The 143,218-nt window shown below is 48.3% G+C and overlaps 2 protein-coding genes across 4 annotated transcripts; one reads left to right on the forward strand and one right to left on the reverse strand.

Annotated features, from left to right (window-relative positions):
* Nucleotides 1–14,871: 14,871 nt before the first annotated feature.
* Nucleotides 14,872–57,576, reverse strand: STEAP3 (STEAP3 metalloreductase). 3 transcript variants are annotated; one of them, XR_007478424.1, is made up of 6 exons: nucleotides 57,005–57,572; nucleotides 34,182–34,681; nucleotides 31,722–32,249; nucleotides 26,265–26,429; nucleotides 17,051–17,504; nucleotides 15,780–15,903 (listed from the first exon to the last, which is right to left on the reverse strand). XR_007478424.1 is itself a non-coding variant. In XM_049712296.1 (5 exons), exons 2-5 carry the CDS (start codon nucleotides 34,659–34,661, stop codon nucleotides 15,799–15,801), a joined length of 1,278 nt encoding a protein of 425 aa, XP_049568253.1. In that variant the 5' UTR covers nucleotides 34,662–34,681; nucleotides 57,005–57,576; the 3' UTR covers nucleotides 14,872–15,798. The 3 variants fall into 3 exon arrangements, 2 of the variants coding, with proteins under 2 accessions (XP_049568253.1, XP_004276550.1); XM_049712296.1 differs by lacking the exon at nucleotides 17,051–17,504 and having other exon boundaries at nucleotides 14,872–15,903; nucleotides 57,005–57,576; XM_004276502.3 differs by having other exon boundaries at nucleotides 14,872–17,504.
* Nucleotides 57,577–131,148: 73,572 nt separating this feature from the next.
* On the forward strand, nucleotides 131,149–133,248 carry C1QL2 (complement C1q like 2). Its single transcript, XM_004276500.3, has 2 exons — nucleotides 131,149–131,918; nucleotides 132,543–133,248. Exons 1-2 carry the CDS (start codon nucleotides 131,235–131,237, stop codon nucleotides 132,720–132,722), a joined length of 864 nt encoding a protein of 287 aa, XP_004276548.1. The 5' UTR covers nucleotides 131,149–131,234; the 3' UTR covers nucleotides 132,723–133,248.
* The last annotated feature ends 9,970 nt before the right edge of the window (nucleotides 133,249–143,218 follow it).

The following is a 143,218-nucleotide window of genomic DNA, read 5'->3' on the forward strand; positions in this document are numbered from 1 at the left end:
AAGAATCTTTCTCTGCCCCTTTGTCATAAAGATGTTCTGTACTTTCTCCTTTGAAACTTGAGTCTTTATCTGGAATTGTTTTTAGTAAGTAGTGTGAGGTGGGATTCCATTTTTCCCTATATGTGTAACCAATTATCCCAGCACAATTTATTGATAATTACCTTCTTTTTTCCAGTAACCTGTGATGCTACTTCTGTCATACCATATTTCACTGACTCTAAGAAGCTATCCATGTAACATGTAACATTATTTTGGTGCAGCTAAAAAAGAAAAATTGCTGTCAATTAAAAGATGACATAATGCTTTCTTATTACTTAACATGGTCTATTTTATCCTTTTTTGAAAAGCATTTTTATCATCTATCACTCTTTTGAATCCACATAAGTAAAATATATGTGAATTAAATTGGTTAAAGTAGTCCTAAAATTTATTCACATTTACTTCTGAATCACTTTCTTTTAATTGGGATATAATTCACACACCAGGAAATTTACCCTTAGGGCTTCCCCTGGTGGCGCAGTGGTTGAGAGTCCGCCTGCCGATGCAGGGGACACGGGTTCGTGCCCCGGTCCGGGAAGATCCCACATGCCGCGGAGCGGCTGGGCCCATGAGCCATGGCCGCTGAGCCTGCGCGTCCGGAGCCTGCGCTCCGCAACGGGAGAGGCCACAGCAGTGAGAGGCCCGCGTAACGCAAAAAAAAAAAAAAAAAAAAAAAAAAATTTACCCCTTAAAGGGTACAATCCAGTGGTCTTTCAGCACATCACAAGGTTGTATGACCATCACTGACATCCAATTCTAGAACATTTTCATCACCCTGAAAAGAAATCTTGTACCTATTTGCAGTCATTCCCCATTCCCACTCCCTTCAGCCTAGATTTCCATTCCGGACACATAATATAAAAGGAATCATGTGATATGTGGCATTTCGTGTGTGGCTTCTTTCACTCAGTATAATGCTTTTTAAGGTTCATCCATGTTGTAGCATGTATCAGTACTTCATTCTTTCTTATGGTTGAATAATGTTCCATTGTACGGATAGACCACATTTTTGTTTGTTTAGTCCATTTGATGGACATTTTGGGTGATTTCCACTTTTTTGCTATTATAATGCTGCTATGAGCATTCATATACAAATTTTTGTATAAACATGTGTTTTCAGTTTTGGGGGGTGTATACCTAGGAGTGGAATTGCTGGGTCATATGGTAACTCTGCATTTAACTTTTTCAAGTACTGCCAAACCGTTTTCTAGATGTCTAGGTCTTTTGCCTATTTAGATCCAAAAAACTGGGTTATGTGTCTTTTTATTGGTGGGTTGTAAGAGCTCTTTATAGGGGACTTCCCTCGTGGTCCAGTGGGTAAGACACCACACTCCCAATGCAGGGGCCTGGGTTTGATCCCTGGTCGGGGAACTAGATCTCACATGCATGCCTCAACTAAGAGTTCACATGCTGCAACTAAGAGTCCATATGCTGCAACTAAGAAACCTGTATGCCACAACTAAAGATTCCGTGTGCCGCAACTAAGACCCAGGGCAGCCAAAATAAATATAAATAAGTATTAAAAAAATAGAGTTCTTTATGTATTCTGGATATAAGTTCCACATCAGATAAATTGTTTGCAAACATTATCGCCCATCCCGTGGATTGTTTTTCACTTCTTGGTGATGTCCTTTGAAGTACAGAAGTTTTTAATTTCAGTTCATCTATTGTCTTGTGTTGCTGTGCTTTACATGCCATATCAAAGAAACCATTGCCTAATCCATGGTCATGAAGATTCACATGTATGTTTTAAGAGTTTTATCATTTAGCTCTTTTCTTCAGGTCTTTGATCCGTCTGAGTTAATTTTTATCTGTGATGTGAGGTAAAGGTCTAATTTCTTTCTTTTGTGTGTGACTATCCAGTTGTCCAAGCACCATTTGTTGAAAAGACTATTCTTTCACCATTCAATAGGCACCCTTGTTTCAAATCAATTGACCATAGGTGTATGGGTTTATTTCTGGATTCTAAATTCTATTTCATTGATCTGTATGTCTATCTTTATGCCAGTCTTGTTTACTGTAGCTTTGTAGTAAGTTTTTGAAAGTCCTCCAACTTTGTTCTTTTCAAAATTGTTTTGGCTATTCTGTGCTCTTTGCATTTGCATATGAATTTTAGGATCTGCTTGTCAATTTCTGCAAAAAAAAAAGCTGGATGGAATTTTGATAGGGATTGCATTGAATCTGTAGATCAATTTGGGGAATATTGTCATCTTAAAAACGTTAAGTCTCTAATCCATGAAGATGGGGCGTCTTTCTGCTTATTTAGGTCTTCTTTAATTACTTTCAATGATGTTTTATAGTTTTCAGTGTACTTAAGTGTACTCACACCTTTTCGCTAAATTTATTCTTAAGTATTTTAGTCTTTTTGGTGGTATTATTAATGGAATTGTTTAATTTTTGTATTGTTCATTGCTAGGACATAGAAGTACAACTGATTTTCACATATTGATCTTATATCCTATAACTTTGCTGAATTCATTTATTAGCTCTAATTGTTTAGTGGATTCCTTAGGATTTCCTATATACAAGATCATGTCATCTGTAAACAGAGGTAGTTTTACTTCTTCCTTTCTCATCTGGATGCCTTCTATTTCTCTTCTTGCCTAATTGCCCTGGAAAGACTCCAATACAATGTTGGTAAGAGTGAACATCCTTGTTTTCTTCCTGATCTTAGGAGAAAATCAAGTAGTCTTTCACCACTATGTTAGCTATGGGTTTTTCATAGTTTCCCTCTATCAGGTTGAGGAAGTTCCCTTCTATTCCTAATCAATTGTGTGTTTTTTTTGTTTTTTGTTTTTGCGGTACACGGGCCTCTCATTGCTGTGGCCTCTCCCGTTGCAGAGCACAGGCTCCGGATGCGCAGGTTCAGTGGCCATGGCTCACGGGCCCAGCTGCTCTGCGGCATGTGGGATCTTCCCGGACCGGGGCACGAACCCGTGTCCCCTGCATCAGCAGGCAGACTCCCAACCACCGTGTCACCAGGGAAGCCCAGTTGTGTGTTTTTATCATGAAAGGATGTTGGGTTTTGTCATATGCTTTTTCTTCTCTTTATATCTAGTGAGATAGTTATGTGATCTTTGTCCTTTATTAATATGGTGTATTACACTGCTTTTCCACTTGGTCATGATCTATAACTCTTTTTTATACGTTACTGGATTCAATTTTCTAGTATTTTATTGAGAATGTTTTGTGTCTATATTTATAGAAAGGATACTGGTCTGTAGTTTTCTTGTGATATCTTTGTGTGGTTTTGGTATCATGGTCATACTGGCTTCACAGAATGTGTTGGGAAATATCGAAGTTTGCTAGAGCTGCTGTAACGAACTACTACCAACTGGGTGGCTTAAACAATAGACATTTATTGTCTTATAATTCTGGAGGTAGAAGTCCAAAATCGAGGTGGCAGCAGTGTTGGTTCCTTCTGAGGGCTCTGAGGGATGGGTCTATACTAGGCCTATTCCTTGGCTTGTAGATGACCATGTTCTCCCTATGCCTCTTCATATTATCTTCCTCCTATGTGTATAACTATGTCCACATTTCCCCTTTTTATAAGGACACAATGATATGTTACATACAACTATAATAAGTAATCCATACATATTGGATTACGACCCACCCTAATGACCTCACTTTAACTTATTACCTCTGTAAAGACTATATCCTAATAAGGTCATATTCTGAGGTCCTGGGGGCTTAGAAATTCAACATGTGAATTTGAGGGGGACAGAGTTCAACCCATAATAGGAAGTGTTCACATATTTTTTTATATCTGGGAAGAGTTTGTGAAGGATTATTGTTAATTTTCTTTAAACATTAGGTAGAATCCACTAATGAAGCCTCCTTGTCAGGGGCTTTTTTTTAAAAAAAACTTTTATTTATTTATTTGGCTGCATCAGGTCTTAGTTGCGGCATGTAGGATCTTTTGTTGTGGCGTGCGGGCTCTTCATAGCGGTGCGCGGGTTTCTCTCCAGCTGTGGTGTGCAGGCTCCAGAGTACATGGGCTCAGTAGTTTCAGTGCGTGGGCTCTCTAGTTGTGGCGCAGACTGTAGAGCATATGGGCTTAGTTGCCCCATGGCATATGGGATCTTAGTTCCCCGACCAAGGATCGAATCTGCGTCCCTTGCATTGGAAGGTGGATTCTTAACCACTGGACCCCCAGGGAAGTTCCAGGGGCTTTTTTTTTTTTTTTTTTTTTGTAGGAAGTTGTTTTGATTACTAATTCAATCTTTTTACTTGTTACAGGTCTGTTCAGATTTTGTTTCTTCTTGACTTGGTGTCAGTAGTTTGTGACTTTCTAGGAATTTGTCCTAGAAGGCTATCTAATTTGTTGGCATACAGTTGCTTATAGTATTCCCTTATAATTTGTTTTATTTCTGTAAGATCAGTAGTAATGTCCCTGCTTTCATTTGTGATTTTAATAATTTAAGGCTTCTGTGTTTTATTTTTGATCAGTCTGTGTTTGTCGATTTTGTTGATCTTTTCAAAGAGCCAATTTTTTGGGTTTGTTGTTCTATTGTTTTTCTATTTCATTTATTTCCACTCTAGTCTTTATTTTTCCTTCCTTCTGCTTTCTTGGAGTTTTGTTTGCTCTTGCTCTTCTAGTTTATTCAGATTATTGATTTGAGATCTTCTTTTTAAATATAAGTATTTACAGCTATAATTTTCCTCTAAGCACTGCTTTAGCTATATCCTATAAGCTTTGGTATGTTATGTTTCTATTTTCATTCATCTCAAAATATTTTCTGATTTCCTGTGTTATTTTATTTGACTCATTGATATGTTATTTAATTTCCAGATATTTGTGAATTCCCAAAATATATTTTTGTTATTGATTTTCTAATTTCTTTCCACTGTGGTTGGAGAATATACTTTGTATAATTTTAGTCTTTTAAAATTTATTGGAACTGGTTTTATAGTCTACTGTATAGTCTGTCCTGGAGAATATTCCCTGTGTACTAGAGAAGAAGGTGTACACTGCTGCTGTTGGAGTGTTCTATAGATATGTGTTAAGTCTAGTTGGTTTATAGTGTTCAAATCTTGGATTTTCTTATTGCTTTTTTGTCAAGTTTTCTATCCATCACTGAAAGTGGGCTATTGAAGTCTCCAACTATTATTTTTGAATTGTCTATTTTTCTCTTCAATTCTGACAGTTTTTACTTCATGTATTTGAGGGGTTCTTAGGTGCATATATGTTTATAACTGTTATATATATTTGATATATTGACTCTTTTATTGTTTTAAAATGTTGTCTCCATTAACTAATTTTGTCTTAAATCTAATTGTCTTTTTTCAGAGAGTCATGCTAGTTCACTTCTGGTTACTGTTTGCATAGTATATCTTTTTCTATCCTTTTACTTTCAATCTATTTGTGGTTTTGAATCTAAAGTATTTCTCTTTCAGCCAACAGATAGTTGGGTCATTTAAAGAAAATCCAGTCTGCCTTTTAAATGGAGTGTTCGGTCTTTTTACATATAATGTAATTATTGATAAATTAGGATTTATGTCTCCATCTGGCTGTTTTCTATATATCTTCTTTCAGCATTATTTCTTTGTTTTGTGTTAAATAGACATTTTCTAGTGTACCATTTTAATTCCCTTGTCATTTCTTTTGCTATATATTATTTTCTTACTGGTTGTTTTTAGAATTGTGATTAACATATTAACTTATAACAATTTAGTTTGGGTTAATACCAACTTAATTTCAGTATTATACAAAACTTTGCCCCTATATGCTCCTTTCCATCCCCCCTCCTTTGTGCTGTTATTGTATAAATTACATCATTATACACTGTGTGCCCATCAACTCAGATGATAATTATTGCTTTACACATTGTCTTTTAAATCAGATGGGAGAAAATTACAAATGAAAAATACATTTATATATTTACCTCTGTAGTTACCTTTATTGATGTTCTTTATTTTTTGTCTGGATTTGAGTTACTGTCTAGTGTCCTTTCAGTTCAGCCTGAAAAACTTCCTTTAGTATATCTTGCAGGGCTGGTCAGCTAGTGATGAATTATCTCAGTTTTTATTACCTGTGAATGTCTTCTTTTTTCCTTCATATTTGAACATATTTATAATGGGTATTTTGAGGTCTTTTCTGTAAAATCTGATATCCAGTTGTTTCCAGAGGCAGCTTTTGTTGCTTTTTTCCCATGGTGTATGGGTTACATTTTCCTGTTTCTTGCATGCCTCATCATTTTTTGTTGGAAACTGGACATTTTAGATAATATACTGTAGCAACTCTGGGTTCTGGTCTCCCCCTTTCCCCCACCAAGATTTGTTATTTTTGTTTGTTTTTTAGTGACTGGATTATTTTAGTGACATTTATTTTCTCCCTCCCATAAAGTGTGAAGCCTCTGATGTTGCTCCTCAGGCAGTGAAACCAAGCAGGACCCTACAGGGCTCCTGGGCTCAGAAGCCTTTCTGTGTCCCCCATTCCTTGTTTGTAGGGAACAGACTCCAGCCTCCATGACCTTCCCTGAGTCCCAAAGGGCAGATTCAAACAGTTGCTAATCAGGGAAGGGAGGGGATGCAGAAACAAGGGAGGAACAGACAAGAAACAATAGTGCAGCCTTGGGGCAGGGTCCTCAAGAGATACACATAACAATATCTTTATAGAACGGAAACCCCCAACAAATGGAAGATGTCAACATTCTTCATTCCAGAGAAGACCACCTGAGGCCAGATTAAAGGAACCAGAGAAGCTCATCAAGAGATTATCTGAGACCAGATTAAAGGAGGGCAGGCCCTGCACACACCCTTATCTTGTCAGGAACCCCACCCTTGAACTATTTCTATAACACTCCTCACCAAATCCTCCCAGGTTGGGACACACAGTTTTCAAGGGCAGGAGCCCGCTGTGTCCCCCTTTGCCTGGCAAAGCAATAAAGCTATTCTTTTCTACTTCACCCAAAACTCTGTCTCCAAGATTCAATTAGGCACTGGTGCACAGAGGCTGAGGAGGCCCAATTTGGATATTCCCACAGTCACCTTGGGATGATAGTGGTATTTGTAGGGTTCTTCTTCTCTCTTTCCCTGACCACACCCAGTTGTTAAACCCCACTCATTGCTAGCTTATTGATCTATTGTTTCCAATAATGCCCCAGGGCATAAATGTTCTACAAACTAATCCAATCAAAGTGTGGCTCCTTTGAAAGAATAGTTTCTGAGGTCTGTGTTTGATATTTGTTCTGACTCCAAGAGGGTTCCTCCCAGCAGTCTTATTCCATAGTTCTCTCATAAACTAGCCACCCTACAGTCTAGGTTGTGTTTTCTTGTAATTTTTTTAAAAATATTTATTTATTTATTTGGCTGTACCGGCTCTTAGTTGTGGCATGCAGGATCTTTTTTTTTTTTTTTAGCTGTGGTATGCAGGATCTTTTTTTTTTTAGTTGTGGAATGAAAGCTCTTTAGTTGCAGCATGTGGGATCTTTTTAGTTGCAGCATGTGGGATCTAGTTCCCTGACCAGGGATCGAACCCAGGCCCCCTGCATTGGGAGCACAGACTCTTAGCCACTGGACCACCAAGGAGGTCCCTAGGTTGTGTTTTCTTAAAAATCCATGAATCTCTCCCTCATTGCATTTCACCTAAACCTTCACTGTTCTTGACAGTGCTCTTAGGTTTGAAGTTTTCCATGCTCTGTTGAAAATCAGTTTCTTTGGGAAGAGATTAAGAGCTACCTATTTTACAGCCTGCTTCTCCACCCAGGCAAAATCTCTGAGCCAGGGCTCTAGAGCCGCAGGTGGGGATGATGACAAACTTCTCTTTGATCATACCCCTTCTCTAGGAGCTGAGCAATCACTGGAATGTGATGGCGGCAGCCTGAAGTCCCTTTGTCTTGTCTCTCCTGGCATGAAGCCACCCACCTCATCAGTTGGGGCAAGGGCAGTTGGGCCCCAGTGTTCTCAGCATGCCACAACCAAGGTACAACCTCTATTCTATAAGTGGGGGCTGAACAGAAGAAGGGAGCTCCCACCTCTCAACGACACTTGCTTGGAATCAGCCTCAGCAATAGGCAGCTGGGGATAGGATGAGAAACACTGAAGTTCCTTCAACTGAGCTTGAGGAGAGGGGGCCCTGTGTCCTTGGCTGCAGGAGTCTGGAGTCTTTACCTCACGGAGCTGGGAGAGGGAGGGAGGGAGTGGTCTTCGTTCAAGGACTGCACATTCTTGCCTTTCTTACCAATTTTGGGGGGAAGATTTTCTTAAACATATGCTTCTCCATTTGCTATTTGCCTTTAGGACCATTTTCAGAGGCTTTACATGCTTGTTTAAATAATTTTCACAGTTTCACTGGGGAGTGGGAGCTCTTCACACTGATGCTGGAAGTTGATCTCCTTCATTTTTCAAGGATAGTTTTATTGGATTTAGGATTCTTGGTTGACTGTCTTTATCTTCTAGCAATTTAAATATATCATCTTTCTGCCTTCTTGCCTCCATGGTTATCTCAGTAAGGTCAGGCTTCCATAACAAATACCATAGACTGGGTGGCATAAACAATAGAAACTAATTTTCTCATAGTTCTGGAGGCTGGAAAGTCCAAGATCAAAGTCCAGTATGGTCATTTTCTATCTCTTTATTGATACTATTTGGTGAGATACAATTCTCATGCTTTCTTTTAGTTATTTAGACATAGTTTCCCATTAAAAGAGAGTTAGCTATTAAAAAATAGCTAAATTCTCTTATTATAATTTGTAGATTCTTTTGGGTTTCTAGTATATGCAATTATATTATCGGTAAATAATGACAGTTTTGTGTCTTCCTTTCCTGTTCTATATACCATTTATTTCTTTTATTATTTTCTTTTTTTGCACTGGCTAGTACCTCTGGTACAATCTTAAATAGGAGTGGTGACAGCAGACATCCTTACTTCTGATTTTAAGTGAACTGCTACTAACATTTCACCATTAAGAATGATATTTGCTATAAGTTTTTAATAGATTACATTTATCAGGTTAAGAAAGTTCCCTTCTATTACTATTTTGCTAAGAAATTTAAAAATTAAATCATGAATAGGTATTGAATTTTATCTTTTTCTGTATCTATTGAGATGATAAAAATTTTAATGCAGTGAATGATATTTATAGAATTTATATTAAACTATACTTGTATTCCTGGAAAAAGTCAAACTTAGTCATGATGTATGACCTTTTTATATATCACAAGGTTAAGTTTGCTAATATTTTCATTTAGGAGTTTTGCATTTATGTTTAGGAGTGAGACTGACCTATAATTTTTCTTTCTTATATAATTCTTGTCTCTTTTTATTATTACTCATTCCCTCTTAGAATAAGTTGGGGAGTAGTTTATCTTTTTATAATATTTGGGAGGGTTTATATAAGATGGAATTATTTGTTCCTTGAAAGTTTAGTTGAATTTTGCTGATAAATCATCTGGGCCTTGGGTTTCTTGAGGGGGTGTTTTGGTGGGAAAATTTTAAACTACTGATATGAATTCTTTAATGACTTTAGGAATATTCAGACTTTCTTCTTTTGGTAAGTTATATTTTGTCCATTCTAAGTTGTCCAATTTAATCACATAAACTCTGTAGTATTCTTTTATCATCTCTTAAATTTCTGTTTCATCTATAGTTTTGTCTTTTTATACTTAAAATTATTCCTTTGAGGCTTTTCTGTTTTCTTTTTCCCATGACCGGCCTTATCAAAGATTTATCTGTTTGATTAGTTTTATCAAAAAAATCAACATTTGGCTTTGTCAGTCCTCTTGAATGATCTTTGTTTTCTATTTCACCAGTTTCAGCTCTTATATGTAGTATATTTCTCTTTTTACTTTTTCTGGGTTGGATTCTTAGTGCATTATTTCCTATTGAGATTATTGATTTCCTTCTAAGTAATATTTTTTGCTGCATCCTCAAATTTTTGGTATGGAGATATTTAATTACCATTTAGTTTTAAATTTTTGAAAAATTTCCATTATAATTTCCTCTTTGATTAATGATTTATTTAGAAATGTAATTTCAAAATGTGTGGGTATTTAAAATATAGCCTTTATTCTTGATTTCTAACTTTTTTGCACAATGTTTAGAGAATATATTCTATATGATATTTATTCTTTGAAATTTATTGAGATTTGCTCAGGTCTAATATGTTTTGAATTTGTTTTCTTGAGGGGAATATAAGTTCCCTATTTTTTATATGAAGCTTGTTGTGTTGTACACACACGTACACACATAATTTTTTGTATGATGATGGATTTGTCCACAGTGTTTTTCTTCTTTATGATTTTGAAGCTATATTATTAAATGCATACAATTATAAAATATTTAATTCTTCCTTTTATCATTCCATAGTGACTCTTTCTATCCCTAATAATGTCCCTTGTCATAAAGTATACTTTATGTGATTATAACCTAGCAACCTCAACTTTCATTTAGTTTGCTTTTGTCTAACATCTTTTATTATACCTTTATCTTTACCTAAAGATAAAAATAAATAGCATATAATTATATTGAAAATCCAATCTAGTCATCTCTATCTTTTAATTCAAGGGTTTAATTCATTTATATTTATTGTGATTATTGATATATATATGTGGATTTGTTTCTAACACCTACTTTTTGATTTCAACATGTCCTGCCTTTTCTATGCTATTTTTCTCTTTTCTTGATTTTCAAGAATTGTTTGTTTGCTTTCTTATTTCATTTTTCCCCTCTTAAGGTTTTGGATGTTTTATTTTTATCTTTTTAGTGATTTCCCCTGACATTTTTCCAGGCTTATTGAACAAAATCTAAATTAGTCCATAATTTTCCCCTGCTCCCAAATACAAGGGTCTCAGAACATTTTAACTCAATCCTTTACTCAATCAACTTACACGTCACTGTTATCTGTCTTTTAGTGTGCCCTTAAAAAAAAACTACATAAATAAACATTATTATAATTTAAATAGATAAGGCTTATTTATATTTACCTTCACAGTCACCATGTCTTTACTCACCATACCTTCTTGCTTTTCAGATTCCCCCTTTAGGATCATTTTCCTTCTACATGAAGTGTACTTTTTAGAAGTTCTTTAGGTAAGAACTATTGGTAAACTCTCTAAATTTTTGTATTTTTCCTTCTTTCTTGAAAATCAGTTTTTCTAGATTTACAATTTTAAGTTGACAATTATTTCCTCTCTGTACTTTCAAGATATTAGTTTGCTATTTTCTGATTTCCATTAATTTGTTAAGAAGTCTGTTATAATTTCACAATTTTAAATGACCTGTCATTCTTCTCTGGCTACTTTTAAGGGCTCCTTAGTGTGTCTAAGTGTGGTTTTATTTTTAAAGTTTGCTTTCCTGCTTGGTGGTATGCATTGTTTTTTCTGGTTTTTTGGATTTCAGTCTTTATTACCTTTGGAAAATCCTTAGCCTTTATTTTTTAAAATTTGCCTCTCCTCCATTCTTTCTTTCTGGAGCTCCAGTTATTTTCATGTTAATCTTTTTATTTTAACCTCTGTCTTTTAACCTTTTATATTTTTTAATCCATTTGTCTCTTTTTTGCAATCTGGGTAATTTCTTCAGCTCCATTTTAGAATTCATTAATTTTCTTTAGTCTGTTGTTAAATCTCTCAAATTAGGTTTGTTTCCAACAGTTTTTCATTTCTGAAGGTTCTATTTTTCATCATGCCTGGTCCTTTCATAGTGTCTCATTGCTTACTTATTTTCATGACTCTACTTTTTAATTCCTTAGATATTTAGTATATCATTATTCTATTTTGATAGTTCTTTTCCTTGGAGCTGTGTTTCTGCTGATTCTCCCCTGTGGTTTGTGGATCTTAGATACTGAGTTCCTATTTGGTTAATCTGAACTGAGTTTGCTTTTCTCCAGAAAGGACTTAAATTTGCTTCTGCCAGGAGCCACAGAGAGCATTGTTTTGTTCATTTATTTGCATGTGCATGTGTATTCCCATTTATTTTCTGCCTGGTGATTTCCCTTACCTCCTGAGAGTTCAGCAGTGTATTAAAAAGTATGTTTTGTTTTGTTTTTTTGTCCAGGAACTAGTTGCTTTATAACAGATAGACTCTTCAGGAAGTTAAGCCCTAATAAATTCTTTAGTTGGGGAAAAGTTTCAACTGTTGGGTAAAATTAGATTTTCAAGAGTAGGCTCTGCATATGACGGATATTATAGAAATAAGCTAGGTTTCTGATCCAATAAATAAAATCAACACTCAATAAGCAAGGGGTTGATTATTCACTTTATGGGAGAATTAGCAGTGGAAGCTTTTGGTTGCCAGGTACATCAAAGGTTCCATTTATGACTGTTCATTTCTGAACAGAGAAAGCAAAAATGAAGCCAAAGCATTTTGAGTAACTATTGGAGATCAAAGTGAACTAAGATAAACTGTCTGGAACTATTACAGAAATTGGTGGGGGAAAATAGAATTTAACTGAACAAAAATTCTACTTTGCACACTCTCCAGGAAACACAATTAGTATGTTTCATCTTAGACAAAAACTGTTCTAAACAAGGTGTTTTGTTTTAGGTTAATCTTACCATGTTTCTCTGGTCAGGTCCCTTTCACTTTCTCCAACAATTACTTTTAAACTTCTCCTCCCTCTTCAACCCTCAGGGCCAAAACAACTTCCTTCCCTGTCACTCTCAACAGATGGCATTGACTACTTTTCTACGAAGGGTATAGACATCATCAGAAGAGAACTTCCACACCTTACATCACCAGGAGTAAATCCTTCCCTCATTGGCCCCTATTCTTTTCTCCTAATTTTAAAAGACAAGCTGGCACTCCTTGCTAAAGCCACCTGTTCTCTGGACCTCATCTCTTCCCATACCTTCTAGGACTTTGATCTTTCTCTCTCTCTCTCTCTCTCTCTCTCTCTCTCTCTCTCTCTCTCATCTTCAACCACTCCAGGTCATCTTGTTCTTTTCCAGAAACATTTAAAACAGGTTCAGGTCAGAACCATGGGAAAAAAATAACCAGCTCTCCTTCTAACCCCCTATATCTACAATCCTCTCTTCCCCCACTTCACAGCCAAATCTCAAAAGAGTATCTAGAACTAGCCTCCATTTCCTTACTTCTCACTCATACCCAATCTTGATTTTATCCCCAACATTCCATTGAAATTCTTACCCTAAAGTTTCCATATTTCAAATTCTGTGGACATTTACTGGTCTTCACCCTACTTGACTTCTCCATAGGATTCAACACTGTTTCACACACTCACGTGAGCGCACACACACTCTCTTACACTTCTTTAGCCTTTATTTTAAAATGTCATTTAAAAAGAGGGTCAACAGTGTTTAGTTGAATATCGTTGTATTTCTCTCAATACCAACTTATTTATTGTAAGATTATTACTTATAATAATTACTACTCATTATTAGTATTATATGCATGTTAGTGTAAATTAGACTTTGGATTTATTTATACTTTATATTTGAATCAAGACCTTATATTGATTAAAAGAACTACACACATAAGTAGGTTATATTATTTCTGAATTTCGTCTTAGGTTAGTAGAAAGGAATTTTCAACATATTTGTTAGAAAAAGTTGGTGCTAGTCTGGTGGGATTGAGAGTTTCTGCTCTAGTGATGCCAACTTCCTCTTTCTAAAGAGATCCAGGGCAAGTGGGCTTCTGTACTTCCAAGGGTCCCCCTTCATCGCTTTTGAAACAGATTCAGCTTTTCAAGTAGCTGAATGATAATTCTTCTCTTTAACTAATATGAGTTATTTTGGTTGTTCTTTAGTTCTTATGTGAACTACCAAAATAATGGATACTTTTTCATTGATTTTATCATTTCTTTTTAAACTTAACTCTCCCAGCATTATGCGTGGGAGGATGCAGAGTAGAAAAACAAACCTTCAAGCGCAAGATTTTGTTTTCTTTTTGAAAATTATTTGTTGTGAAGTTTTTTTCTGCCCATGTTTCTTATTTTGGAAAACTCTTTCCATGGGCTCAACATGGCAAAACCATCTTTTGGTTATTGTTCCCAAGAAATGGTTTTTAGTCACTAGGCTGCTTTCTGCATGTAGGTTTCCTTCTTATTTCCCAGTACAGTACGACACTTCTGGTTGCTTCAGTAGAAAAGCAACTGACTGCATGACAGGTGGGTGTTCTGTGAAGAGTTCCTGTTTTCCTGATGGACCCAGGGCTGATGTGTGGGTCTACCTGGAGGCATCCTACATGGAGCACACGGAGTGCAAGGCTGTGGCTCTGGTGGAGTGTTTTCTCCCTCTGCCTTTAAGAGAACAAGGGGCTTGCAGCAGCATCAGCAGTGTACAGAGCCATATCTCACCAGGGCAGCCAGGGAACCAGAGTCCAGAGGAAGCTTCATGGGGCAGAGATGCACTGGTCTGTGGGCCATAGACTATAGCACAGCAGAGACAAAGGAAGCTGTCTAAGCCCTTGTTACTCTGTCTGAGGATCAATACCATGTGTGTAACCTGGGAACTTATTAGAGATGCACAGTCTCGGGCCTCATCCCTGAGCCATGAATCCAAACCTGTGTTTGAACAAGATCCTTATGCAACTCCTGTGCGCATGACAGTTTGAGAGGCACTGCTGCTGTAACCTACATTAAAGCCACAGCCTTCAGACCACAGCACAGACACTGCTCCCTCCAGGAAGCCTTCCTGGTACTCCTTTCACATATCTTGGCACTTCGTCACCTGGATCTCGTCCATATCCTTACTGGCCTTGTCTCTGCGGGTCTGCATGTCCCTTCCTCAGAGGTGAGCTCTAGCCCAGATCACTCTGTGCTCACTTTGCACGCTGCCTGACTCAGAGCAAACACCGATCAGGAGGCTCACCAGGCCAACGAACGAATGAATGGGCGGGTGATCAGTGCAACAGAAATAAAAGCCTGAAACTCACGGGAAGTTAGGTGTTTATTTTCGCTGCTTCTCCGACAAGCTCTACAAGGTAAAAACAAAATACACAAACAGTTCCAGTAGCATAGATTTTAAATGTTCAACCTCAGACCATGGCATTTAGGGTTTCCAGAACACTTTGGTTCAGGCACTTTTGTACCCAGAGGCACATAGAATGTCCCAGGCTGTAAGGGAGTGACTTGCTCTCATGGGGGTGCTGTTGCCAGCTGCCTGATGAGGTAGGGGACAGCAGCAGACACCAGGTCAAGGCCAAGCACACAGCCCACCCTGCCTCTCATGAGCTGACTGTCCAGTTTGGGGGTGGCCAGGTCCTCTGATGCACCTGTCCCCGCCTGAGGAGCACCTGCGGCAGGGGGGTGGGCGGGGAAGGGAAGGGAGCACATTAAACTTGGCTCTGTGTCAGCATCTTTGGTATAAGGAAACATCCTGGGCCTGGGGAGGGCCAGAGAAAAAGGGCAGCCAATACCGGCCGGGCTTGATAATCCTTGGTGGGTCCCAGCTGCCCATGTTCTCCCTGCTTCCTTTCCAGCAAGCCTCTCTGAGGCCAAGGCTGCCACTCCATCAGGGCCCATCTGGGAGGCAAGCTTGTGCCGCTCAGCCTTTGAGCTGCAGATGGAACACATCTGCAGGAAGCAGGCAGCTTTGCCTGCACTGCCTCGCCTCCATCAGTCACTGGCCCAATGAGATATGCTTGCACTTGGCTCTTTTTTTCCCTTTTCGCTAAAGGACCCTAATGTGCTTCACAGCCATGAGCTAGTGCAGTCTCTGTGGGGAGGCAGGAGCATCCTCTCCTGTGGTGCTCTTGGGTCAGCTTTTGCCAGCTGACTCTATTCCATCCTAAGATGCCCTCTGGCCCAGGAGACCTAAGAACATAAGCGTGACCAACACCCCCATCCTGGGTACATCTCACTGATGTCCTCCATCAGGGCCGCAGCCCTCTGTGTTCAAAGATGACACATCATCCTGATTCTGCCATGGGCTGGGGGCCCAGCCAAGAACAGCTGATTCTCTCTACAGGGGAAATAGAAAGAGTTTCAGTAGGAATCAGTGAGGGATGGCATGTGATTCAAGGATACGTCCTGCAGCCTCTTGTGCTTTGGAGCAGCAGGGTTTCAGATTTGTGGCTTTGGAGGAAAAGACCCTTCCAGCTGTTTTGAAACATAACCCTGCATTAGGAGGAACTTGGAGCCAGTGTAGTTTTCAGGGTGCTTGGAAGGCAGGCTCTCTGCCCGGTAGCAGCAGAAGGTATTTGAAGAGGTCCCCAGTGTCCTTCCACAGGACCAGTTCAGTGAGGACAAACCATCCTTCAGCCCTCTGGATGGGGTCCCAAGAAGGGCGGGGCTGTCACGCTCAGCGCTCTGGGTCTTGTTTTCCCCTCCCCCTGAACCAACTTTTAAAGGGTCTGCTCTAGGCCTTCCTGGGAGACATTCAAACTAATGATTTACAAGGTGAGAAGGCACAGCGGTTTAAAGAACGGGCATCATCAACTTAAAGGAAGGAAAGAAATTACACTTGTTCTCAAGACAGGGTTCATTAGTGGTTCTTGCAAGGAGGTGACTTCAACACTCCCACGGGAGGATCAATTTGCAGCTGCCGTGGTGACTTCTGACTTTCAGGAAAACATCTCCCAGCTCCGGGAGAATTAGGGGGAGCACGCTCAGCTCCAATCCCTCCCCCTTCCGATCCCCCAACCTGGCAAAGGATGGACCTACAGGTGGCACCCAGGACAGACACAGGCTCACCCCCAGTGCCCTCAATCCCACCTGGCCTCCTGCTGCAGCCAAAGAAGGAGCTGCACCCGCTGCTCACTGGTGACTCGTCAGCCCTGTGCACCCAAATTGGGCTCCGGGCAGAGCTCCTGTCTGTCCTGCCACCTTGGAGCCCCAGTTCTGCAAAAGCCTTGGGAAAGTAGCAAAAGGGGCAGGCGGGGAGGTGCAGAAATGGATGGAAGCCACCAAAGTGCAAGCCTCTCACTGCCTTTTCTGTGCAAAAAGTCTGTGCATCTCTCTGTCAATGTCACAGTAGTGTGAGCTGCTGTTCTCCTAACATCTGACACTTGCTTTTAAATCTACAGGTTGAAATCTCAGGGACTCAACTTTTTAGCTAAGTAAGTATAATTGCAAATCCTGTTATATATATGAAATACATACGGACATACATATCACACACAGGTGTGTCATTCTGAATATTACCACACACGTCCCAGGAATTCAGACCTCAGCCCACCAATCCGTGTGTAATTCTGCTGTCCTGCATGATCAAGGCGAGAAGTCCTGAGAGACTCTGGGCACTGTCCTGCCTGTGTCTGGCAGGTGCCTGTGTCAGGCACCTCACACATGGCTTGTCTTCTGGGCCAGGGCGCAGTCCACTGGCAGCGTGAACTTGACGGCGCCATCCTTCTCCCAGCCCCTCCGGATCCTGGAGAGTCTGCGGCTGAAGCAGGGCAGGAGAAACAGGCCTTTGGCCAGGATGACAACACAGGGCACCAGCAGGGTTAGTGTGAAGGTGGGGGGCAGGTAGAACTTGTAGCGACTCTCCTCGAAGGCGCGGGTCCAGCCGTACGTGAGCGTATGCAGGGTGCTCAGAACCAGGCCCACAAAGCCCAGAGTGGACTGCCGGAGAAAAGAAGGCTAGAATGAGGGCCAGGGTGAGGACGGACACAGCGATCCTACCAATGGCTCGTCTGCTTATCTGGCAGAGGGGAAGCAAGGAGGGCAGCTTTAGTGGGGCTCTGTGTTCAAATCCCAGCCCCGTCACTCACTCTCTGTGTGATCTTATTACTGTCTAAACTCTCTGAGCCTCAGTTTCCCCAAGAGAACAATGCTCATACGTCAAAGTATATAAGGACTCATTGATTCATAAGAATGCTACAAAATAACAATGCTTGGGGACTTCCCTGGTGGTGCAGAACCCGCCTGCCAATGCAGGGAACACGGGTTCGAGCCCTGGTCCGGGAGGATCCCACATGCCACGGAGCAACTGAGCCTGTGTGCCACAACTACTAAGCCCTCGTACCACAACTACTGAGCCCGCGCGTCTAGAGCCCGTGCTCCGCAATAAGAGAAGCCACCGCAATGAGAAGCGCGCGCACCGCAATGAAGCGTAGCCCCCGCTCGCCGCAACAAGAGAAAGCCCGCACGCAGCAACAAAGACCCAACGCAGCCAAAAATAAATAAATTTATTAAAAAACAGAAACAAAAAAACCCAATGCTTTTCTCCAAACTGTATTATTCATAACTCTGGTGGCTGCCAGAGGACTTAAGATGGAATTAAATTTAATGAAGTTTAAAAACATGTTACTCGTTTTGTGTATCTTTTCATGTGTGCAGAGTCATGTGTCTGCTAGCATATCAAAATCATAATTTCACAGATAATATTTGGCACAAGATATAGCCAGGTAAAAAGTGAGTGGATCTTAAGTTGGTTTAAAGATAAACACAAAGGGGCTTCCCTGGTGGCGCAGTGGTTGAGAGTCCGCCTGCCGATGCAGGGGACGCGGGTTCGTGCCCCGGTCCGGGAAGATCCCACATGCCGTGGAATGGCTGGGCCCGTGAGCCATGGCCGCTGAGCCTGCGCGTCCGGAGCCTGTGCTCCGCAACGGGAGAGGCCACAACACTGAGAGGCCCGCATACCGCAAAAAATAAATAAATAAATAAATAAACACAAAGGAAAAATTTACTTGGCACATGGATTTGGCACCAATAGTGAAGGTGGCTCACAAGGGCTTGCAGGCTAGTTGTCCTGACGCTGTATATCAAGCCCACAGCATCACAAAGATGCTTTCTGTGGGTGCCGGTCCCTCACCTCCTGCCCACGCTCTGAGCTATGAACACCCCAGGTACAAACCCCGCCAGGATTACTCTCCTGCCCGGAAGGAGATTAGTGATGCTGGGGAGATCAAGACCGTCACAGATCCAAATGGAAATGGTCCAAGCCGTCGAGCGGCAGAGCATCTTGCCCTTTGAGCCAGGTGTGGGCTTTTGTGGGTCACTTCCAGCCATGAGCAGCTCCTTGTCACCCCAAGTGCTATACAATCATGACTTTCTATGGGAAGTGTGATGTGAAAATAGCCAGGAAGTGATGATCTGTAACTCTAGCCTCTGGGAATCTTTCGCACGTAGGGCTTCTTGCAAACTACAAATGATGCCTTCCGGATTCTACTGTTGGCGCTAGTCTCAACTGACACTGTGACCCTCAGCAAGTTGCTTAATTAGTCTCAGTGAGAAGGAAGTGATTACAAAAGTAAAGTCAGAATTGTAGGGAAAGTGCTGTATAGATGCAGCATTCTCCAGCCCCCAGACCCGGCAGGCGGTGGTGCAGAGCAGAGGGCAGCCAGGGTTAGGACTTCGTGGAGGGTCGAGAGGAGGGGCACAGGGCACCGAGAGATTCCGGGCGGGAGAGACCTGTGTTTATTACACAAGGAATGAAGAGAGCAGTGACCCATCAGGCGATGAACACATCCGCATTTTCTCCAACGAGACACTGCAAGGGTTTAATTGAAACGTGGCAGCATGACGATCCCTCAGGGTGCTCTTTACGGGTTGGTTTTGAGCTTTCCACAGAGAAACTGTAATCAGGCCTCCTGGATTTCCTTCCAGCCCAGCTTGTCAGCATCAATCCAGGGGCTTGGCTGGGGGACACTGTCTTGTTTGCACTCCCCCCAGACACGGCTCTAAGTGGGTCTGATTCTGCTACCATGTCTCATTCTCACTCCTCCCTAGCAGGAGGGTTGCTTTGCTGCTTACACCTTCTCCAGTATAAACACCAGGGTGGTGAACCTCAGTAAGTGGAAGAACGTGGTTCAGAAGAATTGTTTGTAATGCTTTTACTAAAAATAATAATGGCTATACATACAAGTTCATAGACAGGTTCACAAGTATAACATTTTTGACCCTAAACAAAATGCTAGCTGCCACAAGATCCCCAGTCTCTATCCTTCCTAGCCATCTCTGGTTCTCTTTGGCTTTGTGACCACTTAAAGATATGTTTATTACATCCTTAACAACTTCCTGGCTCAGCACAGCCTGTTGGGAAAGGCCATGGTTGGCTCTATGCTCCTATCCACGGCTACTTCACGTGTCATGTGCAAACGGTCAGCCCCCAAATGGAAGCCTCTTTGACTGTGAGTCACGTGTAACCAAATCCTTGTCACCTCCAGATGTGTCTATCAAGATTCCAAATCTCGTAGCAACTTCTGAACTACACCAACTTTTTCTAAGTTCTGATCTATTGAAAATGAAGACTGGGGTTAAAAAAGTCCCCAGCATTGAGAAAATATTTGGGATTAATATCCAGACTGTATAGAGAACTCTTAAATTCAACAACGACAAAAACAAACCCAATTCAAAAATAGGCAAAGGACTTGAATAGAAATTTCTCCAAAGAAGATATATGAATGGCCAATAAACACATGAAGAGATGCTCAACATCGCTCATCGTTAGGGAAATGCAAATCAAAATCACTTCACACCCATTAGGATGGCTACTGTTAAGAAAACAAGAAAACAAGTGTTGGCGCAGATGTGGAGAAATTAAAACCCTTATGCACTGCTAGTGGGGATGTAGAAGGGTGCCGCTACTATGGAAAATGGTAATGGAGGATCCTCAGTGAATTAAAAATACAATCACCGTGTGCTCCCGCAATCCCACTTCTGGCATACACCCCAAATAACTGAAAGCAGGGTCTTGAAGAGTTATTTATACACCCATGTTCACAGCAGCATTATTCATAATAGCTCAAATGTAGAAGCAACCCCAGTGTCCACTGACAGACAGATAAGCAAAATGTAGTATCTCTATACAATGGAATACTATTCAGCCTTAAATAAGAATAAACTTCTGTCACATGCTACAATATGGATGAACTTTGAGGACATCATGCTAAGTGAAATAGGCCAGTCACAAAAAGACAAGTACTGGATAATTCCACTTATATAAGGTGCCTGTATGAGGTAGTAAAAATCACTGGCCCAGAATGTAGAATGGTAATTGCCAGAGGCTGGGAGAAGAGAGGAATGGGGAGTTAGTGTTTAACGGGGACAGAGTTTCAGTTCTGCAAGATGAAAAGAGCTCTGGAGATAGATGGTGGTGATGATTGCACAACAAAGTGAATATACTTAATATTACTGAACCACACACTTCAAAACAGTTAAGGTGATAAATTTTGTTATGTTACTTTACCACAATAAAAAAAAAAATTGGGGGGCTTCCCTGGTGGCGCAGTGGTTAAGAGTCCGCCTGCCGATGCAGGGGACGTGGGTTCGTGCCCCGGTCCGGGAAGATCCCACGTGCCGCGGAGCGGCTGGGCCCGTGAGCCATGGCCACTGAGCCTGCGCGTCTGGAGCCTGTGCTCCGCAACGGGAGAGGCCACAACAGTGAGAGGCCCGCGTACCATAAAAAAAATAAAATAAAAAAAAATTGGGGGGAGGAAAGACCCCAGCATTGACCATCAGGAATAAATCTTGAACTAGCCTGACAACCACCTTGTTATTCCCCCACCAGCTTCCAAGTCCCAAACTGTTGCTCCCCTTACTCAGGTGAATTTACTGGGCTTTGCTGAGATGGCTGGGACGTGCCTTTTTACCCCTGAGAGTATAGCGGCCTGAGGCGTGGTTTTCAAATCTGGCTAAGTGGTAAAATCATCTGGGGAGCATGGGGAAAATCTTAATGCCCAGGCCCCGGTCCCAGAAAATCGGATTAGATTGGATAGGGATTGGAGCTCAGGCATGGTAGCTTCTATAAGCTCAGAGATGATGCTGACATGCAGACAGGACTAAGAACCACTAATTTAGGAGACTCTTATCACCTGAGCCCTTCTAACTTCAGGTTGAGAAGTCTTCAGGGTCCCTCTGCCCAGGCTATTTGACTGGGGTGGACCCGGTCCTTTCTGTTCCTTAGACAAAGACCCATTGAGGGCCTGAATGGGCTCACACTCTGCATCGTGAAGCTCTCCCAGATGCTGCAGCAGTGAGAAGCCACCCAGGCCTGGGAACTGAGTCCTGGTGGCCCCAGAAAGGCCTTAGCACCTCCCTCAGTGACATGCCCTGGGGCTCCAGTGTTTGGCCCATGTTCACCACTGTCCCCTGCCCTAATCTGGAGAGCGATGGACTGTGCTGGGCAAACAAGACCTGCCCTGGGAGAGTATGAAGACCTTTTCCCGCCCATATATCCTCTTCCCTTTGCCATCCAGAATCCCATGTGATTCCAGATGGCAGGAGGCCCCAAAGACCAGCCAGTAACAAAGGGCCTTCTGACTTTCCAATCCCAATGGGAAGCCTGGATGATTCCAGCAAGTTTGTTTCCCTAAAACTCTCTCTCCTTGGGAACAATTTTTAAAATCCCATAACAGTCAAAGGAAGCCAAAAGAAAGGGAGGCATCCTCACGGGGCAATTCATAACGCCCACAACAAGCTAGGGCCATTTTTATTATATGTAAGCTTGTTAGCAAAACAGAAACAGCCAGGTTGTTGGTGGCCGCTGGTGGTGATCCATTACCGTGGCGGGAAGGGGCTTTGGACAATTGCTCACAAAGCTGGGGTCAGCACAGGGCTCTGTTATTATCTCAGGCCGGTGGCAGGAGTGGGCAAGGCCCCAGGAAGCTCCTCTAACGATGGGGCAGAACCAAGGTGCTAAGAGCCGAACACTAATTTCTCTGTCCAGGGGAGCTGCACCGACCCGGGTATTTGGCAATCTAAGAATGTTTAACTGGCTTAATTAGGAGCAGTTAGCACAGCCGAAACCAAACCAAAACAGTAGGAACAAAAACACCCAGACAAACAAAACCCCAAATTAAAAACTTCGAAAACAGCCTCAGGAACAAAAGGATACACGAAAGCACAGGTCACATCTGTGGAATCCACACCCTGTTCTGATGGCTTTCTAGCTCAATAAATCATTACAGACCCAGGGGTCAGGCCAGGCCCACTGAGAACCACGGTGTCTCCACAGCCACTTTCTAAGCCCCGGTGACATGTCACAGTCATTCGTGGCTGGGAAAGGAAATGGGGTCCAGGTAGTTCCTTGTTCTAAAGCAGCGCTCACCTTACAGGAGAAGGTTGCAGCTCACCTCAAAACCTGTACAGCCACTATTGGGTGCATGTATACATGTCCTCAGCACAAATCCTCCCAACGACTACAGGAGGTGGATACAGAGAAGTCAGGATGCAGACGCTTGGAGACGCTAAGGAACTGTCTAGTGGTGCAGGGCTGGTAAGTGGTGGTCTTGGGACTGAAACCCAGGTCTGCTGGCTCCACAGCCTGCGTCCCCCACCCCAGAGATTGTCACCTACTGCATCACGTGCACTTAAGTCACCCAAGGAGCCTATAAAAATAGACTCCAGAGCCGACCCCGGGCATCTGAGTCCACAGGTCAAGGGTAGTCCTGGGTATCTGCATTTCTCCAAGAGCTCCGTGACTTCAAACTTTTCGATGGCGGCTCACATTAAGAATCACATTTTCATTACTGCCCAGTACACAATGAAGTATGCCCACATATGTATATATAACTACTGAATTGATACAACTGAAAAAATGTCTGTGCTTAGAACATGTAAAGAACTCTGACATTTTTGGAGACGTTCTACTCTATTTCATGTTTAAAAAGCTTGTTGTGGGCTTCCCTGGTGGCGCAGTGGTTGAGAGTCCGCCTGCCGATGCAGGGGACACGGGTTCGTGCCCCGGTCCGGGGAGATCCCACATACCGCGGAGCGGCTGGGCCCGTGAGCCATGGCCGCTGAGCCTGTGCATCTGGAGCCTGTGCTCCGCAACGGGAGAGGCCACAACAGTGAGAGGCCCGCGTACCACAAAAAAAAAAAAAAAAAGCTTGTTGTGGTCCACAAAAATTGATTTCATAACCCACCAACAAGTGTCAACTGCAGTTTGCAAACACTGCCCCGGACCATTCTTCGGCTCTGGGTGGGAGTCTCTTGCCTGTCTCTTGCTGCCTCCTACTGACTCAGAAATGGGTGGCTTAGTCAGAGATCATGGAAATGTGGCTACATGCCCCGAGAATCACAGCAAATTGCTTTGTATTTTTCTTTTACACGTAATCTTGCACAGTGGCTCACAACACATCTGTAGGGAACTAACTCCATTTTACAAGAGTGTAAAGTGAGGCTCGGGGAGCGCACGTGATCTGCTAATGGTTACAGACCTGGGATGTGCCGGTTCCTCCTCTGTATCAGCACTCCAGGGAGATAGAGCATTTGTGGACAGAATGTGGGCATTTGATTTCCTCACGTAAAACCCTGTCTTTCTACCCATCTCTCGGCTTTCCACATCCCTCTTCTTGCAGCAGCATAAGGACTTTCCTATTTGTATTTCGACTCTTCAGTATGTAAAGTAGAACAGCTGCTGAATCCCAGTCAGCTTTTGCTAACAAAACCAAATTCTCCGGCTTTCTCTGGCAGCTGGAGCTGGAGCTTGTAATCTACAGCTGCTTAAGGGAGCAACTTTCCGGTGAGGGGGGCGAACTGCAGTCTGTTTTAGTTGTGGATAAACTATGCACCCCAGCATACTCCAGGCAGGAACACGAAAATCCCAGATTTGGGTGTGTGACACGTGAGGATTAGTGGCAGATAAATAAAATTCTTTCTTCCCCCTTTTGCCAGCATGTGTCAGGCCTGAGCACACTTCCAGAGACCTTCCGAGATGAGCAGAGCCAGTGAGATTCAGAAACAGACACACTTAAAAAAACCCCCAAAAACCCACAACTCTGTTTTGTTCTAGGGTACGCATGCATCCCCAATGAGGGGTAATTAATTGGATTACATAAGAGCGCTGCCCTGTTGGTGTCCCTCTTGGAATCCCGTCCTGTGTCCTTGCTGCACAGAGAAGATATGGGACAGATTTTTTGTTGACATCAGGGATGGGTGTGATATCTGTTCCCTGCCCTGATACCATATGGATGGCAGAACCCAGTATTAGTCAGCACCCATGAATGGAGGGGATGAGTTAATCTGCCAGCACCTGGGGGCTGAGCACGTGCTCTGTGTGGAGAACAGTGGGAGATGCCAAAGGAATGTAAAAAATGTCCCTGCCCCAGTGGTCCTTATAATTAAAGTGTGGCTATACCTGTCTCGTTCCCTCTTGCATCCCAGGTCTAGCATGACTCTGGGCATGCAGTATGTGTTCAATAAACACTGAGTGAATAAATGCATAAAGAACTTTTGCCACTAGTAGCATCTTCCAAAGTGTGTTCTGTGGAGTGTAGACAGTGAAAGAAAAATGGGGGTGGGGGGAGGATGCCAATACCGAAATAAGTCTGCTTAACAAGGTTTGCTTGTTGCAGACAGTACTTGATGTACCAAAGTGCATTGTGACTCGCTGAGCGGGAAGCAAATCTTTTCCCAGATTTATTTTATTTATTTTATTTTTTATTTTTTGCGGTGCGCGGGCCTCTCACTGTTGTGGCCTCTCACTGTTGTGGCCTCTCCCGTTGCGGAGCACAGGCTCCGGACGCACAGGCTCAGCGGCCATGGCTCACGGGCCTAGCCGCTCCGCAGCATGTGGGATCTTCCCAGACCGGGGCACGAACCCGTGTCCCCTGCACCGGCAGGCGGACTCTCAACCACTGTGCCACCAGGGAAGCCCTATTTTATTTTTTTTATTTTTTATTTTTTGTGGTGTGTGGGCCTCTCACTGTTGCGGCCTCTCCCGTTGAGGAGCACAGGCTCCAGACGCGCAGGCTCAGCAGCCATGGCTCATGGGCCCAGCTGTTCCGTGGCATGTGGGATCTTCCCGGACCGGGGCACGAACCCGTGTCCCCTGCATCGGCAGGCTGTCAACCACTGCGCCACCAGGGAAGCCCTCCCAGATTTATTTGACTCTACGTGTCCTTTTTACTATGAATGGTGTCCTTCGGGAAATGCTGTGTTTTATTTCCTACAAACTGAAGGTCCTAATCTCACCTCCCAGCTACCCTGCATGAATCAAGAGGTTAAAGGAAACAACAGGGCCGGGTTCAGCTGAGGGTGCTGGCTGGGCAGTTCGGCTCACCCAAGGGCTCACTGACTGCCCAGACAGATCAGTGACGCGTCCGGGGACTACGTATTATGGGATTTTGTTTGGGAAGCCCAAGAATTGTAGATACTGAGAATGTGTAGTCCAGGGTTCAGCGTTCTGCTGTCTGATTTTTACACATGCCTAAATCTGGCGTCTTCCAGTGTCACGAGGATGAGCTCGTCCCAGGCAGCCCCTTTATCAGGAGACGTGGGTGAGCCTGCCAGGCGTGGGGAGGCCCGGGCACCTGACTGGGCGGTTCTGTTGCACAGATTACGAAAGCCCAGGTGGCGCGTGGGTGGGAAGGTGCTTGCACAGGAGAGGCAGGGCCAGGGCCCCGCCGAGGCTCACCAGCAGAGACAGAACTACTTTACCTGAACAAAGCTGAACTCCCTCCAGTTGAGTGAGTTTGCGATGGATGGCAGAGAGGTGACAGCCAGCAGGGACAGCGTGCCGAGGGCCAGCACTCCCAGGGACAGGTAGATCTCCATCCGCCAGACTTCCTCCTCGATCCAGAGGTGACTTTTATTGGCCAAGACCTGGTGTGGATGGAAAGGAAACCATGAACACTGTGGCCAAGGTCGATGCCCTGGGATTTGGGCGAGCAAGGAATTTAGGACGGGAAAAACGCAGTAACGACCAACGTTCCCAATTTCCACTCCGTGTAACGTGTGTCTGCCTCTGGTTTAAGCGCTTCTCAGGTATCAGCTCACCTGAGCCTTACAGCAACCCCGTGAGGCAGAGGTCACTATTGTCCCCATTTTCCAGATGAGGGAAATGAGGCACAGAGATCAAGAAACCTTTCCATGGTCACACACAGCTTAGGAGATGGCAGAGCTGAGATCAGGACCCAGGCAGCTGGCTCGGAAGACAAGGCTCCTCCCTCCCCACAGCTTTCACAAATCTGTCTGGGGCCAGTCGACCAGAACAGTCACAATCCAAGAGTAAGGAGCCAGAGAATTTGACAAGACATAAAGAACCTTCAAATATGACCATCTCACAAGGTTTTCTGGTGCCCAAATCCCCAGCAGGAAGGAGGCGCTCTCTTAACTCATAATCCCTTCAGCCAGACAGGCTGCTGCCTCTGCTACCTTCAGCCTGTTTCACCCTGGATCCTTGGTCCCCCAAGCTGCCCCTGTCACTGGCTCATATTCCAGACACACATACACCAAACCCCTCAACATTTCCTAACTAGCCCCCAGCTCCCATCTTCCCACCCAGCTCCCCATTTCTGTCTGAGGAATGTAGCTTTGAGTCAACCACTGCCAGGCAACAGAGGCCGATATCCGTTCGCCAAGCAGGCCCATGAGCACTTACGAAGCACCTAGCACACAGTAGGGGCTTCATAAGCACCTACTGTGTGCTAGGCCCTGGGCTGCAGAGAGCAAAGATACCTGCCCTCACAGAGTTCTGGAATCCCCCAGTGAGCCCCAGCCACGCACCAATGGGGGAGCCCCTGCAGGCCCAGAGGTTTCTACCCCCTCCCTCTCCACTCAGAGACCCCTTGCACCTCAGCCCCACCTTTCCCCCTCAGCCTGGCCAACGCTCACTCGTACCGTGCACACGAGGAAGAGCTTTTATCAAGATCCTCCTGTCAGAACCATCATTTCCGAACCAGACCACATTGCAGAGTTCCTGGACGTCAAGATGTTTTCTGAGAAACACCAGGAAACGCTGCTGCTTCAATTCTACCCACACAACAAGGAACAGCATTTCCATTAGGATACGTGACTAGGCTTTAGTAGGTAGGTCTCTGCTTTGCAAAACAGAGTGACTCATACAGGTTTTTGAGAAACTATTTCAGCAGGAAAAAAATAACCCAAGTGCCGTTAGAAGGTAAAATATTAAAAATGAATCTAGTGGTCTGAGCAAAAATGGTTGAAAGGCTTATGAGAGAACGTTGAAAGGAACTGAGAAAATGCCATCCACTGGGTACTTTTCCTGCAATTTGAGAGAAACGAGGCCTCTGTTCTATTTCAGGGCAGGCTGGCTCTCCCTGGTGCCTTTAAGCCACAAAAGGACCAGGAGTCTCACCCTGACCATGAGTCCTGTGAGACTCTGGGCAGCTCCATCTCTGGGCCTCCGCTTCTCCACTGACAGAGCTGGAAGAGGTCACGTCTAAAATCCTGTGATTTTGCTGTGTGCCAAGCGAATGTCAGCACTAACGAGAAAGGCGGGGCCGACGCTATCCTGCAGGGGGCAGGGGGGTCTCCCACGTAACTGAGCCCAGAGAAGGCTAACTCGTACCTTCCCTGCACTAACGACGGCCGCTCAGTGGGTCATCCCCGAGTTGTAAGTTGTTTGTCCTTCAAATATACTTCATTAGTCGCTCCCTTCTGCATTTTGGTAAGATCAGGATGTTAATGTCCCAAGTCAGAGCTTGGACGATTACACACACCACATCTGCTTGCAACATGTCTTGTCTTTTCCTCTAATATTTCCACTCAGCCGCGACACTGGGAAGGGGTGGGATGAGGTACCTGCATAAGCGTCTGGCTCCCGGCCACCTTCGGTAGCCTGTGGGAGTCTCACCCAACTGACTGAACTACGGTGCTGTTCTCAGGGCTCCCCAGCGACCAGCGTCACAGACGGCAAACTGGGACGTGGGTGAAACAGCTCTCCACTCCCCTACTGATGCTCTCATGTTCAGAGCTAATCAAGCCGGCTGCCTCGAGCACGACCAGGACAGTGCTCGTCAACAAGAGATGGAACGCTGCCATCCCCGTGTGGGGTTTCCTTTCCCTGTAGGTTGCAAGCTCGAAGCTGAAGGGCCCAAGGGCAGGAGGCTCAGATGTGAGATTTAGACGGTTCTCTCTGACAGCCGGGACTAGATTTGGGGTGACAGGGCGGAGAACACAGTGTGTGGGTAAAACACTTTCTTTGATCCTTATTTGATTTCGGATTTTGATCTTGACATGCGTTTCTAAGGCACCACTGATGTACCTTTTGGCCGCCCACCCCTCTTCTGGGCTGCTCTGCTCTGTTAATCCCTCCCCCCCATTTCCACGCCCCTCCCTGACAAGCCGCATCAGCCCTGGCTCTGCCCTCCAGAACTCTGCAGAACAAGGTTCAGCCCCTTTGCCTGACAGGCCTTGCTGTCTGTCTCTGATCCTGTCCTGTGGGAGTGATGGTTGCCTGGCAACCTCCACGGGGGCCTGCAGCCTTACAGGGCTTTGGAACTCAGGGAAAATTACCTCACACGGGCCTCAATGTGCCCTGGTATTTGCATCATGGCAAAACGATATTAACGTAATATCAAGGAGAGCCTTGGCAGGGTGGAGAATTTGGAGAATGGCAGTCAGAGGGTGGGCACGGGGAGGAGAGGGCAGGAGTTTTGCCTTGTGCTCTAGTGGGGAGGGGGCGTTACCTTCTTCCCCATCCACTGCCTGAAACACCCCCCACCTCCTGGGCAGCAAACATTGCTCCACTCTCCGAGGAGCCACGCAGAGCTTCCTGCCCAGCAGGCTGACTCTTCTTAGGAGTAAGAAAATATCATGAAAGAGCATCAAAAAACGTTAGCACTGGGTGAGACCTCCATCTACACCAGGGCCCTGAGGACCAAAGAGGGGTTGTGACTTGCTTATTAAGGTCAAGCTCTTTGTTCCAGTCAGTGATGCTGGAGGACAAGAGTCTAGGGCTCTGGCCTGCAGGCCTCCACGCCACCCCACGCCAGCTGAGGTGAGGGACGAGACTGTCTGATTTCATCCCGTGGCCTCAGGGCCCGGTAGAGTAGAACTCAGAGAATGAATGAGTTCCGGGATCATTCATTCAACTGTTAATTTGGACTTGTTTTCCCCGTAGAAAGCAGTACGGGCATGAACACGGATTTGGAGGAGATTGGCTGGACCTGGATCCCAGCTCAGCCACTTACTGGCTGAGTGACTTTGACCAAGTTACTTAACCTCTCTGTGCCTCAGTTTTATCATCTGTAAAATAAGGGTAGTACAGCACCTGCCTTATAGGGATAAGAGTTCAATGAATTCACACTGGGTATGTAAAGCTCTTAGATGGTACCTGGAACACACTAAGCGCTTTTTAAGCGTTAGTGACTATTATTTTTTCCCTTCCTCTCTCATTTCCAGCAGGTGTCTTGCTGCTTTGCCTGAAGTCTGGGGTTCCTCCTTTCTCTTATGAAAGCCCAAGCCTACAGATGGAATGGTGCCAGGTGTCCGTGGGCGGGGAATGACGAGGGCATTTGAGGAGCTGCCAGCAAGGAAGCAGGAACTAGAGTGAACAGGGACTGAGGTCTGTGATTCCCAGGAAGTGGCCCAGCCTTGCCTCCTGGCTCTGCTCTGGGAAGTGGTCAGGCCTCCAAGGGGATGGCCGCATGGTGGGGGCACCTGGGGAGGGCCCAGCCTCAGTAAGATCCCTGCTTCCCAAGCAAGAACAAAACGGCAGCTGGGACCAGGGGTAGAAGAGAAGCGTCTCATTGGGCGGCTGAGTGTCCTGGAGTGGGTAGGACCCTCGCACCAGGCCAGAGGCTGAGGGCTAGAGGTGGAATTAGCAGGTCGGGGAAAATAAAGGCAGGGTTGCTTGCAGACCTGAGCTTGGGACTCAGAATCAGGCCCCGTGAGCTTGTGAACCCGGAGGAAGCATCTGGGGGGACTATTTCTGTGGGTACAGGTGCCAGGGGATGCTGCCTGCGATACCACCTGGCTTGACCCGAAGGCCCTCCATTCCCAGGAATCCCGCTGGCAAAAGAGCACCCTATGGCTTTCCTAAATGAATAATTACTGTGCCCTTCCACCCCCTCAAAATACACATGCTGGGCTTCCCTGGTGGCGCAGCGGTTGAGAGTCCGCCTGCCGATGCAGGGGACGCGGGTTCGTGCCCCGGTCCGGGAAGATCCCACACGCCGCAGAGCGGCTGGGCCCGTGAGCCATGGCCGCTGAGCCTGCGCGTCCGGGGCCTGTGCTCCGCAACGGGAGAGGCCACAACGGTGAGAGGCCCGCGTACCGCAAAAACAAAACAAAACAAAAAAAACCCCACATGCTCCTGCAGCCTTTCCCGTCTCAGGGGATGGCAACTCCATCCCTCCAGGTGCTCAGGCTGAAAACCCAGAGTCGTCCTCCACCACCTCATGAATCCCATGTCTATTACAGCAATTCTGTGTACCCTGGCTTCAGAATACGCCTTCAACACCTTCTTGCCTCTCTGCTGCTCCCAGCCCACTCCAAGCCTCCGTGGCCTCTCATCTGGGTTCCTGCACAGCCTCCTAACTGGCTTCCCAGCATGTGCGTTTGATCTTTGATTGTCTGTTCTCCATCTGGCAGCAGAGTGAGCCAGTTAAAACCCCAGACGGCGCATCACTCCTCTACTCAAAACCTTTGCTCGGCTTCAAGCCTAAGGCCCAAGCCAAGGCCCAAGCCCTTCCTCAGCCTTTAAGGCTTCTCTGCTGTGGCTTCCGCCTCCCAGGCCCCGCCCACCACCCCGTCCCCTGGCTCCACCAAGAGGGCCTCCTTGCCCATCCTCAAAGGTGCCAGACAGCTCCTGTCCTCCTGTCCTTCCGACCTGGGCTCACATGTCCCCCGCTCAGCCAGGCCTCCCTCACCACCCTTTAATACTGCACCCCCCACCCCCCGCTTGATCTTCCTCCTTAGCACTTTGCTACCTTCTACATACCCTCTGTAACTCACAGCTGCACTTTAAGTCTCCCTGGCTTGGGGGCAGAGCGCTTTTCACGTTCTGTTCGCTGATACGCCAAACCTCGGACAGCAGGATGTGGGCGTGATCCAGTCCGGGCAGGATCCGCAGGTGACAACTGGCGGGCTGCACCCACGGGCGCCCCCACCCCGGCGCTGTGATTGGCAGGAAGCAGGCGAGCACCGTACCTGCTTGACGGCCTGGTTGACCAGCTCGTAGCGGTGGGAGCGGCGCAGCGGCAGGCAGAAGCTGTAGAGCGCGTGCAGGGCGGCGCAGAAGAAGCTGAGCAGCCCCATCTGCTTGCGGTGCTGCAGCCAGTGGTCCAGCCAGTCGGGGAAGCGGCGGTACTTGGTGCCGCGGCGCAGCTGCAGGGCCGCCGCCACCACGCCGGGCAGGTACACCAGCGACAGCAGCACATAGGCCACGCAGGGCAGCGTTGTGTTGACCACGGACACGGGCAGCTGGTAGAACTTGTTCTTGCCCTCCTGCAGGTAGGGCTGCAGCACATCCCGGATGAAGTTGTAGGTGTAGAAGAAGACGAAGAGCCCCAGGGCCAGGAGAGCAGGCACCTTCCAGCCTGGGAGGAGGAGCAGGGGCATGGCCTCCACCTCCCGGGCCGAGGCCAGGGACCCCATGTCCACGGGGGTGAAGCCCATGGCCTGCGCCAGCTCCAAGACGGCGCGTTTGGCTTCTGGCTGGTCACTGCAGATGGGCACCTGCGGGGAGGAAGGTGGGGGGGGTCAGGTGGGGTTCCCGGAGGGTTGAGCAGGGCCTCGGAGAGCATCTTGGCCAAGCTCCTCACGGAGCAGCTGAGGAAACTGTAGCCCAGCGATCTGCCAGGTAAGGGTACGGCTGGAGCACAAGGAGGCCCTGAATCCCGGCCCGGGGCCTTTCCTCGGCTCCCTGTGGGCTCCTAGTCTCTGGCCCAGCAATGCCCGCTTCTCGAGGAAACCGGCCAACGCTCACCCAACAGTGAGCATCTCGCCCAGTTCACTGCCATCGGCATCCACAAGCAAAACGCCCATCTAGGCGGCCCCCGGGGGCCCTTGGAGTAGGTGCCTCAAAGGACTGCGGCCTGCCCTGGGGGTCGTTCAGCACCTGGGCTTTGCATATGGCCCAGCAAGTGCAGCTGTGGCTGCAGCTCCATCCCTCAGTCCAGAAGTGTCCCCTCTGACCATGTCCTCTGGCCCCTCACAGCCCTCAACACAAGGCCTTCCACAAGCCAGCCCCAGCCTCGTAGCCCACTGCTCCCCTCCACGCGCCCCAACGCAGGCCCACGGGTGTCCTCTGATCCCTGAACACTCCAAGGGTCTTCCTGACACCGCTGTGGTCAGGTGGTCTACCAACACTAACTCAGCACCCGCTATGTGCCAGGCGTTACACGTGTGAACCCTCAGCCTCGTCACAAGCCTGCACGTAGGTACTATTGTCCCCATGTGGGGACATCGTTTGGGAACACTGTTCCCCACCTCTGTGCCTCTGCGGGTTGTCCCCTCAGCTTGGAACGCCCTTCCTGTTCCCTGTGCCTGACAACGTAAGGTAGGGCAAAGGCCAAGGCTGATCTCAAAGTCTTCCCCAGCCAGCCTCTAGCTCTGCTCCCTCCCAGGCCCTGCGACCCTACACTCCCCCGCTGTTCCTTGCCTGTCCAAATGTAGGAGTCCCAAGATGCAGGCTGCATGGAGGGCCCTCCAGTCAGGGGTGGCTGGGTACCTGTGGGCTCCCCACAGCCTGGCATGCAGCTGGGCAGAGAAGGCATCTGAGCTGGACTCATTGGTGGAAGTTCTCAAACACATGTGGAGCCTGGCATGCTTCCCTGAGGCAAGTACAGGTTGCCTCTTGGCATTAAAAATCACCTTGTCGGGCTTCCCTGGTGGCGCAGTGGTTGGGAGTCCACCTGCCAATGCAGGGGACACGGGTTCGTGCCCCGGTCCGGGAAGATCCCACATGCCGCGGAGCGGCTGGGCCCGTGAGCCATGGCCGCTGAGCCCGCGCGTCCGGAGCCTGAGCTCCGCAACAGGAGAGGCCACAGCAGTGAGAGGCCCGCGTACCGCAAAAAAAACCCCACAAAAATACAAACAAAAAGACCACCTTGTCTTGGTTAGAGCTCCTCCTGCCAACAACAGTATGCAGCGATGGCTGTTTTCTGGAGCCATTTTCCACCCTCAGAAAAACCTGCTGTTGACTATTCTGAGAAATCCATGCAGTTTTTGGAAGCCCCTGGAATAAATGAGATAAAGTTTGGGACATGCCTGCTTCCTTAGGACCTGGCATGTGAGTGTGTTACCTTCTTCTTTCTAAGTGCAATCCTAAAAGCAAAATCTCTCCTCTTCTTGACTCCAAATAGTAAAAAGAAAACCATCAACCTTTTCCTCCTTGCCTTCTTGGAAATCAAATTACCATAGAAGAAAGAACATGATTTCAGGTTCCTAGGAAATGGGTTCAAATCCCAGCTCACCAAGCTGTGAGACCTAGTGTAAGTTCATTAACATCTCTGAGCCTCAGTTTCCTGCTCTGTAAAATGGAACTTTGCAGGGCTGTGAGATGAGCTGAGATAATGTACATAAAGAGCCTGGTACACCAAGGGCCCTCAATGGAACTTAGCCATTTACATTTATTGTTATGATGACTGGCATTCCTCCAGCACCTACCTGCCTGTTTCCATCCCTTGGGCCAGCCTGCAGGGTCCAGGCAGAGATGACATTGAAGGCCTTGACCACTGTGCAGGTGGGGAAGAGGGAGGCCAGGTACTCAGCATTGGACTCATGGTGCCGAAGGTGCTCCTGCTGTGTGGGGTTGCTCACGTCCACCAGGATCTTGCCGGCCAGCTGGTCACTGAGACCACACAGTGTGGAGTAGTGTTCCCGGAACATAGCCACGAAGATGACCTCTGGGGACCCCACTGCCTCCTCCTGGAGAGTCACTTGTGCTGCTGAGGGGAACAGCCCAGCCGTGCGTTTGGGGTTGCGGCTCCCCACCACCACGCTGAAGCCGGAGCCGACCAGGCGTGTGGCCAGGGAGCGGGCAAAGTCCCCGCTGCCCAGGATGCCCACTTTGGGAACCTCCCTGGGGGCCTCGGCAAGGCTGCCGTCACTGTCCACCAGGTGGCGGCTGATGAGTGGCTTGTCCATCTCTCCTGATGTTCTGGTGGCTAGAAGAGAAAACAGGAACTTGATCAGTGGAGGGCTTCTGGACTGCCCCTCCTACCAGCTCCCTCTCTTGTCCGCTGGAGCTGCACGGGGGTCCAACATTCACCCAACAGGGCTTTATGAGTATTAACATGTGCGAGCACGGGTGCACAAGCTGAACAAGACCCAGCCCCTTCCTGAGGAGGACACAGCCTCCAGAAAAGGAGAGGAAAGGACCTCTGCCCTCCACACTCTGTCCTTTGTCCTGAGTTATTTCCTTGGTACAAATCTGCAAGCGTGAGAGTGCTGAGAAAGAAGGGTATGGAATTTCTGTGATCGATGCTATGCAGTGCCACACGTCTTCTCAAAAGGCTTATGTAATGGCCGGTGTTACTACCCAGGAGTGACCCAACCTCAGCATCACCGGGTTTATCCGATTACCAGGAAGGGTAGACATGTTCCTGTGCTTGTTTACATTTTGCATTTTGGAATGGTGTCTCTGATGCTCTTCTTTAAGTAGATGACGAGCAGCTTAAAGGCAGGGACCTCATCTTATTTGACTTTGGATCTCACCATTTGTCCCAAGGCCTGGCACAGAGCTGGTGTTCAATGTTTGCTGAATGAATGAACACTGAAATCCTACTCTCTGAGGGTGGGATTGGAGTGGGACATGACAGTGAATGGGACCCTAAGATTGGGTGGGTGCCCTGGGAGCTCCTTTACTAAGTCTGAGATATGAGGGGACATGGAGGAAACCCTGGACTTGGGCCACGAATTTATAGTAAACTTGGGTGGGAAAATTATTTGTTTTAATGGTCACCAACTTCTAACTGAAAGTTGCTATTTTCTTCAAGTATGAATGTGAGCAGCAACACAGTAGTATTAGCCTACCTGTGAGTTTGTCACCAGTAATGACCAATGTCACATCACAAATTTAATTGTGAAAGAACTCTCCAAATGCAATTTAAACTCATCATTATTTCAAAATTATGGTAGGTGCAACACTTAAATACAGAAAGCAAATATTAACATATCTGAAGGGAAAATAGACAACTTTATAAATAACAGTAGGGGACTTCCCTACCCCACTTTCAACCATGGATGGATCAGACCAAAAAAAATCAGTATGGGAACATTGAACTTGAACTGTACTTTAGACCAAATGAACCTAACAGACATATAGAGAACGTTCTATCCAATAGCAGCACAATACACTTTCTCCTCATGTGTCACAGAATAGTCTCCAGGACAGAGCATATGTTAGGTCATAAAACACACCTTAACAATTTTAAAAAGACTGAAATCATATCAGGTATATTTTCTGATCACAATAGTATGAAACTAGAAATCAATAACAGGAGGAAAATTAGATAATTCACAAATATGTGGAAATTAGTACACTCCTGAACAACGAATGAGCCAAAGAAGAAATCAAAAGGGAAATAAAAAAAAACTATCTGAAACAAGCAAAAATTGAAGTACAACATACCAAAAAGTATGGGATGAAGCAAAAGCAGCTCTAAAAGGAAAGTTTATAGCTTAATGGCAAAATGAAGAAAAAAGAAAGATCTCAAACAACTTAACTTTACACCTCAAGGAACTAGGAAAAGAACAACAAACTAAGTCCAAAGTTAACAGAAGGAAGGATATAACAAAGGTCAGAGTGGAAACAATTGCAATAAAGGCTAGAAACACAAGAGAAAAAAAAATCAATAAAACTAAGACCTGGTTTTTTGAAAAGGTAACACTGACAAACCTTTAGCTAGATTCACAAAGAAAAAAGAAGACTCATATAAGATAAAAAAAGAGAGACATTACAATGGATAACACAGAAATACAAAAGATCATGAGACTATTATGAACAATTATATGACAACGAACTGGACAACCCAGAAGAAATGGATAAATTCCTAAAAACATACCATCTACCAAGATTGACTCATGAAGAAATAAAAAATCTGAACAGGCCAGTAATGAGTAAGGGGATTGAATCAGTGATGTAAAAAACTCCCCCAACAAAGAAAGGCCTAGGACTGGGGGGCTTCACTGGTGAATTCTTCCAAACATTTCATGAAGAGTTAACGCTAATCCTTCTCCCACTCTTCCAAAAAACTGAAGAGGAGGGAACACTTCCAAGCTCATTTTATGAGGCCATCATTACTCTGATATCAAAGACAGATAAGGACACTACATGAAAAGCAAATTACAGGTCAATATCCCTGATGAACATAGATGCAAAAATCCTCAATGAAACACTAGCAAACTGAATTCAACAGCACATTAAAAGGATCCTACACCATGATCAAAGTGGGATTTATCTCTGAGATGCAAGGATGGTTCAACATAAGCAAACCATTAAACGTGAAACACCACATTAACAGAAGAGGGACGAAAATGATATGATCATCTCAATAGATGCAGAAAAAACATTTACCAGAATTGAACATACTTTCATGATAAAAACTCTCAACAAATTAGACACAGAACTAGGAATGTACTTCAGTATAATAAAGGCCATATATGACAAGCTCACACCTAACATCATACTCAATGATGAGAAGCTGAAAGCTTTTTCCTCTAAGATCAGGAATGACACGAGGGTGCCCACTCTTGCCGCTTCTATTCAACATAGTACTGCAAGTCCTAGCTTGAGCAATCAGACAAGAAAAAGAACAAAGGCATCCAAATTGGTAAGGAAGAAATAAAATTATCTTTGTTTGCAGTTGACGTGATCTTATATATAGAAAACTCTAAAGACTCCACCAAAAAACTGTTACAACTAAGAAATTAATCCAGTAAAGTTGCAGGATACAAAATCAACATACAGGGCTTCCCTGGTGGCACACTGGTTAAAGAATCTGCCTGCCAATGCAGGGGACACGGCTTCGAGCCCTGGTCCAGGAAGATCCCACATGCCGCGGAGCACCAAAACCCATGCACCACAACTACTGAGCCTGTGAGCCACAACTACTGAAACCCTCATGCCTAGAGCCTATGCTCCGCAACAAGAGAAGCCACCGCAATGAGAAGCCAGCACACAGCAAGGAAGAGTAGCCCCCGCTCACTGCAACTAGAGAAAGCCCGTGCCCGGCAACAAAGACCCAACTCAGCCAAAAAAAAAAAAAAAGAATCAACATACAAAAATCGGCTGTGTTTCTATATGCCAACAATTAACTATCTGAAAAAGAAATTAGTAAAACAATCCCATTTACAATACCACCAAAAAGAATAAAATACTTAGGAATAAATTTAACCAAGGAGGTGAAAGAGCTGTACACTTAAAACTACGGAACACTGATGAAAGAAATTGAAGAAGACACAAATAAATGGAAAGACATTCAGATTCAAAGCAATCTATATAAAACTCCCAATAGCATTTTTCACAGATATAGAAAAAAAATCCTAAGATTTGTATAGAACCACAAAAGACCCCAAAGGGCTGAAGCAATCCTGAGCAAGAAGAACAAAGCTGGAAGCATCACACTTCCTAATTTCAAATTGTATTACAAAGCTATAGTAATCAAAGCAATATGGTACTGACATAAAAACAGACATAAACCAACGGAACAGAATAGAGAGCCCCAGAAATAAACCCATGCATATATGGTCAATTAATCTTCAGCACAGGTGCCAAGAATACCCAGTGGGGAAATGACAATCTCTTCAATAAATGACATTGGGAAAACTGGACATCCCCATGGAAAAGAATGAAACTGGACCCACATCTCATATCATACACAAAAATCAACTCAAAATGGATTCAAGACTTAAACTCAAAAAAAAAAAAAAAAAAAAAGGTAAGACCTGAAACTGTATTACTGTCTTAGAAGAAAACACTGGTCTTATCAATGACTTTTTTTGGATTTGACACCAAAAGTACAGGCAACAAAAGTAAAAGCAAACAAGTCTAGTCTGACTAAGTCAAACTAAAATGTTTTTGCACAGCAAAGGAAATAATCAACAACATGAAAAGGTAACCTATAGAATGGGAGCAAATATTTGTAAAAATATATTTTAGGGACTGTGTTTCAATATAGTAGGTATTCTTTGTAACCCTATGTAATTTTATGTATGTAAGAAGAGCGTTATTCTGAGCAGAAGTTTAGGGGCTTCACCAGTCTATGAATTCATAGGGGTCCTCGGCATAGGAGGGTTAAGAATCCCTGCCTGGAACCAGTGGAGCTGCAGGGATGGCTTTTTAACACCCTCTTCCCACTTTCCACAGAAGCCTCCTGGCACGCGCTACACACCGGGTGAGGTGGGAGGCACAAGATCTAACACAAGGGGGTGCAGGGGAACCAGGAGGCTGTGTCCTGGCTCTCCCACGAACCAGCTGTGTGTCCTTGGACAAGCCCCTGTGCCTCTCTGGGCCCCAGCTTCCACCTTTGTAAATGGAGGTCACAATCTCTGCTCCGAGATGGCAGACAATGCAATCTTAAAAGGCTTTGAAAACTGACCTGGACGTTTTACAAGGGGGCAGCAGCAGCTCCTAGCTATGGGATGGCCACCACGTGCCAGACACTGCTGTAGGTGATGTGTGATGCGTTGATGAGTGGCGGTCATCCAGTCCTCACAGAACCCCATGACGTAGGGCCATTATTATCCCCAACTTAAAGAAGACGAAATGGAGGCTCAGAGAGGTTGAGAAACCTGCTTCAGGTGGCACAGAGGGGAAGCGGAGGAAGGAAGAATGGGACACAGGTCTGTCGGCCTCTGTAGTCTGAACTTCCCCAAGAGTCTTACTGCCCAGATGGAGGACAGTGACCTGTCCAGCAAGTAGCAGAGCTGGGACCACTCTGGCTGAGAAGAGAGGGTCAGTGTGGAAGCGGACGCAGTGACCGAGAGTCAGGGACACGTGTTGCTGTCCTGCGTCCACCAAATACAGGCAACTCCCCTAGCGTCTCGTGCCTCTGAAGTGGTTTCAGAGCATCGCCCTGTCTCTATCACAGACACCAGGGACCAGCTGAGCTAAGCCCCTTCAGGGTCATTTTTTTGGGGGACACACAAATGGAGGGGCCATGACCACACAGACATACAAGCACCAGCCAGGGCCTCCACGCTGCTCAGGCCAGGCTGACTGTGGGCTCAGACGGGGATTGCCACTCCCTGAAAAACGGGAAAGAGCGTTTTCTGCCTGGTCTGGGTACAGGATATTTTTCCAAGTGGTGATGATCTATGCTTTGTAGACGCAAATGGGCCTCCCGAGGATCCCCGGAGCCCAGGCTTAGAGTCGTGTGTCCATGGGCTGCCTTAGCACCCGACTTACCGTCGGGTAAGCCTGGGTTCTAATTCTCACTCTGCCACCTTGGGCCTGTCAGTGCCTCAGTTCCCCAGCTATAAAAGGGAGAGATCACAGTACCTTCCTTATGGGGAGGTTGTAGGAATGAAGCCAGTGTGGGTATAGCACTCAGAACAGAGCTCTCGGTATGTCATAAGCACTGGGTGGATGGCTGTCGGCAATGACGCAGACACTGGTTGCCAGCACTGTCCCAGCAGCGGGGATGAGGCAAAGTAAGGATGTAGAGACCCTGTCAGCACCTCTGCAGCCCTGGGAAGACGGGCGAGTGGTGACAGGGGCCTTGCAGGTGGCCTCAGACTCCCAGGTCAGAGCCAGGGATTTGGGCCAAGGTAACTGTAAATCCCTCTCCAGGGACTCCAGCCTTCCCTATGGGTCAGTCATGACTGGGACAGATACCCCAGGCTTTCCCCAGTCCCTGCCTCAGCCACCTGGAGACACCAGTCCTGGGGCAGGTTTTGTCCCTACGGGGAGGGAGAGTCACCACGCTGAGGCCTTCAGGTCGTCTTCACGTTTGCTAGCAATTTGGAGGATCCCAAGTAGATCCCCTCCTGGACAGAAGCCCCTCCTCCGGCTTTGCTCTCTCTCTTCTCCCTCCCATCTCCTGGGCAACTACCACGTGCTGAACACTTAGGAACATAAGGATGAACAAGATGTGCTTCCCACTTTAGGATGGTTTATAATCCTGTGCGTGTTGGGTGGCGTGTCCACCCATGAGTGGATGCAGGGAAGGAAGGGATGTGGCTGCCAAAGGGGCAGCCAGGGAGGGCTTCATGGCACACACAGCATCTGCTGGTCCTTGCAGAGCCCCGAATGATTTACAGCCTCACGGCAAACCTGAACCAGCCCAAAGAGAAAGCCAATGAGACCTGGACCCTCCTGTCCTCGTTTATCTCGAGACTTAGCATCACGACGGGGGGAGGAAGGGTTTGGGGCTGGCCCTCAAGGCTCACTGCTGAGAACCTCATTCGGTCCCCTTTTGGGGACCCCAGACGAGGCAGCTGCAGCAGAGGGAAGCCAAGGGCATGGGCCTGATGGCCTGGGGCTGGTCCCAGCTTTGCCCCAAACTGGCCCTGGGACATGAGAGCATCTGGGGACCCTATTAAACATCCCAGACTTATGGTCCTAAGGGGCCCTGCTTTTAGCGGCAGGGTAAATGGAAATTAAACGTAAAGCACCTCTAAAGTGCTTGCTACCAAAATTCGATCCTTGGGACAGGAAAACGCCAGGTGGTAATGCCTCCTTCTCCTCCAGCTCGGACGCAGGGACACAGCCACCTGGGCAGAGGTGCTGGGTTCTAATCATAGCCACGCCCATCACTCATTACCCAGGTGCCTCTGCACCTTAGTCCCCTCACGTTTAAAATGGGGACACGAATTGTACCTCTACCATGCCTTGTTGTGAGGATGAAACTAGTTAACGAGAGCTCAGAGCCACCTTTTCTGGCTGGTGCTATGTGTACACGTGCGTGCGTGCGTGCGTGCGTGCGTGCGTGCGTGCGTGTGTGTGTGTGTATTCTCTGAAGTGCTTGACGGGCCTTTCAAAATTCTTCCACCCTCCCAGTGCCCAGCACAAGGCCTGCTGCTGGCGTGATGCTGGCGAGGGTAGGACAGGTGGTAGAGTCCTGGAGGCCCCAAAGGTCCAGCAGAGTCCTTGTTGACTGTCCATGTGGCCCAAAGGTGAGAGTGCCTAATCCTGGCTGGGCCCTGGCTCCCTGGCTGTTCTATTTACAGATCTGGGGGTGGGGGGAGGAATCCAACAGCTGCTGGGCTCGGGGGGCCTGCGGCCTGCACACACAAACCTGCCCGTTTCCCCCTCCCAGGTTGCGGACGAAGCAGCACGGAGGCCCGGACGTGCAGGCACTGGCACCAGCTACGGTTCCCAGTCCTCTCTGGGTCTCTGCCTGCCTTGCCCGGTCTCGCCTCCTTCCCGGCAGGGCCCTGACATGGGCTGTTTGTGGCTGGGAGCCACGCCTGGCCCACTGGCCTACCTGCCAGCTCCCGTCCGCTCTTGGGCAGGCCAGCGGGCCAGGCGTGGCCCCCAGGCACGTGGGCAGGCAGGGCGTGGACAAGCCCGCAGCCTGTTCTACACGGGCAGCACGCAGCCCTTCAGACCCCAGTGGCCGGAGCAGGCCACGGCCGGGAAGGGATCACCATGGAGTTGGGTGTGGGTAGGTGGCGGTGGAGTGACCAGCTGGGCAGCCGGCAGCCGGATGGTCTACAAACCAACTGGGGTGCCGCCCACCCCCTCCCAGCCTCCCAGAGGCTGACTTAGCTAGCACTTCTGGCCTCGGGGACTGACAGAGGAATATGGCCCAGTTCTTGTCCTCAAGCAGCCCACAGTTATCTTCAAACTTTAGTTTTAGATTTTAACATTAAATTTGGGGGGACACATTCCCATTACTGCTCTATTTATTTATAAATATATTTAAATATGACTGGTGCACTATAATGTTATATACAGAATAAATCATATATAAACAAATATAAATGTAAAGAGATAAGTCTAAAATTTAAACACAGACAGAAGCTCTGAGCTTTCTTCCTGCTCCCAGGGATGACCCCTTACCATCCCTGGGGAGGTCCACACCCTCCTAGACACCTGGGTCCCTGCAGAGTGACAGGCGCCAAGACGCAATTGAACAAGGTCTCCTGAGAGAGGACGCTGCCTTCAGGCAGGGCAGCTGGGCGGCTTCCTGTAGGAGGTGGGCCTGAGCTGAGCCTTGAAGGATGTGAGAGGGAGCCTGGAAAAGCCTTCTAGAAAAAAGAGCCTGTGTGAGCAAAGGCCCAGGGGCCGAACAGCAGGTGTCCACGGACAGCTTGCAGCCCCGGGGGCAAACTGGTATGCGCCTACAGCCAGCACCCGGGAGTTGGCAAGCCATAAATGAAAACACAATTCTTGCCCAGAACTTTTTTTTAAACCTAAAAATTATAGGGCTGAAAAGAGTATGGATCCAAGAGGCTGAAACTCTGGGTTCTATCCCGACGATTTCCTCACCAGTAGACACTGGACAAGTTACATCTTCCCTCTAGCTTCATCATCTGTAAAATGACTGAGGGCTGCCCGGCTTCGCTCAGTGAGCATGGGGTAGTTAAGGGCCTGGGGCTTTGCCTGTTGGCTTCTCTGTGCACCCCTGCGCCGCCCCACTCCCAGTCAGCTTTGGGAGGGTAGATAGAGATCACCGTGCTTGTTCCATGGCCCAACTCCAAAACCCAGCTCTGTGCCTGGCACACTGCAGAAGTTCCGTGCATGTTTGTGGCCAGAGATACACATCATGGGAGCTTACAGCTTCAAACCTTACTCTATTTTGTCCTTTGGGGGCAGAAATCCTTCCAAAATGCAGTGCATATTTCAAGAGAAGGCAGTCAGGTCCTCACCCAGAACCCAGAGATCAACCTGAGCTGCAAGAAGGGATGTTCTTGAGTCTCGTCTTGTTTCCATAGGAAAGTTCTATAGCCTTATATCCTCCCTCACTGTCAGGATATTTATCACAGCTGTCAGCCTGCTGGCCTCTTAATTAAAGCCCTCCCGGGTCCTGCTCACTTGCTGTGGACAAGAAATACAGATAACACACTATCAAGAAAGTGAAAAGGCAACCCACAGAATGAGAGACAAATTTTACAAATCATATATCTGGTAAGGGACTTGTTTCTAAACATATAAAGAACTCTTACAACTCAATATTAAAAAGACAACCTATATAAAAATGGGCAAAGGATTTGAGTAGACATTTCTCCAATGATATACTAGCTGTCAATAAGCGCATAAAAGGATGCTCAACATAATAGCCCCCAGGGAAATGCAAATTAAAACCATGGGATACCTCTTTACACCCACTAGGATGGCTTAATCAAAACAAGACAGAGAAAATAAGTGCTGGTGAGGATGTAGAGAAATCAGAACCTCATCCACTGCTAGTGGGAAAGTAAAATGGTGTAGCCACTATAGGGAAAAGAGTCTGGAAGTTCCTCAAAAAGTTAAACACAGAGTTTCTATATGCCCCAGCAATCCCACTCCTAGAAACATATATAACCTAGAGAAATGAAAGCATATGTACACACAAAAATATGTGCACCCGGGCTTCCCTGGTGGCGCAGTGGTTGAGAATCTGCCTGCTAACGCAGGGGACATGGTTTCGAGCCCTGGTCTGGGAAGATCCCACATGCCACGGAGCAACTAGGCCCGTGAGCCACAACTACTAAGCCTGCGCGTCTGGAGCCTGTGCTCTGCAACAAGAGAGGCCGCGATAGTGAGAGGCCCGCGCACCGCAATGAAGAGTGGCCCCCGCTGGCCACAATTAGAGAAAGCCCTCGCACAGAAACAAAGACCCAACACAGTCAAAAAATAAATAAATAAACAAATGTGGGGTTAAAAAAAAAAAAAGGTTGGCCCAGTTAAAAAAAAAAAAAAAAAATAGGTGCACCAATATTCCTAGTAGCACATTCACAATACCCAAAGAGTGGAAACAACACAATGACCGTCAACTGACGGATGCGTCAACAACATGTATTTTATGCACACAATAGAATAATGTTCCATAATGAAAAGGAATGAGGTACTGATACATGCTACAACACGATGAACCCTGAAAATATTACGCTAAATGAAAGCAGCCAGTCACAAAAGGTCACCTATTGTATGATTCCATTTATATGAAATGCCTAGAAATAGGCAAACCTATAGAAACGGAAAGTAGAAGAGAGGCTGCCAGGGAGTAAGGGGAGAAGGGGTGGGGGAAATGGTACAGGGTTTCTTTTTGGAAGTGATGAAAATGTTCTAAAATTGACTATAGTGATGGTTGTACAGCTCTGTGCATACACGAAAAACCACTGGTTGTTTACTTTAAAGGGATGAATTATATAGCATGTGAATTATAGCTCATTAAAGTTGTTACAGAAAAGCTGAGAGCTTCCCTGGTGGCGCAGTGGTTGAGAGTCCGCCTGCCGATGCAGGGGATGCGGGTTCGTGCCCCGGTCTGGGAGGATCCCACATGCCGCGGAGCAGCTGGGCCTGTGAGCCATGGCCGCTGAGCCTGCGCGTCCGGAGCCTGTGCTCCGCAACGGGAGAGGCCACAGCAGTGAGAGGCCCGCGTACCGCAAAAAAAAAAAAAAAAAAAAAAGCTGAGATACCATACAGCCTATTATTAATGTGTGTAAACTAAGAATAAACATGCTTTGGTGGGAGTTTAAGGACTCTTCAGTGAGCTTAATGCGTGAATTTTGTGACATCAATGCTGGTGATTCTGCAACCTTCCAAAGTTATTTCCTAGCTGTTTTCCAAAATTTGAGGTTTCTAAGCCCCAGGACCTCTAGCAAAGTGAGGCTTATGTTGGTGTAGGGGAGATGGTACCATGGGCTAAACAGCCCTCTTGGCTACTGAGTGGGCCCTGCAGCTTCTGCCCACACAGCTACTTCTCTGCACTCCACCCCATGCCAGCAGACAGCTGTCCTAGAGCCACACTGGACGGCATGCAAGGAAGGGTACTGAGGCCTGTGGCCCACCCTGCCAGCTCCCAGGGTGGGTCAGTGAATAGGACAGATGTGTTCCAGTGAGAGGGGACTGGCAGGCATCATCTGCTACTCACCCAAGTGGCTGAGGGTTTATATAAAGACATATGGCTAGAAACTGGCACACAACTGCAAATCTGCTTGCGTTAGGTCCGATCCATTCGTCTTTCCCCACCAAACTCATTCCCTCCTTAACGAGGCAGCAGATCAGCCCCCGAGAGCCATCACTGGTCATGGGGAAGCTCATCCAGCAGAATGTGGTCTCGGGAAAACATCTGGATGCTCTGGATTTACTCAGGATCGGACGCCTTCGTAAGCTGCGAGATAGGCCAGCAAGAACCCAGGCAGCTATGGGGTCATAGTTCAGCGGCGCCCCTTATGAGCTGGGTGGCTTTGGCAAGTCACTTTACCCCTCTGAGCCTCAGTTTCCTCATCTGTACAATGGAGCGATGTTACTTACCTGAATGAAATGTAGGAAGGATTAGATGAGATAAGCCAAGTGCCATGGTCTGAGCCTGTTAAAGTCACACAATTTTCAAGATGCTCCTTTCTGCCCAGGAGTTTTAAAAACCTTTGGTCTGTGTAACGCATAAATAGAAGCGCCTAAATCAATACACGGTGTTCTCTGCTGAATGGAAAAATTTACTCTGAAATTTTCTAAAAATAAGCTCTGAGATAATGGTCTGGGGATCTGCACACATTTCTCACCAAGACAACTGGAGGAAAAGACTTGCTGCTCTTTGGGACTCGGGAAGAGGTAAGAAGAGGGGGGCAGTAGAGCAGGGAGGGGTATAGTAGGGAGAGGCTGGTCGTCAGGGGCAGGGCACCAGGGTGGTCTGGGACTGGGCAGTGAGCCCTCTAGGGGTTGCTAGTCCCAACACCGGGCTCCCTGCCGGGCTCCCTAATGGCTCCTCATGCCATTGAGGTCCCCGGCCACCCTTCCTCACCAGCATCCCCAGCTCCTGGATCAAACCCTACTAGCTGCCTCTCTGCCTTCCCACCCCTTGAGAACAGCCCTTTCCCACTGACAGTATTTCTCTCCTTCCTGCCTGTCTCCTCCCCGGACTCCAAGTTCCTTGAGGGCGAGAAAAGAGTGAAACTCACTTCTGTAATCCCAGCACTTAGACCAGGGCCATTAGGTCAAGCCTGAGCTACACTGGAGTCATCTGGGGGGCCTGTTAAAACATACTGCTGGGCTGCAGCCCCAGGATTTCTTTTTTTTTTTTTTTTTGAGGTACGTGGGCCTCTCACTGTTGTGGCCTCTCCTGTGGCGGAGCACAGGCTCCGGACGCGCAGGCTTAGCGGCCATGGCTCACGGGCCCAGCCGCTCCGCGGCATGTGGGATCTTCCCGGACCGGGGCACGAACCCGTGTCCCCTGCATCGGCAGGTGGACTCTCAACCACTGCGCCACCAGGGAAGCCCTTCCCCAGGATTTCTGAAGCTGCCGGTCATAGGACCCCCGGCTGAAAATCACTGCAGTAGATGTTCACAAAAGGTCTATGTGAGGGGTGAGTGAATTAATGCGTCACTTCTCAAATTCTTATAGTCGGGCCCAGCTCTCCATAAAGCCCTCCCTGACCCACAGGGCCCCTGGTATCAGTATCTCCCCTTATGTTCCTCTTGGTCTTGAGGGTCAGGTGTGTGTGCCCCATTGCTGCACACCCTGGCCTCCCAAAGCTGGCTCCTTCTGGTAAGGAGAAGGTGGTCCAGGCCATGGCGGCATTGCCCACTCAGCCAACGAGGCAAACCCTCCAGGAGAGTCGCTCCCACGGTCCCCTCCCCTCCTGTACGTGGGTCACCAGGCCCACTGCAGGCTGAGGGTGAAGAGAGTAGTAGAACTGGGAGACCACACAGATCCTGGGGACCCAGGAGCCCCCAACACAACAACTGGGGTGATTATCCCAGAGTACGAGTTTCCTGGATGACCTAGAATTCAGATGGCCTGACACCATATTCATGACTTCCTTTCACTAAGATTTAATAGCCAGGCCTGGAGCAAGTGCTCACGGGCACAGAGGCAGGAGGGTGGTCAGTGCTGGTTGCGAGGGGGAGGGAGTCGGTGGTCAGCGCCAAGACCAGGGGCGCAAAGCGGGAAGATGCTAGGGTCCCCATGCTGCCCAACCCCAGGGGCGTGATTTACACTGTGATCCGTGTGAACAGGGCCCTCTGGAGATGTACAGTGCACAGCCTGCACAGTTTAATGCAAAGGTTGGTCCTGCCAATGCTCGTCTGAAAAATGTCCTCATTTGTTGTTCCCTGAGTACCCACTGCAGGTGTTCTGGCAGGTGGCTAGAAGACGGCTTGTCCTCTTGGGACTCTTGGAAAGGCCAGCTACACCCCGCAGCCAAGAGAGAAGTGCTTGCAAGAGGGCGTGCCCAGCTCTGCGGCAGCCAGGGAGGAATGCCTGTCTCTGCCCAGGGAGGTCAGGGCGCTGGCGTGTGGAAGCAGCCAGGACCCCTTAATCCCGCCAGGCTAGAGGCTATCGGCAGTGGCCGCTGAACCTGCAGCCTCAGCACCTGGGGTTGGGTGGCTTCTTGCTCTCCGGGGACACCCGCTGCTGCAACCCCTGGGACCAGATGGGTCTCGTGGGATGTTGCTGTCCCCACCTTCCCCCTTGCCGTGGTGTAAATCTGCGGATTCAGCAACGGGCACCCTGCTCCTGGGGAGGCTGGAGGACGGGAAAGGGGCAGAGGCAGGCAGCCAAGCCAGAGAGAGGCAGCTCCCGGGGCTCCTGCCGAGGAGCTCAGCCCGCCTCACGTGGCCAGTTTCTCGGGTTGGGGTGCCTAGGCTTCCCCAGCTCTGCCCTGCTGATGGGCCACCTTTTCCAGGTGGCCTCTGCACTCCTGTCACATTACCACTGACTGCACACACCGGTTCACTCATCTGTCACCCCGCCCGACTGGGGGCCACTTCCAACTCATTTCTGTGTCTCTAGCATCCAGCCTGGGGCCTGGCACCATGTAGGTGCTCAACCAATGTTTGTGGCTTGAATGACTTAACTGCTAGATTCTGTGCCTGAGGGTAGAGTGCGCCTGAGTGAGTCCTGGCTGTTATCCCTAGAACCTAGCTGGGGTCCTCCTGCACCCAGTGGGGATTCAATCACACAATGCGTTTCGAGTCCCTCCGGTAGCCTGGCCATACAGACATTTCACTATTTGATGAACTTTGTAACACAGACCAATGCACAGCTGTGCTTAAACACTGCAAACAAACAGAATAACACAAATGCAGCTTAGCTTATGCAACTCTGGCAAAAGTAGGAAATCAAACCCCATACCCGAGGCACATCAGGGTGCAGCCTGGTAAGTGCATACCCAGGGAAGGAGGCTTCAGGGATGCTGGGTCGATGGCTCCGGGGCCCAATGAGCCTCTGAGCCAGGGGGTAGAGCGGTCTGCCCAGTCTCCATCAGGGAGAAGCGTCTGGGGCAGGTGAGGCCCAGCTGCGGCTTCCGGCAGATGGCCTCCGTGGCTTTTCCCAACCAAGGCCCGCCTGATCTATAGTCTCGACTCTGGCCATCCCCCCCTTATGCTTTTTTCCCCGCTCAAGTCATAGATTTAATCTCTGTGCCTGGAAATTCCTTTTCCTCCAAAGGACAAAATTCACAGTGCAGCAGAAAGGCCACTCCTCTGTGAAGTCCTCACCCTACCTCCCCTTCAAGGCAGGATGAATGCCCCTCCCCTAGTTCCCTTGGCTCCCTGCAGCACAGGTAACAGGACGGAACCAGCACACGATGGCAGGTATTTTCCTTAGTACCTACTTGGACTTAGAGGTCCAAGGGGTGGATGGCGGTGGGGTCCCTAGCCCCCTTTAATCTCCGTCACCCCTCCCCATGTGCTAATGTTAGTATGAAAACGAATACCCTTGGTATGAATAATTTACATTTCCCAGTCAGGTAAAGTGAATAACACCTCCTACAAAATCGTTCCCATTTTATAGATCTGAAACAGATAATCTAAGTAAAAAGCCGGCTACTTGCTATGCAAATAGAAGCAGCTTTCAGGGAAGTCCCCTAGTTCCCCCTTCCCTCCACGTGACTGCCCCTGAAGCCACATCATGGAGAAATCCCGGGACTTCCCGGGGCTCTGAGGTTCGCTTGCCCTCCCCTACCGGGTGCAGCTGGGAGGTCACATCCCGGCACCCAACTAGTGCCTGGCAGCTGCCACATCACCGTCGATCAGGAGTCAAAGAAGAGAACTTACTGTGAGGCGGGGCCCGACTCAAATGGTGGGGAGACTCTGACTGTGGACTTGTACACTCAGGGGATCATTACTTCCATTTTACAGATGAGAAAACTGAGGTTGAGGCCCCACTGTTGGCTCTTGCCCTAGTCCCGTCCAGTCCCTGCATTCAAGCTGCCTCTGGGGCAGTGAGGCTGGGCAGCTCGTGGCCGTGGGCATGAGTCGTAGCCGGTTACCTGGTCTACGTGGGGCTCTGAGGTGGTCTTGACTTCCTTGTGGCTCTCCCTCTGCCCTGCTGAGCTGCCCACACTCATACTTTCCAGCCTCTAGTTCTCAGGCTGTATCTGCAAATCTGGGGCTGCCCTCTTCTCCTAGATTCTAAACCAAGGCAGCGCAGGCCCTCCCTCGCTGATCTCAGGTGAATGGGTCCAGGGGGCAAGAAGGAGGTGCTACCTGAGTCCAGGTGCCCCTCACACACACACACCCTCCCCGCCGACAGCTGACTTGAGGGGAGACAGCATAGAAGATGCCAGTCTCAAATCCAGGTTTAAAAGCTGGGTCATAGCCACACACATCTTAATTGGTGCATTTCTATTTTCTCTGTGGGCATTTTGCCTTTCTGATGGACTCTTACAAACATTTTACTGTTACATTTCTTGTAAGACTGCCTGGAATCGTTATTTAGACATCATTAAAAAATCATTACAGTTTTAAAAAGAAGGCTGAGGAGCTCCTACAAAAGAGAATACGAGAAGCACAGGTGCGTACACGCTCATACAAGCCTGTACACACACAAATACACGCATGTGCAAGTGTGGTTGGACAGAAAAGAGAGGTTTATCACCACACCGCTTGCAAAATAGAAGTGAATGAATAATTTTTAGGGCTTTATGCAGACATTTCGATTTTTGAAACATTCTAGAGAAATCCGGTTTGATTACTTACACCAGTCGTTCTCTGATAAACCAACCCAGAAGTGGTTACCGATAAGTAAAATTTACAATTCCCCAATGGACCTGCCTTCCACAGAAATACATCATAAACATGAACCTTTTTTTTTTTGTAACACACCAGAACCCGCAGAGCTCTTGTTCTCATTAACTGAAGGCACTGTGTGTGATAAATCCTTAAACCCCTTATTCTGAAAAGGTTCCTGACTTAACGTGCACATGATAAGATCTCCCATCTTGGCAAGAGCTTCACCAGACTGTGCTCTTTGGTGCCAGTTGCCAAACGGGGGCTCCCTGAGGTGCCGGGGTCCACTTAAGCAGGCCAGGGGCTCGTGGGGCTGGAGGGAGGGGCCCACACACTGCCCAGGCCACCTTGGCTCTCACCGGACTCACCCACGACAGGCTGATGTGAGGGTCTGAAGCACGGGTCCTTGACAGCCCCACTGTGATCTGGCCACCCGTTCCTGCTGGGGCCTCCCTCTGACCTGTGCGCAGCCTGACTTTCGTTTTGAAGACAGGCGGATGCTGAGGAGGCGTGGGACCTGCCATGGGCCAGGCTGCCGGCCCCCTCAACCTGCACTCCAGTCCCTGGCTGCAGGGAGTGGATGGGGTAGTGACTGATGCTCGGTTTCAGAGTGCACTGCGGGAGAGTGGCTCTGTCTTCATGCTTCCTGTTTAGGGAGGAAACCTCACTGGTGGTAATTAGTGGCTCAGAGTCAAGTCTCTTTGCTACAGGAACTGAGGCGGGACAGACAGCAGAACCCAGGATACATAAAATGAATAAACGTCATCCACTGCAGGGCGGACTGCCTCACCACAGGGCTGTGTGTATGTGTGTGTGTGTGTGTGTGTGTGTGTGAGAGAGAGAGAGAGAGAGAGAAGGAGAAAGAGAAAGAGAAAGAGAGGGACGCCTTTACTTCTCGGATACAAAGCCGAACGTAATGGCTGCAGACAATGGCAATCTACCAGTTGCTGGGTGGGTGACGCATTGCAATCACTGTGGCTGTCACTGGCTTAGTGATAACTCGTTACGTTTTGTACCAGCAAAGGCTTCACAGTCATCTTTACTTGCTAGTCTGTGCCCATGGTGCGGAGAAAGACAGACAGACAGGAGGACCCACAGAAAGACAACCCCGTTCGGAGGGCAAAGCATGGATGGGGTGGGCCTGCCCGTGCCGGTGACCCTGCTCTGCCAGCGACCCTGGAGGCCACACCAACAGCACAGAGGGAGGCTAGAGGTTTGGAGGCTTTCATATCATTGAAGTTAATTATGCCAAGTTCAGTCTCATGACAGGTGTATTTGATTGTTTTCAACTGGTTGGAAAACTGGCGATCTTGGGAAACTAGCTCTGAGTAAGCCTGGGCATCCGGGCCTTTGATGACCAGAATACATCACCCTGGGCTCCTGACAGGTTTACTCTTATTACCAGCAACAGATCGGGGCCTGCACGGTTCTCCGCTGGGGCTCCTAGGACTTGTCACTTCTACTCGAGCGCACCCGCCTGTGGGCAGGGGCATTCTGGCATCTTCTGTAGTCCAGCCTAGGCCAGCACGTGCAGACCGACTTTCCCCTACTCAGCTCACCCTGCCTCCTTCAGTCCCCGCTGCCCCCCACTTCTGCCAGGGCTGCTACCTCCACCTGAAGTCCTGACAGCCTCATGGCCATCCAAATGCCCCTTCCCTAAAGACCCAGCCTGGGCCCTTGGGCCTGCCAGGTACCTCCCAGCCCCCCAGAGTCCTGAAACCCTCTCCCCCGCTCTGAATACAGAGGCAGCTGTTCAGGTGGGAGATCTAGTTAGACAGACCTAGGTGTGAACTCAGGTTTGGCCGTGTACCAGCAGTGTGACCTTGGGCAGGCTATTTTCCTCCTCTGTTCTGATGGTTAAATGAGACAGCGAACATGAAAGCCCCAAACCCACATCTTAGCATTGCTCCTACTTACGCATGTCCTGCGTTCCACTGTGGACCACCGGCCACAGGCAGCCCTGGCCTCTTCTCCCTCTGCCGCCTGGTAGCATTCTGTATCTTCACTCAGCTTCCCAATTGACTACAAGCTCCCTGAGGGCTCTCCACTCCTGTGTACCTACCCAGCCCCCAGCCTCAGTGAGGCTGGTAGACGCCTGTGGGCTGGGGGCTCTCAGGCAGTGCTCTAGAACAGTGAACACCAAATCGCCCAGGAGTTTCGGCAGTGGACTTCCGGGCAGCTCTGTGCGTGGAGCCGCTGCCTGATGCAGTAGTTGGGGTGGGCTCAGCACGCTCTGTTCCCATCAGAGCTACCGGGTGGTCTCCTATCCCCTTGGAGAAGCTGCACAGTCAGGAAACCGCACTTCCTTCTGAAAGCAAACCCGCCAGGTATGAGCAGACAGGATGTCCTGGCACACCCCCATGGCTCCAGCTGTGATGTCCTGTCCCCTGGGGTTCTCCCTGAGCTCCCCCCAATCTTGGGATGCCCCCTCTCCCCTCGCTTGCCACACATAGCCACGCCGGATCAGAATGTTCAAGAAGAGTTGTGGCAAAAGTTACGGGAGGACAAAAGGCAGCCAAGCCAGAGCTTACAAAGCAGTCAGGTCTCCAGCCTCCAGGCTTCTAATCCAGCAACACCAGGAGGGTGGGGCTTCCCCGGATGGAACGCCCTGAGCCCCCATCACAACCCTTGGCCACCTGGCCCGGCACGTCTTGCTTTCTTCCCTTCCAGTTCCAGGCCCCACCTGACTTCCAGCCAGAGTGGAGCCATCTCCGCAGACCAGCCGCAAAGGGCGTGCGTGCCCTGACCTGCAGCGGCGGCTCAGGCCGCGTCCAGTGCATTACCGACCCACGTACACATCCGACTGGGCGCCCGGGCTCAGCACAGGCCCCTTGGATCCCAAAAGGCCCGTTTGGGTGACTCCACAGGCCCTGCATTTGGCCGTCCTGTCTTTGCGCAGACTCCCCCTGGGGGGCCTGTCTCACAGGGCCACCTGAAGCCCCCTAACATCCTCAGCTGTGAGCCCTGAGTCATTCAGCTTCAGAGAGACCTTCACCGCGACTGCAGGGCATGCTGTCGCCCTCCCAAGCCCGCCAGTCAAATCACAGGCCTACCCTTCCCACAGCCTGACGGCCACCATAGGCATCGGACGCTCCAGGAACGGGAACGGTCCTCCCGTCACAGACCCGGCACACCGGCTCTGGGAAACCTGCTGTCTACACGTGAACCAAGAAGGCTTAGGCCCACTCCCCGTGGAAAGCTTAGGAAGCCCATTCACCAGTCCCTAAATTCCTCTCCATTTACCTGTGACTGATTTGATAGTCTTGGGGCTGCATTTTTCACAGTTTAATCTCCTAATCGGAGAGCTCCAAAAGGCTGAAAACTGTGCTGTGCCCCGACCCCACCTGGCTCTCGTTAAGCAGAAGAGGGAACAAGGAGTAAGTTACTGCCTGATTGCAGGACAATCAGGGCTCACCCGTCGCACGTTCTGCCCGGTGACTGTGGTGACCGATGAGGACAGACTGATTGGAAAGAGTAATTCTCTAGTGATAGTTTTCCGCACCTGAGGAGGAGGGAAACATTTTGCTCTGGGTTGGAGCGCCAATGCAGGGGTTTAAGATCCTGCATAAATTAGCAGCCACCGATCCCACCCTGACAGCAGGCACAGTGGTCAATACCTCCAGCTAGGCGGGAGCCGTCTCCGCTTTGGAATCCTGACTGGCATTAGCTGTGGGACCTGGGCCTCAGCTGCCCCACTTGTATTCAGACATAAGTGGAGGGCGTGGGTTTTCGTGGGATGATAAATGGCAACCGACACTCATCCTGCCAGAAGCGGGACTCAGCCAGGTCCTGAGTGCCTGGCACCAAGTCAGTGCTCAGTAAATATTGAAAGAATAAACGATGAGGCAGAATTTGGACAAGCATAGAGTTCGTGGTTAGGAGCACAAGTCTGGGCTCAAAAGAATGGAGTCTCGTGTTCTTGGGAAAGTTACATGGCTGGGAGAACAGCACCGTCTACTTCGTAAGAGAGTCGGAAGGTTCAAGTGTGCTCACACACATAACATGCTTGGCATGTGGGAAGCGGGACGTTCAGTGATGATGACAATTGCCATTTCAGGTGTGAAGGAAGAGGTGCTCACGGCACGCCAAGGATGTGAAGGGCTGACATGCAGAGGTCTGAGAACAGCGGGGCAGGTTGGACGGGCAGGTGGGTCCAGCTGCAGCGAGCAGGCAGAAGGAAGTCAGACTTGAAAATCACCTAGAGCGCCCTGTCCCCCAACCCTTGCCTCCCCACCTCCAAGTTCTGTAATCACCACAGCTCCCAAATTGAGGCCTGGGCCCGAGGTCAGGTCTGCGACAGAGAAGGGGAGCATGGAGGCCACGCTCTAGTGAGCTGAGGGATTCAGAGCAGAAGAGCAATGACCCTGGAAGTTCCCCAGCCGACTTTAACACAAACTCTGGGGGAAGGGGGAGGGATCTGATATTTACTGCACTCCTAAAACCCAGCACTTCACACAGTGCACATACACCACCCCCGGCAGGCATTATTGTTCCTGTTTTACAGGAAGATTATGTCCCAAGCCCTTAGCAAGGTTTCGTAGACGAAGCAGGTTCAGAGAACTGAGGACTTGGCCAAGGCCACATGGTAAAGAGCTGTGATTCAGACTTGGGGGTCCACCTGACTGCAAAGCCAGGTGCCCTCCCCGGCAGGCAGCCTCTCCACTGCTCAGGTGTGCGGCTTGGGCTTTAGTCCTTAAATTTCCCTTTTCAACTACCTGAAGCCCTGCGCAATACTCTGAGACGTCCAGCGAGGGAAGGGCCCTGAGTTAAGGACAGGAAACTTGAAGGGGAGAGGAATTTACCTGTTCGGCATCTCCAGGCTGGAGAGGGCACACCTATGGTCCCAGTGTGACCAGGCCTGGTCCTGGGGAGCTCAGCGGGCTTGGGGCTGGCTGTCCAACCCTCTAGTGAACAAATGGCCCGGCCTGAGCTCCCTGCGAGCTCTGAGGCCAGGGTCACCCCATGCCAACTCCAGGCCTTCCTCCCCCAGGCCTGGCTGAGGCTACCTGTCCACCATTCAAGGCCTCCTTCGGGGAAACCTTTCTACCCCAGTGATAGCCCCTGCCCCACTACGTCCATTCATCCATCAGACATTGATTAAACACCTGCTCCAAGGCGACCCCTCTGCTGGCCATTGTGGATAAAGTGGGAATAGAGATGAGTTAGATACAGTCCCAGCCCTCCAGGCACTCCTGACTGGATGTAGGAGGGGTTCACTCTGCAGAATTGGATTCAGCCAGCTGCGGGTAGGACCTAGGCACCTGTTTTTTTTTTTTTTAAAGAAACCATGCAGGTGACTGAAGGGGCACACCCAGGTGAGACTCTTTGGTCATGTGGCTATTCTGACCCCCACTACTGCATCCTTCAGGCTGCCACAATCCTCTGAGAACATGGCCTGTCTCTTCTCCCACTAGCAGGCTCCTCTGGGCTCTCAAGTCAGATAAATCCTACTTTTGCAACTTGCTACCCGGTATCCTTGCAAAATACCCATGCTCTCTGAGGCTCAGTTTCCCCGTCTTAAACGAGATAACTGGTGCCTTCCTATGCTGAAGATTAACTGGGATATTGCGTGCAAAGCAAGATGTCTGGCACAGATGAGCGCACAATAAATGTCTGCTATTAATTATATCATCACTGCACTCTGATGGACAGAAATATTTCCCTGTGGGTATTTCCAGAATCCCTACTTCTGGAGCTGGAGAGGCGGCCCTGGAAACCCGCAAGGCCTCTCCGCGGAGTCCTCTGCCGGGGCTCCAACGAGACCTGTCTGCATTTTCCCCCGTGGACCCAGCCTCCTGGCCCTCAAAGGAAATATCAGCTTGTCGTACCCTCCCCTTCACCTATCCAGAGTGAACAAAGTTCCAACCACACCTCTCTGGGCAGCCTGCCCCCGATTTCGGGGAAACGGGCAAGGGAAATGGGGTAAGTCTGCCAGGCTCCGCGGGCAGAGCACACTGGTGCGTCCAGCCGCCTCCCGATCAAGGTCGGGAGCCCCCGCCCCTGCCGCCTGCCTAGCCCGCCCACCGCTCCCCCCCTCCTCGGAGACCGCGGGCCCGGAGCTGCGGGGAACCGGGGGCCGGAGGACTTGGCGGGTCCGCGGGCTGGGGCGCGAGAGGCAGCAGCCCGGGGGCTTAGCGTGGCCCCTTCAGTCTGGCCCCCGGCGCAGGCCGCGTCCGGCCTGCCCGGCCAAAGTGGCGCCTGAGGTTTGCGTCCCTGGGGAAGGAAGGCGCCCACGGAGTGGGGGACCCAGGACCCGGGTTCGCTGCCGCCGGGCACACGTGGCTCGGTCCCAGCGGCCCAGGTCTCCAGCACGCGCGCGGCGGCGCGCGACGAGGGCGCTCCGGGGCGGGCTCCGGGGCGGGGGGCGAGCGGGCGACGGGTCACTCACCTCTCAGGCCCGCCGCTCGGAGCAGCGGCGGCGGCAGAAGGTCCGCGGCGGAGGCGCTGGCGCTGCCCGGAGGCTCCTCCTCTCCCCCCGCCCCGCCTGCCCGCGGGGCCGGACCTGCGGGGGAGGTGGCCGCCCGCCAGGCCGCTGCTGCTTATCCGGCTCGGCCGCCTCCCCCGGGGCCACAATCGGAGAGCCGCAGGGTCCTCGGGCGGCAGGCACCAACGATCCTCCGCCCCTCAGCCCCTGGCCTGAGCTTCGGACACGTGTTGATCGGCGCCCCCTTCCCCGATTTAAAGGGTGCAGAACTGCCGGACCAACTCTTAACCGGGACAAGGGGGGCGTGTGGAGGCCAGGGTAACTTCTGGAACCCACGCGCTCCCTTCACCTGAGGGACATCTCAAATCCACGTCCATTGTATACCCGAGGTTGAGTGGCAGGCCAAGTTCACACAGGTGGCAAGAGGCCAGAGCACCAGAGTCAACCTGGCTTCCTTCCTTCCTTCCTTCCTGCAAGGGGAGCAGGCAGTACAGGCCCCTCCTGGACGAGGCTGCATCCCGGCCTTCGGTTCCTTGTTTCTCCTCTGTCCCTTGTCTACCCTTAGGACAGAACTCTGACCCTCCTGAAGTCCTCAGTTTCAGGTCCTGGGAGCTGGTGGAGGACCCTTAGGAGCTTGTCTCTATGTCTAGACTTCCTGGGCTTCAAACCACCCCTCTGCCCCTGAGAAAGATGACCTCCAGCCCTGGGCACTGTCCTCCCCTCCCCCATGCTAGTGGCATCCCGCACAGCAGTGAGTCAGGTGCAAGTTAAGGATATCTTTTGGGTACCTCTCTAGAGGTGTGTGCCTTCACCTGAAGCCCTTTCTCACCTACAACCTCACATCATGTGCTGCTGACAGCTCTACCTCCCCCTTTTACAGGTGAGGACATGGGGACCCTGATGGTTGTAGGGCACCAATGTCACTCATCTTCTGGGAGGCTGACTGGGGGTTACCTGAGTCCTGTGACTCTTTCTGGATTATTCCTGTAGTACATATTCCGCCAGCCCTTGATAAAGAGCTTCAAATTACTCCAGGATAACAACCTGTCCTGGAGAGATAAGTCCTAGGGAGGGGTTATCTGATCCCTGAGACCAGAGAGGCAGGGGGCTGGGCCTGGGAATGGCCCCACAGCTAGACCACAATGGGGGAGGGGCAGACCTGGCAGGGTGGTGGCGTGAGGGGCCTCTCCTCCATCCTCCGACCCTGTGGAGACCCACCCATGAGCATCCAATGCTTCCTCACTTCCACGGGTTTCCTCCTGCCTAAAATACCTTCCTTCCCCAGCTCGCTACTCTGCCGGGCCCCAAGGCCCAGGTCCGCTCCCACCTCCTTCGGTGACCCTCCTGCCCCACCCTGCCCCGGGACCTCTCTGAGCTCCTGTGGCAGTTCTCATAGGTCTTCATGCATTCAACACTCAGGGAACCCCACCATACCAGTGTTCCAGGTGCTGGGGACACAGATGCCCCATGCCTGGTTCTGGCCCTTGGATAGCAAGTTGCCTCTGCAGTGGGTTGTAGACATTGGGGAGACAAGAATGAGCACCTAGCCCTCTTTGGTGCCCTTAGCATGGTGCCCTGCACATAGTAGGTACTCTTTAAGTATCTGCTCTGGCTTATGGGGGAGTCTCTGAGCACCCTTCCTGCAACTCCAAAGGGAGGCACAAGGAGATAAAGCTTGGGAAATGGAGACACTGAGAGGTCTTCCAGCATTCTCAAAGGATCTGTCCAGAATCCTTCCAAAGAGACCTGGTGGGCCTCTGAGGGGCTCCCAATGAGCTGGAGAGCGAGCTGAAGGCTGGAGTGGCAGAGAGGCACCGAGGAATGTCCTAGTAGAGCATGAACTTCTGCAAGAGAACAATCGGGGCCTTGAAAGCCACAGCGAGGGAGGGAGGTGAACACCTGCTGAGGCCAAGCATCTTGGTGGACAGAGCACCACCCAGGCCGTTGGGCTTTGGTGCTTTGCCTGTCTGTCTCCCTATCTCGCCTGGCATGGGGCCTGGTGAGGGTGAGAGCTCAATACATGTTTCCTGGGGCCAAACTCCGGGGAGGCAGATGAGCCCTCTGCTGAGCAGGGAGGGAGAGTGGCACCGACACTGGTTGAGCACTTCCTCTGTGCCAGACTCGTGTCCTTGGCCAGGCCAAGGGCAGAGCATTTGGAGCCATCTTTCTGAGACATTTGTCAGATCATGTTACTCCTCGGCTCAAAACCTGCCCTGGCTCCCTGGTAATGGCGACCAGGCCCAGTGGGACCTTGTGTCCGGTTCCCCTCTCTCTGCTCTCTCAGCCCTGCGGTGCTGGCCTTTTCCCTCCCTCCTCTGGAGCCTTGCAGAATAACATCACCTCCACGAGACCCATGCCCCAATCATCCCCAGCCGTCATCTGTGTACCCTGCCCTGTTTCTTTTCTTTTCACTTAGCCTTTTTTCCTTCTAACACACTATAAAACACACCTTCTCTGTTTGCTGTTTATTAACTGTCTGCCCCCACAGAAATGTGAGCTCCCCCAGGGAAGGGAGTTTTATCTGCTTCCTTCACTTCTGTGTTCCCAGTGCGTAAATAGTTGTTGAATGAATGCACTGCCATTCTCAACCTTCTGCATCTCCCAGCATCTCTGGGAAGCTTCCCCAGGGCTCCTGCCCGCCTCTGGTCTCCCCCCTTGCTTACCCCAGAGCTAGCCCACTGCAGGCACACAGGAGGCGCTCAGTACACGCACTGGTGGATATCTGGACCTGGAGCCCCTGGGTGTCAGTCTCCTGAGATTGCCCTTTTTCCTGAAGACAAGGCTACTCCTTTGGCTAAGAAAATGAGAGTATTCAGGAAGAGAATCTAGATTCGTCTCCTACTTGGGCCAGAGAGAAGGACGGAAGCTCCGCTTCTTGGATTGATCCCGCACTTATAAGCTGAGACAGAGCACATCCATTTCACAAAATAAATACTCTAAATGACTACTAAATCAAGATGGTCACGAGTGCTGGATGTATTCTGACAGCCTGGCTGGGAGCCAGGCGACCTGAACCTAGCCCTGCCCAGGCCGGGCTGTGGGCCCAGGGAAGGTGCCCTGGCCTCCACTGCCCAGCCCAGGCCAGGTAAGACTCCTCCAACCGAGCGTCTGGGCACAGGGAGCTGCTTCTTCCTGTGAAGGACGGAGAGGGGCTGCGGCTTGGAGTAGGGATTCTGAGGGGAAATGGAGGGGTTGTCTCTTCCTCCTTGAAGACCCAGTGGATGAAGCCATGTCTAAGGCACCCAGAGGTGAGGCAGGGCAGCGGGCGACGGGCATGGTCTGTGAGGGGCAGGCAGCGGATGGGGAGGCAGGCTGCAAAAGTGTGCTCAGGGCCTGGCGTTTAAGCTTAGACTCTTGCACGTGGCAGTTTACTTCGAGCCAATATTGTAAGGCGTTATAAGGCATGGCTAACAGAGCACCGGGCACCGCCCCTGCCCCTGCACCCCAGGTACTCTGCGTTCGCATAAGGCTCGCCCTCCTTCTAGTTCTCTATTGAAACATGAGCTCTCTCCAGAAGAAAAGCCCTCTGAGCTCAGTGGGATGAGAAACTGCGCATCCACAAGAGAGTTAACTGTGGCAGCACTAGAGTGTGGACAAGGTTTGAAAGGCAGATGCTTTCAGGGGGAGGGGTGGGCAGATAAAGGACTAGGGGAGGGGTGGGCTGCAGCAACCATTCTGCTAAGGAACCTCTGGCACATGGTATGTACTTAATCTCTGTGTGAGACCAGGCATCTTGGCTTGTGACCGGACATCCGTGGCCAGCGGGAACCGTGGTAGCACCGCGTTGCCTTCAGTTGGAGGGAGGTTGCACAGGTGCACAACTAGAGAAGTCTGGGCTTTAGCCCCTTGCTCCAAGGGTGGTGCACGTGGTGGCCTGGGAGGTTTTTACAATGGCAGTCTCAGATCCACCCCAGATCTGAATCAGAAATGCATTTTCACAAGACCCGCCGGAGATGGTATGCACATTAAAGTTTGAGAAATTAGGGTCTACAGCAAAGATGAGAAAACGGACAACTCCCTGAACACCTGGGCCAGGGCAGATCATCAGAACCCTGTACTGGGCTGTCTTCACCCTCACTGGCTGGTTCTTTAATATCATCCCCTTTGCTTTCTCAAAGGTCCTTGTGAACCAAATAACCTGATTTCATGTGCTTCTGAATTCTTATAAATATGAAGTAAGTGACCTGTCCTGCACAATACTCAATGCCTATTATACAAAGCTCTGAGAAAAAAATATAAGACTAGTATGCTTATTCCTTTCCAATTGCTGATCTTATTTCCCTTTTTTTTTTTAACATCTTTATTGGGGTATAATTGCTTTACAGTGATGCTTATTTCCCTTTTCACCATGGCGACTAGGATACTCAGACTCATATTCATGACTATATTATCCTTACTAAATGTATTTAAGTTCTGCTTTATTTTCCCCCAGCCCATGATTTTCTGTGTCTAGTTTACTATTAACTGTATTGTGAAGCTCTTCGTCGTTATAAGGTGTTCTAAGTTGCTTTTGGAAAAAGCCAATTGTTTAAGCAAAATAAATAGGTAACATCTGTGTGCTACAGTGGCAAATTCTTTTTCCCCTGGGTGGCCATTACCCTTTCATGGCAAGAACAGGGTCATTCCTATTCTCTGCTGGATTTTTGAGAAGAGGACGGAGGGCTTGGGAGAAGGATGAGTCCATGGACTTCTGCCCAAAGTTACTGAGAAAAGAAAGCCCAAAAAGCTAGGCGACACTGGGGAGGTGGCGGTGGGGTATTGTGACACTCACCCTGTGCTCCTGCCTGCTCTCTCCCTGCCAGTCAGTTCCCAGCTCACCTGATTGGGGGTGCAAGGTGCTGTCCTCCATGTCAGGCGACTTTTCCCAGCCCGGGGCAGGGGCCCTGCTCACCAGGGGCCCCAGTGGCAGGCTCTCCATGTGCTGCTTCTTCTGCTGCTAGGTCCCCGATTGGGTGGCCAGCGCTCACTCGGCATGGTGTGGGGGGGTGGGGCGTGGGGAGAGTCAGCTGAGGCGGCTCAAGGGCAGGAGGGTCAGAGCCCGGCCCAGCCCAGATGGGCGTCACTGACCTCAGGGTTATCTGCAAACACACTGTGGTCAGCAGCCCAGATAGGCCCTCCCTCCAGCCCTGGGGATGTTTTCAACCGGCTTAATTCTCCGCTTCCTGGATCTTGGCTCCCAAGGGGAGGAGGGAAGTAGCATTTTTGAAGACCCACCTTGAGCCAAAGACTGTGCCACGTTTAAATCACCTGCTTTAAGCCCCATCCAGACGTTGTCAGGTGAATGGAATCAGCCTCATTTTCAGATGAGGAAAGCATCCTGCAGTGAGGAAATGGTAGAGCTGGGACTCGAACCAGGTCTGCCTGACCACCGGGCAGGCTACCTCTGCCTCACGAGGTGGACGGCTCCTGTGGGCAGTGGCCAGCACACCTTGCGCCAAGGACCGGGGCCAGCTCAGTGTGGGGGGAGGGCAGGGGCCGTCCATGCAGCGTGACCAAAGGGGAGACGGACCTGGGTCACTCCCAAACGCTTGCAGCCCTGGCCCACCTAGGTCAGAGCCTATGAGCCACACCTCCCCGGCCTCTCAGAGGAGACGGCTCCACCAGTGTGTCTACCTGAGATCTGCACAGCCTGGAAGCAGGTCTGTGGAATGTGAGGTAGGATTTCAAGAGTCTGGTTCTTTCCAGTGTACTGCCTGACTTCATTGACATGCACAAGCGAGCCATCATCTCAGAGTCATGTGTAGATGTTTGCTGGTCCCTGGCAGCATGTGAGAAGCCAGGTCCCTGCAGGACAAATAAGGGAGATAGTGGGCCAGATCTGGTACATGTGCCAAGGGCCACGGCCACAGTCAGCCAGGTACTGGGGCCTCCAGGGAGGAGAGGGACCAGGCCTTGGTCTTTGGAGGAATCTGCAGGGCAGAGCAGCACATCGACCTGGGTCCCAACGTGGTCTCTCCACTGAACCTTGGTTTCCTCAGCTGCAAGATGAGAGTATATACCTCCTCAGGTGGTTGTGAGAAAGAGGTGATAAACTGCCAGGAAAGTGCCTGGCGCTTAGCAGTTGCTCAATAAATGTAGTCAGCCATTAAGGAAGAGTGAGAAGGGCAGACGGCTGGAAGAGCCTTTTCCGTAAGAACTGCACCTATTGTCAGGCCCCTCTCTTCCCCCTTCGAAAAGTCTTCCTTCTGTGTCCTGATCTAAACTCTCCCTGCCTCTGAGAAGCCCTCAGGGAACTGCCTCTCCTCTGACCCCATGTCAAGGACCCCCAGGGGGGCAATGAATACCAGCTACGTCTGCCCCCTCCCGTGGTCAGCGGGCACTGTGGGCCCCCTAGTCAGCCTCCGGGCCGACTGTAGAATCTTCTTCCTGGGTCTTCTGCCCCTGTCAGCTCGAGGTGTCTGAAAACATAGTGTCTGAAATTTCCCCCACTGCCTTGAGAGTCCTGTGAACAGGCCCTGCCCTGTGCATGATCTGGGGGTCTCTGAAAAGTGCTGCAGCAGATGGTGCTGGGGACGAAGGGGACAGATGAAGAGAGGCCTGGTTTGCATATGGGTGAAAATCGAGGCTTTATCCTGCTGGCCCCGGGGGCCAGGAGGATTTGAAGAGGCATGAGTGTGTGTGATAATAATAGCTAACAGTTTTTGAGGCATCCTGTATACCAGGCACTGTTCTAAGCATGTTAACTGTATTAACTCATTTAATCCTCATATGGTCAAGCCATTCAAGATGGCTGTTCTCTTGTTTTCTGTATGTCCCCTCCTCAACCAGGCCCTGCTCCACTTACATGACTAACTAATTGCTTTAATTATGGGGCTTAATTAGTCCCTGGTAACTGATAAGCCCACCTGACTTCAATTCCCCTATAAATGGTAGCCTCCTTCTCTCCTGAGTAGCAAAGACTGCTGTCATGTCCCATCCACCGTCTGCCACATGTGGTGGGGTGTCACTCCAGGACCCTTTGTGTAAGATCCCCCTGTCCAATAAACTATCTTATTTAATTAATTTGTTTTTTTGGCTGCATCGGGTCTTAGTTGCAGCACGTGGGGTCTTCGTTGAGGCGTACGGTTTCTTTCATTGCGGCATAGGCTCTTCCTTGTGGCGCGTAAGCTTCTCTCTAGTTGTGGCGTGTGGGTTTCCTCTCTCTAGTTGTGGCACGTGGGCTCCAGGGCGCATGGGCTCTGTAGTTGAGGCACTCGAGCTCAGTAGTTATGGCACGCGGTCTTAGTTGTCCCGCGGCATGTGGGATCTTAGTTCCCCGACCAGGGATCGAACCCGCGTCCCCTTCATTGGAAGGCGGATTCTTTACCACTGGACCACCACGGAAGTCCCTGTCTAATAAACTATTGATATCTCTGTTGCTGTCTCTGGGCTCTTTCTTTGGTCTCGAGGCTGGGCAGCTGCAAGGCTTGCAGGCCTGCAGGGTGCAGCCCAACAGTCTTCATGGTACATTTTCCCCATTTTCAAATGAGGAAACAGGTATGGGGAGGTTAAGTCACCTGCTTAATAGGAGACAGATAGTGGTAGAGCTGGGATTGAAACGCCGTGGATGTGTTTTGGTGCCCACCCCCTACCACTACCTTCCTGTTGTCCGGAAGCTGTTCATTTCCAAAGCTCCTCTCTCTCTGGCAGCCGTGGGGCTGGATCATAAAAGGCACATGAGAGGCTCGGAGGGGCTGTGTTTTGAAGTCTACTTAGAGGACACAATAAGTCTAGTGAATCTTGTGTGTTGGGAGGCCTAAGGGCTGCACATTTAATCAGAGTTCAGAGCAACTGCCCAAGTAGGCCTCTGGCTGGGGGTATAAAGGGGGTTCAGAAGGGTCATTTAGCCGAGGTCAAATCTCTTGCCTTCAGGGGTCCAGGAAGGGAAGTGACTGCAGGACCCGTGGTCCACCTCCTGACTTTGATACCTGGTGAGAACAAGGCTTTTGAAGTGACAAGGATCTAGGTTTGATTCCTGAGCCTCAGTTTTCTCATCTGTAAAATGGAGACGATGACAGCAGGGGAGTAAACCAAGCGCAGATGGTACAGTTAGGCTTGAACACAGGTTAATTCCCCGCCTCCCCTCACCTATACTCCTCGGTTCCTTCTTCTCCTCTGCCTCAATCAATCCCCTGGATTCCAGTGCCTGAGGGGATGGAAGGCGGATGCTAGTACGCAGGCTACACTCTGTCCCTTGGCCCTGGCCCAGTCCTGGCTGGAAGGCCTGAATTGGGTGGCTGCAAGGCCCAGTCTTCCCTCAGCTCTCCCCTCACAATCTTTCCTGAAGTTCCAGGAACCCTCATTCTCCAAGGGTGGGAAGCAGGGAGGGACCCGTCTTTCCCCTTTCTGCTCCAGGCTCATCTGGCTACTCTGCCTCTGGAACTGCTCTCTGAAGCCTGGAGCCTCCTGGGCATGTTCTCCAGCTCTGCTGGAGTGGTTGAACCTAAGTTCATGGGCCTGACACACAGTGAGGCCAAGCAAATCAAAACGTCGGAGTTTGGAGCAGAGAGAGGTTTATTGCAGGGCTGAGCGAAGAGACCGGGGACTCGTGCTCAGAAGACCTGAACTCCCTGATCGTTTTCAGGGAATAGTTTTTATAGGCAACACTGGGGTGAGGGCTGCAGGGTGCATGACTTTCTTCTGATTGATTGGCGGTGAGGTAGCAGGGTGGTGTTCCAGAATCTTGCGCTGAGCATGGAGTCACCATCCTCCACGTGGAAGGGGTGAGGGCTTAGTTCCTGTAGGACACTCAAAGATGTGTATCAGGTCGTTATCCCTTGAGGAGGAACTAGGACTCTGCTTCATCACTGTACTGTTGTTTCTCCACTGCTTTTCCTCTGATTCTGCATTCCCTTACTTCTCTAATGAGTAACTGTTTGAATCCGCCCTTTGGAACTCACAGAAGGTCTAGAAGGCTGAAGCCTTTCTCCACAAATAAGAAATGGAGAACATGGAAAGGCTTTCGTACGCGGGAGGGCCCTGCAGGATCCTGCTCAGTTTTTCAATCCTCCCTTTTCTTTCTTTTTTTTTTTTTTGCGGTACGCGGGCCTCCCCTCTCCACCGTTGCAGAACGCAGGCTCAGCGGCCATGGCTCACGGGCCCAGCCGCTCCGCGGCATGTGAGATCTTCCCGGACCAGGGCACGAACCCGTGTCCCCTGCATCGGCAGGCGGACTCTCAACCACTGCGTCACCAGGGAAGCCCCCCCCTCCCTTTTCTTTAATACTCCTCCATCTTGAGGAGAACATGTGCAAGACGAGAAAGGGAACAAAGTCTTGGATGGAGAGGTTAATCATGAACTTGGTAGAGGAACTGGGCTTAGAGGGACTCAGTTTCCATGGGACCAGGCACGCCAGCTCCTCTGGTCCTGGTTCCAGCTCTGCTGCAGCCACTGTGACCTTGACTGAGACTCTTCCCCTCCTTGGGCCTCTGTTTGTCCAGATATAAAATGAGGGTGGGTTTCAAACGCTCTGAGGAGCCTGAGGTCCCTGCAGATGCCTCTGCGGGGTGAGAGACTAGTCCAAGGGTGCGACTCCAGGCTGCGCCCACCCTCTTCTAGAGCAGGGCCACCGTTACCTGTCTCTGTGTGAAAGCAAGTTGAATGCCCTCGGATTAGACATCCGGAAAGTCCCCTCCACATTTAAGATTCTAAGCTGGTTAAATTAGGGCTACTGAGGAGTGGGGAATGATTGGAGTTGCCAAGTCCTGCCTCTCCCAGGTACTGGGAACTTCTGGTGGTCACAGCTAAAGGCAGTGGGTAGTAGGCTCTGATGGGGGTTCGGGGCAGCAGGTAGGTGAGGGCGAGGAGGGGAAGCGCAGGCCCGTGGGAGACATTTTCTGCTGGAGGTGGGGCAGAGACTCTGGGTACCCTCTTGACATGAAGCCCAGGGGGCCACACCTCTGCTGGTGCCCTTTCCTGGAAAGCAGAGATGCAGGAATGAAATAATTGGCTACAAGGCACAGGATATGGTGCTTACGCAAATTTATGCAAATAACACGCATATGAAGCTGGCCTTAGGCTGCGTTCCCTGGGATGGCAGCTGGGATGGGGTGCCTCCCCTTTACTTCTGACTTTGCCTCAGGCCCCTGAGGACTTCACAGGGAGAGGCCCATAGCCTTCCCTTTGCACAATCCCACTTCTCAGTGGGCTTAAGTCAAAGACAAACAACTATGGAGTGCCAACCATGAGTAGGTCTCACTGTGTAGGAAGGCACCAGGGCCACCGAGGGGGCACCGGAGAGGAAGATTGCAGACAGTCTGATTTGGGACAACGTCTTCATTCCATAGAAAAGGACAGTGAGGCTTGGAGAGGTGGGGTGAATTTCCCCATCACCCAGCTAGAAGTGACAGGACTGGAGTTCAGTCCAAGGCTGTCTGATTCTGACTCCATGCCCTTTCACCATGACTGCGGTCTACAGTGCTGTGCTACCTGACAGCTAAATACTATTCCATGTGTGCATACATGTGGGAATGGGGTCGCGTAGAGCCTCCAGATCCCTGCACTGGGACCCAGGCCCGCCTAACGTGGTAGCCCTGGGCCACGTCCCCATTCCCAGACTCGGAGCCTAGAGCTTAGTAGGTGCTCAGTTAATGTTTTCAGGAATGCCTGAAAGCTTACCTTTAGTGTAGGTACTTAAAGTCTAGTTCAGCTACTCAAGGTATTTGTTGCCCTTAAGTCAGCCTGGTCCAGGCCTGGCCATACCAGGAGGATAGCTGGGGGTGGGGTTTTCTTGCTGCAGAGAATGGATTTCTATTAGCTGGTCAGGTCATGGGCAAAGCAGCTGTGGGAAAGTAGGGGCCTTTAGAATTGGGCAAAGGAGGTCCGTCCTGGGGCTGGAGAGTGTTGACCTGAATGCTCAGAGAAGGAGGGGCAAGGGTTCCAGCCAGTGGGCGTTGAGTGGCAACTTCCCTCGTCCCCTCTCCAGCCCCTCCCCATTCCAACTTCAGTGCTAGGGGATCACACGGGCATGGGCAAGAATAGAGTGGAGTTGTAAGGTCAGTCAATTGTAAGGTTATGAACTGAGTGTGAGTTGTAAGATCTGCGTGAGCTAAGAGTGCCGGACTTGGGTTAACTCCAAACTTTGAGGGATGTCTTCCTCAGAGTCATTGTTGGGCCTAGTTGTGCTGCGGGCAATCAGGGATCCCATTCCTTCTCCAAAGCCAGTGGGGTCATCAGTGGTCCCCAGTGAGACAGCTGTGCCCACACAAGTGCACACATGGCCATCTCATATGGTCATTTGCAACGTGGTGGTCAGACCAGAGGCTGGAGGAAGGGCCTCATGGAGGAGCCCTTGGAGGCAGCTTTCTGGGAAATACTCAGAAATAATGGGGGGCAACAGCAGGTATACTTTGAGAGGGGATAACTTTCTGGGTAGATGATGGTAGAGACTTGTGGTACAAAGACTTCAGCCTAAAATGCAAGGGTATTTTCTTTTTGGGATCACAGGCTGATGGGCTCAGAAACCCTGTGGACTGGTCAGGCACAGCATGGATAGACACCCACGGAGGCCAGTGCCATGATGGCAGAAGGTGTGGCCAGAGCTGGCAGGGGCTGGGGAGCCCAGGCAGAACTGGTGGCAGCTCTGGGGTCCCTCGGCCCAGCGTCCAGCCCCCTTTTACTGCCAAGCTCTGAGCACTGGAATCTCCTCCCAAGCGGCATTTACTTCAGAATCTGACTGGTTCCCCAAGTGAAATAAGACACAGCTTTTCACTTTCCCAGGCTTTTCATGCAGGGACCAGGTAAGTTACTGGTAAAATAAGCTTCCAAACCACAAAGCAGGGGCTCCGGTCCTTGGCCGAGGGCAAACGGCAGTGGCTGGCAGTGTGGGGAGCCCGGCTTGGGGGCAGCGCTGGGCTTCTTGCCCAAGCAGGGCAGAAGTGAGGTGCCTGAGCACTTAGGTAGGGTTGGAGGCCCAGTCCGTTTCCCAGACCATTAGCAAGGCGAGCAACTGTTGAAAAATTAACCACAGGCCTAGGTAATGCACTTTGCAGAGGAACATCCCCTTAGGGGCTCCAAGGCACGACGTGGGCCCGAGAGGCGGGCCAGTGATGGGCAGGGCTTTTGGAAAAGAAGAGACAGTGGAACGACATGGATTCTGCCGCGTAGAGCCTTTCCCAGGAGTGTGGTTGAGGCAGTGACCCTGAGGACTGGGGCATCTCTTTCATGGTCCCCACTTAAGACTCAGGTCTGGGAAGCCATCCTCGACCCTCCTCCAAGGCTCTGCTCTCTCACCTCGAGGGCGTTCCCCTGCGGCACACACTCTTAAGCAGGCCCACATTCCTCACTCAGTCCCCAAAGGTGCTTTCTTAAGGCGGAAGCCCAGTCGGTTGGAAACTCTCTTGGGCAGAGATCCTACCTGAGCTGGGGCAGGAGAGAGCCTGGGTGGAAGGCCAGGAGGCCCTGGTGTTCCCTCTGCCTGGCGCTGGGTCCCCTCACCAGCCAGCCAGCTCTCCCGTGCGTGCGCTGGCCGCTCCACTTTCATTATCTCTAACGTCTTCAGCACCCTTCTAGGCCGGCCCTCAGCATCTGCCCATTTCTCAAGCAAGAACACTGATCCTCCAGCAGTGAGAGCTGAAGAAGCCACGTGGCAGATGGTGCTATAAACAGGCAAGCTCAGGGCTGCACTGAGCGCGAATTTGGCCTCAACCCTCTCCTTGCCGAGGGAGACAGCACCTGAGACCCGGGGTTTCTTCCAGGCTCAGGCTCTCCCCTTTCAGTTGACAGATTTCATATTGGAAAGCTTTTGATGGGTGGTTGGTTTGTCAAATGGGTCCAAGGCAATGACTTTCAGGCTCTTTCACAGGGTCGTAGCATCCACCCAGTACATATGTACTCAAATATAGGTTATAGATTCACACCTGAAGCAAAAGGGTTAGCACACAGGGCTTCCCTGGTGGCGCAGTGGTTGGGAGTCCGCCTGCCAGGGCGGGGGACGCGGGTTCGGTCCCTGGTCCGGGAGGATCCCACAGGCCTCGGAGCGCCTGGGCCCCGTGCGCCGCGGCTGCTGAGCCTGCGCTCTGTCTGTGGCAACTGCGGAAGCCCACACGCCTGGATGCCTGTGCTCCGCAAATGGGGGAGGCCACTGCAGGGAGAAGACCGCGCGCCCCGGCGAGGAGTGCCCACCTCTCGCTGCAACTGGAGAGGGCCCGCACGCAGCAGCGAAGACCCAACGCAGCCAAAATGAATAAAAAAATAATTTAATTAATTAATTAAAAAAAGTGTTAGGAGACAAAAGTTAACCTCACCACGTGGGATAAGACCTGATATTTAAACTTTTATTCTCTTCTGCTTTATTAAAGAAAAAGCTTGTTGTGTTCTGTGACCACCTAGAGGGGTGGGCCAGGGAGGGTGGGAGGGAGACACAAGAGGGAGGGGATGTGGGGATATATGTGTATGTATAGCTGATTCACTTTGTTACACAGCAGAAACTAACACACCATTGTAAAGCAATTATACTGCAATATAAGATGTTAAAAAAATGTTTTTAAAAATAAAAACTTGTTGACCCAACCCTCTAATAAAGACGTAGACTGAATTTTCAAACACCGGCAGGCAGCCACAGGCACCTGGTCAGGAAGTGGTGCTGCCAGCACGCTGTGGTCGCTGTGGTGGTGGGTTGTGGCATTTCAGGATCCGTATGCTGGGGCCTGTGTAAGTGAGAAACGGGTGGAAGACTGTCTTAGCCACGTGACTCTCGAGGATGTAGCCCAGGGGGTGCCTGGGGTCTGAGGCATCTACTCTGCATCTCGCAGGGACCCAGCTTCCCTAACCTGCCTGGGTGGCTTTGACTTAGTCATTCTCTCTGTTCTCAGTTTCTTATCAGGGCACTGAGACAGCTGTAGTTGATAACACCCGTGGGCTGCTCCAGCTTGGATGTTCTGGGATTGCTCCAACTTGAACTTGACTTTCTAGGCTGTAAAGTTCTGCCTAGTTAGAGGCTGGAGGCACTGAGGGAAGAGCCACCAGGGGCCGAGAGGGGCTGGCAGCACTGCAGGGGCAGTTGGGCAAAGGTGAAGGATGGAGAAGTGGGTAGGCCTTGCGGGGACTGGCAGCCAGGTCTGAGGCCTCCTGTTGCTGTTCTGGGCACTCAGGAAGCATCGCAGGTGGGGAGTCAGGCTGCCTGATATGCCCCTCTTTTCTGGGCCTCCTCCAGCCCTTCGGATGTCAGCATCCAGGAACGTAGTCACGATTACACACCCAGACACCACAGCCAAGCTTCAGACCCGCTCACCCTGTTCTCAGAGCTCTTCACCACTTAGTGGGCAATTCCATCTCTTTTGTATTGGAACAGGTGGATGTTTCTTTAATATGGAGGAGAAGTATATTATTTTTAAAGACAGGCTACAATCTGAGTGCCCTGGGCTAGAAGGAAGGCAGAATTCCTCTCAGGGGGGGAAAGAGAGAGAGGTCTGCTCCTTTGGGATGCCACCTTTGCCATGAAAGGCAAACTCCTCTCTAAGCCTTCACTTCACACCTGGGAGAAGAGGGACCAGACTCACGGGAGAAACATTTTCTTGTACTTTAAATAACAGGAAGTTTGCCTTTCGGGCAACCTGGGAGACAGGGTTCGGAGCCAGATCTCAAACTCAGGCAGAAGGCAGACCTAGAGAAAAAAACGGTCCCTGAAACAGGGTGGAATCTAGGAGCTTCTTTCTGGAGACTGTGCCGTGGGACATTCTGCTCAGCGTTTGCCATGGCCTGTGTTCTGAGACTTCGGTGAGCGCCTGTCTCGAACACCTGCGTGTAGTTCGCAGGCTCTGGGGACTGAGGAAAGGGGGGCAGGCTATGTCCATGCCAGGCGCCTGGGACATGGAGCCGGAGCTGTGGAAGCCCCGCTGATGGCTGGGAGCAAGCCGCTGTGCCGACTGGTCAGGACAACACGAGCCCCTGAACATTCAAGACGCTCTGGTCCCGGAACGTTTGGGTTTCATGGCCGTCTCTCCCGCCAGCCCTGCAGAGTGGTCATGCCTCGTGCAGCACCCACCAGACTCGCCTGCCACTGTCCTTTGCTGGGTGTTTGCTAACTCTACCTATTTTTCTTTAAGCTGGGAAATCAGTAAGGAAAAGCCAGGATCCCCTAAAGGAATCACTTACTGTCCTATTTTGCCTTTAGGGTCCTTTCTTCTTAAGAGACAAGTAATGAGAGGTCACATTCACACAACGCTTACAGGTGCGAGACTCTGTCATATATATGTCCTGACATACGTTATTTCATCAAGTCTCACGGGCAACCCATGAACTTGTTCCATGACTATCATCCTCATTTTATAGATGAGGAAACTGAGGCACTCCCCAGTGCCATAGACGTCACCACTCTCTCTAGTGAATAGCTCTCAAACTGGAGTATGTCTCTTGAATCATTTCTGATTAACTCAGTGGTTCTCATCTGGGCCAATTGTACTCCCTCCCCCCTCCCCCCCCCCCCCCCCCGGGAACACTTGGCAATGTCTGGAGACATCTTTGGCTGTCTTTGGCTGTCATGGCATGTCATGGAAGCTACTGGCATCTAGTGGGTAGAGGCCAGAGAGGCTGCAGTGCATAGGACAGCCACTCCACAACAAAACACTGTCCAGCCGAAGAAGTCAAGAAATTGAAAAACTCTGGATTAACCAAAGGCCCTCTGAACCTGTCAGAAACCCTCTTGTTTGGTTATTTTTGTCTTGGTGTTTCTCCTCCTTCCTCGTGTCCCATCCCCTCTCTCCTGCCCCAGATCCTACACCACATCCAGGAAGCCCTCATGGGCTGCAGCCCACAGCTCTCTTGCTCTCTGGCTCTGGCTCAGATCCCTGGGGCATGTCTCAGCTTGGAGTGCCACCCAGGGCAGAGCCTCAGGCCAGTGTGCACGTGGTGTATTTGAGGGGAGAGCTCAGGGAGCAGAGTGAAGGGCTGAGGGAGTGAAATGGAGGAGGAAAAGCCAAGTCAAGGGTATGTTGTTTGACATGCTCTCCATCCTGCTGGAAGCTTCTGGGGAGTTTATGTTCTTCTGCAGACGCCCCAGCCTCATGGCCACTGAGAGCTGTTCCAAGGATCCTTAGCTGTCCTGCACTTCTGAGCTGGGGGCAGACTGGGCGCCGCTGTGGTCAGAGGGGAGGTTCAGGGAGTGTGAGATGGGACACTAGAGGTACAGCAAGGGACAGGCACAGTGAGCCAGCACTGAGACCCCCATCACACCATCCACAGACATTGACACACATACCTGGTGAGTGTTGGCATAAGCCCTGCCTTCAGGCGCATCATCGTCTGGCTGGGGACGAAAGACAGGATCCTTCCAAACAGCTGGTGAGGCCAGGACTTTACATAATCCAGTTTCACAACGAGTGAGCAACAGATGACAATGTCAGAACTGGAAGGAGCTTCAAAGACCCTTTGTTAGGGCTTCCCTGGTGGCGCAGTTGTTGAGAGTCTGTCTGCCGATGCAGGGGACATGGGTTCGTGCCCCGGTCCGGGAAGACCCCACATGCCGTGGAGCGGCTGGGCCCGTGAGCCATGGCCGCTGAGCCTGCGCATCCAGAGCCTGTGCTCCGCAACGGGAGAGGCCACAAGAGTGAGAGGCCCGCGTACTGCAAAAAAAAAAAAAAAAGACCCCTTGTTAATTCTAGCTCAATCTTCTCACTTACAGGGAAAATTGAGGTTCATGTATTCATTTGTTCAACAACTATGCCCATTTTATTACAGTAAAATGAGAGCGAAGTTACATGTCTTCAGAAGGCAGCCTATGCGTTGAGGGATTCACCATGAAGTCCTAGAGAGCTCTGCGGGGTGGGGGGTAGGGGGTGAGGGTGGGCAGGGCCAGCTCGGAGTGCCTCTACTGACTTACTACACCACCTGGAGGGTGAGTCCCCGTTATTTTGGACACATCAAGGAAGACCTGGCCTTTGGTGGAGCCTTGGCTCATCTTCCCCAATTGTTAATGGGTATTGATTTGCAAACAAAGTCTTAAGTGCAAGAGATGAGAGCTCTGTTTAAAGAGCGAGCATCAGTTCTTACAGAATTTGGAGTCCTACAGTTATATGGATTCTCCTTTCTGTGTCTGTACTTCTCGTTCTGTTTAACCTTGGGCAATTCATCTTTCCTCTCTCTGATCCTAAATTTCCCCATGTTTTTAACCCAGTAGAGCTCTTCCAGAAAGGCATGCTTTGTTGAAAGCATGAACTAACCCATAAAACAATCAGTGGAAGCAGCCTTGGAGATAATCTTACCCTATCTCTTGTTTAAAGATAAGGAAACTAAGGAGACCTTCAAGATGGCAGAGGAGTAAGAGCGGAGATCACCTTCCTCCCCACAGATACATCAAAAATACATGTACACATGGAACAACTCCTACAGAACACCTACTGAACGCTGGCAGAAGACCTCAGACCTCCCAAAAGGCAAGAAACTCCCCATGTACCTGGGTAGGGTAAAAGAAGAAAGGAAAAAAAAGAGACAAAGGAATAAGGATGGGTCCTGCACCAGTGGGAGGGAGCTGTGAAGGAGGAAAGGTTTCCACACACTAGGAAGCCCCTTCGCGGGTGGAGACTGCGGGTGGCGGAGGGGGGAAGCTTCAGAGCCGCAGAGGAGAGCACAGCCACAGGGGTGCGGAGGGCAAAGCGGAGAGATTCCCGCACAGAGGGTCGGTGCCGACCGGCACTCACCAGCCCGAGAGGCTTGTCTGCTCACCTGCCGGGGCGGGTGGGGGCTGGGAGCTGAGGCTCGGGCTTTGGAGGTCAGACCCCAGGGAGAGGACCGGAGCTGGCGGTTTGAAGACAGCCTGAAGGGGGCTAGTGTGCCACAGCTATCTGGGAAGGAGTCTGGGAAAAATTCTGGACCTGCTGGAGAGACAAGAGACCATTGTTTCAGGGTACACGAGGAGAAGGGCTTCCTGTTCTGTGCGCCCACAGACAGCAGAGCACCACCTAAGCAAGCTCCAGAGATGGCCGCGAGCCACGGCCATCGTCTCGGACAACAGAGGCGGGCACAGACTGCTACTGGTGCCACGGCTGCCACCAAGAGTCCTGTGTGCAAATGCAGGTCGCTACCCACACCCCCCCGGGAACCTGTGCTGCGATCCAGGGCCAACTTCCCCCGCAGAACACACGGTGCGTCTCAGGCTGTTCCAACTACATGCTGACCTCTGCTGATGCAGGCATTCCCGGCAGCCCAATTATGACTACTGTACCCCTCCCTCTCCCTGGCCTGAGTGAGCAAGAGAGCCCTAATCAGCCGCTGCTTTAACCCCCTCCTGTCTGGGCAGAGAACAGATGCCTGAGGGTGGCCTACAAGCAGAGGCAGGGCCAAAACCGAAGCTGAACCCCAGGAGCTGTGCAAACAAAGAGGAGAAAAGGAAATCTCTCTGTGCAGCCTCAGGAGCAGCTGATTAAATCCCCACAGCGGGCTTGGCAAACCCTGCATCTGTGGAATACCTGAATAGAAAACAAGTGTTCCCAAAACTGAGGTGGTAGACTTTGGGGGCAACTTTGGACTTGGGGTTTGCTTTCTGCATTTGATTTGTTTTTGGTTTTATGTTAATCTTAGTTTAGTTGTTTTTTTTTTTTTCAATTTATTTATTTTTGGCTGTGTTGGGTCTTCGTTGCTGCACACGGGTTATCTCTAGTTGCGGTGAGCGGGGCTACTCTTCATTACGGTGTACGGGCTTCTCATTGCGGTGGATTCTCTTGTTGTGGAGCATGGGCTCTAGGCGTGTGGGCTTCAGTAGTTGTGGCACATGTGTTCAGTAGTTGTGACTTGTGGGCTCCAGAGTGCAGGCTCAGTAGTTGTGGCGCATGGGCTTAGTCGCTCCACGGCATGTGGGATCTTCCCAGACTGGGGATCGAAACTGTGTCCCCTGCATTGGCAGGTGGATTCTTAACCACTGTGCCACGAGGGAAGTCCTTAGTTTAGTTTTTAGTGTTTGTTTTCATCTGTGGGTTTGTTTATTGGTATGGTTACTCTTTTCCTTTTTTTTTCTCTTTTTGAGAGTGTGCGTGTGTATGTTTCTTTGTGTGATTTTGTCTGTTTAGTTTTGCTTTTATCATTTGTCTTGTGGTTCTGTCTGTTTTGTTTGTTTTGTTTGGTGTTTTTCTGTTTGTTTGTTTGTTTTTCCTTTTCTTCCATGCCACACTGCTGGCAGGATCTTGGTGTTCCAGCCAGGTATCGGGCCTGAACCTCTGAGGTGGGAAAGCCAAGTCCAGGACCCTGGACCACCAGAGACCTCCTGGCCCCATGTAATATTAATCAGCAAGAGCTCTCCCAGAGATCTTGGTTTCAACACTAAGACCCAGCTCCACCCAACGACCAGCAAGTTCCAGTGCTAGATATCCCATGTTAAACAACTAGCAAGACAGGAACACAACCCCACACATTAGCAGACAGGCTGCCTAAAGTCATACTAAGTTCACAGACACCCCAAAACACACCACTGGACACAGCCCTGCCCACCAGAAGGACAAGATCCAGTGCCACCCACAAGAACACAGGCACCAGTTCCCCAACCAGGAAGTCCACACAAACCACTGAACCAACCTCATCCACTGGGGGCAGACACCAGAACTAAGAGGAACTACGAACCTGCAGTCTGAGAAAAGGAGACCCCAAACACAGTAGGTTCAACAAAATGAGAAGACAGAGAAATATGTAGCAGATGAAGGAGCAAGGTAAAAACCCACCAGACCAAACAAATGAAGAGGAAATAGGCAGTCTACCTGGAAAAGAATTCAGAGTAATGATAGTAAAGATGATCCAAAGTCTTGGAAATAGAATGGAGAAAATACAAGAAATGTGTCACAAGGACCGAGAAGAATTAAAGAGCAAACAAACAATGATGAACAACACAATAAATGCAATTAAAAATTATCTAGAAGGAATCAATAGCACAATAACTGAGGCAGAAGAACGGATAAGTGACCTGGAAGATAAAATAGTGGAAATAACTACCACAGAGCAGAATAAAGAAAAAAGAAGGAAAAGAATTGAGGAGGTCTCAGAGACCTCTGGGACAACATTAAATGCACCAATATTCAAATTATAGGGGTCCCGGAAGAAGAAGAGAAAAAGAAAGGGTCTGAGAAAATATTTGAAGAGATTATAGTAAAAAACTTCCCTAACATGGGAAAGGAAATTGTCAGTAAAGTCCAGGAAATGCAGAGTCCCATACAGGATAAATCCAAGGAGAAACACGTCAAGACACATATTAATCAAACTATCAAAAATTAAATACAAAGAAACAGTGTTAAAAGCAGCAAGGGAAAAGCAAAAAATATCATGCAAGGGAATCCCCATAAGGTTAACAGCTGATTTTCAACAGAAATTCTGCAAGCCAGAAGGGAGTGGCAGGACATATTTAAAGTGATGAAAGGGAAAAACCTACAACCAATATTACCCAGCAAGGATCTCATTCAGATTTGATGGAGAAATTAAAACCTTTACAGACAAGCAAAAGTTAAGAGAATTCAGCACCACCAAACCAGCTTTACAACAAATGCTAAAGGAACTTCTCAGCCAGGAAATGAAAGAGAAGGAAAAGACCTACAAAAACAAGCCCAAAACAATTAAGAAAATGGTAATAGGAACATATATATTGATAATTACCTTAAATGTAAATGGATTAAATACTCCAACAAAAAGACACAGACTGGCTGAATGGATACAAAAACAAGACCCATATATATATGCTGTCTACAAGAGACCCACTTCAGACCTAGGGACACATATAGACTGAAAGTGAGGGGATGGAAAAAGATATTCCAGGCAAATGGAAATCAAAAGAACGCTGGAGTAGCAATACTCATATAAGACAAAATAGACTTTAAAATAAAGACTATTACAAGAGACAAAGAAAGGCACTACATAGTGATCAATGGATCAATCCAAGAAGAAGATATAACAATTGCAAATATTTATGCACCCAACGTAAGAGCACCTCAATACATAAGGCAAATGCTAACAACCATAAAGGGGAAATTGACAGTAACACAATAACAGTGGGGGACTTTAACACCCCATTTACACCAATGGATAGATCATCCAAAATGAAAATAAATAAGGAAACACAAGCTTTAATTGACACGTCAGACCAGGTGGACTTAATTGATATTTACAGGACATTCCATCCAAAAACAACAGAATACACTTTCTCCTCAAGTGCTCATGGAACATTCTCCAGGATAGATCATATCTTGGGTCAGAAATCAAGCCTCGGTAAATTTAAGAATATTGAAATCATATCAAGTATCTTTTCCTAACACTATGAGACTAGGTATTGATTACAGGAAAAAAAACTGTAAAAACTACAAACACATGGAGGCTAAACAATACACTACTTAATAACCAAGAGATCACTGAAGAAATCAAAGAGGAAGTCAAAAGACACCTAGAAACAAATGACAATGAAAACACGACAACCCAAAACCTATGGGATGAAGCAAAAGCAGTTCTAAGAGGGAAGTTTATAGCAATACAATCCTACCTCAAGAAACAAGAAAAATCTCAAATAAACAACCTGGCTTTACACCTAAAGCAATTAGAGAAAGAAGAACAAAAAAACCCCAAAGTTAGCAGAAGGAAAGAAATCATAAAAGAAAAAGAAATGAAGGAAATGATAGCAAAGATCAATAAAGCTAATAGCTGGTTCTTTGAAAAGATAAACAAAATTGATAAACCATGAGCCAGACTCACAAGAAAAAAAGGGAGAAGACTCGAATCAATAGAATGAGAAATGAAAAAGAAGTAACAACTGATACAGTAGAAATACAAAGGATCATGAGAGATTACTACAAGCAACTATATGCCAATAAAATGGATGGGCAACCTGGAAGAAGTGGACAAATTCTTAGAAAAGCACAATCTTCTGAGACTGAACCAGGAATAAATAGAAAATACAAACAGACTGATCACAAGTACTGAAATTGAGACTGTGACTAAAAATCTTCCAACAAACAAAAGCCCAGGATCAGATGGCTCTACAGGCGAATTCTATCAAACATTTAGAGAAGAGATAACACCCATCCTTCTCAAACTCTTCCAAAATATAGCAGAGGGAGGAACACTCCTAAACTCATTCAACAAGGCCACCATCACCCTGATACCAAAACCAGACAAAGATGTCACAAAAAAAGAAAACTACAGACCAATATCACTGATGAACATAGATGCAAAAATCCTCAACAAAATACTAGCAAACAGAATCCAACAGCATATTAAAATGATCATACACAATGATCAAGTGGGGTTTATCCCAGGAATGCAAGGATTCTTCAATATATGCAAATCAATCAATGTGATAAACCATATTAACAGACTGAAGGAGAAAAACCATATGATCATCTCAATAGATGCAGAAAAAGGTTTTGACAAAATCCAACACCCATTTATGATAAAAACCCTCCATAAATAGGCATAGAAGGAACTTACCTCAACATAATAAAGGCCATATATGACAAACCCACAGCCAACATCATCCTCAATGGTGAAAAGTTGAAAGCATTTCCACTAAGATCAGGAACAAGACAAGTTTGCCCACTCTCACCACTATTATTCAACATACTTTTGGAAGTTTTAGCCACAGCAATCAGAGAAGAAAAAGAAATAAAAGGAATCCAAATTGGAAAAGAAGAAGTAAAATTGTCACTGTTTGCAGATGACACAATACTATACATCCTAAAGATGCTACCAGAAAACTACTAGAGCTCATCAATAAATTTGGTAAAGTAGCAGGATCCAAAATTAATACACAGAAATCTCTTGCATCCCTTTACACTAACAATGAAAAATCTGAAAGAGAAATTAAGGAAACACTCCCATTTACCACTGCAACAAAAAGAATAAAATACCTAGGAATAAACCTACCTGAGGAGACAAAAGACCTGTATGTAGGAAACTATAAGACACCAATGAAAGAAATTAAAGATGATACAAACAGATGGAAAGATATACCATGTTCTTGGATTGGAAGAATCAACATTGTGAAAATGACTATACAACCCAAAGCAATCTAATGGCATTTTTCACAGAACTAGAACAAGAAATTTCACATTTGTATAGAAACACAAAAGACCCCGAATAGCCAAAGCAATCTTGAGAAAGAAAAGCAGAGCTGGAGGAATCAGGCTTCCTGACTTCAGACTATACTACAAAGCTACAGTCATCAAGACAGTATGGTACTGGCACAAAAACAGAAATATAGATCAAAGAAACAGGATAGAAAGCCCAGAGATAAAGCTGTGCACATATGTTCACCTCATCTTTGATAAATGAAGCAAGAAGATACAATAGAGAAAAGACAGCCTCTTCAATAAGTGGTGCTGGGAAAACTGGACAGCTACATGTAAGAGAATGAAATTAGAGCACTCCCTAACACCATACACAAAAATAAACTCAAAATGGATTAAATACCTAAATGTAAGGCCAGACACTATAAAACTCTTAGAAGAAAATGTAGGTAGAATACTCTATGACATAAATCACAGCAAGATCCTTTTTGACCCACCTGCTAAAGAAATGGAAATAAAAACAAAAACAAACAAATGGAATCTAATGAAACTTAAAAGCTTTTGCACAGCAAAGGAAACCATAAACAAGATGAAAAGACAACCCTCAGCATGAGAGAAAATATTTTCAAATGAAGCAACTGACAAAGGATTAATCTCCAAAATATGCAAGCAGTTCATGCAGCTCAATATCAAAAAACCAAACCACCCAATCCACAAATGGGCAGAAGACCTAAATAGACATTTCTCCAAAGAAGATATACAGATTGTCAACAAACACATGAAAGGATAATCAACATCACAAATCATTAGAGAAATGCAAATCAAAACTACAGTGAGGTATCACCTCACACCAGTCAGAATGGCCATCATCAAAAAATCTACAAAAAATAAATGCCGGCAAGGGTGTGGAGAAAAGGGAGCCCTCCTACACTGTTGGTTGGAATGTAAATTGATACAGCCTCTATGGAGAACAATATGGAGGTTCCTTAAAAAACTAAAAATAGAACTACCATATGACCCAGCGATCCCACTACTAGGCACATACCTTGCCTAGCACAGAAAAACCATGTATTAAGGTTAGTTCAGGTGCTATCAGAGTCCAGAGGAGAAAGTGCCCAGTTAAAAGGGGTGGCTTCCAGGTGGAGGTGACTCCTGAGCCAAGTCCAGTGCTAGCCCTCTGTGTGCCAACTTGACTGGCAAGAAAGGCACAGAGGTCTCGGCTCAGATGAGGGGTTCCAGGACTGGTACCCATCAGTACACTGCAGGTTCCTGAAGAGGGTGGAGATTACAAGCTCCCAATGGCTTCCAAGGGACACCTAAGCTGCAGGATGAAGGATGAGAATTCACAGGGAGAGAAATGTGGGCAGCCGATTTCATTAGTGCAGAGTAAGGCAAGATGGAGGGAGGCAAAGCTGACCCTGGAGTCTCAAGCCCACGTGGGCAGGAAGAAGGCGGCCCAGGTATCTCTGACACAGCTTCTGGCAAAGAGAGTATGGGGAGGAAGGGTGAATCCTTTGCAAACACACATATAGAGCTGAGAAGTTTGGGGAGAGCTCTTCACACAGATTGGACAGGCATTTGGTAAAGAGTTGGAACTTGGAGTCAACTGGATAAAGTAGAGGGAGAAGAGAAGAAGGCTGAAGATCTGACCTGGGGTGGGGGAAGGGATGGGGCACTGATGGCCGAGAGGGGAGGGTCGAGGGGAAGAGACACAGAGGAGGACAGCAAAGGAGATCTCAGAAGTCAGAGGAGTCAAATGTTACTTGAACGTCAAGGAGGCTGAGGCCAAGGGGAGCCACAGGTTGGTTTGGGGAGGCCCCTGGTGGCCTTGGGGGGCCTGGTTGGGGCACTGATTGAGAGCACATGTTTTACAATCAGAGCTGGGTTCAGGTTGTAGCTCCTTTACTTCCTGCCTGTGTGACCTTGGGCAAATCACTTAACATCTCTGGTCTACTAACGGACACAATGGTTAGAAAAGCACTTGGCACAGTGCCTTGCCATGGATAGTGCCAGTCACCGGCAGCTTCTGTGCAAGGTGCGGGCAAGGAGGTGAGGATGCTTAAGAGAGAGCCAGGGCGAGAAGAGCTTTGCAAGGCTGGGGGTGGGGTTTGCTGCTTCGTGGACAGACCCAGGAATGGACAGAGCTGAAGCTTCAAATGTGGGCGGGGTAGCTGCTCCTGGAGGCGTGGCAGGTGCACAGGTGCAGAGAAAGAGGAGTAACAACCTTGTGTCCCTCCAGGCTCTCAGGAGGCAGGCCCCCCATTGGCAGTGACCTGAAGCCAGTTCCCCTTATCATGGGTCTGCTCATGGCCATAAAAATATGGGATGACACTAGATTTGGTCATCAAGTAAATGGGATAAAGAAATAATTGGAAAATGGATCCCTGCCCAGAAGGAGTGGAATTTTCCCCTGTGCTATTATTGTCTGTGCCCTGCTCTCTGAGTGATCTGCAGAACCAGGCAAGTAAGTATGTCCGGCTTAGGTGTGATGAGAAACTCTGCCTTGAAAAGAGCCTGAAATTACCCGTGACAGTGGAAGAGCCTTTGTCACCTGAAGGGAAGGAGGAAGAAAGACCCTGAGTGTTCCCTGGGGGTGGAGGGGAGGGAAGGAAGGAGCCCCTGAATGTTAAATGGCCACCATGGTGCCTTCCCTGGTCAGGCATCACAGCCCCACCTGGGGAGGGGCCGGGGGGCTGGGACGGGGAGACGCTCAGGCTTGACGGAGGAGGTGGCCGCTATGAGGCGCACACGCTTTTGCTTGCAGGTCAGTTCATCCGTCTCTTGGCCTCTGCAGCTGATGTCCTCATACTGCACCCTTGGCACACGCTGCAACCCAAAGCTCTTCCTTGGGCTCTTGGGAGTTTAGAGAGGTGGGGTGACGATTATCCAAGACAGCCCTGGGAGGAAGAGCTGGCTTTCTAGTGGATGGGGTATGCGGAGGATAGGTGGGAACCCTCCCTTCCCATACCCCCAAATCTTTTACAAAGAACCCAAAGTGTTGTATGGAAATGTCACTCTGATGTGCCTCTCTGTGGCTTCAGACCTGGTCTCCAGCCGTCCCTCATCCCGCCATACCCAGGGGCTCACAGCCCAGACTCCCACTCACCCCTCCCACGGTCCATTGTCAAAGGCACCCAAGTAGAAACCATGCTTTCTTCTTCTGCTATGCCTTCCGGGCAGCAAGCGCTGTATTAGGCACCGCTGGTGTTTAAACCACTTTCTCTTCCTCCCTCCAAAAGCGAGTCAGGAGCATCCTCTCACAGAGCGTCCCAACTTCAGTCAAACACACGGGACAGGACCTCAGTTTTTCCATCTCTAGATGAGAACAGTGTGCCCCACAGGCTGGTGGACGTCGATAGCATCAGTCTCACTTCCGGCACTTGTTCAAACTATAGAGTCCTGGGTCTCGCTCCAGAGCCACAGAGCCAGAACCTCAGAATCAGAAAACCCAGATACTTGACATGAAGAAAAAAGTCTCTACTTAGAGTGTCATATTCCCAGCTAAGATAGATTGCCTTACATGAAATGGTTACATGCCAAAAAGTTACAAAACAGTCCTTTCTTTACAAAAAATGGAAAACATTGAAATTCTCCAAATAAGATACGCAAGGATTTGTTGCTGCTAAACATGGAGAACAAAAAAAATTTACTAGAAGATGAAGATAAAAGTAGAATGAGCAATTCGGTAATGAAGCAAGGAGGGATTTTAACAAAATTCATTTTTCATCTGCATTTGATGTCCATGAAAATGAATCATTGGCCATGTAGCAAAAAATAAAAAAGTAAAAATGCAATACACTTTTGCACATGCATTAGTGGCTTTATGTGCAATAAAGGAAATGGAAGGGGAGAGAAAACTGGATTAGAGTCATCAGGATGTGGTAGATCCCTCTTGCCTGCTGCCGGAGCACATAATTCTATGTCCATCCTCCCTCGACAGCTGTGCGAGCTGTGTCTCTTTTGCTGGGATGGCCCATCGAGTTTGCATCTGTGCTCGTGAAAGGTTTTACTGAGTAACACGTGCCTCTTCGTTGAAAACCTCACCGTAGGAGCATCCCACCCTGCCCTCGTCACATTAATGTGAAAGTTGTTCTCAGCGCTGACCCCATCCTTTGGCTTCTCAGGGCACATGGCCAGTGTGGGGACCTCCTCAACTGCCCTCACAAAAGAGGTACCCACGTTGCACCTGGGAGCACGTGGACTGCACTGGCAGGAATCTGTCTGTCTGATGCATTCTCCAAATGATTCTCATACACATCAAGTGGGGGAAGGCATGGACGAGATGTCTGAGATCTATGGCAGTCTTGTAGTTTCCACTGCCTTGCTGGCTGGAGCCCTTATGGGTCCTCCCACCTGCTCCTTGTCCGTCCCTAGCCCTCTCTCCAATGCTCCTGCAGAGGCTGTCCTGTCACATTATCTCTAACCATCACTCTAACCCCAGTTCGAAATCCAGCTACAGCCGTGACCCAGCCCCTGCCCCACTGCAGCCAGGTCCCGCATTCCCTTTTCTAAATTACAGGAAAATTCACACTTTATTGGTGTCTGAATTTTAACAAATGCATGTAGTCATGTAATCATCCCATAATCAAGATACAGAACAGTTCCAATTCACCCCAGGATAACCTGGCGCTGTCCCTTGGTAGTCATATTCCCCCTTAGCCTCTAGCCCCTGACAACTGCTGATTTGTTCCTATAATTTGGCCTTTTCAGAATGTCATAATGTCTATGACATTTTCCAACTGTCATAGCATCATACAATGTGTACCCCTTTGAGCCTGGCTTCTTTTCCTCAGCGTAAGGCACTGAATTTCATCAGGTTGTTGAATCTATCAGTTGTTCATTTCTCTTTATCGCTGAGTCGTATTTCACCATGTGGGCGCACCACAAGGTGCTCATTCCTTCGTCAGATGAAAGACATGTTGGGTTGTTTCCAGTTTGGGGTGATATACACACACACACACACAAAGCAATGAGAGAATCATTTTGTTTGCATGTGTGTGTGTACACACAAGTATTTATGTATAGAACACATATATTTGTACTCGTGTGTTTATACACACAGCAATGTACCAGAGTTGCAGTGCCTCCCCAGCAGTTGTATTTTTTTTTTTCTGTCGTTCTATTAAGGCATAGTCATCTTCCACTGTGGTCTTGGTCTTGCATTTCCCTAAGGACTAATGATGTTAAGCATCTTTTCATATGCTTACTTGCCATCCATATATTTTCTTTCATGAAGTATCCGAATCTTTTGCCTATATAAAATTGGATTGCTTGTTTTCTTACACTGAGTTTTGAGTTCTTTTTATATTCTGAAACAAAAGATTTTTCAGAAATGTGTTTTGCAAACATTTTCTCATATCCTGGATTTGTTCTTTCATTCTCCGAACAGTGTCTTTCACTGAGCAGAGGTTCTTAATTTTAATGATGTCCGATTTATCAAAAAAAATTTTTTTTGGATGAATCACCTTTTGGTTGTCATATTAAGAAATCTTTGCTAACCCAGGGTCATGCATATTTTCTCTTATGTTTTCTTCTGGAAATTTTATAGTTTTAGTTATTATATTTAGGCCTTTGTTCCATTTTCCTTGAGATTTTCTATGTAGACAGTCATGTCATCTGACAATAAGACTATAAGACAATAAGTTCTCTTTCAACTTTTCCAATCTCTATGCCTTTTATTTCTTTATCTCACCTTACTGCACTGGCTAGGAACTCCAAACAATGTTAAATACGAGTGGTGAGAGTGGACATCTTTTCCTTGTTATTAATCTCAGAGGAAAGCTTCCCATTTTTCACCTTTAAGCAAGATGTTTGTTTTTTGTAGATGTCCTTAATCAGGTTAAGGATGTCCCTTTCTGTTCCTAGTTTGCTGAGAGTTTTCTTTTTATTATAAATGGGTATTGAAACTTGTTACATGCTTGTCCTGCATCTATTTTGAATATCATACTTGTTTTCTTCTTTAGTCTCTTGATTTAGTGAATAACTTTGATTGATTTTTTAAATACTGAACAAACCTTGCGTTCCTGGGATAAATCCCAAATGGTTATAATATAGTATCCTTTTAATATTGTGTTGAATTCACTTTGTTATTGGAGGATTTTTGCATCTATGCTCATTTTTTCATTCCTGATATTGGAAATTTCTGTCTTTTATTCTCTTGGTCAGTTTGGCTAGAGATTTATCAATTTTATTGATCTTCTCAAAGAAATAGCTTTTGGTTTAATCAATTCTGTTATTTTCAATTTGTTGTTTCAGTGAAACAATTTGATTGTTTTCTGATTTTATCTTTATTATTTTCTTCCTTCTACTTGATATGGGTTTAATTTGCTCCAATTTTTCTAGGTTCTTAAGATGGAAGCTTAGATTATTTATTTGAGACATTTTCTTCTAATATAACCATTTAATGCTATAAATTTCCCTAGAAAAGTTACTTTTGCTGCATCTCATAAGTTTTTGATATATTATGTTTTCATGAAATTAATAATATTTTCAAATTTCCTTAGTGATATCATCTATGACCTATAAATTGCTTTAGAAGTACATTGTTTAATTTCCAAATATTTAGAGTTTTCCTAGATATTTTTTCTGTTATTGATTTCTAATTTAATTTTGTTAGGACAGAGAAAATACTTTGTATAATTTCAATTCGGTTAAAAATCTTAAGCTTTTTTCCTCCCAAATGGTCCAGAATATGTTTTATTGTGATAAGTGTTCCATGTGCAAACCAAAAGAATGTATATTATGCTGTTTTGGGTCAATTAAGTCAAGCTTTTTTTTTTTTTTTAGTTAATTTATTTTTGCTGTCTTGGGTCTTCGTTTCAGTGCGAGGGCTTTCTCTAGTTGTGGCAAGCGGGGGCCACTCTTCATCACGGTGCACGGGCCTCTCACTATCGCGGCCTCTCTTGTTGCAGAGCACAGGCTCCAGACGCGCAGGCTCAGTAATTGTGGCTCATGGGCCCAGTTGCTCCACAGCATGTGGGATCCTCCCAGACCAGGGCACGAACCCGCGTCCCCTGCATTGGCAGGCAGACTCCCAACCACTGTGCCACCAGGGGAGCCCAATTAAGTCAAGCTTTTTAATAGTGTTATTCAGGTCTTCCATGTCCTTACTAATTTTCTATCCACTTTTTCTATTAATTACTGTGAGAGCAGTGTGAAGTCTTCAAGTACAATTGTTTATTTCTCTGTTCAGTCCAATCAGTTTTCCTTGCATGTGTTTTGAAGCTTTGTTGTTAGGTACATACATAGTTAAGGTTTAATTGATCCTTTTATCATTATATTATGTCATGCTTTATGCATGATAATATTCCTTGTTCTGAAGACTACTTTGATATTAATGTAATCATTCCAGTTTTCTTTTGATTAATATTTGCATGGCATACCTTTTTCCATTCTTTTACTTTCAATATACTTATGTCTTTTACCTAAAGTATTTTTTTTCTTGAAGACAGTATATGGTTGGGTCTTTAAAAAAATTCAATCTGACAACCTCTACTATTTAACTGGGATTTAGATCATTCATATTTAGTGTCACTCTTGACATGGTTAGATTTAGTTCTACCATTTTATTATTGGTTTTCTGTTTGTTTCTCTTTTTCCCTTCCCTACTTTCTGCTTTTTGCATTCTTTTGATTATTTGAATATTTTTTAGTATTCAATTTTAACATATTGGCTTTTTACCTATGTCTGTATTTTTTTTCTCTTCTTTTGGTGGTTGCTCTAGAGAATATAATGCACATAATTGTTATTAGTTTCCTGGGGTTTCTGTAACAAAGTACTGCAATCTGGGTAGCTTTAACAACAGAGATTTATTTTCCCAAGTTCTGAAGGCTTGAAGCCCAAGATCAAGGTGTTGGCAGGGCCATGCTCCCTCTGAAAGCAGTATGGAAGGATCTCTTCCAGCCTCTCTCTTAGCTTGGTGGTTCCTGGGCTCTAGGCAGCACAACTCTGATCTTTACATGGCATTCTCCCTGTGTCTGTCTTTGTGTCCAAATTTCTACTTTCTTTTTTTTTAAGGACACAGTCATATCAGATTAGGGCCCACCCTGATGCCCTCATTTTAACTTGATTACCTCTATAAAGATCTTATCTGTAAATAGGGTCACATCTGAGGACTTCAAACAAATTCTAGGGAGACACAGTTCAACCCACAACAATCACTAACCTTTTGTAGTTTATTGAGAGTTAATATTTTACCACTTCAAACAAAATGTGAAGTCGCTATACAGGTCATTTACCCTCCCCCACTGGCCTTCATGTTATAGTTGTCATATGTTTTACATGTCTTACATGAAAACTACTCCAGATACCATTGTATTTTTTGCTTTGAGCAGTCATAAATATTTTAAAGAACTTAAGAGGGGAAAATATTTTCTATTTATACAGATATTTGCATTTGTTTTGCTCTTCCTTCATTCCTGAAGTCCCCAGTTTCTCTTTGGTATCATTTCCCTTCAGCCCAAAGAACTTCCTTTATCATTTCCTTTAAAGCAGGGCTGCTGGTGATAAATTCTCTTAGTTTTCCATTATCTGAGAATATCTTTATTTTGTCTTCATTCCTTAAGGGTATTTTCACTGAATATAGAATTCTGGGTTGGAAGGTCTTTGCACTTTAAAGATATTGTCTTACTGTCCTTTGACTTCTGTGATCATTCAAATCATTGTTCTCCTGTAAATAATGTGTAATTATTTTCTGACTACTTTCAAGATTTTTTCTTAGTCTTTGACTTTTAGTAGTTTTAGTTTGATGTGTCTGGGATGGTTTCCTTTGAGTTTATCCAGTTTATGTGCTTCTTTTCATTTATGTCTTTTCCCAATTTGAGACATTTTGACCATTATTCCTTTAAATTTGTTGTGCACTAATACGTTTCTCCTCTTCTTCTAGGACTCCAGTGACACAAACATTAGAACTTTAATATTGTTCCTCAGGTCCTTAAGGTTCTGTTTATCTTTTCAATCTTTTTTCCTCTTTTCTGTTCTGCAGATAGTATAATTTTAATTGACATTTTCAAGTTCATTAACTTCTTCCTCTATCACTTCCATCTTGCTTATTGAAATTTGTCCAGTGAGTGTTTTACGTCTGCTATCACATTTTAATTTTTTATAGTCTCTATTTCTCTGATGAGCATTTTCCATTAATTTTAAGTGTGTTTACCACTCAGTGTTGTTATTATACTTGCTTTAATATCTTTGTCTGATAATCCAATATGGGCATCGTCTATTGCCTCACTCCAAATAGAGCAGCACAGAACTCACCTCAGTATCCTCACCATCCCCAATTCCAGAAGTTTTCCAGTCTTTAAAAAAGGTTTTAACAGCCCAAGTCTCAGCCCCAGTCAAAAAGTTCCTATCAAGAGCTTCCCACAGAGCTGACTCAATGCCCCGTACAATCATCGTCTGGCCCTTAGGCCTGTAAATATCGTTGTCCAGGAAGGCTCTGTTCTTGTTCTGAAGTTCCTGTTCCAACTTCTCCATATTCTGGGGCTTCCTCAAGGTCTGAGAGAGTCTTACCAAGATGGCCAGTGGCTAGGTTGAAAACAGTTTTGCCTGGCATCAGGGCACGTGAGAGAATTCTCCTGGCAGTGTGGACTGGAAGACCTCAGGCAGCCACATCCCGTCCAGCCCTTGCCTGTCACCCCTTCACTCTCTTCTGAGAGTCCAGCCTCCCAAGTTCAGGCCCCACTTCAGCCGGATCCGTTTCTGCGGCTCTGCGTCATCTTCAACCTCCTTCCTGGCAGCTTCTGTTCTCCTCAGAACAGCCGGGGAGGTTGCCGCCTCCCATGTTAACTTGCAGAGAGATCACAACCCCTGCCCTGAATCCTCACTCTGTGAAGCCAGGAGATCTGGGTCTCTGCCCTCTCTGGAACTCAGTCCCAGCTTGGTTAGAACGTATCTCAGCAGTCGAGGAGACTGTGAAACTTTCTTCCTCTCTGCCTGTGAGAGCCCAGCAGAGAGGAAAGGGGCTGGTGAGGGACCAGGTGAGAGACGGATCTGGGTCTAGTGGACTTGGCTCTGGGAAGTCTGCTCACCCCCTTCTTCAATGGTAACTGCGCTCTTGTGAGCAGAGAGCCATATGCTGACACATCCATGTGGAAAGCCAAGCAAGTCATGTGGACATATCCACAAGACCCTGACTCTCTGAGGCCCCCAGGACCCTCACCTTCTGAGTCACCCTTCTGCTGCTGTTTATATTCTGTTTTCTGGGGTAAGGCAGGAGGTAGCAGGTGGCTTCTTCCTTGAGCTGCTTTTCTGAAACCTGAGATATTTGTCAGAGATTTTGAGGGGAGTCAAAGCAATGTCTTGTGGTAGACAAGAGCTCTGTGTAGAGGCCACCCACCTGGGACCCTCTCCCTCCTGGCAGCCCGTTCCCAACCTTTTCAATACCCAGTTGCTGCTTACTTCCCATGCCAATTCAGTCCCGTACTCACACGGCAGCTTCGGGGCCAGGCCCTCGGTGCAGAGGGCAATCAGTCTTGGTCTCTGCTCTCAGGGATCACACGCCCTGACTCACTTTGGTGACGGCCCTCAGGTGGTTCTGTGCTTCCAACTTTCTGTCTGGAGCAGTGATTCTCAGAGTGTTCTCCCAGGACCAGCAGTACCAGCATCATCCGGACCCTGGTCAGAAATGCAAATTCTTGGGCCCGACCCCAGACCTAGGAATAAGGAGATCACGGGGTAGAGCACAGCAGGATGTGTTTTAACAAGCCCTCCAGGTGAAGCACTGCTCAAGGACTGAAGAGAAGGTGAAGGGACAGAACTAGGAGATGGCTGGGGTAGAGGCCTCAGGGCAAAGTGTGTCAACTGGAAGGGCTCCATCTCATAATGCCATCCTGTGTCTCTGCACATGAACCGCTGCACAGTTAAGGTACATTCACTACAGGTCCCCTCTGGAGCCTCGTCTCCCTGCCTATAGCCTGGGTCTAGGGACAAATCAGGACTTCTAGGCTCCACGTACTGCACTTCTCACCTCTGAAGCCCAGATCTGTTCCCCATGGCCTGTCAGGTATGAGAGACCTAGATCTCCTGGTCCAAACATCCAGAGAAGGAAAGGCAGTTAGTCCTGGCCTCACAGCAGTTTCATGATTCAGCTGCCTAGAGAATCCTAATCTTCTTTCTTGTCTCGAACTCACCCCCTGAAGTGAGGACATCCTGGAGCCTCTGGACCCAAGTCCTTCTGCATAATCTGGGCGTTGAGAATCTAGGCAAGGAGAGTGAATGGGGGTGGGGAGGGATGGTGAGAAGGAAGACAGGGAAGATGACATGGGGGAACTTATAATCACTTGGCCAGCCCCCCGCAGGGACCATCTCAGTCTGCGTGGACAGTCCAGCCTCGAGGCTCAGAGAGCAGGTTAAGGTAGAATCTGATGCAACCCGGAGTCCAAAGCCTGCCAGGGGGTCTCAGTGGCTTAACCTGTGACTGGATGATGTCTTGGAGAAACCTGGGCAGACTGAAGACAGCTTGAGAGGTTAGAACCTACGAAGGACTGGGAGAATCATCAGATCTGAGCACAGAGAACTGAAGGGCAGGTCCCACAGAGCAGAAACGTGGTGGATCAGGGAGGAAGAATCCCTGGGTCCCGAGTCCTGGAGCTCCTCTGCTAGAAGTTGAGCAGCTTGCTGAGGATGTTGAGCTGGAAGTTGGCCTTCCTGTCTTGTCCTGGATCCATGGTGCCCTGTGTCCATCAGGAGCATAGCCTCCTACACAGACAGCTAGGAACTATGCTTGAACGCTGATTCAAATACAGCCAATCAGGGGCGCTGATCGTCATCACATAGCTGTGGTATTTCCCAGAACTGATACATTATCAGACAACAATAAAGAACTTGAACTTTGTGAACTTTGAGAACTTATTGTGGACACGGTCTCCATGTAGCTTCCTGAAATGTTGAAAATAACCTGTGGACATTCCCTCACTGGCGTCTCGGAGCTATAAGTACTGGAAACTACTACAGTAAGGGAGAAGTCAGGAATGACTCTAAGATTCCTAGTCTGGAAGACAGACTCGTGCCCTGAGAGACGGGTGTAGGGCACAAACAGGACTGGGGAAGTGCTGAGTTTAGCTTTAGACATGGAAAAGTAGAGATGAAGGAGGAACCTTCAGAAGGAAGCCTGCAGGAGGCAATTGGGAAAGATTTTTATCTTCTAAAATCTAAGTGGCTAGGTTCGCGAGATGATATCAGGCTGGGAAATAGAGATTATGGAGTCATTGCGTGCAGGTGGAGCCCTTAAAAATGGATGAACTCCCCAAGGCAGTTTGGGAAGCCTTCTAGGAATTGGCGGTGGTGGTGGCAGGGGGATGTCAATGTTGAAAATGAAAGAGTTGTTCGTTTTCTCAGTCCAGGCCTCCATCCAAATTCACCTGGTGGTAGCAATCTGGGTGCCAAGAAGATGAATATTAAAAAATTGGGGGGCTTCCCTGGTGGCGCAGTGGTTGAGAGTCCACCTGCCAATGCTGGGGACATGGGTTCGTGCCCCGGTCCGCGCGGGTCCCACATGCCGCGGAGCAGCTGGACCCGTGAGCCATGGTCGCTGAGCCTGCACGTCTGGAGCTTGTGCTCCGCAACGGGAGAGGCCACAACAGTGAGAGGCCCGCGTACCGCCAAAAAAAAAAGAAAAAAATTGGAGAGTGTTATGGGTTGAATCATATTCCCTCAAAAGATACATTAAAGCCATAAACACTGGTACCTGTTAATGTGACCTTATTTGAAAATAGGGTCTTTTGTAGATGAAATCAAGTTCAGATGAGATCATTAGAATGGGTCCTAATCCAACATTACTGGTGTCCTTGAAAGAAGAGAAAAATTGGGGTAGTTCCCTGGTGGTCCAGTGGGTAAGACACAGAGCTCCCAATGCAGGGGGCCTGGATTGGGGAACTAGATCCCATATGCATGCCACAACTAAGAGTTTGCATGCCGCAATTAAGCAGCCTCCGCACTGCAATGAAAGATCCCGCATGCCGCAACTAAGACCAGGCACAGCCAAAATAAATAAATAAATACATATTAAAAAAAAAAAAAAAAAGGAAGAAGAGAGCAATTTGGACACAGATACACAGGGAGAATGCCATGTAACAATGGAGGCAGAGATTGAGGTGAGGCTTCAAGCCAAGAAACGACAACCAGAAAGTAGGAAGAAGCAGGGAAGAATTCTCTCTTACAGGTTTCAGATGGAGTATGGCCTTGCCAACACTTTGATTTTGGACTTCTAGCCTCCAGAACTGTGAGATAATAAATTTCTGTTGATTTAAGCCACCCAGTTTGTGGTACTTGGTTATGATAGCCTTAAAATTCTAATATAGAAGGAGGGACTTCCTTTTTCTGAAAAGTGCTCTAGTCTGCCCCCGTGCAGAGTGAAATAACAATGGCTAACATTTATTGATCACTTAGAATGTACTAGGCGCTGCTCTGAGCATTTCACATGATTAACTCAATCCTATGATGAGACTATTCTTATTATCCCCACTTTACAGATGTTAAATGTAAGTGGCTTGCCTAAGGTCACCCAGCTAGTACCTGAAAGAGCTGGAGTTTGAACTTAGTGCCCTGTGGTTCCAAAACCCTTGCTGTTTCTAGACCAGACTGGCTTTCCATTAGTCCCAGCCTGCCTTTAATCCCTGGACATTATGCTTGACCCCATATCAGCTCAGTTCCAGTGTGGAGACAACCTTGAGCAAGCAGGATAGTAAAAGCCAGAGGAAAGATGCAAGATAGAAGTAAGGGGAAGATGAAGGAGGAAGGAGAAGGAAGAACGAGAGGGGGAAACAGAACCTCTCACCCAGCTTCCTCAGAATCAGAAAATAAACCATCAAGGAGTGCTTGGAGACTGACTCGGAAAAACAAAATCAAGGGGTCATGGTGGAGCATACCTGTGAATCCTGAAGCAGGGATAGGGAGAAGAGCTGAGAGGAGAAGGACCAGCTCAGCAGGAGAGGGCACAGGAAGAAGAAAGGTCTCAGGTGATGCAGAGAAGGGCGAGAACTGTCCCCAAGCCCTCATTCTCTCTAGATAGTTTGAAGTCTATCCCAGCCTTTACAGGTGGCAAGGTATCTTCTCTACAAAGTCCAATAAACATTCACTGATATATTCAACAAACACCTGCATTTTTTGTTCCTGAGACCTGGCTGATGAGGTAAGAACAGATCTCACATTGGTCCCTTCAGGTTTCTCTAGAGTAGGAGTCTCCAAGGGATAGACTGTGTCTGTGTCAGCTCCCTATATGCCTGTTACTTCTTCCCTCTTTAGTTCCAGACTCTGCCGTGGCAATGGTCCCAGTCTTGCTCAGAATAAATCTCTGCTTCTCGATCTACTGAAGCCACCTCTTGCTGGAAGTGTGCTGTTGGCACTAGGAACTCCAGTGGCCAAGTTAAAGGCATTCAGTTCTGCACTGCCTGGACCACCATTGCTTTGTCAAGATAATAATATCCTCTATCACTACTATGAATGAATATTGTTCAAATCATGCAATAAGACACAGAATAAAGGAATACAAGAATAAAGAAATTAAAAAAAGACAAAGAATTATAATCTATAGGTGATCTTATCAACTTCAGAAAATTCACAACAAATATAGGGTTTAAGATTAACAGAATGATTAGATATAAAATCAACATACAAGAACCAATAGCATTTCTATATACCAGCAATAATCAGTTAATAATACAATAGGAAAGAAGACAATCAAAACTATAGTAAAAAAAAAAAAAAAAGCAAACAGCGAATAACAAACAAAAACTATAATGTATCTTGGAGTTAACCTAGCCAAAAATGTATAATAAACTTACGTAAAAAATTTTAAAAATTTATTGAAGAAATTGAAAGAAGATTCAAATAAACGAATTAGCCCAATATTGTAAAAAATAATTATTATTCCCAAATTAATATATAAACTTAATGCAATCCTAATGAGATTGCCAACAAAATTTTTAATGCAACTTGGCAAATTGATATTAAAATTAATCTGGAAGACTAAGTGGGCAAGAAGCATTAAGATAATTCTGAAAAATAAGAATAATGAGGAAAAGTAACTGTATCAGATAAGAAGACATGTTACAGAAAAGTAACTGTATCGGATAAGAAGACATGTTACAAAGTTATTTAACTCTAAAAGTACAGTATTGAGCAGATTATGGTAAATGGATAAATGGCATAGGATAGAGAACATATGTATACATGGGAATTTATTATGTGTTGGAGCTTCGCATCATAAATCAATGAGGTAAAGATAGACTCCTAATAAATGATATTGGGATAATTGACTAGCCATATGGAAAAAAAATAAATCAGATTTTAACTTCATACTGTAAACAAACAAAACATTCCAAGTAGATTAAGGACTTAGTTGTAAAATAATAGTATTAATTAGAAATGGTGGAATGGGTAAAGGGAGTCAAAAGGTATAAACTTCTGGTTATAAAATAAATAAGTCATGGGGATGTAATGTACAGCATGGCAAATATATAATAATACTGTATTGCATATTTGATAGTTGCTAATAGAGTAGATCTTGAAAGTTCTCATCACAATAAAAAAATTCTATAACTATGTATGGTGATGGTGATGGATGTTAACTAGACATTATGGTAATCATTTTGCAATATATGCAAATACCAAATCATTATATTATACATTTGAAACTAATATAATGTTATATGTCAATTATACTGCAATAAAAAATATTAGAAAATAATACAGGAAAATATTTTTATGATTTAGGGCAGGGGTCTCCAACCCCCAGCCCACAGACCGGTACTGGTCCGTGGCCTGTTAGGAACCGGGCTGCACAGCAGGAGGTGAGCGGCGGAAGAGCGAGCGAAGCTTCATCTGTATTTACAGCCGCTCCCCATCGCTCGCATTACCGCCTGAGCTCCATCTCCTGTCAGATCAGAGGCGGCATTAGATTCTCACAAGAGCGCGGACCCTACTGTGTACTGCGTATGTGAGGGATCCAGGTTGCGCACTCCTTATGAGAATCTAATGCCTGATGATATGAGGTGGAGCTGAGGCAGCGATGCAGCACTGGGGAGCAGCTGCAAATACAGATTATCATTAGCAGAGAGATTTGACTGCACAGAGACCATAATAAATCAGTTGCTTGCAGACCCACATCAAAACCCTATCAGTGAGTGGCAAGTGACAGTTAAGCTGCATCTTATGGAGTAGACTGGACATAAGCAACACACTTCGGGTGTCACTGTCTCCCATCACCCCCGGTTGGGACCATCTAGCTGCAGGGAAACAAGCGCAGGGCTCCCACTGATTCTACATTATGGTGAGTTGTATAATTATTTCATTATAAATTACAATGTAATAATAATAGAAATAAAGAACACAATAAACGTAATGTTCTTTAATCATCCTGAAACCATCCCCCCAGCCCTGGTCTGAGGAAAAATTTTCTTCCACAAAACAGGTCCCTGGTGCTAAAAAATTTGGGGACCGCTGGTTTAGGGGTGGGAAAGACTTTTAAATAAAACACATGAAGAAAAATTTACAGGAATAAACTGATAAATTTGACATGAAAATGAACAACTTTGCCATGCCAAAAGAAAACATAAAGTTAAAAGACGTGTAACGAGGGCTTCCCTGGTGGCGCAGTGGTTGAGCGTCCGCCTGCCGATGCAGGGGACACGGGTTCGTGCCCCGGTCTGGGAAGATCCCACATGCTGCGGAGAGGCTGGGCCTGTGAGCCATGGCTGCTGAGCCTGCGCGTCCGGAGCCTGTGCTCCGCAACGGGAGAGGCCACAACAGTGAGAGGCCCGCGTACCGCAAAAAAACAAATAAATAAATAAATAAAGACGTGTAACGAAATGAAAAAGCATATTGGCAACAGATACAACAAAGATTTAATATACAAAATATATGGAGGACTCCCACGAACCAAGAAGAAAAAGGGCACAATTCAATAGGAAAATGAGCACTGGATACAAACAAGCAATAATAAAATAGAAAGTACAAGTGGCCAATAATCATATAAAAAGATGGCCAACCTCACTAGCCATCAGGGAAATCCAAAGAAAAATAATGGTGAGAGATATTTTCAACCGTTGTATTGGTTAAAATCAAAGCTGGACAGTGTAAGTGTTAGTGAGAGACGGTATGAAGAAATGTGTTCTTTGTATACTGATACAGGAAACAAATTGTACAGGCAAGTACAGAAGACAGTTTCACTTTTATAACTAAAAATGCTCATATCTGTGACTCTGCATTCTATCTCTAGGGCTCTACCATAGAGGAACATGCACAAGGAATACCCACGCCCAAGCAGCAGCTCCAGAGGTGTTTATACAGCGTTCTTGGTGACAGAAGAAAACTGAAGTAGCCTAACTGTTCATCAGGAAGAGAATGGATAAAGTCAATAGGGCACATACGCTAGTAGAATGCATTCATTGGACTTAGAAGTTAAAGCAGTGAAGTAGATCAGTGGGTCTCAAACTTTTGGGCTCAGGACTCCTTTACCATTTTAAAAATTATTGAGAACCTCAAAAAGCTTTTGTTTATGTGGGTTATATCTACTAATATTTACAACATTAGAAACTCAAGGCTGAGAAATTTTAAAAATATTTATATATCCATTCATTGAAAAATAAACCCATTACATGTTAACATAATACTTATAATAATATAAAACAACATTTTAATGAAAGATAGTTATATTTTCCAAAACAAAAAAATTAGTGAGAAGAATGAAATGGGGAAGCAGGAAAGCCAATACAGGGGTGTGTTATTAAGCCGATGACTGCTTTGGGCAATTGGGGCTCAGGTGAATTGGGGAACCCCTGAGAAACCACGTAGGATATACCATAAAATCGTGTGCTGGAGACCTGCAAGTGTGGAACATTGATCCACTGGCTTCCATCTCCCATTGGTCAAGGATTGTCCCGGGGAGGGTTAACTCCCTGGTGCTTCCGGGTTTACCAGCACACCAGAATGCCTGGGACAGAAAGGAAGACATGTGAGGTGCAACTGAGGCAAAGCTGTCAGGCTACACCTGGGAGCTGCTGTTTGCCACAGCAACTGTTGTGCAGAATGCTGGCCAAGATGATGTGAGATGGGGCCTCAAAGACTCAAAGACGTCCAACACGTTGCGTGGGAAAACCAGGCTGCAGAATAATGCATACAGCAAGGTACCATTTATGTAAAAAACAAAACTACCAAAATAATAGTATATGTTTTCTGGGGATATAATATATTCTTTAAAATAGATTTACACATATATGTGTATATGTGCATATGTGTGTATAAGTATGTGTTTCATACATATATATAAGTGTAAGACTACTAAAACGTGTTGGATTTATATGTACCTACTTCCAAGGCAAGAGATCTGGATTGGAGATGGGGATGTCTAAGAGAATGTTACTTTCTTCTGTAATTTGCTAACCTTTCTTTCTCCCCCAAGCTTTAAAAACAGAAGAATAGAAACTTAAAAAGAGTTAATGCATAGAATTTGTCTGCCACTTTTCTCCCTGTGGGACAAGATTAGGGGTTCATGCCCAAGCCAAGCAAAGGGGCTCCAAGAGGACAGTTCATGGAGTTTGGGGTGCTTACAAGGAGAGAATGGCATTTATCCTTTAGCTGAATACTCATCATCTCAGAGCACCAGAGTGACTGGCCAATGAGAAATTTCCGGGAAGGCATGGCAAGGGTCCCTGAGAGTTTGGGATGAAAGCTGAGTAGAGGACTCTTGCTTCCTTGGTGGAGAATTCTTAAGGTGGGAGACTGCCTTGGAGGAGCTGTGGTGGCAGGTGAGCAGAGAGAGCCAGTGTTTGGAAGCTACACTTATACTCTCGGGCAAGGCAAAGACATGCTGTTTCTCAGGAACTAAATGGGTCACCTGGAAGCCGGGCTAAGCTGCCTTCAAAGAAGCCCACTTGTGAGTAAGGCCTGCTGGGTGGAGGGGTTCCCCAGGAAAAGGCTGTGAGAGGAAACCAAAAATCAACCAGAGATCACATCACTCACATTGATGAACTTCTCATGGAGGGCTCACCCCCCAGGGGGAGGGGCCCCCTCAAAACCAGCTTGGAGGCCCAAGACTGAATTGATAGGCGGACAGATCACCCACCACCAGCCCTTCAAGACTGCCCCCTCCCTCTCACCTCCTTCTTCCTGACTCTGAACTTGGATGAGTCAGACTCAGGAAGGGAGGGAGATAGAGACGGTGTGAGAGAGCAGGTCCACCCCTCCCTGCACCACAGGGGTGGTCTGAGCTGGGGGAGGGAAGAAACTGATGCTAGCCTGGGTCCTAATGTAGACAAGGCTGCGCCTTCCATGCTTCAAAACACTACACCGGTTATGATAGCTTGACATGACTGAAAAGCCATGGGACTGCCCGAGCTGTCATCCTGGGACTAGGAAAGTCGTGCTGACAGAGCAGAAAAATAGCAATGGGAGAAAAAATAAAGCCGTTTCTTGTGTATGTCCATTGAGTTCTGCCAATTCAGTAAATCAGATATTCTTCTTTGTATTAAAAAAATATGTATATATGGTCAATGCTGTAAGCAAATATGTCCAAATATTACCTGTGATTAGCAGACTACTGATTACCTGTTCAACCTCCAGTCCCTTTCTGTGTTTCCTACAGACCCCCAATTTTGTTCTGGTATTGCCCAGCTCTGTGAAGTCACATGGGTCAGGAGAGCTGGTTGGTCTAAACCAAGGAGGCGGTACCATTCCCTAAGCGTGTTCTCGAAATCGGTGTTGGCTTTTATGTTGAGGGGGAGGGCCCTGCTGTAGACACTGAATGAGTGGGGTCTAGGAATGCCAAATACCCTACAGTGTATAGGACCGTCCTTCTGGAGAGAATGGCCCCATAGCCCATGGGACACTTTGATGTCCCATGAGACATTCATGCAGGTGTAAAACCCATTTCCAAGCCTAAAACTTGATCCATTTGACGTATACACACTCCAAACATATTCTGCATGTTTTGAAACATAACCTGACTTCCTTAGGAATGTAACTACTGCATAAATCTAAGGGATGAATGCACTGTGTTTTGTTTGAAACGTTATCAAGAGTTGTTCACCGTTTTAGAAAATCGTTCTGTCAATGGCAGTGGCCTTGTGCTTGTTGAGTCATTTCCTGCATCTTGTCTGCGTTTGTGGCTGTCTCAGCCTTGGCACTTCCACGTGTAGCTGCCAGCATCTCATAGCTTCATCATGTCCTGTTTGATAGGACTGCTGCCTGCACATTTGCTTATTAAAAGACATATTCATTTATTATAAATTATTATGCTTTTAATGCCCCTTTTACATTACAAGCATTGTTTTGAATCCCTTTTAAAATATATATTTAGGGGGAGTTCCCTGGTGACCTAGTGGTTAGGATTCTGGGCTTTCACTGCGGTGGTCCTGGTTCAATCTTTGGTCAGGGAACTGAGATCCTGCAAGCTGGGTGGTGTGGCAAAAAAATATATGTGTGTGTGTGTGTGTGTGTGTGTGTGTGTGTAAATTATATTATCTACTACTTTTGTTTCTGGATTGAAGGACGGCTGCTAAAAGAATAATTGTTTTCACGAGGACTAGTTGAGTCTGAGATGTTTGAGGTGGTCCCTTTTCCTCACCAGTGACATGGAACACTTTGTTAATGTGGACCTCCAGTGCTTTGGCCAAAAGCTTTACAAGTTGAAGGAAAAGCCCTCAATCAAGGAGGGAAGAGGGGCTGATGAACTCATATGTAAAGAAGTTGAGGGAGGACACCAATAAGCTGGTCAACAGTACATGTGATGAAATGAGACGTCTTTTGAATATCCTTTGATCAAAGTGATTCCAGGCGTAGAGCTCTCAAACCTCTGCAGTACTCTGAATTTTGTACCATCACTAGGACTCAGGGTGGAGGAGCTCAGGTAGCTTCACGTGAAGAATTTGTAAATTTTGTACCTATGTAGTATGTTAAAAACAAAACAAAATAAAACCAGTGACTTGTTTTGAAACAGGAGGGAAGGGAGCAGGGCACAACCTTTAAAAGAATGACATAAATGTAGGACATGACAAAAACTAGTTAGAACCAACTGGGTCCAAGATGTTGGAAGATTTGACTTCCAGTGGACCTTGAGCCTCATTATACGCTCATTGTAATAACATTAGCATAAGCGAAGTGACACACCCACCAGCCCCATGACAGTTATGAGGCCGACCATCAAAGATCAAAAAGTGGGTGGTGACCCAATTCCTGGAAATCCTTCCTGCCAATTCCTGCCCCTTCCCCAAAATAGTTGGACTAATCCTCCTGCTTATCAGCCTATGAAATTATCCAGCCCATAAAAACTAACCACACCATATTTCAGAGCTCTCCTGCCTTCTGAGATGGCCCACAATCTATCTGTGGAGTGTTTCTCTCTAAATAAATCCACTTCTTACCTATCACTTTGTCTCTCACTGAATTCTTTCTGGGACAAGACATCAAGAACCTGAGCTTCATTAAGTCTTGAGACCAGGTGTGTGATCTCAATTAAAAGACCGTGGGTTCAAGTCTTAGTCTGGGTTTTGACCGGGTTCGAGTCTCGGCACGTGGGTTCAAGTCCCAACCTGAGTTGCACGGTTTCAGTTTGGGTGTGGACATGTGACATAATTTGGCCAGTGAGATATGTGGGTACGTCTGCTGGGGAGTTTTAGGGAAAGGTTTCTTTACTCCTAAAAAGAGAACCAAGGAAGAGATGACCCCTTTTCTACCTTGGGGAATTGTCCTGTTTTTTTTTTTTTTTTTTTTTTTTTTTGCGGTATGCGGGCCTCTCACTGTTGTGGCTTCTCCCGTTGCAGAGCACAGGCTCCAGACGCGCAGGCTCAGCGGCCATGGCTCATGGGCCCAGCCGCTCCGCGGGATGTGGGATCTTCCCGGACCGGAGCACGAACCTGTGTCCCCTGCATCGGCAGGGGGACTCTCAACTACTGCGCCACCAGGGAAGCCCAGGGAATTGTCCTCTTTTATCATATGCCTGGCTCTCACAGCCATGAGGTTAGAAAGGCTGAGGTCTAAGTCTACACGCTTAGGGAGCAGAGTAGTAGGATGGAAAGGACCTGGTCTTTGGTTCTATAGTTGAGTCATTAACTAGCCAAGTCTAGGCATTTGATCTCCCAGTAAATCTGCTGATATGAGGTGGCACTATGACTAAATTTCATTGCTATTTTTTTGTTGTTGTTGATAAAATTTGCCTCCCCAGACAAAACAAAACAAACAAAACCAAAATCTCTTCCAAAGGAAAAATGTAGTAATGCCCATGACAGAAAACCCAAACACTACGAAAGTGTTTATAATGAAAAGTCAGCCTCACTCTCCCAGTCTTCCCTCTCCCTCCACCAGCCTGGCCACCTCCGTTGCAGAGGCAACAAATGTCATGTTTCTTGTGCGTTCTTCTAGAAATATTCTATGCGTATAAGAGTGTATATGTGTACGTTCACACACACACACACACACACACACACACACACACTTCCTTTTCAAATGCATCATCATATGTTGTAAATTCTTTCCTTTTCCTTTTTTCTTGTCACGTGGTTATAGAATTAGGACAGTAATTTATCTTTGATATTTCCCTACTCGGAGGCTAATTAGAGAAGTCATCTCCTTGGCATGGAAAAGTGGAAAACTCTGTGTAAATAATTTTTTCAACCCATTTTGACTTTTTAAATTTTTCTTATGCTGTCATTTTACTTTCAAAATTTCAGTGTGTAATGTCCTTTATAGAAATAGTTCAGGTCTCTTAATAATCTGAAATAAAGTTTCTTGGTAGAGGGGGAAGTGGGCAATGTTGCTGCTGGGAGCACAAGGCAGCATTGCCCACTTCCCCTGTGTCCGCCTCCACCCTGACCTGAGGCACCCGGAGAGTCTGCGGCGGGGGTGGGGGGGGATGAGCCCTGGTGTGGAGCTGCTTCACCCCTCAGAGCCTCAGTTTCCTCTTCTATAGATCTCTATGGCCTCCTGCCTCCCTCCCCTACTCTCCATTTTGAATAAAATCAAACAAAAGATGGGTGGGGGGAGGATAAATCAGGAGCTTGCGGTGAGCACACACACACACTACTATGTATGAAATAGGTAACCAACAAGGACCTACTGTATAGCACAGGGAACTCTACTCAGTATTCTGGGATAATCTATATGAGAAAAGAATCTAAAAAAGAATGGATATATGTATATGTATAACTGAATCACTTTGCTGTACACCTGAAACTAATACAACATTGTTAATCAGCTATACGCCAATAAAATTTTAAAAAAAGAAAGTAAATAAATAAAATCAAACAACACATTTTGCTTTGGTTACTGAAATTACTCTCATTCCTTCCTTAACCAGCCAAGTTTCTTAAAACATTCCATCTCCATTATATCTCTTCCCTTAAGTAATATTCCATTATGTGTATACACCACATCTTGTTTATCCATTTATCTGTTGATGTGCACTTAGATTGCTTCCATATCTTGGCTCTTGTAAATAATGCTGCAATGAACATAGGGGTACATATATCTTTTCAAATTAGCATTTCAATTTCTAACCATCCAGAAGTGGAATTGCTGGATCATATGGGAGTTCTATTTTTAAATTTTCAAGGAACCTCTATATCATTTTCCATAGTGGCTGTACCAATTTACATTTCCCACTAACAGTGAATGAAGGTTCCCTTTTCCTTTCTTTTTTTTTTTTGCAGTACGCGGGCCTCTCACTGTTGTGGCCTCTCCCGTTGCAGAGCACAGGCTCCGGACGCGCAGGCTCAGCGGCCATGGCTCACGGACCCAGCCGCTCCGCGGCACGTGGGATCTTCCCGGACCGGGGCACGAACCCGTGTCCCCTGCATCGGCAGGTGGACTCTCAACCACTGCGCCACCAGGGAAGCCCCGGTTCCCTTTTCTTTACAACCTCTTCAACACTTGTTATTTCTTTTTGAAAATAGCCCTTCTGACAGGTATGAGGTGGTATCTCATTGTGGTTTTGATTAGCATTTTCCTGATAGTGATGTTGAGTACATTTTCATGTGCCTGTTGGCCATCTGTATGTCTTCTTTGGAAAAATGTCCATTGAGGTACTTTGCCCATTTTTTAATCAGGTTGTTTGGAGTTTTTTTTGCTACTAAGTTGTATGAGTTGATATTAACTCCTTATCAGATATATGGTTTGCAAATATTTTCTCCCAGTCTGTAGGTTGCTTCTTCTTTTTGTTTACTGTTTCCTTTGCTGTTAGAAACTTTTATATATATATATATATATATATATATATATATATATATATATATATATATATTTATTTATTTATTTATTTGGCTGCACCGGGTCTTAGTTGTGGCACGTGGGATCTTCACTGAGGTGTGCGAGATCTTCCTTGCAGCATGTGGAATCTTCATTGAAGCATGCAGGATCTTTAGTTGTGGCACGAGGGAATCTTTTAGTTGCAGCATGCAGGATCTTTTTAGTTGCAGCATGCAGGATCTAGTTCCCTGACCAGGGATCGAACCCTGGCCCCCTGCATTGGGAGCACAGAGTCTTAACCACTGGTCCACCAGGGAAGTCCTTGCTGTGAAACCTTTTAACATTTTTAAAATTTAATTTTAATTAAATATTTATTTATCAAACAACCCATATATTGTTAGTATAGACATCGTGCAAGGTTCAAACGCATTCAAACATCAAGATCCACATTCAGGGCTTCCCTAGTGGTGCAGTGGTTGATAGTCCGCCTGCTGATGCAGGGGACGCGGGTTCGTGCCCCAGTCCGGGAAGATCCCACATGCCGCGGAGCGGCTGGGCCCGTGAGCCATGGCTGCTGGGCCTGTGCATCTGGAGCGTGTGCTCCGCAGTGGGAGAGGCCACGGCAGTGAGAGGCCACATGAGTTCTAGAGGCTGGAAGTCTGGGGTCAAGGTGTCAGCATGGTTGGGCTCTGGTGAGAGCTCTCTTGACTTGCAGATGGTTGCTTTCTTGTTGTATCCTCACATAGCTGAGAAAGAAAGAGAAAGAAGAAGAGGAAGAGGAGTAAGAGAGAAAAAAGAGAGAGAGAGAGAGAGAGACCCTTTTAACTTTAATGTGGTCTTCACTTGTCTACTTTTGCTTTTTGTTGCCATATCCAAGAAATCATCGCCAAACCTAATCTCCTGGAATTTTCCCCTGTGTTTTTCTTTTAAGAATTTTGTAGTTTTAGGTCTTACATTTAGGTCTTTAATCCATTTTGAGTTAATTTTTGTATATGGCATAAGGTAAGGGTCCTAATTCATTCTTTTGCATGTGGATATTCAGTTTTCCCAACACCATTTATTGAAGAGACTGTCCTTTCCCCATTGTGTGGTCTTGACGCCCTTGTTGAAGATGATTTGACCATGTATGTGAGGGTTTATCTCTGGGCTCTCTATTTTGTTCCATGGGTCTACATGTCTCTCTTTATGCCAGTACCATACCATTTTGATTATTGTTGCTTTGTAGTATAGGAAGTGTGAGATCTCCAGCTTTGTTCTTTTTAGGATTGCTTTGACCATTTGGTATTCCTTGAGATTCCATATGAATTTCAGGATTTTTTTTTCCCTAAGAAGTGCCATTGGGATTTTAGGTATGGGCCATGGGCTTTTTAACAATATTAAGTCTTCTAATCCTGGAGAGAGCATTCAGCTTTTTAGTCTAATCTTTCAAGTGTGGCTTGATGGGTGGTGCTGTGGGTCACCGGTCCTGCAGCATGAGTGCCTGGGATGATGTGTCTTTTCTTGAAAGGAATCTTGGGGGGCAGTATGCAATGGGTCTGGATTCACAGAGCTGCCTGCAGCCTCCAAAGGGTCCAAGAATGGGTCAGAGGGTGGGTATAGGGACAATGTTATGGAGTGCCAGGGAACGACCCTGACAGTGGGTGCTTGCCTCCGTACAACATGGCTTAACCTCCCTGCGTGAAGATGTTCCTACATTTCAGGAGCTGGTGAAGAGCAAGGATACGCTGCCATCTCTATGGGTCACCTCCTCCTCCTATTGGCCAGTGGTGTACCTAGCACAGAGCAGAGTGCCTGAGACATGCTAGGCACCCAGTCACACAGATGGCCGGGGAGAGGGCAGCCCAGCACCTAGTCAGTAAGTGACGGTACCTCTTGTCCTTTGCCCTCTCTCTGGAGTTCAACCCCTGGGGGGAGAGAAGAACTTAGCATAGAGAAGGCAGGGGAGTGAAATGCAGAGCCCATGTCCCCACCTTTCTGCAGGGCCCAGAGGCCTGGCCTGGGCAGGCCAAGGGCAGAGGAAGTAGTGATGAAGTGGACTAAAGCTTTGAACAGGACTGGACTGGCCACTTGCCTGAGATGTCCTTCAGGGACAGAGCCTGAGTGAAGGCAGGGACGGGGAAAATGAAGCCATTTCATGCTTTACTCAGTGCAGTTTAGTCTGTTTAAGAAACTAGTTCCTGGACAGCCCTCAGAGACAACTCCCTGAGCCCATGAGGTAGTAAGTGCTGCCCCAGAGCCGACTCCAGCGACCCTCGGCCTGGCATTCACCCGCGTGATGTCTCTTCACACAGACCAGAAGTGGCCTGCGGGCCAACAGAACGTGGCAAAAGGGACGGCGTGTGACTTCCCAGAATGGGTCAGGAAAGGCCTTGTTGGCTCTGCCTTGGCCCTTTTCATCCTTCTCTCTAGAGGAAGCCACCACCAGGCCCTGAGGTCTCTCAAAGAGCCCGTGGTGAGGAAACGAGACCCCGAGGGGACCAGCTTGCCAGCCGTGAGTGCGAGGGAGGCACGGGGGAGGCAGAGACCCCACCCCTGGCCCAGCTGATACCTGACCGCACCTCACAGCAGACCCTGAGTCAGAAATGCCTGGCTCAGCCACTCCCGAATCCCTGACCCACAGAAACTGGGAGATAATCCAGGATTATGGTCGTTCTAAGACACTTAGTTTTGGGATAATGGGTTACACAGCACTGGAAAACTAATACAGTGGTGGAGCTGGGATTTGAACCCAGCTAATCCAATTCTAGAGTCTGAGCTCTTAGTTACTTCACTAGTGGGGCGCACGATCAGGGGCGTGTGTGTAACATCTCCTTGGGGCATACGAAGATAACATTAGACCTTTTATTTCTATGTATTAAAAAAAAAACTGAACTAAAAATTGTTTCTTGAGTATTTCCTGTACAGATTGACCAGGCATCCCTGGCCAGGGTGCTGGGTGTCATGTGGCACGCACAGCTCTCCTTGCCAGGTGTCCTCGGGAAAGGGGGCTCTCCAGGCTGGGGGCAGAGTGGAGCGCTCACCGGGACTCATGCTGTTTACACACGCACGTGCTCAGCTAGGCAAGTTCACCCAACAAACCTCCCAAAGAGGACACAAGCTTTGAAGGGTGCCGGTCGAGTCACCAAGGGCGGCCAGGGCACTGATGAGGACAGCACGGGGGAACAAAGAGAAAGAGGCAGAGGTGATGCCCAACTCCTATGAGGAGCTCTACCTCAGACACAGGAGGGGAAAAGAAGTGACGCCCTAATCAGACCCTACATGTTCAATGACCTTGCTGTCACTAACAGTACTGTTGTTATTAATGTCATTTAGTGAGAACATGGGAAAGGCTTTTACTGGGTACCATTAATGAGTCAAATGAAAACATTGCCTTAAACTATTGATTTATCGTTGTATCTTCCTCTTTAATATATAATTTTTGCAGGTGCTTTATAATGTCTAAAATTTATTAATCCTTTAGTCCATATATAGAAAAGTAAGTGGTGTGCTGCCAAGTATGCCTAAGTATGAAAGGCTAGGACTCAAGACCTCGTTCTGGCTCTGCCTCCTGCAGGAAGGCGCGGGTCCCACCGCCCTCCGGGAGAGAAGCACTTTTGCAGGGAGATGCCGCTGAATATCTGGGACGGGGCAGAGTAGAGCTTCCTGCCTGAGCCCCAGGGGTGCTGGGAGGCTCTGGCAGATGAGATGTTAGTTCCCGCTGACCTTGCAGGAGGAGGAGGTCACCTCCAGGTGAGAACAGCTCGTCCTCTGATCCCGATGTGCCCGGAGATGTGAAGGGTGGGGCACTGTCCAGAGACTTGAGGGTCTGGATGTGTGCATGGGTTTGGTTTACCTACAAGTCCTGGGACCTTGGTAGGAGCCATTTCCATGATATCAAGGGCGGGAGTCACATAGTGGGCTGAGGTGAGGACACCGTCCACAGCACTGGGTGAGTTGGAGCCTTCACCATTCTGGAGGGGGGCGGCAGATATGGGCTGAGCCGGGGATGACAGAGGGCAGCCCAACAGAAGCCTCCCAAAGGGTCCTTGGCCCGAATCGAAAGTGAGCAGATGTCAGAGAATTCGGGCAAGTTTTGGAAATTACATCAGAGGAAGCGGAGATAACCAGGGGGTTAGATCACGAAGCTAAGAAGCTTCAAGTGGGCTCGCAGAAGGCTCGATGGGGAGTGAGCGGTCGGTGGTTTCTGGCGGTGCTGGGAGAGCGCAGGGCTGTTCCACGTGGAGGCTGGCGATGGCTGAGGCGTCACGCCTTGTACGAGCCTGGTGTGTTCCTCCTTCATCAGCGTCCAAGGGAAATGTTGATGGCCCATTAGACCTGGACTGGCAACCACGAATCCCCCACTTCCTCTCTACTTCTCACCTTTTCTTCCTTTCTCTGTATACAAAGAGTTCTGGGTTCAGGAATGGAGAGGAACTTTTCTTATTTTGACTTCTTGCAGAGAAGATCCAGTACGTCTACCATTTTGAGCCATGAGCTTTCTTGCACCTTTACTGACTCTTTAGAAGAAGGTGTTCTGTTACAGGTGTGGAAACTGAGGCTGGAGAAGTCAACCTCTGCTCCTTGCTGCTGAACCCCAGTCTGCTGAATTCCAAAGCCCCTCCCTGTGCTTCCTAGTTAACGAGCATTCCCAAAGGATGGTGCCCAAGCCACTGGTGGTAAGTGAGAAGATTACGGGAGAACGTTTTTTCTTTTAATAGTTATGCCTTAGTTTCCCATTTATGATAGGTATTTTTGAAAAAGTGAAAGTATTTAATTAAAAGGAAGTTGATATAAACATTAAGTGAACACTAGTACAAGTGCTCTGAGGACATGGCAAAAACTGGGATACTTCTAGAAGAACCCTGCACTGCTCTCCTGTCACCTTTCCTTTCCAGGACATCTGGCCTGGTGTTAGCCCGCCCCCATCATTTCAGGATCTACCCTTCAGTCACTGGATTTCGTTGCTCCTCTCACAGTGAAGGGAGCCCCCATCACCTGGGAGTTGGGAGGGAGGTGGTCCATTCTTGGAGGACATATCCTAGCTACCCAGATCTGTCCTCTGACAGCCCAGATAGGTTAGATGTCCCCCTTCCCTGATGGCAAAGGCGACCTCAGAGACAGGAAGGTTTTTCTCGGCTTCTCATCCTAATCCTTGGCCTGGGCTCTGAAAACACAACAGAGAGATGCACCTAAGCTGGGGGAGGTGGAGGGCATGTAAAGATGCCTTATCACAGCAGAAAAGGAAACTCTGGTGGGGCAAAGACCATACCCATCTAAGATCATCCCTCTAAAACAACTGCTTTCGTTTCCCACAACTTTCCTGCTCTTGTTCACATGCATGTCTTTAAAGATTTTTGACTCAGTTATATACCATTTTGTATTCTGCTTGTTCCCCCGACCTGCACAGACCACACCGTAGCCCTTTTCCCTGTTGCTTTGTCATTTTCGTGATGACCACCGGGTTCCTGTACAGGGCTCCCTCCAGTGGGTCTTCAGTCATGGACTAAATCTTCCTTGGATGACTAGATGCTTAGATGGATACAATTTTTCATAACTATATACAAGGTTGCAAGGAGCTGCTTTAACAAATGTTGCTTTTAAGAATTTTTTAACCTGTTTTTACCGTAACTATTTGCTGCCCCTCTTACTGCCTCATCCTCATCCCCTCTGATTTTCTTTGCCTCTTTTCTGGAAACTTCCTCCCCTTCTCCCGTCTCCGACAGCCCTCTCTCTTCTCTCCGCCTGTCCTGTCTCCTGCGCCACCATCCACACGGCTTGATGAAAAAAGCACTGGATGTGGAGTCAGAAGAGATGAATTCAAGGTAGGATTTGCCACTTTCTAGGTGTGTAATCCCCAGGCAAATCACTTGATCTTCCTAGCTCTTGTTTTATTTCTATCTCTAAAAATAAGAAAAACATAGGCAGAGCACAGAGAATTTTTAGGGCAGTGAAAATACTGTCTGCTACTCTAATGGTGGATAACAGTCATTATCCATTTGTCCAAACTCATAAAATATACAACACCAAGAGTGGACCTTCATGTAAACTGTGGACGCTGGATGATAATGACGTGTCAGTGTAGGCTCGTCAGTTGTAAGAAGCACATAACTCTGGTGGAGACTGTTAACAATGTGGGAGGCTGTGCACACGTGGGGCAGGGGCACGTGAGAAATCTCTGCACCTTCCTCTCAATTTTACTGGGAACCTAAAACTGCTCTAAAAATAAAGTCTTTAAAAAATATGTAAGAAAAATAATGTCAGCCCGAAATATCTCCACAGCATTATTTATAAAAGTAAGCTTAGAAATAAACCAAAAATCCATCAATAGAAGACTACATGAATTAAGTGGTAAATTTAACTAAAACATATACAAATGGTTTCATATGCGGGATGCTGTGCATTCACTAAAACGAGTAAGATGGAGCTGTGTGCACACGATATGGTACAGGTAACTGTGAATTAGCACGTAAGTTTGCAAACCGCGTGCACAGCTCAATCTCCCTCTTTAGTAACTATTTCTCCAAATATTCATGTACTGAGGAAGGCTACACAATAAAAGGATAAAATCCCTGGGGATTGAGAGTAAGGGGGAGAAATACTTGGGGGTTCTTTTTACTCTTATTGAAATGTTTTTTAAACAAACACATACGATTTTGTAATACAAATAATGTGTGGAAGAAACAAACCCATTTGCCCTTTTCCCGCAGTGCTGACTATGCAGTGACACGCATAGGAGAAAGCCCTTCGTATCACACGACACATGCGTGGTTATCGACTCTACTCCTCCTGTCGGGACTCCTTTCTCCTCTCCAGTTCCTGTTTCCCTTTCCAGCCTTTCTCTTCTTGTAGATGGCATGTGACAGAAGTAACAGGGTGGAGGAGGCAGATGAGTCTTAGACCCAGTCCAGTTCTCTGTTCCCCTCGTCCCTGCTGCACATTCTGCCCAGATAAGGACACAGCTGGACGATGCATAGACAAGTTCCCTGGGGCTGCCCTCTCCATCCCTCGCCGTCCCCCAGGGCCATACCTGCAGGTCCCTGGATGCTCTCTGGTCGCCCTGGCTCCAAGCCACAGCCTTTCACTCACTGGGATGCCGTGTCCAGAGCCCCTAACTCCCTACAGGTACCACAAAGACCCCACTTCCCCAGAGCAGGGCAGGAACAGCACTGGACCAAAGCCCTCAGGATCTGCTACGTGGTGTTACCTCAGAGCTGACAGATTGAGTCATATGGGCAAACTAATTATATTTTTCATTTTTTCCCTGAGTATTTGTGAGTCTGCGGGACTTTAATTTATGTATTAATTACACCTCAGAGACAAATGCGGGAGCTGGAGTGCCTCAGACAGCCTTTGCATTTTATTAGGAAACATTGCATACACATTTGGCTCCATAGGGAAACAGCCACTAAAGCTTCCTTCCGGGGAGTGTGGAGGTTTGGGGGAGCAGAACCCTCTGGGCAATGCAGGTGGAGGCTCAGGGGAGCATTTTTTTTTTTTTTTTTTTTTTTTTTTGCCGTACGCGGGCCTCTCACTGCTGTGGCCTCTCCCGTTGAGGAGCACAGGCTCCGGATGCGCAGGCTCAGCGGCCATGGCTCACGGGCCCAGCTGCTCTGCGGCATGTGGGATCCTCCCGGACCGGGGCACGAACCCGTGTCCTCTGCATCGGCAGGCGGACTCTCAACCACTGCGCCACCAGGGAAGCCCTCAGTGGAGCAGTTTGTGCCAGCCTTCCGTTTGGCCTGCAGCTGACTTTGAACCATGTGATCAACCCGCCCACCTTCTCCGCTGCAAGGAAACAGCCCCTCACTGCACCCCGCAGCCCCAGTGGCTGCTGCGTGGGTCCCTCCTCATCAGGTGTGGGGTCCTTGTACTGCGCTGAGCTGCTGTCTCCTTGCTGTGGTCCAGCAGGGAGGCCATCAGCCTGTTGCTAGAGGCTGGGGCTTCTGGAGGAAAGTTACCCCTGCAGAGTCCTCACCAGTGAGCCATATACGTGAGGCTGGGTTTGCGTAGGTAGAAGGTGAGAGTGGCTGGCTTTCTCACCTTGAATCTGGACTTGGTGGGGGGGGGGGTCTGGTAGTCTTGATGTGGGAGCTCTGCCCGTGCCCTTGCGATGGCCAAGAAGTTGGCAGGAAAGATTCGGAAGCCAACCTAAGTGTCCATCAATAGATGAATGCATAAAGAAGACGTGGTACATATATACAACGGAATACTACTCACCCACAAGAAAGAATGAAGTAATGCCATTTGCAGCAACATGGATGGACTTGGAGGGCATTATACTAAGAAAATAAGTCAGACAGAGAAAGACAAATACTGTATGACATCACTTTTATGTGGAATCTAAAAAATACAACAAACTAGTGAATATAACACAAAAGAAGCAGACTCACAGATACAGAGAACAAATTAGTGGTTACCAGTGGGTGGGGAGGTGGCAGTATAGGGGTAGGGGATTAAGAGGTACAAACTATTGGTGTAAGATAGGCTACAAGGATGCATTGTACAACACTGGGAATATAGCCAATATTTTGTAGTAACTGTTAAAAAAAAAAGAAGCTGGCAGGAAGAAAGCCATGTTTTTGTAGCAAGACCATCAGGGCTCCCAGCTCCTTAATCCCCCTTTCTTGTCTTCGGGTTTTTTCCCAGGTCTTGCCAGAAGATCCTAGTGTTGCTATCCTGTGTTATGGGGGTGGGAGTTTGGGGAGAAGGTCCTGAGCGTACCCTTTGGCCAGTTTTCATGGGGGAAGCAGCACTAAGGCCTCATGGTGGGGGGATTGTTAATATCAAAGTGATCACCAAGGGAAAGAATAGAAGTAAAGCCTTTCTTACCTCAAAGCCGCTGGCAGGGTCAACCTTGGAGGTTCTACAGATGAGGAAAGCACTTCTTAAAAGAGCTAAAGGAAGGCCCCAAGGCTCTCTAGGGACTAAGGGCTGACAGGCAGGTGCGAGCCCTGAACACTGAGTTAAGTGACCCAACTGTTGTGTCCTGACGCTAACCTGGTGATAGGCCTGCCGTCTGCACCCATCTCGCACCCCCTCCTGTTGCTCTGGCTCCTTTATGAGTCAGCAGAGGGCAGACCTACTTCATGCAAGATGTGGAGGCTTATTGTCAGACTGAGAGGTGACCCTCAGTGGTAAGTTTGGAGGAGTTCTGGTATTTGTGAGTACCTTATGAAGAGGAAGGAGCAGTTTGGGGCACTCACGCCCACTCTGATGTGAGCCCTCTGAGGGCAGGAATTGTTGTATGCTTTGTTCACTATATTCCAAGAGCCTAGAAAAATACCAGGCACAGAGCAGTGGTCATTAAAAAACACCTAGGAGATGGTGTTAGGAAGGTTGGCTACAGCTGCTCCCAAATCATCTTTTGGTCAAAGGAGATGAACAGAGGCAGATGAATCTCAGAGAAGCTCTGGCACCTGTCCAAAGTCACACAGCTAATTAGAGGCCAGGCCAGGCCAGGAATCATGGCCAGGAGTGATTCTAATGATAGCCTAATTTTCATTCTCTAACCTGTTTCTTAGTCAGCTTGGGCCGCAATAACAAAATACTGTAAACTGGGTGGCTATAAACAACAGAACTCATTTTTCAGAGTTCTGGAAGCTGGGAAGTGTGAGATCAAGGTGATGCTAGATCCGGTGTTTGGTGAGAGCTCTTCTAGGTTGCAGATGGCCAAGTTCTTGTATCCTCATATGGCACAGCAGAGAGAAGAAGCAAGCTCTCCCATGACTCTTATAAGGGCACTAATCTCATTCATGAGGGCTCCACCCTCATGACCTCATCCAATCCCAACCACCTCCCCAAGTCCCCACGTCCTAACACCATCACATTGGGGGATAGGGTTCCAACACATGAGTTTTTTGGGGGGGACACAAACATTCAGTCCATAAGGACCCACCTGTTATTCAGACCCTGTGGCTACCACATTCATGGTTGTGGCCTCTCGCCGTCTGAGCTAACAACAAATCTGCTTTGCCTGATGCATGGGTGATGCTCAGAGTTTTTGTGCATCCAAGATGGTCCAATGCATGGAAATTCTTGTTAGTGGGATTCCACCACCTCAGTGAAGTATTTGATTCTTGCATTTATCAGGGAAAGGCTGGGGAAGACTGGGACGGGGGAATGACCGCTCACAGGGGCGCTGACAGGTGGAGGGCTGGTGAGGGGCTCAGCTTTGTGGAATTGCCCACTGCAAGCTCACCCTGGGGAGGGGCTCAGAGGCTTGTGGGTTTCATTCCTGCTTACTCCATCCAGTGTACCCGCTACCCGCTGCCATGCCAGCTGGTCTGTGCCGGAAGTGTGTGGGGTCTGAGGGGGGGTGGGGAGAGTAGGAGCCTCTGCAGGAAGCAAGCTAGAGCCCTCACAGTGAGGGGTGTGTGTTCGCCTAGTCATCAGCCCTCCTCCATCCACCAACTGGCAGCGTCTCAGGCCGGGACAAACCCAGGAGGGGGCTTGTGCTGTAATCATCTCAGAATCAGGTGCCTGATCGGTCTCTACCTGGGGCAGAAGGTGCTGTCTGGGTCTTTCCACAGGGCCTGGATGTAGCACTTCTCTCTCAAGGGCCCTCAGCTTGCAGTCACCTGCTTCCTCTGTTTCCTTTCTAGAGCCTCAGGCTGGGCTGCCAGCTTTCACAAGACAGGATGGACGGAGCCTGCATGATCTTTCCAGGGAGGGCGCTGCCGGAGAGGTGGCCAGCACGTCTGACAGATAGCGCTCGGGATTCGGGCTGTCTGAACGCATTTGTCTCATCCCCCCAAATCCAGCCAGCCTGGGAGACAAGTCTAACCTTTCCTGACAGAATCAGTTCAGGCTTGTCCTCTGAGCAGGGCCCAGAGTGGGCAGGGGGCTGGCTGGGGCCAGCTGGGCTCTCTGACCATAGCTGCCAGGGGCCTGCTGGCCAGGGTAGGACACATGGGGAGCCCTGATGGGCCCAGTGGACAGGCTCCAGACCAGTTCACGGAGCAAGAGCCGGGAGAAGGGGAGAGGGATCCCTGCCTCTGTGTCTTCTCCCAACCCCAGGGCAAAAGTAGGGATGGGGGCAGGGAGAGAGGCCTGTTTTTTCTGTTGTTGTTTTTTTCTTTCATCCTGTCCGTGTTCCTATTCTGAGGTCCAACTCTTCAGACTAGCCTGGATTTGAATCTTGGGGTAAAGGCTAGAGGAGAGGGGTTGTCTGGGCCCCTTTGAGAGCACAGGTGTGGCATCTCCACAGCAAGTCAGACTTGCACACGCCAAAGAAGCCTGACCTTGGGCAGAATACTGTCTCTTCTGCCTTCCAGTGATACCCTGTGTGTCCTGCTGCCTGAAACCCACATTCGTGGTCCACCCCCTTGTTGTAAGCTCCACTGTCTCCAGCCTCTTTAAGAAATTGCAAAGTCACTATATTTGTGAAATTTTATCTTTTCTTGGAAGGGCAGAGGCAGGGACCCCAGACTGTGGATGTCACTTGAGAGTGACTGGGAGTCTGGGGTGAGAGTAGGAAGTGGGGTTGCACGGTTAAAGGGAAGGAGGCTGTTCAGGAAAGGAAGGTAGCCCTGTGCCCAGCATTGTCAGCCTCTCTGGTTTCTAGACTGTGGAAAGGGGGATATGGGGCTGTGGAAGGACTCACCTCCAGTCTTTCTGGATGTCAGAGGGCAGGGACAGGGGGCCGAGGAGTGTAGAGTCCTAGCCAGGAGCCAGGGTCAGTGATTTTTCCTGCTCCCAGCCCCACTTCGGCACAGCGGCCAAATGACAGACCAGGGAGCTGGGTGAGGGTGCAGAGTTCCACTTCTGGTCATTAGAAGAAGGGACACTGAGAGCTTGAGATATTTCTGGGGGCTCCAAGAGAGGCAGGCAGAAGCCAGGGACCTGCCACACTCTTGGGGGATAGAGAAGAGGAGATGCAAATTTCCAACCTAAAAGTATGATAAAATAAAATTCCCTTACAGCCACCCACAAAATAGCAAGCCGTGGATGGACAGGTGTGAGCTCATGTAGTCCTGCACTGCGAGGGAGCAGAGCCAGAGACAGGAACACATGTACGAGCGCTCATTTGGGAGGTGAGGCCAGGAGACACCAGGAGGGGTGTGGGGACACCGCTCCCTCTGGCTGCTCGTTAAGGGCTGCCCCAGTGAGTCTCTGATGGCAGAGTTCAGCCCGCCGCCTGGGCCAAGAATCAGAGCGCAGCGTTCTGGCAGCCCTTTCGGCACCTCAGGCACAGAGATGCAGGTGCTGGCAGCTGGGAGGGTGGCCCGCGTGTGCCAAGGTGGCCTGGGTTCGGGATGTCTGCTACAGCGCTGTCAGTCCCACTGTCCGGATGATGAGACTGAGGCCCACAGGTGTCTGTTGTCCAAGCTCTCCCGGCTGGTGATAGCTACGCTGGGATCTGACTCTTTTCCAGGCCCCAGTCTTATGTGTCAAACGGAGATCATGATACCTACGATCATAGCCAAGATGGCGAGGCTCTCCATCTACTAGGGGGCTCGTGAGGACAGACTCTGATGGCAATTGCAAACTTGCTTCTGAATATCCAAACCCTGGTGGAAGGCAGCAAAAAGATGTGAAGGCTAATTAACTATACTCTGATAAAAATGTAAAAAAATAAAGATGTGAAGGTTATGATGTAGAGCTGGGTTCAAATACCACTGCGGCTACTTAACTGTACTGTGATCTTGGGGAAGTTGCTTAACCTCTGAGCTTTAGTTTCCTCAGCTGTAACATGGGGCTGATGACATATTTCTGGAGGAGTTGTTATGAGGATTACATAAAAAAACAGGTGACATGGCTGCCGTCCCCAAAGGACAGTGTACATACCTCGTACCCTCCTCGCCTGTTCCCCTTTGCACCTTTAACTCTGTTATGATTTTGCAGAAAGGTGTGGAGTTTAAATCCTCTGATTCCCCTCTGGGTGGTAATGTTATGGGGGTGGAGGTCCCCTCATTACTGGGAATAGGCCGTGCTTCCCTGCCCACTTCCTTTTTGGTCCCAGGAGGCCTTCTGTTACTGGTAAGCTGGGTTCTTTCCGTCTGAGGCCACTTTATGAGTCATATAAACAAGGACCCCGCAGGGGTTATTTAGAACGAAGCTTTTCACGGCCTTTAGAGGACCTGACTCTGCAGTCTCCACATTAATGAGGGCCCGGATTGACCCAGGATTTGGCAAAGGCCGGTTCCCGCTTTCAGCATTGTCACCAGTCTCTCTCATGCCCCTCATTCCCACTTTATTTCTACCAGTCGGAAGTAACCCCCTCCTCCGTCTGCCTTTCCATATTTCACCAGGCTGCAGGGTTCAAGATCCCCTCTCCTTAATGCCCCCATGCCTTTGCATGTGGTTTTCTGAGGCCCAGATTCGATGTCCCCTTTTCTCCCATAAACCTTCCTTGGCGCACCCCCCCCCCCCCCCGACAGAAGCATCCCTTAACTGCTGCTGAGCCTTAAATCTAGGTGAACCTGGGCAAGAAGGGATTAGGTTAATAACCACCCTCTGCCACCAGGGGGTGGCCTTGCAGAAAGAGTCAAGGGCTGCACAACTTCCGACCTCAAGCAGGAAGTGAGCATTGCTTCAGTGTGCATAGAACACGGGACCACGGGGACAGCAGTCGGAATGTCAGTAGGCACTGTCCTCAGGTAGAGAGGCATCTGCAGCAGTTCACAGAGTATCAGATAGAGACTCAGGGCTTCCTGCTTCCCTTCCCTGAAGAGGGGCTGAGGCAGAAATGGGCCCAGTCAGGAGCTTGTCCAAGATTCTCAGCAGTGATGCTTAAAGCCCACTTTGTTTATTCATAAAGTCCCTAGCTAAGGGGCTGAGGGGAAGGTCTACCTGGCAGTTAGAATCAAGATTCTGGTCCAGAGTGGGCTAAACCAGACTAGCAGACCCCTCCCCCAATTCCATCCTGAAGAGGCTCTTGGCTCTCTGAGTGAACACTGCACCTGCTGTGTACTTCCGAGGGGCTCTTGTCCCCTAGTTGTCTGTCACCCTCACCAGGAGGGGGCCTTCAAGGGATCACTTGCTTTGCTCACCTTGGTGTCCCAGGTGAGGCCTGGACCAAGTTTCCCTCCTATAAATGCTGCACTGAGCTGCTCAGAGGTCACTGCCTTTTCTGTGGGCGCCTGGAGGGATCCAGACGTCCCACACAAGAGAGGTGAGGGGGCAGCACCGGGGCAAGTCTCTGAATGATAGATGGAGTGGGCCTCATGGAGCCCTGGTCCATATTTACCCCCTCCCTCCAGATGAAACTCTCCGGGACTTCCCTGTCCTCTGCTTGGGTGGTGTGTGGCCAATCTTACGTAACAACTTGGGTTGGCTGTAGTCCCCAGTTATTCAATCAAACACTAATTTAGGTGTTGCTGTGAAGGCGTTTTTAAAAATAAAAAAAAAATTTTTTAAGATGTGATTAATGTCTACAGTCAGTTGGTTTTAAATAGGGTGAGCCCAACTCAATCAGGTGAACTACCTTACGAAGAGAGCCAAGACTTCTCTGAGAAGAAGAAACTCCTCCTGTGGATAGACAGCAGCTTCAACCCGTGCCAGAGAGTTCCAGCCTGCCCTTCCTGGTGGCCTGCCCTGTGGATTTCGGATTTGCCGATCTGGCCCTCACAGTTAGATAAGCCAATTCCTTGCAACAAATCCCCTAATATATATCTCCTATTGGTTCTGTTTCTCTGGTGGAATTCTACCTGTTACAGGTGGGCTGGGTAAGCTCCCTGTGCCAGGGGAGGAGAGGATGAATCAGGGTGATAGAACCATTTTGGTATCAGGGCACTCACTGTATAGACGTCAGTGTGCTAAGACTTTGATCACATTTAACCCTCTAAGCATCGTATGTCATAAGTACTATTATTATCCTTATTTTATAGATGAGGGAACTGAGGCACAGAAGAGTTAAGTGCTCAAGGTCACACAGGATGCTGCAGGCCAGGATCAGAAACTCCTGACTCTAGAGCACAAGTTCCTAACCTTTTTGTACCAGCAACCCCTTTTCCAGCCTAGTGAGGCTGTGGATTTCTCCTGGGAAATATTCTTTCGTATGCATAGAACAAAATGCACAAGGTTACAAAGGAAGTCATTAAAAATAATTATCAAAATAATTTACAGCACAAATTTATGATGTGGTAATACACGTGCTTTCCTATGAATGCATTCCATTAACTAGACTAGTGAGGGTCTACGTGTCATGTGACTGCATCATAATATCTGTTCCCTGTGCTATGCCATGAGAATACATGTGACGCTTCTTGGTGACAAGTAGAGCTAACACTCCTTGTGGCTCCTTGTTTGCTTTCCTAATGGAAGGAAATGCTAAATTTAAATTAGGGTGATACTTAAGCTGTGTTTTTTCCCCATGCAAGTTCACAGATTCCCCAGAATGCTCTGTGATTGGAGGGTAGACTTCACCACCGCACTGGGTGCCTGCTCTGCAGAGATGGTAGTGGAACAGGTTCATGGACACGAGTGAAGCCCTGTTACACAGCAGGCACACAGCAGACATGCCTTCCCTCTCTCCACTCCAAGAGTCAGATGGGCAAGAGGAACCAGGGTCCCAGGGGAGGATGCAGTCAGCAGGAATGGCTTCTGTGCCAAGCTCAGCCCGTACAAACCCTGAGGGCTGGCGTGCCCTCGCACTGGCACTGGTGGCCCGCAGGCCCAGGCCCACTCCCATTCTCTACACATCCGTGGTGTCATGGGGACGTCCAGTGCTGAAGCTCCCTCACCATTCCTCTTGGAGACAGAGGCCATGGTCACCTGTACTTCCCGCAGACCCTTCTCGTGTTCATGTCAACATGGGCCGCACTCAGCCAGCTGACTCACCCTCCGGCGTGTAGAGTAGCTTTGCCAATCTGTGGTGGAGGAAGCCCAGGCAGAGCTTTTCCGGGTGGAGAGCCAGGAAGGGAGTAAGGACAAGAGGTAGGCTACCCACCCCCCTCGCATCTCCAGAGAGGTGAGCCTGATGCATAGTGGCCGGAGAGGCCCTCCCCCCACACGTCTACCTTCCCTGCTTTGACCACCAGGCCAGCCCTGATGAAACTAACCTCCCATCATGAGAGCCGGTTTCAGCCTGAGCCTCATTCCCACCTTTACCCCTTTCCCTCTTCAAGTCACTTCTCTCACTGTGACAAGGCAGTAGAGAGGGACCTAAAATGCCCTAATGTTCATCAAGTGTCAGGCACTTTGAATACACGATCTCCTTTGTTCTCTCCAGCACCCTGTGAAGTGCTGCTGAGACACCAATTTGATGGGTGAGGACGCCCAGGCTCAGAGGGGTGTTGCCCAGCAGTAAGAGGCCGGGATCTGAACCCAGCTCTGGCACCAAGATTCACTCTCTCTCCACTTCACAGGCTGCTTTCCCCTGGCCAACCTTCACCGATTCCTGGTACCCAGCTCCCAGGCTGCACAGGCATCTTCTATTGTTTAGAAAGCCTCTACCGTAGAAATTCAGACTAAAGTGTTAGAGACTCAAGAGGTTGCCCTCCCGTAGGGTATCTGCATTTTAAGAGGGCTTCAAGCAGGTAGCTGTGCTCAGTTCTCAGAGAATGCTCTTTTGTGTAGCACAGGGGCTGACTAGGATTTGGGGGTTAAGGGGATAAAGAAGGGTATGTAAGGCCTGGGTTGGAGTGGGATGGAGCTGAGAGCTTGGAGATACGTGTGTGCATGTGGGCAGAGTTGACATTTACCTCTAATCCTTAAACCCCAAGGGGTAAGGAGTATTGCTAACTTTTTAAAATGAGGAACAGGTTTAGGGAAGAGAAGTGACTCGCTCAAGATCACACAGTTGATAAGTGGACGAGGCATGAGCCATTCATGCTTTCCATATTACTGTGCTAGTAAGCGGTAGAGGACTTCATGTGTCACCCTTCGCAGGCAACACGCAAGCACTGACAATTAATTAATTATGCCTATGATGAACACCAAGTGTGTCCCAGGCCTTGTGCTCTGCAATGGAGCCCTAAAGATAAATGGAATGTAGTTCTTGCCCTTGAAGAGCTCATAGTTCATTGCGGGAGAAAGACACAAAAAGTAATCATTGCAATTTGCTGTGACAAATTCTCTGACCAAAGGCAACTCCAAGCCAACATGTTGCTTTAAGATTTTAGAGAGTGACTAGCTTTCTTACTAGATTCACAGAAGGCTTCTCCTAGAAGGAGACTCTTGATTTAGGTTTTGAAGGCTAAAAGGAATTCATCGTAAGTTTGAAGAAGTGAGGACATTCCAGGTGGAGAAAACAGAACAGCTTGTGCAAAAGACTGCGTGCCACTTCTGTGGGAACCTTCCATAGACAATGCCTTTACCTAGCATTTCCCAGATTGGGTTTCACACATATCAGGGCCCCTGGTAATAATAATGGTAGGCGATGGTTTTCTAGGGCTCACTACATGCCAGGCACTCTTCTAAGAGCTCTCCATGTATTAACTCATTTAACTTTCACAACAACACTGAGGTAAGTGTTATTATCTCCATTTCACAGACGAGGAGACAGTGACCCAGAGAGATTAAGGAACTTGCTCAAGGTAACACAGTCAATGGCAGAGCCAAGATTGGAACTCAAGCAAGAATGTTCTAGAATCTATGCTCCAGTCAGTACATAAAATCTGGTCAAGGGAAAATAGCAATAGTGAATATTGGCCCAGTGAAAGTTCTAGAAAGTGCATCAGCTAAGCAGACATACACATGCAAATTTTTCCACTCAGAGCTTTCCAAATCAATTTTATACAGGAATACATTTTTTTTTTGTTTTCTTTCAAGAATGAGTTCATGGAAAACCCTTTGAGAATTGTTGCCTTATCCCTAAGAGTGACTCCAATAGAGGCTGAACCCTTTGGCAGGGGGCTGGGGGCTGGTGGATTTTTCTGGTTCCTGACGGTCCCCCATCAGGCCTGCCGGGTGACCATCGTCTCACAGTGCTGCAGCTCTCCCTGAATGAATCTTCCAAGACCATGTGTTTCTTCCACATACTTTACAATGCAAGAAAAGAAAAAACTGTTAGGGTCTGGAGGAAGCCCTTTTGGTATTGTCACAGCTGCACTTTTAATCTTCTGCTTGATTTCTCTCCCTCCTGGCTGAGAGGAAAAGTGACTGTTGGAGAGCGTTAGTGGTTGCCTCATTTACTGCCATGTTTCATGGTGTGTGTGTGTGTGTGTGTGTGTGTGTGTGTCAGCGTGGTCACACAGAGTGAATAGCCAAGAGGAAGGAAAGTAGGGAATCAGAGAGGAAAAAACAGTTCCTCTCAGCTACCCAACCTCTTTCCCAGTCAATGGGGAAGTCTCCTGTGCAGAGGTGAGGCTTGGAGAGAGAGGGCAAGTGTGGAGGTTCTAATATTTCCACACAGAACTACGGCTTCCCGTCCAAGTCTGGGAACATGAGTTAATTCTTGGATTTCTGAAACCTGATCCCTTCCTGACAAGGGAAGTCTGGCGGCTGCAGCCATTAGCACCACGGACAGCGGCAGGCCTGCCACGTGCACCCTGGGGAAGGGCTGGACTTCCCTTGCTCCAGAAGCAGATAGGCACGGGCGGGACTGAATTTTAATAGGATCACAGGGTATTTTTTGCACTGTGAGATGGGGTCTTAGCTGGACTTGCTCTCATCCACACACCCCGCTCCCACCCTCACGTCAAATCAATGAACAAACACAGGGTCCTAGAGAAAAGAAACGCTTGCCAGGGACTCAGAAGATGGTGATAAGGGAAGTCACTGGAAGGTGGTACTGGAAGATACACCCACATCCTCCAGGAGTTCACAGAGATGGCTGAGGTCCCAGGAACACTGTGGCAGTGTACTGTTTGATGTCCTGCCTTGTCTGTGTTTTCAGGGCCAGGAAGTATCTTCAGTGCTGAGCTTGGGGTAGCTGCCCCGTTGATGTTGGTGCAGAGGGAGGAGGGCCCTGCTCCATGGCCAAGCTCTACATCTGCATAAACAAAGAGCTGCGTCTCCCTCTAGGGGAAACCCTTATAGTCTCAGATGAACTCCTGAATCCAAAGCCTGCTTCCGTCGGCAATCCATAGGCATGTTTTCAGGACGTGGAAACTTGCTTTATTAACAGCACGAGGTACACACAAGCTTGCAAAAAAACCCCACAGACAAGACAGCACACTTCTCTGGTGGCCTCTGGGGCTGTTGGTGGCTTGCTGTGCTGCCCAGAGAAAAACACACGCAACGTTGGATTTCCTGTCTCATTCTGCTCCGTCCCACAAATGCATGTTGAGTGGCCAGTCCCGGGGCCAGCCGTGTGGCGATGGGGAGACTAAATGGCGGGGTCTTTGCCTGAAGAACATACAGGCTCCCAGAGGGGAAAAGTCACTCAGAGAAGCAGGATGCTGCAAAGGCCATCCAAGATTGTCACTTGTCACATGTGTTACCCCAGCCCCAGGCATAGACGGCTTGAGTGAGGCAAGGTCCACATTAGTGGATGTTATCAGGACGGCAAGAGAGGAGGTTGGGAAAGTGATCTGTATACGTGTACTCAGTCAGCAAGGGCGGGATGTTTCTGCTTTCCGCTGTATCCCCCATATCTTGCACATAGTAAGTGCTCAACAAATACTTCCTGCATGGATGAATATTTGGAGTGCCTGCTGGAGGACTGAGAGAAGAAGGGTGGGCAGTGTGGCTTGAATGGCTGGTACATTGTTGCTTAGTGGGGGGAGTCCCAGCTGAAATCACTATCCCCTGGGGTTTGGGAGAGAGCTGTCTTTGGCAGCGGGGCGTGTTGCAGGGGACTTGGGTCCTGGAGAAGGCAGGTGAGGGATAGCTACAGACCCACAGCTCTGTGAAGACACAGTGAAGGGCAGCTCCTCAAAGCAGGGATAATCTGGGCTCCAGCCACAGTCTCTGCGAGATCCAGGCGAGGATCAGGGACTGGCTGACCCTCTTGACTCATATGTGTTGCTGCTGCTTCTAGGCTAATGGGCCCGGTGGGCACTTCCTCATTGGCCCCTGAGTAGGGTTGTCGGAATATCTTCAGAGGCTGAGGCTGGAATGCTTCTCCTCCTCCCCGTTCAGCATCTCAGGAGCTAGAAATGCAAACAGAGCCCTCAGGTCACAGTGGCCCAGCCTCTCAGAACAGCGGGAGCCTGTGTGCTCAGGCTCGCGCACCCTCTGGCCTGCGACTGTGGGCATGTGTTCCTGCCTGAAAGGACCGGGAGAGGCTGTGGTACCCATACCTGAAAGAACACCTAGGCCAGGGCCCAGCAGAGAGTAGAAAATGTTATTTCCCTTATCTTTCTTTCAAAGGCATCACTCAATAAACACAGTGAAAGACTTGTGAGGGGCTGGGGACTAGATATATAAAGAGAGGCACAGGGCAATGCCTACAATCATATCCCCGGAAAGTCCATAAAGAAAATGGAGCTAGAGGGCAGAGTAATCAATGTTTGTGGGGAGTGGGGGCTTGCTGGGAAGGGTAGCATGTGCAGCTTACTGTCTACAACAGCCCTGCACAGTCCCCTCTGCTCTGTATAGACCAGCCTCTTCACTGTTCCCCAAACACCCCTTAGAAGGCTCGACCTCCATTATCCACCCCCAGATCGCTGATCAGTTCAAATCTCACCTGTCCTTTAAGGTTATTCTCTGTCTCTTCTTCCTGGGACAGACTTCCTCAAGGGTCGTGGCCACAGTGCCTTGATGTTAGAAGCCTTTTCCTGTCTATACCCTTGTCTACACCACCTAAATGATGTCTTATATCAAAGCTTGGGAGCTTTCTAGTTGTTAGTCCCTCCAACTAGTCTGTAAGCTCTTTAGCGAGGACCTCATCTTGAATTCTCCCTTCCATGCTTCCACCTACTCCACCCCACTCCAGCATAGCACAGCATTCTGCCTATAGTAGGTGCTCAATAAAATTCTTACTGAGAGAATGAATGAGCAAATAAATGAATGAATAAGGAAAGAAGAAAGGAAGAAAGGGAGAGAGGGAGGGAGGTAAGGAGAGAGGAAGGAAGGAAGGAAGGAAGGGAGGGAGGGAGGGAGGGAGGGAGGGAGGAAGGGAGAAAAACCACTCTGGTTTTTGCAGAGGCTAACAGGAACTTGTGTGGCTGACAAAGTTGGTTCTCCTTCTTTGCCCTCCCTCCTTTCTTACTCTTCCATCATAAAGAGTTATCTTTTAAAAATTTTTCCTCCTTTTGCAAATCATGACATGAACTAACATAAGTGACATTTTCAAGCAATATAAAATAATCAAAAGTTGTGAATGTTTACTGAACACTTACTGTGTCCTCATGATAGTTCCTGCCCTTGAGAGGCTTACAGTATAGTTGGGAGGTAAAAGTAACACACATGAATTCTTTAGCCAGAGTGACCTATGGTTGGTGCTCCAGATCTGGAGATACATGTCTTGGATTCCAACATGACCTGGAGCAATTGTTGGGAAAATTACATACCCTAATGATACTTGTCAATATATAGACTCACCCTCCCCCCATTTCCTCAGCTGTAAAACACGGGCACGTATCTCACAGAACATTACAAGAATTAATATACCTAAAATTCTTGATAGAGAGCATGGCCATAGTGTTCAATCAATATCACGTATTATTATTATTGTTAAAGGTATAAAATTTTTATTGAACTCCTCTAATGAGTCAGTTACTACGAACTTCGGGCATTGGATTATCCCAGCTTTCTCTTGATTGTTGGTTCCCTCTTCATACTGTACCATTTTCATTAGCAAATAAACATGCTCAAGTGTCTCCCATCTTTGACCTTAAGATCTTGTGTGATGTGGTCTCGGACTACCTCTCTGAATTCATATCATAATGCCCTTCCCATTGGGGATGGAGACAAAAGATTGGCCAATGTATTCAAGATGATGTTTCTAAAGAGCTTACAGTCCAGTAGGCTCACAAGTCTAATTCAAAGAAAGCATGCCAACACACAGCCATGCCAGATAGCAGCTCTTTTGATGCAAACTCAAATGACACAAGTAGAAAGAGGTAGACGGGGTTAAGGAAGTCTTGCAGGCCAGCAAGAATGGAAGGGACCACACCTGTATTGTTCTCCACTGCACGCTTAGCACACAGCACCTTGCCTGGCATACAATAGGGGTCAATAAATATTTGTGAGACTAACGAATGACACAATGCATGAATTAATAAATGGTGTGATTTCTGCCCTACTGGAGCTCACACCCTGGTTGGGGAGGCTAACAAGTAAACACATGTTTGATTGCGTGATACGTGATGGCAGGAGTATATACATTCAAGGTAATTTAAGGGTACACGGGCAAGAATTGTCAATTCTGCTTGGGGAGAGGTTAGGGGAGACTTCAGACAAGGGACTTAGCTGGGACTTGAGTCCAGGGATGAGTCCAGAGGGATGAGGGGGGACAGGCATCCCAGGTTGATGATACTGTAGTGCAGATGAATGAAGAGTGGGACTCATTGCCGGTGGGAGTCATTAAAGCAGCAGATAAGACAGTGCATGACCAAATGTCAAACTCTGTGTCACAGACCACAAGGGCTTTGTGACCTGAGAAGGTGGAGGTGAACTGGCTGGCTCATAGTAAACTGTCAATGGATGTTGGTGGAAGGAACGCAGACTGGATCACTAAGGGCAATTTGGGGACAGATTTGAGTCACTGCTGGACCTTGAAATGTAAAACTACAGTCTAAAAGGAAGGCAATATGCTAATAAAGGTCATCATTAATATTAATGAGAAGACAGTCACCGATGATGACGTGCATCACCCGGGAGAGCAGAAGCCAGGCAGATGAGGAGGTGTGTCCAGCTACTCTGTCTGGCTCTGCCACGTGGAAGGGAGGGAGGGAGGGCAGGGGAAGGACTTCATCATGACTCATGTGACTGGCGGGGAGGAAGCTGCCAGCTCTCCACCTACTCGAGCTGCTGCTGTCCCTGCCCTTGGGAGAGAGGGCTGGCCTTGGGAAGGACCCCTCCTCCCTGCAAGTCCATAGTTCTTCCCAGGAATGCTGATCCCCTGGAAAGGTTGCTTTGCCTGAGGTCTGTGAAAGTAAAAGCCTGAGTAGCAAACTTTGCCCCTCCTTACTTTTCCCCTGCTCAGATCCTGCAGGGGCAAAAGCATTGAAATTGGGGGATGGTGGTCCGCAGGGCTGAGGCATTCAAAGTGAATGCATGCCTGGAAAATATGTGTCCAGGTGGAGCTGGTGACTGAAAACACTGGGCAGTCTTGTTAGAGGGCGGGAAGCCAGAGCAGGGCAGTCTGAGGGGAATGTGGGATGGGTGGTGCGGTCCCCCTCCTCAAAATGCTTCTGAGAAGGATAGGATGTGTGGACGATCTTTGGGTCTCTCTGTTTTTTAAATAAATCCACTTTCCCCACCCCACAGGTGCTTACTGCCCACAGGTCTCACTTTAGTGGTGGTCTTAGGCATGATGGTGGAGGTCCAAATTACCAGTAGTTAATAATAACAGTGAACCTTTACTGAGCCAGCTATTGTTCTAAGGCCTTTGTATTAATTAACTCATTTAATCTCTCAATAAGTTGGAAGTGACATTTGTCATTCCCATTCTACACACATGGAGACTGAGGCCCAGGGAGGTGAGCAATTTGCCCAAGGTCACACAGATGTGAAGTTGCAGAGCCAGGACTGGAACCAGGCAGTGTGGCTCCCGGAATCACTGTGACTCCTAGTTCTAGAGGCGGCCCTAGGGAAAGGAAGGGAAGGCTCCGAGGACCCAGCAGACAAGTGAAGAAGCTGGTGGCCAGTGCTACGTTCACTGCCAGGTTCTCAGAGCCCCTGGTCTGGGTGGCAGGAGGAGTCCAGCTCTGTTATATGGTGGAGGACGCTGGGCAAGCGCCTCACACTTTCAAAGCCTTTGTCTTCTCATCTGAACAATGGGAGAATGATTGCTAATCCGTAGGACTGTTGGGAGGAGTATGTGAAGCAGCAACTACAAAGTACCTGATGCATCGTAGTAGGTGCCCAATAAATGAGTCCCTTCTCCCCCTTATCTCCTGGGTCAAGTTTGCTTCAAGCTAGGTTTAGTCACCTTTTCCAGGAACCTGTACTGAGGGCCTACCAGGTGCCAGATATTCTGCTGTGCCCTGGGAGAGACACCAACAAAGGAAGAGGCTGGACCAATGTGTAGTGGGGAGGGGAAACAGGATGCATTTTGAAGTAACCCATGAGAACACAATACCTGATCAATGAAATGTTCTCCTCAAAGCAATAGCCTCAGGAAGGAGCACGGTTGTTCCGGAGACACTGACACTCTGGCAAACACTGACGTCAGCCACTGACTCTCCTCCCAGGCCCGGCCTGGCGCATTCCCCCGTCAGGGAGAGCTGGGGCAAGAGCTTCCCTTTCAGGAAAACGGAGTCTTGGCGAAGGGAACGACCCACCCAGAGTCACAGACAGGGTGAGAGCAGAACCAGAAGACAGGGTTTTTTTTTTTTTTTTTTTTTTTTGCTGGATCATATAGCAATTTAATTTTTAATTTTTTTAACATCTTTATTGGAGTATCATTGCTTTACAATGGTGTGTTAGTTTCTGCTTTATAACAAGGTGAATCAGCTATACATATACATCTATCCCCTTATCTCCTCCCTCTTGCGTCTCCCTCCCACCCTCCCTATCCCAGCCCTCTAGGTGGTCACAAAGCACCGAGCTGATCTCCCTGTGCTATGCGGCTGCTTCCCACTAGCTATCTACCTTACATTTGGTAGTGTATATATGTCCATGCCTCTCTCTCACTTCGTCCCAGCTTACCCTTCCCCCTCCCTGTGTCCTCAAGTGCATTCTCTAGTAGGTCTGTGTCTTTACTCCTGTCCTGCCCCTAGGTTCTTCAGAACCTTTTTTTTTTTTTTTTTAGACTCCATATATATGTGTTAGCATACGGTATTTGTTTTTCTTTTTCTGACTTACTTCACTCCATATGACAGACTCTATGTACATCCACCTCACTACAAATGACTCAATTTCGTTTCTTTTTATGGCTGAGTAATATTCTGTTGTATATATGTGCCGCATCTTCTTTATCCATTCATCTGTCAATGGACACTTAGGTTGCTTCCGTGTCCTGGCTATTGTAAATAGAGCTGCAATGAGCATTGTGGTACATGACTCTTTTTGAATTATGGTTTTCTCAGGGTATACGCCCAGTAGTGGGATTGCTGGGTCGTATGGTAGTTCTATTTGTAGTTTATTAAGGAACCTCCATACTGTTCTCCATAGTGGCTGTATCGATTTACATTCCCACCAACAGTGCAAGAGGGTTCCCTTTTCTCCACACCCTCTCCAGCATTTATTGTTCGTAGATTTTTTGATGATGGCCATTCTGACTGGTGTGAGGTGATACCTCATTGTAGTTTTGATTTGCATTTCTCTAATGATTAGTGATGTTGGGCATCCTTTCATGTGTTTGTTGGCATCTGTGTATCTTCTTTGGAGAAATGTCTATTTAGGTCTTCTGCCCATTTTTGGATTGGGTTGTTTGTTTTTTTGATATTGAGCTGCTTGTAAATTTTGGAGATTAATCCTTTGTCAGTCTATTCATTTGCAAATATTTTCTCCCATCCTTTTCATCTTGCTTATGGTTTCCTTTACTGTGCAAAAGCTTTTCAGTTTCATGAGATCCCATCTGTTTATTTTTATTTTTTTACTTCCATTTCTGTAGGAGGTGGGTCAAAAAGGATCTTGCTGTGATGTATGTCATACAGTGTTCTGCCTATGTTTTCCTCTAAGAGTTTTATAGTGTCTGGCCTTACATTTAGGGAAGACGGCGCTTTTGGTGTCTGAGGTCTTACCAATACACAGAAGCACCTCCCATCCTTGCTTTATTTTCACAAGCTGCATTAGAGATGGATAATTCTTCTCTAAATCAGGTGCCACAGCTCTGGCTCAGAACGGCTTTGGACTCTTTTTTAAATAACTAAACCCACCTCAGCAGGAGGGAGCTGGGGATGTCCAAAGGCAGCTGTCTGTGGATCTGCTGGTAGTGGCTGGCTGGGAGTGGGAGCTGAGTGCACCAAGGTTACCGTCAAGTGCTGGGTGTCAGAGATCTGGATTTAAATGAACTTTGCAAGGGCCAGACCTTCCTTGGGTAGAAGAAAGGGGCTAAGGCTAGTAGACTCTTGTTTTCGGGACTTTGGGCTTTTCAAAGAGTCATTCAAAGAGTTGGTGGGCTGCTCTTCTGAAGCCTATTTGATAGCTTGGAGTCCTCAGGCTAGGTACGTGAAAGACCTTCCAGAAGCGAGATTTATTCCATTCTGAAGAGGTAACTCAGAAGGGTTTTCAGAAAGTTCTCTCCTGGGGCTTATGGGACTGAGGGGGTTTAAGTCTACTCCTGCTTGCAGGCAGGGGGTGGATTAGGTGACCCCCGAAGGACCTTGCTGGCGTCGGGATTCCGGGTGCCTTCGTGGCCACGTAGAGGTGCCTGTGGGCGCCGGTGAGTGTGCCGTGGGTGAAGGTGCGTGAGTGTGGCCGCCAGTGGGTGTGCCCGAGGAGCTGGGCCCAGGCTGCGCCCGCTGCGCCCACTTGTGGCTCCCAGGCGCCGCCAGGAGGAACCGCACCCTCGCCGTCTCTGCCGAGGGAGCCGCCGGAGAGGAGGAGCACCGAAGGCTGATGACACGAGGGCGCCGTCTCCCAAGTGATGGCAGCGCGCGCTGCTTCCTCGCCGCCTCCGCAGCTCAGCCCCGGACTCCTTACGTCAGGGTAGCCGGGTCCCCCCTCCGCGCGAGAGCCAGCGAGCAGCTGGAGAGCAGAGCAGAGCAGAGCGCGCCGCGGAGCCCCGGCGCCCTCTCTGCGCACGGATCCCCGCCGAGGCCAGGCGAGCCGGGCAGGAGGCAGCGCGGCCGAGCCCTCGCGGGACGCCGCCTTCGCACCCGGCTCTCCCCGGCCGCAGCGGCCGGGACCCGTGGGGCGCCGGGCTCGTCCTGGGAGCCCCCGGCCATGCGCTCCGGGCTCCGCGGTTCTCCTGAGCAGCCACCCGCGCCTGGGCCAGGGCGCCTCTTGCTGAAGTAGTTGGGCGCCCGGAGCAGGGGGTCGCCACGTCGGGGGCGCGGCCGGGACCCGCGGAGTCCGCCCCCGAGCGCGGGGAGCGGGGCCGCCTGAGCCGCCCGACCATTCCCTCCCCGGGCGGCAAGGAGGAGCTGGTGGCGGTCGCCTCCCGGCTGTGGCAGCGGCGGCGGCGCGCCTGCCTGGCGGCCGTCGGCGTGCTCCTGGCCATGGCTCTGGGGCTGCTTATCGCCGTGCCGTTGCTGCTGCAGGCGGCGCCCCCCGGGGCGGCGCACTACGAGATGATGGGCACCTGCCGCATGATCTGCGACCCGTACAGCGCGGCACCCGGCGGGGGCCCCGCGGGCGCCAAGGCTCCACCGCCCGGACCCAGCACTACCGCCCTGGAAGTCATGCAGGACCTGAGCGTCAACCCTCCGCCCCCTTTCATCCAGGGACCCAAGGGCGACCCGGGGCGACCCGGCAAGCCGGGGCCGCGGGGACCCCCGGGAGAGCCGGGCCCACCTGGACCCAGGGGTCCCCCGGGGGAGAAGGGCGACTCGGGGCGGCCCGGGCTGCCTGGGCTGCAGCTGACGGCGGGCGCGGCAGGCGGTGTCGGGGTGGTGGGTGGCGGAACCGGGGGCGGCGGCGACTCTGAGGGCGAAGTGACCGGCGCGCTGAACGCCGCCTTCAGCGGTCCCAAGATCGCCTTCTATGTGGGTCTGAAGAGTCCCCATGAGGGCTACGAGGTGCTCAGATTCGACGACGTGGTCACCAATCTCGGCAATCACTACGACCCCACTACTGGCAAGTTCAGCTGCCAGGTGCGGGGCATCTACTTCTTCACCTACCACATCCTCATGCGCGGCGGCGACGGCACTAGCATGTGGGCGGACCTCTGCAAGAACGGGCAGGTCAGTGACACCCCTACTCCCACCTCCACCCCCGCAGATCCCCGCGGACCCTCGTTCCCACCCTGAGCCCCGAACCGCCTGGGAACCCAGCCTCCCTTCTCCCCACTCGCCAGCGCCCGAGCTCGCCCCGGCAGGGAGCGCACGGTAGCATCCCGTTTCCCGGTGCGCCGTGGTCGCAGTTATCCCATAGCTCCCGAGGTTGCGTTCCCAGAGCTCCGAGACCCCGCTACCTAAATTGCACTCTCCCCGCTATTTGCATACCCGCCTGAAGCCCCGTGGGCTTCTCGGAAACCTCACTCTTCTTTAGCTCTCTGTGCGCCCCATTCTCCCCTGTGCCCTCCCCGTCTCCTTTCTTCTCGGCCCCGGCCCCTGCTTCCCGCCTGTCCCCGCTGGGTCAATGTCCACGAAGCCCTCTCTCTCCCTCCTTCCCGGACTTGGAAACTGCGGAGCGTAAGGGACCGGGAAGGAGTTGGCTAAGTTGGAGAGAGAGCGTGGAGCCTGGGTGGGAGAGTGGACCCTGGAGCTGCAGGCGGAAGGCCGGCCAGGGGGCGCGCCACGTGGGGGACAAGGCAAGGGCCCAAGCGCAGGTGCCTGGGCCCACCCGCTGTGGTCGCTCGCCCCCAGGTCCGGGCCAGCGCCATCGCACAGGACGCCGACCAGAACTACGACTACGCCAGTAACAGCGTGGTGCTGCACCTTGATTCAGGGGACGAGGTGTACGTGAAGCTGGACGGAGGGAAGGCTCATGGAGGCAACAACAACAAGTACAGCACGTTCTCGGGCTTTCTTCTGTACCCGGATTAGAGGCGCCAGGAGCGCGAGGTGGGGTGGCTTCTGGCCGCCCTATGCCAGTGGGAGCGCTCTGTTCCTCTGTTCCTTGGCGAGGACCACTCCCGCTTCCTGACATCGCTGGAAAAGACACATCCCTGCTGTCCTTCCTGCCCCGCTTCCGACCTCAGTGTGTCTGCGACTCGCCACGCTCTGGACTGCGCTCATGGTCTCTGTCCCCAGCCTAGGGCGGGAGAGCGGGACGCCAGAGCGGAGAAATGAGCGTGAATCTGAACCCCGGTGAGGCGGCAGCGAGGACTTTGCAAACCTGATTGGACTCGACAGGCCCGGAGGGACGCCTGCCCTCTTCCAGTCCCCCTCCTCCTAGGAGTGCCCTGAGACTGAGGGCTCCCAGCCCGGGCCACCCGAGGGAGGCCAAAGTGAGCACGCGCTCCCTGGGGCGTCCTTCTCTGTGACCTGAAATACTTGTGCAAATGTCCCTGTCTATAAGCCCAAATCCCACCCTCAGCAGAATCCCAGCAAACGGAAACTCCATCCTGCCTCAGACCCACCGCAATGCATTAAATTATGTTTTTAGACTATGGATTCCAATGTCTCTATCAGCGTGGCCCCAGGACCAGACCTCCAGATGTTCTCCTTGACATGAAGACCTAAGCTAGGCCCTGAATAGCTCCATCTATATACCCTGGTTGCCAGCCACTGCCTTGTCCCTGCCAGCTGGGATGGGAGAAAAGATGTGGGGAGATGGGAGGGCAGCATCTCACCCTTTGCGGGGAGTCTCCCCTGGGCTGGGCTGCTGCCTTGAATTGGAGGGGCCCAGAGGAGGGTGGGAGGGAGATTTTGAGGGTGACAGGAGAGGGAGGTTCGGACCTTCAGGCTCCCAGCCTTGTGGGAGGAGGTCAAAGGCCAGGAGTTTCTGCAGAAGGAAAGGGGAGAGGAGGCATTTCTGCAAAATGAGAGGCATGAATGAGGTATTTGCCATCTGGTGATGTCTGAGATCTCCTAAAAGGAAGTACAGAAATCCCTGAGGAAACACACCCACTCAGGCACGTAGTACATTCAGCACTACAGCTGATGTCCATTAACTTACACCAGCTGGGTCCATAACTCTCCAAGGAACTGGTAAACTGAGGCAAGTCTGTGGACTCTCCAGCTTGTATAATTCACCCAGAGCTGTGTGGTAACTGAGATAGACTCTATCCCTTGCAGCGGGACACCCCCTTTTGCGGGTCTTCCCGTGCGCACAGTGGTGTGGGACACCTGCTCTGAACCTGACCGTGTTTGTTTGGTCCCCCTCTTTCCTTCCCTTCACCATTCCACACGCACACTCCACATGGTGTTGATTTTTTTCTTTTCACTTTTTTATTCTGTGTTTAGGTTGAGTTCCGATAAACGGTACGTTATCTACAAAATAACTAGTTAGCAACCTGTTAGTATTTACGGAGCTCATTTTGACCAGTTGTTTGAAGAGAAATGTGAATGTGTACACAGAGGCAACCCCAGAGTGTGCTACCTATGTAAAACTGGATACACACACACACACACACACACACACACACCTTGTGGATATAATGTTGCGGTTGTCATGGCTAATCCGTGTTACACACATGCACACACGTATTCATACAGTCATGTCAATGTGGTGTGTGACATGTTCATGGCTACATGTCTGCCCCCAAATTACATTGTGCTCCCCTTTAATTCCTGGAGGATGCTTAAAACCGTGATTCCCATTTAAAAGACAGCTATACTCCCCACCTCGAGTCCTGTGTCTGTCGCTCTTTCTCTGTATGCTTTTATATTATTTGCTCTTACTTTATTTGTTTTATCATCATTCACTTGAATATTAGCAATGATTGCATCTGCTTCGAATCCAGGGATAAAGTGCTCAAAGAGAGCGAGGGGAGAAACAACATCCATGTGCAAACCACCATCTCTCCAGTTTCCGACCCAAATGAGTCCCAATTCCCCACCCACCCCACCCCCAGTGATTGTGGAGCCCAAACCCAGCTGAGCCCAGGAACTGGGGAGGGCAGAGCCAACCCCGTCTACCGTTGCATACGTATCAATTTCTGATGCCTTGTCAATTGTATCATCCAGAAATGCGATTAAAACCAAATATCTGAGACTCAAATGAAGTCTAATTGCTATGGATCTGCAATCCCCACCGGGCCCCTAATCCTTTCTGACTTATTCCCCCCCTTCCTCTGATGAGATGGAGCTTAGACACAAAGCCCTCAGTTTAAATTTCAAAAATTAAAATTGACATGCAGCGGTGGCTTTCCTGGGAGCGGAAGGAATTTCTAAGGAACCCAGCTTTATCCTCTGCATTAAGAAGCAATTTGTACTTCTAACAAAACCCCCATCACTCCCCTTTGGTGGAAGGGCAGTAGAGACGCCTTGCCTGGGTCCGGCTGTTCACAATACTTGGACAAATTTGAATCTGAGATTCCTCCATCTGTATTCCCCGGGGCAACCGGGCTTCTTGCAATTCTAATGCCCAGCTTGCTGGGAGGAGCTGCCAGAGGTGTCAGCTACTAAAAGGATGATAGATTGATGAGGCAGCGGGTGGTGGGAGGCGCGGTCCACGGCAGGAGCTCGCCAGCCGAGGAACAACCCTCTCTGTGTCGACACGTTCTCTGTGTCCCAGGCAGGCCCCTCATGACCCACTGATCTACAATCCCATGATCTTCCTGGAGGACTCCCTGAGATGGGGCAGGTAGGGGTGGGGAGACCCCTGCCACCTCTGTGTACCATCAGTCTCGGGGTGCATGTGAAATGAAAGAAACTATTTGCTCCAGACACATCCTCTTTGTCTCTAGTTGGGTTGAGAATTATTATCAGTTGTGAAGTACCATTTTAAGTTCCTAATTACTTTTGGGTCCATTTTCTACCTGTGTTTTTAGGTTGGGCTGGATTATCATGCTTGCATCTTCCCAGAAGTAGAGAAGGTATTATTCTGTCCCTTTGGGAGGCGGAGAAATTAGGGCTCAGAGAGGCCTAGTGACTTGCCTGTGTTCACAAGGCTTATAAGAGACTGAGTGTGGACTTGAACTCAGGCCTGCAGGCCGTGCCTCTGCCTGACTGCACAGCTGGAGTGCATTCACCTCTCAGAGCTCCCAGGTGTTTGAGAGGAGGGCAAACAGGTGGGACACACTTCCCACTCCTTTCTCTGAATGAGGGAGTCTCAGCACCCTTCAAAGGGTCAGACGAGATGAAAGACCTGCTTCTTTGACCCAGGCTGCCCCCAGAGAGCACCCCAGACTCCTGAGGCATTTGGCTTGGGAACATCCTGTCTTGGGTTCAGTGTTGATGGCAGGACCCTTTGGTCACCCACTCCAAGTGTTCCGTGTTTACCTGTGTGTCTCCACCAGCAACCCCACCACCACCCTTCTCCTGAGGGACCACTGACCACCTTCTCCTATAATAGCTCTCCCTTCTTCCTCTTGCTGGAGGGGAGAGTTTAGCTGAAGGGAGCATGGCTGTCCCTGATCGCAGAGAGGGCCCTTGTTTCATTCCCAGAGTCCACATCTGGGTGAGTGATTATTTTCAGGACCGCCTGTGGGCATGAGATACGCACCTGGCCCAGGAAATTCGGATAGAAGTTATGCCGTCTGCTCCGTGAACCTCCTCTCTGTGTGACAGGTGGCTCTCTTAGGCACCCAAGACAAAACATCTAGGCTGCCCTCTGCATGGAGTTATGATGACACCATGGAGAGGCCATATTGTGGAGACCACTTGCTTAAACTTCACTGACCGCGCAGTCCTACTGGACAAACATTTTTTTGAGCACTAATCCCCAATATACGTATTTGACTTATGAATAATTTATGTATACCGCTGTCAATCCATACTTTCAAAATTCTATCTTTTTGTGTTTATATTCATCGAAGAATCTCCACATTCAAGTCCGTATCTATATTCCAGCTGGCTAACCAAGTTTGGACACAAGTCTCCTCTCATTGCAACAAAAAGAAACAAGGGCTAATCCAAGTGTTTCTGTTCAACTTGCCATTTTTCCGGAATCTTAGGCAAAAATGTGTTCTTTTATGAGTCCCAGGTAAGTCTGTGCGCTTTAGTTCTTTGAGTGCACAGTTTCAATCCATATTTTAAGTATTAGTAATGCTTGATTTTCTCTTTCCTTTTTAGGTTAAAAGTAAATAGAACCAAAGTTTCAGTATTTCCTTCTCTTATCTGATTTTGAAGACTGATGTTGGCATTGGAACCAAATCCTGGAATCAGGAAGGCCCGGGCTGGGGACAAAGCGTCTCCCAGGGCCCTGCTGGACATTGTGGAGGACGAAGCTGGCAAGTGGAAATGTGGAATTCTAGAAGCATGTTTTGGTCCCCTGTTATTGCCGTACCCTAGTTTCCTTCAACCAATGAGGGTGTTACACAAAGGAGCACAGGTCCCAGCAGTAGCTGAAGTAAATGATAGGAGCAGTCATTTTTAAAAACAAATTTTGTCCTAAGAATTTCAAAAATACTCAAAAGGAAACAGAATAAGGCAACACCCCCCATGTGCCTGTCTTCTAGTTTTCACACTCACTGCACCATGGCCATGGCCAACCAGGCAGAGCTACGGTTTTTATGGATTAAGCCCTCACAACGTGCCAAGAATTGACGCTGGGGCACAATTGTTTCCTCACAACGCCCCCGTGAAGTAAGGACTGCTATCCTCCCACTTTACAGATGAGGAAACTGAGGCACAAGGAGGGGCAGTGACTTGCCCAAGGTGGGGGCAAGGGACTGGTGCTGAAATCTGTCGGAGCCTGGAAACCACATCTTTGGGGAGTATAGTCAGGGCAGGGTGGTGAGGCCTCGAACGCAAACCACAACAAAGGCACCCTGATACAAGCAAGGCTCCCCAACAAGCACTCCAGAGGTGAAGCCACGTGTTGTGGAGGCTCCTACGTGTCTGCTCTCTCCCAACAGTGTCATCAGTTGATTTCCAGACTTCTCACTTTCTTCCTTCCTACTGTCCCATACACCAGTCATGCTGTTTCCTGTACTTGGAATCCTCTCCTCCGGGTTGGCGCCCACCCCCCTTTCAGGCACATCTCTCTTCTAGTAGCCTTCTAGCCCTCACCCTGGTGCCCCTTCCCCTAAGGACCATAGAACCCTGATCTTCCGTACCATGGTGCCTGCCACAAAGCTGTAATCCCATGTTCAGTTGTCTGTCTTCCCCATGGACGGCAGGCTTCACAAAGCAGACCCAGCATCTGTGTGAGTCACCAATGAGACCCACATTCCCAACTCCAGCACTTAGAATGGTGCCTGGTAAACGGTAGGTACTCAATAAACGTTTGTGAAATGGATGGATGGACAGATGGATGGATGGATGCGGGAATCCTGGGGGATCCTGACAGGGTAGATTTTGGAAAGACCTCTAGTGTCTGACTTTACAGCGGGATCAGAAGGGGTCTTCCCAGCAAGCTGCATTCTGCTTTTAACCAATGGGTCTCCATCCCCCTCCATCCCTGACTCTGAGTTGTTAAGGTTTGGGTGAGGGGTGAAGACTGCAAAAGAGCATTTATTGCAAGCTTCAAGGCCCTGGTTACAAAGCAGGAGAACCTGTCCAGTTGACATGAAATTATGACTACTGCCCACCGTGGCTTCTGGGCTGATTTAGGTCTCCTCCCCCCAGGGCCTCCAGGATGTCCCTCAACCTTCTGAGGTGGTTGGGCAGCAGCTTCACTTCCAGTCAGGGGTCCCTCATTTGGTGCTTTTGCAGTCCGGATGCTTTTATTTTCTCCAAATGGAAAACATCTTTTGAAAAATTGTTGATGCAATCTGCACTTGCAAAAAATGTAAATAGTATACAGAAATATAAGACAGAAAATAAAAATTCCCTCTCTCCTTATGCAGTCTCCTTTCCCCAGAGGTAATTTCTGTTAACAGCTTGATTTGTATCGTTCCAGACTTTTCAAATGTACATATGTGTGGATTTGTTGGGGAAGAATTTAAAACTCTAAACACCGGCAGGTTCTGTACTTGCTCTTTCTTTTAGTGATTGCCCTTGAACAATGCTAAGGGGCCCTTAGTGCTGAGCCCTTTTCCCTTTCCACCGAGGTGCAAGCCATTGACCATAGACAAAGGACCTAGATTGGTTAAACAGAAGGAAGATTGGATCTTCCGTCATGAGACCTGGAAGCTGTTTCTTACATCCCTGCTCTAGCAGAGGAACAGCCTCTGCTAACAAGATTGCTCTTCCATTTAGATACAGATTCTGCCCTTATGTGGGAAAATCCTGCCTTATTTTCAAAGCAATGTAAACAATGTCTTCCATCTAATTTTCAGATATTCAAGTGTGTCCCCTCTTCCTGTTCTCACTATCTACCTCTTGGTATGTTACCTACACCCAGCAGCCCTTCCCCTGGGACTGAGTAAATGAAAGAAAGAAAGAGATCAACTCCTGCCAGCCAAGTTTTGCTCCTGCTGGTACACGGAAGAGGAAGGGAATTCCTTCCGTTTGCCTACTCAGTTGTGTACCCAGGTCCCCAGCCTGAGGTTTGGAGAATGGCCCCCTTCTCTCTTCCCTTCCTCTCTTGCAGTTCCCGTGTGCAGGGCTGTGTGCTACTGCTTCTCCCCGATGCACTGCACCTGGGGGTGGGGGAAGGCGGCAGGGGAGGGTGGGACATTCTGCACTGATGCCTGGTGACTGCAGGCCAGCTGAAGAGACTGACACAGGCACAGGGATGCCAGGCCACAGTGGGCATCTGACGTGCGCTCTGGAACCAGACTGAGCAGTGGGCAGCAGCTGAGTGCACCAAAATAGCTCAGCCCTTTAAAAGCAACCAGGTCATGACACAGAGTGGAAAGAGAAAAAAAATTGTAGAGTCTGTCATACAGAGTGAAGTAACTCAGAAAGAGAAAAATAAATACCGTATGCTAACACATATATATGGAATGTAAAAAAAAAAAAAAGGTTATGAAGAACCTAGGGGCAAGACGGGAATAAAGACGCAGATGTAGAGAATGAACTTGAGGACACGTGGAGGGGGAAGGGTAAGCTGGGACGAAGTGAGAGAGTGGCATGGACATATATACACTACCAAACGTAAAATAGATAGCTAGTGGGAAGCGGCCACATAGCACAGGGAGATCAACTCGGTGCTTTGTGACCACCTAGAGGGGTGGGATAGGGAGGGTGGGAGAGAGACACAAGAGGGAGGGGATATGGGGATATACGTATGCCTTTAGCTGATTCACTTTGTTATGCAGCAGAAACTAACACACCTTTGTAAAGCAATTATACTCCAATAAAGATGTTAAAAAAATTGAACTGAGCCCTTTATCTGTATTATCTTGCTTAATATCAACAAGGAAGGAAAGTGAGGCTCAACAAGTCAAATAGCTCAAAAATTCTAACAACTCTGGGAGAGGGGCAGAATTGAGGCACAGAGAGGTCTGGTGATGTGCCCAAGGTCACACAGCAAGGAAGTGCCCAAGTTTGAAGCTCAGGTCTGTCTGACTCAAAGGCCCTGCTTCTCGTAATCTAATGCCCTGTCTCTCATGCTGATGCTCGTCATATAACCTCTCTGAGCTACGGTTTCCTCTTCCATAGAATGCCACCTATTCCATAAGACTCCTGGGAGGAGCGAATGAGTTCATGGATGTCAGCTATGTTAATGGGAAATACTCAATAAAAGTTGGTTATTATCAGCATTTAAATATTTGTTTTTAAAAAGTCACTTTTCCACCTATACCACCTGGAAAATTTTCTAAGCTACTGTTATTCAGTGGAACTCAACAATCCTCTTTGAACCTGGATTCAAATCCACCTTTACCATAAACTGCCTCTGCAATACTTTGACAGATACTTAAGTTGCTGTGTCTCACATTACCCATCTGTAAAATGGGGCCAGTGTGCCTACCACATGGGTGGTTGGGAGGATTTAATGAGATGAGATAATACAGTATGGGGCACAGAGTAAGTGCTTCAGTCCTGGGGATGGTAGGTATTGTTGTTGAAATATTTAATTATTAGGGACTGCTCTGTTTTCCGCTGAGCTGACACGTCTCAGGAAGCATCAAACCAAGGCTGCTTAGAATGAGAAACAGCAGGATTTCGGTGACAACGGCTGGCATTTACAAGCACGCCATTGGTGTAGGAGCCACCAAGGGCATTGCCCAACATACCTACAGTCCTTCCAGTGAGTCTGTGAGGTAAACATAATTGCACCCATTTCACAGATGAGAAGGTGACTGGCCATTTTCAACAGTTGTATGTCAGAGCCAGAATTCAGACTAGTGCCTTTCTCACTGTTCAAGCTTTGGCCTCCCGGAGAGGATGAGCCCCACGCCCTAAACCTAACCCTAACCTTAACCCAGGCCCTCCCCGGTCCCTGTTCGCTGGTGTGCAAGCAACGGTCCTGTGCAGATCCTGGTGGGGCTCCCTTGTTGACTTCAGGCTAATAAGTCCCTGCACAGTTGGGCCTGGAGCTGTGACTAAGTCTCAGGGCTCTGCTGCATGAATATGCAAACTCCCATTGACGGCGAAGCTCTATCACAGCCTGATTTCAAATTGATGGGCACATCCCAGTGGCTTAGGGCCTCTCGCCCTGCATAGTGAGAACACCCACATATCCCCGCCAAAGCTCCTGGGGCTGAGTGGGAGGAGGTTGGGCACGGCCCAGGCAAAAGGGTACATTGAGGGCACGCAGTCCAGGCCGTGGCCTCTTTCAAGGCCTGCCCTGCCTCTGTGAGATTCACATGGACCTCACAAGTCTTTGGAAAGCTGGTTTCTTCTTTCTTTCCCCAGCACCAGGATGCACTCCCAGGAGACCCAGACCCTGCTTGAAGGTGCAGAGTCCGATGGGAGAAGTATGCTGGTCTCTGGACTTTGAAAACCAGCTTTGCCATGTGTTCCACTCAAAATCTGCTTACTGGGTGTCCACCGTGCACCCAGCGCTGCAGCAGGGGACCTGGTCGCTACCCTCTTTCAGTCTGGCTGGTGACAGGAATGATAATTATCAGTGATAACAGCAATAGCGCTCCCTCCCGTTGTTGAGTACCTGCTGGGAGGCGCATGTGGCTGGTGTGACCTCATTTAAAACTCTTTGCAGCCCTGCAAGATGGGCATTTTTCTTTCTGTAGACTCTAAGTCCATCCACCTCACTACAAATAATTCAATTTCGTTTCTTTTTATGGCTGAGTAATATTCCATTGTATATATGTGCCACATCTTCTTTATCCATCCATCCGATGATGGACACTTAGGTTGCTTCCATGTCCTGGCTATTGTAAATAGAGCTGCAATGAACATTGTGGTACATGACTCTTTTTGAATTATGGTTTTCTCAGGGTATATGCCCAGTAGTGGGATTGCTGGGTCATATGGTAGTTCTATTTGTAGCTTTTAAGGTACCTCCATACTGTTCTCCATAGTGGCTGTATCGATTCACATTCCCACCAGCAGTGCAAGAGTGTTCCCTTTTCTCCACACCCTCTCCAGCATTTATTGTTTCTAGATTTTTTGATGATGGCCATTCTGACCGGTGTGAGATGATATCTCATTGTAGTTTTGATTTGCATTTCTCTAATGATTAATGATGTTGAACATTCTTTCATGTGTTTGTTGGCAGTCTGTATATCTTCTTTGGAGAAATGTCTATTTAGGTCTTCTGCCCAAAGTAAGTCAGAAAGAGAAAAACAAATACCGTATGCTAACACATATATATGGAATCTAAGGAAAAAAAATAATCATGAAGAACCTAGGGGTAAGAAGGAAATAAAGACACAGACCTACTAGAGAATGGACTTGAGGATATGGGGAAGGGGAAGGGGAAGCTGGGACAAAGTGAGAGAGTGGCATGGACATATATACACTACCAAACGTAAAATAGATAGCTAGTGGGAAGCAGCCACACATAGCACAGGGAGATCAGCTCGGTGCTTTGTGACCACCTAGAGGGGTGGGATAGGGAGGGTGGGAGGGATGGAGACGCAAGAGGGAGGAGATATGGGAACATATGTATATGTATAACTGATTCACTTTGTTATACAGCAGAAACTAACACACCATTGTAAAGCAATTATACTCCAATAAAGATGATAAAAAAAAAAAGAAAGAAGTGGTGGAATCCAAGGTCCAGCCCAGATCTGTGTGGCCACCTCCACTTCCCCCTTCCCCCTGCTGCACACAACAGAGGTGCCGCAGGGTGTGGTGAGACCATGCACACGTGGGGAAAGCTTCCCAGATGGCTGCTCCGGGCATGGGGATCTCCACCTGAAACTGAGAGGGCCTGGGAAGGGCTGGAACCATCAGGAGGGCTTCCCAGAGGTGGTGACCTCTGAGTCAGAGTTTGCCCTGTAAGTTGTTTTTTTTTTTTTTGCAGTACGCGGGCCTCTCACTGCTGTGGCCTCTCCCGTTGCGGAGCACAGGCTCCAGATGCGCAGGCTCAGCGGCCATGGCTCACGGGCCCAGCCGCTCCGCGGCACGTGGGATCTTCCCGGACCGGGGCACGAACCCGTGTCCCCTGCATCGGCAGGCGGACTCTCAACCACTGC

This window comes from Orcinus orca, chromosome 7 (assembly GCF_937001465.1).
Source record: "Orcinus orca chromosome 7, mOrcOrc1.1, whole genome shotgun sequence".
Taxonomy (NCBI): domain Eukaryota; kingdom Metazoa; phylum Chordata; class Mammalia; order Artiodactyla; family Delphinidae; genus Orcinus; species Orcinus orca.

Excerpts from the sequence above, each read along its gene's own strand:
- STEAP3 (XM_004276502.3), bottom strand. The coding sequence starts at position 34,661 with ATGGACAAGCCACTCATCAGCCGCCACCTGGTGGACAGTGACGGCAGC. Across the intron at positions 32,250-34,181 it reads CAAGGGATGGAAACAGGCAG|GTGCCCATCTGCAGTGACCA; the intron begins GTAGGTGCTGGA and ends TCCTCCCCGCAG. Across the intron at positions 17,505-26,264 it reads GGGAGTTCAGCTTTGTTCAG|TCCACTCTGGGCTTTGTGGG; the intron begins GTAAAGTAGTTC and ends TTTCTCCGGCAG.
- C1QL2 (XM_004276500.3), top strand. The coding sequence starts at position 131,235 with ATGGCTCTGGGGCTGCTTATCGCCGTGCCGTTGCTGCTGCAGGCGGCG. Across the intron at positions 131,919-132,542 it reads ACCTCTGCAAGAACGGGCAG|GTCCGGGCCAGCGCCATCGC; the intron begins GTCAGTGACACC and ends GCTCGCCCCCAG.